Source organism: Globicephala melas, chromosome 2 (assembly GCF_963455315.2).
Source record: "Globicephala melas chromosome 2, mGloMel1.2, whole genome shotgun sequence".
NCBI lineage: Eukaryota > Metazoa > Chordata > Mammalia > Artiodactyla > Delphinidae > Globicephala > Globicephala melas.
Genome location: NC_083315.2, coordinates 10,772,987 through 10,889,869, shown reverse-complemented (window position 1 = coordinate 10,889,869; position 116,883 = coordinate 10,772,987). Strand labels below are relative to the sequence as shown.

Here is a 116,883-nt window from a genome sequence, read left to right as displayed (position 1 = left end):
TTTGTTTGAAAGAGCCCGAAGTATTACTGAGTATGTTGATTATAACTGAATCCAAATTTTTCCAGGGACACATGCCACACTTTTTCCCCCCCCTATTAATCAGCTTTGGAACACTAAATTAATAAATGCACTGGTTGTTAACCAGATGATAAGCTTTTACATTTTTGGTCTAGGTTGAATAAACTCAGTGATACTAAAAAGATTAGAGTGTTCAAGAGAAAAGGAAACACTATTCTTCCCAAGATGATATTCTTGGATATCACTGTCAAAATATGGTCTGACAGGAAAACATTTCAGGAATGATTAAACTTCTTGTGTGTTTAATGAATTTTTCTTTTTCAGCATTAACTCTCACAAATCCTTCTCAAAATCTTGTGAAGTAGATCAATTTCCTTTCTAATTTGAATAAACCTACAGTCCTCAAAAATGATACTGATGTTTACTAAGATTCAACATTTAAAAGAAAATCTTTCAATAATACATACTTTATGGCTAATTTTATATTTAAAATCAAATGTCCTTGGATTTTTCTAGGTCCTCTGATATAAATGTGGCATAGTGGAAAATTATACTTAGAAGATTACTTTTGATAGTTCAAGAAACTGGCCAGTTAGACCAAATTATCAACCTATAACTTGGATACAGATTTGTCTGTGGAACAAAGCCAGAAGGAATTCCCTTTGCTGGTTTGCCCCTTGGGATAGCTGGGTGTGGTTTATTTTCTTCTCTGACTGGAACAAAGATATGCAGGAAAATCTTCTTTTACAACTAAAATTCCTTGTTTTTACAAACAAGCTTAAGGAGAAAAAAAAAAAAAAAAAAGCAGCAGATCAAGCCTGGCTTAATTGTTTGCTTATACTGGTGCATATACTGGATTTTTTGCAGATTAACAAAACTAAAGCCACAGGGAAGATGTATGCAGTCGTATATTTAAGCTACTGGCTCACACACAGTATAATGGCTGAAAGTATATAAAAAATATGAAGGCGGAAGAAAAACAGTAAGCAGTTATGAGACATAACAAGTTTTCTTATTCTTTATTAGTTTAAAGGAAGCTGGAACCTGATAACAATACACCACATACGGTTCAGAACCAAACAAAGGCTGCTTAGTTATTTATATTGCATTTGCTCCTTTTAGGAAGTGAGAAAAAACAGCTCTATTGGCACTCAAGTTTATTTTCTATTAAAATCCCCATAAATTAGAAAACCTCTCATAAAACAGTGGAAATGGAAAAAAAATATTTTTCAGAAAAAACTTGAAGTATCCTAGTTTTCTATAGCGCGCTGGGTCACGTGATCAGTCTCATAAGGCCACTTAAAACATAATTCAACCTCTGTATTCTTCTTTAGGATAATACATAATAGTGTCTTGCCCTCTGATGGAAATACATGAAAAATTTATACTTGCTCAGTTTTGAGCACTGAAAACACTTCTCCCTCCACCCCCGATTTGCTGTTTCTCATGTCCTGCATGAATAAAAGGATGCCGCTTAGAAACGAGGGCCTTGCTGCCATTGTATTTTTTCTAATTAAAATTCAGAGTATTAAACACAGTTGAGTACATCCAAGCATACATGACATACCGTTATCACATACCGGAAGCTCCAATCAAGAGCCCTGGGCGAAGCCCATTTCATAACATCATTAAGATTCATTGTACGCTGCTGTTCAGAAAGACTTTGTCAAAGCAGATAATAATGGCCTGTCAGAAGTGCGCAAACAGAAATTTATATTAAATTGTCCTTTCCCTCCTTTATTAGGATGGGAATCTACTTGCAGTTCCAGTACATGGGCTCAGAGGCTCAATAAAAAGGCTTCCAGGTTTTAAGATTGCAAAATATTACCAAAGTAAAGTATTAAAAAAAAAAAAAAAGTTAAGTGAAAAATATTTGAGTAACTAGGTGGCGGTATAGTAATCAAGCATAACGACTTTATCAGAACAAAAGAAGGTGTATCTCAGGGGTGTGAAGGCAGTTTGAGTCGCAAGGCAGAGTGTTTAATTTGGAACAAGTCGAATAAAAGAATTGCTTTCTTTTCCTTGAGAACCTTTGGGACTCTTCATGTTATGTTATAATCTCAGAAAAGAAAGCTCGCTCATTGAAATTTTTTTTTTCCTTTTAAATCCTGCTGAGTGAACATGCCTGGGAGACAAACTTTACATGCTGGCTTCCTGAGTGTAGTCGTCAGTAGGATGTTATCTGTAGATTCGATGGTGAAAATTACTTCTTTAGACTCGATACTTTTCTTTGCCGTGTTCATTGATCACACATATGTGCTGAAACAATAAAGGATTTAAATGCATCAGCCTCTTAACAAAATATTATAAGTCCCCTACATATGAACGAGTTCCATTCCGAGTGCGTTCGTAAGTCCAATTTGTCCATAAGTCCAACAAAGTTAGCCTAGGTACCCAACTAACACAATCGGCTATATAGTACTGTACTGTGATAGGTTTATAATATGTTTGCATCTTGACTATCCTTTGACCCTTTTTGGGTAGCAAGAAATGTGTCAGAAATATTTTGATGGCAAGCAACAGAAATGGTGTTGGGTGAACGTAAGCAAAAGGAGGGGTGTTATCAGTAGGGTACTGGGATAGCTCGCAAAGGTAGAGGAAGAGCAGAGCAATGAAGCAACTGGAAGGCAGGAACTGGGGTAGCTCCAGACCTCAGCCCATGGCTTAAGTCCAAAATCCCTTGGTCTCTGTGGCGTTTGGTTTAGGTTTCTAAATCCTAGGAGAGAGACACAGACTGGTCCATTTTGGGTAAGATGTTTACCTCCAGATCATTCAGCAACGATAGGGTCATACCCTTGGGGGTCCATGTCTACAAGTTAAAATGATTTCTCCCAAAGGGGGAATAGTTATGAGCTACATGCTGCTGTAATTGGAAACTTCTAGATTTCAAGCACTGACACTAAACAGTTTATTGAATACTGCCTGTTAGTATGGTTGAGAGGAGACACAGTCGATGACGATGGAGAAAAATCAGTAACAAGCTATCTTTCTGCTTTTAACTTCCTTCTTTCCTTCATACAAAATAGAGACAATCATAATTGCTTCCAACAACCTAATACCTACCTTGCTGGGCAGTGGTGGAAATTCACTGGGATTACGAATGCCAAGTGCCCAGAATATTCCTGACACAGAAGACACTCATTAAATGGCAGCCATCATTACGGCTATCTCAAAAATTTGTTAAATTGATGTCATTGTTAAGTTCTTGTGAGAAGGGGGCTAGGGATTTGCATGCAAGACTTACGTTCAGATCTCTGAAGTATTCATTGTAATCTAAGGCATAACCCACCACAAATAAGTCTGGGATCTCAAATCCAGCATCTGAGCAGAGAGAGGGAGGAAAAAATAAAAGGAACACAATTTAAATAACATAAGTATAAAGCCACCATATGCTACTGTTGGCACTTAACCTATGACGACCTTCCATTAGGCAGAAGTGAGAAAAGTGACAGACAATGCATAGGATGAGCCCAGTAGGACCTGGACCAGAGTGACTCTACTCAGGGAGACAGGACGACCAGCAAACAGACAGTGAAAAATGACTGCACTTCCGGTAGACAGAGCTGAGCAAGGGCTCAGGCAGCCCCGTGGATATCAAGAAGTGTGCCTGCGTCAGGCATGCAGCCCTGCTGTTCCAAAGCAAGCAGCATCCAATGATATCATGTCAAAGCATGAAGTGCAGTTCAAAGGTATTGGAAGGTATTCCAATGCTGTAATACATGAATAGGGGCACAGGCTGTTGCAATAGGAAGCCATCCTCCCACGGCACTCAGTGGCCTCGGCTGGATAAAGGGCTGGAAAGCAAAATCCGGGAGACAAGATGAGAGGAAAAGGGACTGTTCAGCCTGAGGAAGACAATGCTAAGGGTTACTCTAATGCTAGTCTTTGAGTCCATAATGCACATGATAGTAATTAGCTTTCTGTCTCCACTGAGGGCAGGATGGGAGTAAATGGATTTAAATGCAGTAGGAGATACTTAGGTTAAACAAAGGATGAATATATTGAAAGAAAGATGATTTTTATTGAAAAGAATTCTTAAGGAACATACAGTAGCTCTTCTTCTTTAGGTCTTGAAACTATAGCCCAATGATTTTTCAAATTCTTTCCAGTATTGGGGAATCTTATGTTTATTACGGTATTGCAAACGAGAGATGTACTTGCTTACTTCTATGAAACAGTACTTTGGCATAGCCAGTGGACTTACAGCCCAGAGAAATGTATCTCCATCATTGACCATTCACCATCATTCTGGTCCTTCTGACCAAGGATGCTTCCACATGGAGAAACCAACTGGTTCTTGCTCACAGAAAGTGCTAGAGGTGAGGGACTTATTTTTCTAAGGATTCCATTATGTGTCACTGTTAGGAAGCCTATCTGATCCCTCCAAACTGTAGGTTTCTTGAGAAAAAATAATCAAAGAGAAGAAGCAGAGCAGAAGAAAAGATGTCAGAGGATATAAAAGGTGCCATTGAGCATAAAGGAAAAAGTCAATTACGAGAAAGGACCAAAAAGTACAAAGCCTCAGAAATCTGGGAAGAAAGAGAGCACAGAGATTCTGAGCTAGCTAAAAGCATATTAGCAAATCCCAGGAACCCCTGGTTGTAAGGATGATGATGACTTTACAGCGTGCAATGCAATCCTTAAAACAGGCGTGGCAACTCAGACTGGGAAAAGTCAATTCAGAAGGCCAAATCTTCTGAGTAAAAGAACGTTGCGGCTTCCCTGGTGGCTCAGTGGTTAAGAATCCGCCTGCCAATGCAGGGGACATGGGTTCAAGCCCTGGTCCAGGAAGATCCCACGCGCCGCGGAGCAACTAAGCCCATGTGCCACAACTACTGAGCCTGCGCTCTAGAGCCCACGAGCCACAACTACCGAGCCCACATGCTGCAACTACTGAAGCCCGCGTGCCTAGAGCCTGTGCTCCACAACAAGAGAAGCCACCGTGATGAGAAGCCTGCACACAGCAATGAAGAGTAGACCCCGCTCACCGCAACTAGAGAAAGCCGGCACAGCAATGAAGACCCAACGCAGCCATAAAGAAAAAAAAAGAACTTTGGATCAGGGACTTCCCTGGTGGCGCAGTCGTTAAGAATCTGCCTGCCAATGCAGGGGACACGGGTTCGAGCCCTGGTCCGGGAAGATCCCACATGCCACAGAGCAACTAAGCCCATGCACCACAACTACTGAGCCTGTGCTCTAGAGCCCACAAGCCACAACTACTGAAGCCCGTGCCCCTAGAGCCCATGCTCCACAACAAGAGAAGCCACCACAGTGAGAAGCCCGCACACTGCAATGAAGACTAGCCCCCGCTCACTGCAACTAGAGAAACCCCATGTGCAGCAACGAAGACCCAACGCAGCCAAAAATAAATAAATAAAAATTAATTAAAAAAAAAAAAGAAAAGAAGAACACTGGATCAGTAGGACAGGAGAACAGCCAGGAATCAGAGTGACCTACCTCTAGCTGGTAAATGGCTGCAGTTCCTACCCTTATATTTGCAGGGCAAGAGTAAAAGCCATGATTGCAACCAGACTGCCTGGGTTCAATACTGACTCTACACTTACAGCTTTGTGACCTTGGCAAACTCTTTAACCTGGTTGTGTTCAATTTCCTCATCTGTAAAATGGGCACAGCAATAGCACTTACTTTAGAGGAATGTTGCAAGGATTAAATGTGTTAATCTCTGTGTAGCCTTTAGAACAGAGTCAGACACATCATAATCTCTTACTATGTCTGTGAGAATCTTTCTGTTTTGTAAATAAATTCATTTGCATCTTTTTTTTTTTTAGATTCCACATATAAGCGATGTCATATGATATTTGTCTTTGTCTGGCTTACTTCACTCAGTATGATGATCTCTAGGTCCATCATGTTGCTGCAAATGGCATGGTTTCATTCTTTTTTATGGCTGAGTAATATTCCATTGTATGTATGTACCACATCTTCTTTATCCATTCATCTGTCGATGGACATTTAGGTTGCTTCCATGTCTTGGCTATTGTAAATAGTGCTGCATGTACATTTTCAAATTATTGGAATATTTCAAATATTTTGAAATTATTTCAAAATATTTTCAAATTATAGTTTTCTCTGGATGTATGCCCGAGAGCGGGATTGCAGGATCATATGGTAACTCAAACTCACAGACATAGAAAACAAACTTATGGTTACCAAAAGGGAAAGGGGAGGGGAGAGATGAATTAGGAGGTTGGGATTAACAGATACACACTACTATATATAAAAGAGAGACCCAACAAGGACCTACTGTATAGCACAGGGAACTATACTCAATACTTCATAATAACCCGTATAAGGAAAAAGAATCAAAAAAAGAATATATATATATATACACACACACACACATATATATGTATAACTGAATCACTGTGCTGTACACCTGAAACTAAGACATTGTAAATCAACTATACTTCAATTTTTTAAAAATTTTAAAAATTAAAAAAATAAATCTCTTACTACTGTTAGCTGCTGTTATTTTATTAGTGCTGTTGCTGTGACTGACACAAGACATTTGTAACTAGTTGGATATGTCCGAAGTGCACGTCTTTCAACTTCAGTTGAAATCTTCTCTATACAGTATCTTACGTTATTTCCTTAGAAGATTTCTGTTTATTAACCTTGTTGGACCTTAACTATATCCAGATTACATTCCTCAAGCCAGTGTCTGGACAGGGACATGCTATTGGGTCTATCTGGCCAGAACTGACATTGTCTAGATTTAATACACCCCGCCTAGGAATGAAACTTGTTTTTAGAATAAAGAATCGCTGGTTCAGTGTCACTGGCACATCACCCATCCATAGTGTGCTTCTCGTGCTTATGTTTGTTCAGCTTGCTGATGAGAACTGCAGCCAAATTATCCCAGAGGCTTGAGTGCAAATGTAAGTCATAAAACTCAAGCTGAAGTCTGCCTATGCAAGTGAAAAAAATATCTCCTCTAGTGTTAGAATAATAAATAATCAAGCAGCTTGTTTATCCTCTCTGGCATCAGAACTATTCGTATCCTGGGGAGGAGGGAGGAAAGTGCCTTAGATGAGCAAAGTCCTTCAGAACATGTGTCTGAACTCAAGTGTGAAGATGGTATCTAGAGATATTTGCTCTGTTAAGTCTCTGTGTTATTATACTTGTGTTTGCAGGTGGTGGAGCGGTGTCTCCTATTTCCCCTTCTGCGCTAAAATTCAGGCTTGCTGAAGGTCAGCGCTGTGCGTTGTCCGCTCACAGCTCCTGGAGACAGTAGAACACCTCTCAACCTTCCCAGTGCCTCTCTGTGTCCAACTGGTGGGGACAGAGGCCAAGGCAGGAATCCTGTGCATCCAAGTCAGCCCAGGAGGGGGTCATGCCTCCCTCTACCCCCTGAAACCAATTTAGCTGAGTTCTTAGGAGTGAAGGTACTATGGAAAACCTAAAAATAAAAACTGTGTACACAACACAGTTCCTGCGTAAGATGCAAATTAGAAAATGAAAACCTCCGGTTGTAGAGGGTTCTATTGCTGGGGAGACCACAGACCATTTATGGGACCATCAAATCTTTATAGCTTCCGTTTCACAAGAATGCCAACGAGGAAACCAAAGATTCTGAAATACAAAACACCACCACCAGCCAACAAAAACCCAAAAAACACTTACAGTCAGGTCTAAAGCCATCACTTCTAGGTGTTCTCTTCACCAACAAACTACCATTAAAAGAAAAAAAAAAAAAAAGCTTTAGTGATCCAGATGAAATGTTTGTGAATTGCAAATAGAATTGAACATCATTAAAATATATATTTGAAACGTGCACTTTTTTCCCTCGGGCACATGGGGCATTAGCACAGCCCTCAAATTCCCTCCTGCGGCACCTCATCAGTGAGATTCTGGATAAAAGGAAGGGAGAGGGGCGCAGGCACTGGGGCTCTGCCAGCTGCTCCTGGAAACAACTAACAGAGGCATCGGAAAGAGGGGCTCAGACACACAGCAAAGCATGTCCTCTTCCCTTTCCTCTCTCTCAGGCTAGCGGTCAAATGGGCTGTTTGTTCAGTATGGTCAAACCACAACACTCCAGGGCAAAGGGTCAGTGGTTTGGAATTGACTGCACTCATTGGAAACAGCTTCCTGTGTTAGCATCCCTCTCGTGCTGGCCTGGAAAGACAGAAACAGCGATGATGTGAACGTGGCACTCACCTGGCTACCTTAATCCTGTTGGGCTTGTATTTCTCTATGCTACCGAGCAATGCCTTCATGGTCCTCCCGGTTCCGACAACATCCTTTGCAAAGAGGACAGACAAATTCAACCAAATGCCTTTGGGCTGCATTAAAAGGCATTTCATCCAGACAGATGATTCTAGTCCTTATTAATAATGCATCATAATTAGGACTGCCATCAAATTAGAGTAAAAGTAGGAGGCAGAGCCGGTTATATTTTTTAGACAGGTGCTTCTTTCTGGAAGCTGGGTTTGGGGGGGATATATTGGTGACTATTTCCTCCTAGAATCCTTGAGCTGTGTTGAAAGGCTAAGTTCAGCCTCTGGAAAGCACGTGGGGCTCTTTATTGAGTGCATTTGGATTCGTGCGCGCGCATTCAAGGACTAAATTTGGCCCTGAGGTTATGTAACACAACACAGGATGCATGAATTTTCATGGACTTGGGATGTACATCTGAATACGCCGAATGGATAAATGCCTCCCCCCTTGCTCTCCTCACTTAATAGGAGATTCTATGGCTGGGAAGTGAGATGTGTCTGGACAGCAGCTGGTGACAGCCTGTGAGTTCTGAGGGTGCGAGGCTGCCGTGAGCTGAGGCTCATCCCCGCTGATGAGCTGCTGCATAATTAGAGTAGAATGGGCAGCCGAAATGGATTGTCCGTGGGACAGAAATCAGCTGTCAGGAGCTGATTATCAAAACAACGGGTCTGAATTTAGCCAGGGTTGGGCAATGCATTTGGCTAGAGGGTCTCCTTCATGGGTTATGTCTGAGGCAGAACTGCAGATACATGTGGCACACTCAGGCAATTGTAACCAAAGCTTGAAAACAGCTTCCCTGAATTTTTGCCAGCTGATAAGACAGGCCTGCTGGGCTCCAGGACCCGTTCTTTCTTTCTTCTTTTTATTTTTTAAACAGAAAAACAAATTAAATTAAATTATAGAGTTCCCCTGGATAGCAAATTTTTAGATTAATTCTATTTATGATTTGGATGCCAAAGGGAGAATTATTCCAAGTCATTAGAGGACATTAGCAAGAACACTGAATTAAGGGTGAAGAGAATTCTAACCTTGGTTTTACTATTAAAAATTTTTGGTTCTGTGGGCTAGCTTTCTCTTCTGTGAAAATATCTGATTCACAAATAGGTATAAGAACCAATTTAGACATGGGTAGCATTAGATATAAAACTGGATAAAGTACCATGCAACTATTATTGCAAAGCTTCCATTCTCAGTTATTTCAAGCCAGTGATTCCAGTTGACTCCTATTCTGTAAATTTGAAGAGCCCTAAACAGTGGGAATTCAATAAATCCTTGGCCAGTTTGATAACAGGTTCTATATTTCGAAACTCACCATTGGATTCTTTCAGCTTCCAAGTATGGATAAAGAAAAGTCAGCTTACCTCGACAATGAGGACATTCTGAAATAAAAAACAAGGCAAAACAAAAAACACAACTATTTAGAATATGAGGCAAATCTGGCTCATAAGATAAACACACAGTTTGCTGAGAGTTAGAATTTCACAATCAGCTTAGCTGGTCCTCCGCCGTCCATCTAACCCAAATGTTTGGAGGTAATCTAGGCTTCCAGATTCATTTTAACAGTCTTTCTGGAATTACTGAGTGCTGCAATATTGGTGTCTGTACAGGTACAGTCTTTTTATTCATTAAATCCATTAAAGAATCTTAATTTTATCATTAAAATATAAGATTATTTTGTCGTTTCTAAAATAGGTCATGCCCACGGTATCCCCCGTAGAGCACACTGACAGAGAAGTCCCCTTGGTATCCTGAACACATTTGCTGTATTCTTAACCATCAACCCATCACAACTAGTTAGGGTGTGCATTTTTAGTTTGATTGAGGCTTACCAACCATGCCTATTAACCAACCAGAATACTGGGAGAATACTTGGTTAATTTAATGTCCTAGTTCACAATCTCTTTTTGTTTCAATCTTATAATGAAAACGCTGTTTAAACTGTTAGTCTGCATTCTTGCCTAATTAAATAAAGTGCACTGCACGTAATTAAATCTGTTTTTTTGAAAGCTCAGAGCCTTGCAAAACAAGAGTCATCCTTGAAGTGATTAGTTTCAACTACAAGATATAGTGGTGGCTAGGAAGTGGGATGTGTATAGGCACAAATCCAGAGATATAGTGTCAAAATTAATTAAATACAATTAAAAAATCAAGGTAATGCATACACATGATGAAAATCAAATAGAAAAGTCTGAAGATTTTCTAGATGTTGATGCGTTTCTAACTGTTAACAGTATTTAAAAATGCTTATGTATTTTATATTAAAGTTATCATGACATTGCACATTTCGCATAGCCTAAGTATTAGCACCTCTAACAAAAATGGCAGTAATTTATTTCTTTTTTCATTTTTTCCATTTGATCGAGATATAATTGACATACTCCACTATGTTAGTTTAAGGTGTACAGCACGGTGGTTTGACTTAGATATACTGTGAAATGATTACTGCAATAAATTTAGTCAGCAGCCGTCCTCTCACGTAGATACGATACAAACAAAAAGCAAAAGAAGCAAAACCATCTTTTCTTTGTGATGAGGAGTCTTAGGGTTTACTCTTTTAATAACTTTTACATATATCGCTCAGTAGTGTTAACTAGAGCTACCATGCTGTATGCTACATATCTAGACTTATCTGACTTACAGCTGGAAGTTCGTGCTTTTTGACCGGCTTCCCCGGGCCCACACCCTGCCTCTGGTAACCACAGATCTGACCTTTCTTCCTGTGAGTTTGGCTTTTGTTTTGTTTTATTTTGTTTTAGATTCCACATATAGGTAAGATGACACAGTATTTGTTTTTCTCTGTCCAACCTATTTCACTTAGCGTAACGTCTTCAAGGTTCATCCACGTTGTTGAAAATGGCAGGATTTCCTTCGTTTTTTTTTTTAATGGCTTAGTAACATTCCACTGTATATGTATACCACACTTCTTTATTCGACAATAATTTCTTTTTTAAAAATCAATTATTTATTATTATTATTTCAAAATTATTTATTTTTGGCTGCATTGGGTCTTCGTTGCTGCGCGCGGGCTTTCTCTAGTTGCGGCGAGCAGGGGCTACTCTTCATTGCCGTGCGCGGGCCTCTCATTGCGGTGGCTTCTCTTGTTGCGGAGCACGTGCTCTAGGCGCACGGGCTTCAGTAGTTGTGGCACGTGGACTCAGTAGTTGTGGCTCGTGGGCTCTAGAGCGCATGCTCAGTAGTTGTGGCGAATGGGCTTAGTTGCTCCGCGGCATGTGGGATCTTCCCGGACTAGGGCTCGAACCCGTGTCCCCTGCACTGGCAGGCGGATTCTTAACCACTGCACCACCAGGGAAGCCCCTCAACAATAATTTCTTAATATCATATAAACCTAGTACATATTTAAATTTTCCCAGTTGTCCTTCAGATGGCTTTTGTTGTAGTCGGTTTGTCTAATCTAAGACCGTGCACTGGATCTTTAATCTCTTTTAATTTAGAATAGTCTGTAACAATACAAAGGACTTTCTGAGTTCTGCAGAGTACTAAAAAAGTAAAATTATTTAGCAGGCTCCTAAATGATGGGCATGGGAATACGAGTATAGAAAAACCACCTGCTCTTGAAAGGGAACTATGCAGAAAACTGGAGTTCTTTAGTGAGTTCTACAGAGCAGTCATTGCATATATATTTATTTTCCTTTAGAGAACATCAACAGTGTTTTCAAACTCTTTCATTAGTGGTATATGGATTGACTCCTGGATTTTTAGTGGCCTGCCTGTTGTGTGAAAAGCTCACCTCCAAATACAGCAATGCTTTTAGTACCTTTGGAAGATTGGCTCTGCCTTGCAAAACCCTCCTTGAGTAGAGAGAAAGTGACTACCCCAACTTTGGAAGCATTTTCAGTATTGTCCAAGAGAACTAATCTCTTTATACTTTAATGGACCAAGATTAGCTCCACAAGCTAAGAGACAACGACTAACTCATCTTTATATGATCAGCATATAACATGGAGACTGGTGTGTAGTCGGGGCTCAGAAAACTGCCCGTGGAACAAATCAACAATTCCGACTTTCTTTCTTCCTCTAGTTCATTATACTTTTGACACATCCCCTCCATTTTTCTCCTTAAAGATGTATAATCCCTCCTTAACTGAGCTATTATTAATGTCTATTGCTTTTAATTTTCCTTTAAGAAATCTTCTAAAATCCCTATTTTCTTGACTGGGCAACCTTGGGAATTTTCCAGAACATACTGTGCCTCCCTTAAACACTTCCAATCTGCTAACTCCAATCACTGAATCTGAGATGTTCACCAGCCCCCATCTTAGTCATCTCATCACACCGAGCTCACTTCCTCCCAGAAAGCCAGTAAAATCTGTAGCTTGGGAACCGCAGGCAAAAATCCTATGGGGACTCTCCAGAGTGTGTCCTTTCTTTGCTATCGCATGATCCTGATCGAAGCTAACCCGTCGGGTTTCCTAAAGAAAAAGAAAGGAAGGAAGAAAGAGAAGAAGAAAAGAAAGAAGGAAAGAGTTATGCAAATCTAAATGGTTTTCTTAAATAGGTTATTCCTCTCAGTCTTTCAAAATGCAAAATGATCAGCACCCCACGGTCTAATCCGCAGCAATGTATTTTTGCGGCTGTGGTCACACCCAGCAGAGGGATGATGGCAGGAATGATGGTGAGCTGAGCGCGGATGCTGAGTGTGCGCAGGAGTGTGAATATAAACCCCATGGAGAAAGGCACGCAGTCCAGCGTTTCACTTTATGTGATAATTCACAGAATTGCCAGAATCATCAGTTGGTGGGCATTTCCGTTATTGTTCTCAGCCTAGTCAGAGGCAATTTAAAAGGAATGATTTAAACAGTTAAGGCAGCCAAGGAGGAAACGCTGGCAGGTTCCGATGCTTCACTCTGGCATTTGGTTAGAAACTTATTCGGGGTGGGGTGGCGCGTCTCCTGAAATCTTGCACTTAACCTACACATCTGTGTTTTTCCATTGCTGGATTTGCGCCTGTTTCCATGCGTTTGGTTTTATTCCACCCTTTCAGAGATTTCTCTTGAACATGAATAAAATCGTCTTGCTTTGATGGATACACACATTTTATGAAGTGCCAGGATTAAATCAACTTTGAAAAAAATCAGCCAGAGAGCGCATTGTGCAGACAGCTTAAACACACCAAGTGAAATGCTTTTAATGCTGTGAGCTGAAGGGGCCGCTGAACTGAATCATTGAGGGCTCCCTGTATTCAACTGCCGTGACCTACTTAGAACCATGACGCAGCCAGCCTTTCTTGGGAGTTTTCTTCCTTTTGCTTTAAAAAAAAGAAAGGAGGAAGGGAGGGAGGGAGGGAGGGAGGGAGAAAGGAAGGAAGGGAGGGAGGGAGGGAGGAGGGAAGGAGGGAGGGAGGGAGGAAGGGAGGGAGGGAAGGAGGGAGGGAGGAAAGAAGGAAGGAAGGAAGGAAGGAAGGAGAGAGAAAGGGAGGGAGGGAGGAAGGAAGGGACGGAGGGAGGAAGGAAGGGAGGGAGGGAGGGAGGAAGGAAGGAAGAAGAGGTAATAAAAGAAGTCAAGAAACAGAAAGGAGCACAGGGGCTGTCTAGAATCTCCCTTTCCTAAACTTTTTTTTTTTTTTGCGGTACGCGGGCCTCTCACTGTTGTGGCCTCTCCCATTGCGGAGCACAGGCTCCGGACGCGCAGGCTCAGCAGCCATGGCTCGCGGGCCCAGCTGCTCCGCGGCATGTGGGATCTTCCCGGACCGGGGCACGAACCTGTGTCCCCTGCATCGGCAGGCGGACTCTCAACCACTGAGCCACCAGGGAAGCCCTCCCTTTCCTAAACATTTTAACTTGCACATCTATAGAGGACTTAAGAAGTTACATAGTACAGTTACGGGGTTTACAATGCATGGAAAATTATACAGGTGATTTTTCCATGTTTTTAAAAGTCCTTCTATAAACAAATTTGATTTTAAAAAATCCTTTCTAACCCTCCCTCTTTCAGGAATCACTGAGCTCCTTCCTGCGCCTTTGGAGAGGGCTGTTCCCTCTGTTTCACCCCCTACTTCGTTCCTGTAGTTCAAGTGCTCCAATCAGTCAATCAATCAAGTGAACAATCAAGTGGTTTCCTAACTGGTTTCTCTACCCGGAGCCTCTCCCTTCTTTCAGTTAAGTCCACCCTCCCGTCAGGTGCATTTTCCCCAAAACACAGCTTCATGATGTCACCACGGCTCAGCAATTTTTGCGGCTCTTTGCTTTTCCGAGCAAGTTACACTAGTTATTCAACATATTCTATAAACCAAATTCAGTCGACATTTTCAGTTTTTCAAATTATCGTTTTCCTATTTTTGACTAATTTCCTTCAGTCACACTGGGCCACTCCTGTCCTCTGGCTCCGCTATTCCCTCCCCTTCCTCCCCCTTTCCACATGCTAATCTCTCTCCCTCTTCGGTGCTATTCCCAGACGTTCTGGTCCCAAGTAAAACCTCACCCTCTTCTCTCTAAGATGATCACAGTCCTAAGGAATCATTCCTTCTTTGGATTTCTTTAAGCTCAAGGAAACAGTCTTGTGTGGAAAGAACCCCTAAAGTTCTTCTCTTTAATGCTCGGGTACTGAGCATTTAAAAAAAGAAGGCCTGAATAAGTTCATGGCAGAGTAATAATATAATGATAAGTATAACTTTGTTATACTTATGATACAAATGATAAGTAAATTTGTTGATTGAGAAATTGTGATTACTCTACGAGAAGGGATAAGTTAGCTGATGGCTTGTAACAACACTTGCAACGCAGATATTCACCCAAAGCATCTTCCATCCCAGACAGATACTTATTGCAGTTTCAGACTTTCTTCTACCACCATTAATAAAAGGACCCACTCACTGTTGGGTGCCTTTTCCTTTTAAGTTTTTTTCCCAGCTGGTGTACATTCTGCATGATGGAAACACTCTGAAGGGCCTCTGAATTTTTTTTTTCTTTTTTTCTTTTTTCAGCCACTCTGCCCGGCCTGCGGGATCTTAGTTCCCCGACCAGGGATCCAACCCGCACCCCCTGCATGGGAAGCACGGAGTCTTAACCATTGGACCACCAGGGAAATCCCTGAAATTTATTTTTAAAGTTCTCTCAAACTCTTAATGGATAGCCTTTTCTGAAAGGCTGAAGAAAGGATGAGCAGAGCAGGCCATATGAATGCCTTTATCCTTTTAAGGAAAAGGAAATTCCAAAGGTTAAGTGAAATTCTTTTCATCCTCCACTCTCAGGTGTAGCGCTCACCAACTCCGTCTAGCCTGGACTCCCGTGGAACACTGAAGCCCTTCTGCTTCTACAGAGAGAATGTCCCCTCACTCGACATCACTCATCCAGTTCCCAACCAAACCAGCTGGTTCATCGTCCTTCCGTGTGACCAGGTGGGCTTCTATTTACCCTTTCCTTCTGCCATGTCCGCCCGTTCCCAAACTTAACTGAAGACGTCTTTCTGATTTCTATCTAAGAGAAAGAGGAGCCTGCACTCACTCGATCACCAAATACTTATTCCGACCTGTTGCAGACTAGGTACCATGCACAATGCTGGGATAGAATGGTCCCTGCCGCCATCACACTGACATCCTGGTGGGGGAAATAGGCAAGTAAAATAAATAAGCCCCAAATAAACACCGGAAATTATGGAAAAGGCTTCAGTGGAAACAGGGTGGGTATAGAGACTTAATGGAGAATGTGGGGCGGGGGGACGGCTAGAGGGGAAGAGCTTGTGCTCATTTCAGACCGAGAGTCGGGGAAGGCCTCCCTTACACGGGAGCCTTTAGGCTGAAATCTGACGGATAGGAGGAATGTGGATTCCAGGTGGAGGCCACGGCTTGTCCGAGGGCTTGGCAGGAAGGAGCTTAGCCAGCGTGCTTACTGCACTGCGAGGTGGAGGTGAACGCTGTACCGTGATGCTGGGAGGGAGACAGGGCCAGATCACGCGGGTCTTTGAGGCTGTGATAAGGAGGTCGGACTGTAATCTCAGAGCACTGGGTTGCCAGGTAAAATACAGAACATCCAGATACATCTGAATTTCAGATAAAGAACAACTTTTTAGTTTACGTGTGTTCCAAATATTGCATGGGACATACTTATGCTGAAAATTTATTCATTGCTTATTTGAAATTCAAATTTAACTTGGCATCCTGTTTTTTGCTTTGTTTTTTGTTTTTTTTTGTTTTTTTTACTAAGTCTGACAACCCTAATTGACAGGCTGCTGAAAGGTTTTCAGTAGGCAAGTGATGTGATCCAATTTGTATTTTAAGAAGATCCCTTTGACTGCTTCTTGGAGAATGGTTTGCAGGGTGGCATAGTTAAGTGAAGGTAAGTTCAGGGAGACTGGTTAGGTTTTCACAGCAGCTCAAAAGAGGGACAGAGCTCGTCTCGCCCTAGAGACTAGTCTTCTCAAACTTTAATGTGGATAGGAATCATGTCCGGGATCTTGTTAAAATGAAGATTTAATTCAGTAGATCTGGGGTGGGATCTGAGAGACTACATTTCTAATAAGCCTCCAGGTGGCGCTGACCTTGCTGGTTTCTAGACCAAGGGTCAGCAAACTATGACCCATTGGCCAAATCTGGCCTGCCGCCTGTTTTTGTAAATAAAGTTTTATTGAAACACAGCCATGTCCATTGGTTTCCACTTCATCTATGGCAGCTTTCTGCTTTCATGCTATGATGGCAGAGTGAAGTCGATGAACAGAATACTATATGGGCCACAAAACCGAAAAATATTTACTATTTGGCCCTTACCTGGAAAGTTTATCTGATGCCTGCCCTAGACCACACTTTGAGTAGCAAGGTCTACATTTGGATGGTTACCATGGAGATGGAGAGACATAGGCAGATTCAAGATATATTTGAAAGCACAGAGTGTGGTCTACGTTGGTTCATTAAACATTCCCTTCTGACATGAGCCTAGGGACCCTGAGCTGCATGTCGAGACAGCTGAGAACCTGGTTATCAATGGTGATTCATCTTGAAAACATTTACCCAAGAAGCCCAAGGTGTTCTACTCGGCACACCTCTGAATGTATATAGAAATGCGTCTGTGCACACACGGAGAGTGGAAAGACACCACATAACAGCACGTGGTAACCTGGACGAATCAATTGTCATGCTAGCAAAAAACTGAAGCCCACTCCTGTTCGGACTTACTGCTGGCTGGTTTCCATTTTTCCTACCTCAACTTCCATGATCTCTACTTTCTCATGATGAGGGTGGTCTTTGCAGTAACTGTAGGTGAGGAAACTGAGGCACAGCCTTGTTACCTCCTCTGCTCACTCCACCCCCAGTAAGAAACGACCCTTTCCTCAATCTCCTCTCTCTCTCTTTTAAAAAAATGATAACCTTTATCCTATGTCTTAAAGGAAGGGAATATCCAGTGCTCACTTAAGAGGGAAAATCACTTCAAAACAAAATAGAAGATGATTTTAGAAGGCAGGAGAGAAAGACTACACTTTTTCTGTGCATAGTTTTTCTTGGCATTCCTGTGGGATTCTTAGAGTTGCCACATTGACATCTTCCATGGTAAACGCACAAGGTACGATAATTCTCTTGTGTAATAAACTTACAAGGCAGTGTCATACAACAAAGTACTAAAATGACTTATCATTTAAAGACCACTCCAGGGTTGTTAGAAGTTATGAATTTCTGGAAATTGCTTTGAGTATTTTATCTTTCTAGGATAAAATACTCAAATATCAAATAATATTTTATGCACTGATGTAGTAACATTAAATGGTGGCCATGTGACACATACATTAACACCAACAAGTTAATTCCAATTTCTGCGGGGCACGATTTCCTACTAGATAGCAGTTTAACACTCAGATGCTATGCTATCTTCCGAGGAGAGGGAAGTAAGCGGTTCTGTAGTTTGTCCTTGTGGCTCTGCAGTGTTCCTAGTGTCTTTATACCTTTCTTTAAAATTCAATGTGGCTGCTCTTTCTTTCCCCATGTGGGCATTGCAAAACAATAACAACCGCAAATATGAGAGATTAAGCTTGTATAATAGACTGATCCGTTTTACTTAGAAAGTGAAGTTGCTCAGGGATAATGAATACAAGATACGTCAGCAGAAGTGAACAAAACCAAATTCTGTGTCGCTTTCGTTCACGACAAAACTTGCATTTCAGATCACATTTGCACAAAGACCATCTGCTTGATGAAACAACTCTTCCTTCCCAAATGCGTGGATTTATGTCAGAATCCAAACAGTTTTTCACTTTATCATTAAGCACTGGCAGGTTTGGAACTCCAAATTAACATCGGAGGTGTCTGCCTCATAATCTCCTGGGCTACGTTCTTTTTAATGGGGGGAAGAAAGGCAAAGTGCTGAAAAATGAAAAAAATATCCAGATATCCTTTTTTTATTCCCTGCCTAAATTTTAAACATTTCCACAAACCTGTTTTAATGTCTTACTGAAGTGCTTAGGTGCTGAGGCACAGATGAGAGGAGAAAAGCGGGCAAATAAAGGAAAAGTCTTCCCTTTCAGAAGGTACCTGAAAGGGTGAGTAGGAAAAGAAAGGGAAAGAGAAGAAGGAATGCTAAGGGGTTTTGTAATGTGAGGTTGTCTGAAACAAAATGCAAGGAAGCTTGGAGACGAAAGATTCGGTTCGCATCAGGTCTTGGAAGCATGATAGAAGGAGTGTTTTATAAAAGAAGAAATCATTAAAAGGATTCACACATCCATTTGCATGAATTAGCAAACCTGGGAGAGTGCCTAAAATGGACTACAGTGCTGACCTGAAATGAAGGTCACTGATTTCCCCGCAACCTCAATGACTCGGTGTACACAGAGCATAGTTACATGAACGAACCTTTCCAGCCAGTGTTGAGAGATCATCACCTCCGATTATCTGCATCTCGCCCATGGACTGGTCATTCTAAAAGAAAAAGGGGAGACAACATTTTACTGTACGAGAAAACCTTTAAAGCACGTTTCCCTGCCTACCCGGCCAGCGGCGAGACTGCGCCTCACAAATATAGCACAAATAGCTGGTACAGATTCATGGTTGCCTATGGTTACCAAGAGCCACTCTCCTGCCGCTGTGCTTGAGACAAAGCACTCTAATGGCTGGCGGGCGAGGCTGTGCGGAGAGGGCGTGGAAGGAGTAGAGAGAGGACAAGCAAACCTAATTTTGGGACAGAAAAACCATGGAAGGTGCCTGAAGCTATTCTGAGACAGATGGAACTGGAGGAGACGGTCATGCTCCTGGACTTCCCTGGGGTGAGGGGGTGGCTACGGGAGCCCCAGGAGGGGCCTAGCATTTGTCAGCTGTGCCAACGGGCCTCAGTTACAGCCCTGCAGTGGGGAACAATTAGACTGGCTCCCAGAGAGGTTAGAGACCCCCTCTACTCCCTACCAGCGCTGGTCTAATCCCTCATCGGGTGTTGAGGGCAGTTCTAACAGGCCAAGGCTCAAGAACTATTACAGTCAGACCTTCAGACGTGGATGATGAAGCCTTAGGAACTTACTGCAGTTCCAGGAATATAAGACCCAGAACCCCATTCAGAAGACGTTATCACAGTACCTTGTAATAACATATAATGGAAAAGAATCTGAAAAAGAATATATATATCTGAATCACTGCTGTACACCAGAAACTAACACAACATTGTAAATCAACTATACTACAATTAAAAAAAAAAGACTTTTCACTCAAATCCTATTAGGGGTTATGAGCATTCCTTTTCACAATATTTATATACAGGACATTATCCTGTCCCAATTAAACCTCACACACACACACTCACACACACACACACAATGAACAAAATATGGATCGTTCCTTAGTATAAATATCACAACAGAATAACATGGGGGCAGAATGGGAAACAGAGAGCAGGCAGCTTGTTTTCTGGCCTCCTTGCAAAGAGGCAGTAAAGGAACCGAAGCAGATACCCTACAGCCAACTGGTTTCATGACCAAGCAAGACTGCTGCGATGTTGCAGTCCCTTCATCCAAACAATAACCTAAGTGAGAAGACACCAATAGAGGGACCAGACGTACACTGTGCTGAACCAGGAAACATCTCCGGTTACTGCTGCGGACAGCTGTTGCTTTGGCTAGTTCACTGCTTTTCTCCCTTATTCTGGCAAGAAGGTCCTGCTTCTTTCCCGGGAGAGTTCATTCCATTTGGATCAGGTGGAGCCAGGCCTTACCTGTATAAATCAGCTATGCCCGAAGCTATAACCAACCTTGAACTTTCCAGCTACTTAAGCCAATTCATTCCCTTAAAGAAATTTTCCCTTGGGTTGTTTTGAATTGGATTCTGTCACTTGCAACTGAGAGTCTAGACCTAGAGTTACTTTGTCATAGCACTGGTCATCCGGAAAGGGAAACAAAAAAAAGCCAACCAACCAATATAACAGTTTTACCAATGAAGCAGCCTTTTATTTTTTTACCTTACTGCTCAAGAGAAAAAAAAAAAAAAGACCTTAAAACGTTCTTACTTCCACTTTGAAAGCATTCATTCCTTACTGCAAAGGAGTGGAGACAATGGTTGAAGTGGCCCATAAGTTAGATAAAACCAATAATTTTCTTCTTATGGGAACTGATCTTAAAAGGAGAAAATCAAAGGCTAACCAGAATTCGCTGATCTTTCCTGTTTTTGTACAGGCGTATGTAATCATATATTCACACGCAGTCATGTCAGCAGGTTGAGAACTTGTCAAAAATGTCAAAGGAGAAAATTTTCTTGTCACTTCTAGAGGTGCTGAGATAAGAGGAGTTAATATAGGGAGAATTTCTGTGTATTACACTCACACATGGTAATAGCAGCAAGAAAAGTAAAATTTCAGTGTCTCCAGAGGACTGAGGTATGCAGAATTGGATGGAACAGCTAAACCACAAAGTTTGATGTAAAAAAATGAGACTTATACTCTGCTAGATCTGAGTAAATTTCACAATAATTCTACTATTAGCATCTCTATTCAGAAACAAAAACACATCAGAAAGCTGAATACAACGCTCTAAGTCACACATTTAGTGTGTTTTCAAGCAAGTCTTATTTCAGAAGGCCTCACTTAGTCCAAGCTTATAACATATTTTTAATATTAGATTTGCCCTTCATTCATCTGGAATTTATATCTTCCAAGTGTGTATATGGTCAATTGTCCTAATACCATTTATTGAATTGTTTATTTTTTTCCCTACTGGTTTGAAATGTCATTTTTATCATATCCTTCATTCTAATATGCAAGGATCAATTTCTATATACTTCTGTTTCATTAACCAAAAATGTCTATTTCAGCATCAAAACCATACTGTTAAATTATTATAGCTTTTTAGTATGTTTTAGTGTCTGGTAGAGCAAGTCCCAATTTTTTGTTCTTCTAAAAAGTTGTCTTGGCTACTTTTGCACATTTATTCTCCTATCTGGTGGGCTGTTAAGAAGCTCAAATGAATTAATACACACAGAACATTTAGAACAGAGCATGGCATATGGTAAGCACTCAGTAGATGATAGCTGTGACTGATTTCTTCCCTTTCCTCCCTCCCGCCCTCCCTTTCTTTCTTCCTTCCCTCCCTCCCTGGAAACAATCACCCCTCAATCCTCCCTAGTACACTGGAGTCTGGAGCTCCCTGGTTTAATGACTCTGGAAAATATGTCTGGGATGGAGAAGGGCAATTAGAGGTCCAACTTCTCCATTCATATGCTTCCCATTGCCTTGCTGCATCCAGACCATTCCTCACTCTACCTTCTAAGAACCTGGTGACAAACTAGTAAGCCTTTCAGGAATCCTGTGGCCTGATGACTCCTCTCTACTCTTTGAAATCAGCCTCCATAGACATTTAGATTTTCAGTTTCTCTATTTTGCTGAGTCAATGCCCTTCCTTAATCAGTTTTATCACCTAAAAAACAACACTGACATCTCTTGCCCACTGAGGTCTTCTCCCTTTCCTCTCGTCCTTGTGGGCATATGTATATCTTGTTTATTTCTTTACTGTCGTTTCGCTGGGGTTTCAGGAAAAAAAGGAGTTAACTGAATGCATTCAATTCACTGTGTTTAACCATAACATTTTTCTAGTGGTTCAAAAACATCCTTATATTCCTAGGATTGATTTTTTTTTTTTTTTTACACCACTGGTTTTGATTTGAAACTATTTTCTTTGGGATTGTTCATCTGATCTTCGTAAGTAAGAATGACCTACAATTTTCCTTTCTTTTGCTACCTTTGTGGATTTTTAAACCCAGTTATACAAGCCTCATATGAGTTGGGTGATTCTTTGTCTTTTTTTCTATATGCTAGAAAGGTCTGTATATGGGTGAATGTATCTATTTTGCTAAGGTTCAGTAGAGCTCAGAATAGGTATTATTTAATCCCCAATTTACAAACAAGGAACTGGACGCAGCAAGAGTCTGAGTAACTTGCCCAAAGAGGTACTACTAGTAAGTGAAGGAATCCAGTTCAATTCTAGAATTGCCTGAATTGACATTATTCTTGTGTTAATCACCCCCCGTCCTCCACAATATTCCTAGAAGGTAGAAGTAACAGTACATCTCTGAGAGTAACATGGAGAAGAAATTGGGTCCTGCTTATACTAATGTAGTAAAATATATAAGCTGAAATGGCTAGGAGAAATCTACATCTTGAAAGAAATATTGGTAGCTGTTGTGTGGATTTATTTAAACAGCAAAGGAAGTCTCTGACGTATAGTTCAGGCATCCTCAGAAAGAAATATATTGGAAATTTCTAGTTTAGGTGACCTGATCTCCAGGTGCAAAAAAAAGCTCAGCAGGTATGGTGACTACTCAAACAAGAGAATGTGGACTGTTTAGATAATGTTTAGGAAAAAACATAACCGAGGAAGAATAAATATCCTGAATTCCTTTTGAGGAACCGGAAGGGGAAAAGTAAAGAAAGCAAATAAACAAAAGAACCACTCTCTCAGCCATTCATTTCCAAAGTCAGAGCAACATGCTTCATTCAGAATCTATACACGCAAAGGCTTTCTCAACATGCTCCGCCCCCACAGATGCCTTAACTTCGCTTTTTCCCTCTTCTTTTCAGCCTCATCCTCCCTCTCAGCTCTTCTCCTGTGCTTAGTAAGGTCGTCAGTACTATATCAAATGGGTAGAGAGGCAAACCCCAAACCAAAACAGTTCATTATAAGAAGCTTTAATGATGAAACCGGAGAGCTTCTAATGAAAATGTTGCAAACTGTTGAAAAATTTTTCAAAAACTCTAACATTGATACCAAGTCAGATAACAAGGACAGGTGAATCAGTTCCAGTGTTTTCTTTTTAACCAGCTGTTGAGGTAGGGTGTGGGTCCCCGAGTCCTTTAAGCAGCCTGGGGTCAAAGTAGAGGTCACAGGGCAGTCAGAGCTGGTGGCTTGTGTGCCCGTCCCTTGCTTCACCCAGAGCAGCTCCTCTTATCTCTGTTATATTAACTGGGTTCAAGGTAAGATGATGGCGGCCAAAAAGTTTGAAAACCCTCACGTCAATATTTTCTTCCTTTGAAATGGACTTGCCTTCTTTTCAGTTCTTGTTCATTTAAATATCCATTTGTTTCTGGGATCATTTTTGTTTAGAAACTCATTCTTACAACCTATGTGGGTGAATTGTGAGAAAGGAACATGGTGACTGGTGAACAGGCAGCCAGTGTCCCCAGGTCCCCTGGGGACCAGACTTCCTGGGTTCCAGTCCCAGCCCCACCTTCTCTTAGTTGTATGACCTTGAGGAAGCTACTTAACCTCTCAGTGCTCCACTGTCCCTGTCTATAAAAAGAGTATGTCAATAGTTCCCACCTCCTAGGATTACTGGGAGGAGTAAATGAATTAATACAAATTCAGCACTTAGAAAAGTGCCTGGCGTGTAATAAGCAGTTCCTAAAGTAAGCCTTGTCTTCTCATCATCTACTTTTAGTCTAAGAAACTTGCACATCTACCTGAGTTTCCTAACATTGACTTTGTGACGATTCTTCGTTCAGTTCACTGAGCACACGACTGCTATGTGAATGCCTCGTGCTCTGAGGTTATGGTTTCTGAGGCTGACAGCCACCCATGAGGCATGTGGTTAAGAAGGACTCATGGCCTTCTGTTGCCACTTTGCATCATGGCTACAGTCTTGATTAAAAACAAGCTCAGTTGTATGGTCCTTTGGGGTTTCTCAGTGACCTCTCCCCAGTTCCCAAGCTGTGATGTCTGAATCTTTAAAGTAGACCATTTCATGGGTATAATAAGCATCATTCCACTCTGCTGTTTTCATCTTTCTCCTCAACAGACAGAAGCCACCTGGAGATGATGCTCAGATCCACTTTTGTCCTTATCAGCTCTTGTCTGTACTCTGTTGGAGCCGTTTATAGTCAGTAAAGAGTTAACCTTGAAATTGCTTTACAAGATGGCAGCAGAAGATCTGTAGTAGAACATGAGGATGGGGCTTCCCTGGTGGCACAGATGTTGAGAGTCCGCCTGCCGATGCAGGGGACGCGGGTTCGTGCCCCGGTCCGGGAAGATCCCACATGCCGCGGAGTGGCTGGGCCCGTGAGCCATGGCCGCTGAGCCTGCGTGTCCGGAGCCTGTGCTCCGCAACGGTAGAGGCCACAACAGTGAGAGGCCCACGTACCACAAAAAAAAAAAAAAAAGAGAGAGAATGGATGGCTGGTTTCCTGAAAATTTTCCCGGGCCTGGCTCCATTTTTGCCTTGGGGATCATGAGATACCCCAATTCTTTCCTTTAATCCACCACCTCAGCTTAAGGTAATTTAAAATAGATTTACACTACTTGTCAATAACAGAACCTTGACTAAGGTTTCACACCAACTTACAGGAGAAGTCAATATTTGCAAATTATGATAAATATTATTAGGGACAACTTAGTGGTGACACATCATCACTCATCACTGAGGGACACGCATCACTGTGCTGCATGAGACCCTAGACTTCCCGGCACACAACGTACTGCTTCCTCCTCCATGTCTTAGCTCGTGGTTGCTCCCATCACACCTTCCCATCTTTCTTCACAGGACTAATTCCTACTCTTCCTTCAAGACTCAGTTCAGGCGTCATCTCTTCTAGGAAGCTTTCCAGGAGTCCCCTGGACGTGATGTGTCCCTATAACGCTCTATGCATGTCTGCATGTCAATAGACCACGTCCAACGGGAATTTTCTGTGAATGCAGCAATTGCCAATGGCATGAGGACTTCAGCACAAACAGCTTTATTTGCATCCTAACTGCACCCCCAGTGGCTGGCACATTGTGGCATCCAGTGTTTGCTGAGCTACACTGAAGCATCTGTGTACCTGTGTTTGCTATAGTTTTAATACTTCTTCCTCTACCCATGGGAGACACTAAGTGTTCTCAGGCAGCACTTGGTTTCTCTTGCTTTAAGTTCTTTCTGCAGCTGTCCAGGAGACGGAAGGAGCTTACTGCCCAATAGAGACAGAGAAAAAATAAAAACTATAAACAAACACATGAGAAAATATCTGTAAAGCTCAATTGAAAGGGGCACAAATGAAACTGACTTGAGTAACTTGCAAGATGGGAAGACTGAAAGAATACAGAACCTCCTCTGTGATGTCTGAATGATTCCCACCCAAACTATGTTTCTTTCTTCTTATTACTAGTGTTTTATTATCTCAGTTATCAAAGAGCCTTCTCGGTACTTTGAAAAATCTAAATGTGAAAATCCATGTGAATTCTGAACATGAAAATTATGAAAATATGAATTAGTAAGTTATGTTAATATCAGTCTTTCATTTCATGATTAGTAAATGATACATTTTAAAGCCAAACTAGCATTGTAACCCAGAAAAAAATATGTATATGTTAGCATGTACAATTTAGGTCATTTGAAAGAACACATACATTTTGTATTTCCCGAATTTGGTGTGTAACTTTGCAAGCAGGATGAGACTTTATTCAAGGACAAAATGGCCTTCTGTGTAATGACAATGATTTATTGCTCTATTGTGATTGGTATTCCACACCACCCAGTCTCTAAGAGGAGTACTGGTTAGCTCAGAGTAATCCCCACCCAACAGAGAAAAGCTCTTTTCTTTATGAGAAATAAAGCAATCTTGGGTCAGAAGAAGCGACCACAATGATGAGAAGCTATAGGCTGGTAGGAATAATAAAGGGTCACCAAGAAAAAGGAAAAAGGGAGTAGAAGGAAGAAAATGGACCTTTACTTCCATTTATTTATAAAAGACCCCAGGAAAGAGGAAACTCAGTTTAAAAACAGATTCGGTGACTTTGCTTTACATGGACTCTGAAACCTTGAAGCAGGATATCCTTCTGTTTTAAACCTCGGTATGGATTTGTTGTTTTGGTTTAAATTATGTTTTTAAATTATGAGTCAGAAAGAAAAACAAGTTGAACCCTTGACACAACTCAATGACCCCAAAGGACTTCAGTAAAATCTACGTTTTCAAATGTGGATGACCATATCCCAGTGGTGACTATTTCTTTTTTTTTTTTTTTTCGGTACGCGGGCCTCTCACTGTTGTGCCCTCTCCCGTTGCGGAGCACAGGCTCCGGATGCGCAGGCTCAGCGGCCATGGCTCACAGACCCAGCCGCTCCGCGGCATGTGGAATCTTCCCGGACCGGGGCACGAACCCGCGTGCCCTGCATCGGCAGGCGGATTCCCAACCACTGCGCCACCAGGGAAGCCCGGTGACTATTTCTTGAAAGGTCATTTTCTCCACACAATTTTTTTTTCCCTAGATAACCCAGGGGAGATTCATAATTATAACTTTTTAAAAAAGAACCAAATGGAAATTATTTTTCAACAGTAAAGAAATCTTAAGCCAGCTCTCACAGACCTGTTTTAAGATTGCCAGGGGATGGGACGGTGGACAGGAAGGGCCAAGGGAGAGGACTGGTGGCACATCCTGCGCCAGGGAGACCTCCAAAACACACATTGCTTTCTGGCATTAGACTGGATCTGCTTTGCTCCCACCCAATTGTACTCTGGGTCCAAAGGGTTCTGCTTCCTCGTGTGACTTCTCAGCTCAAAATATTTCTGCAGTTGCCCATGCCTGCAGAATGAAGTCTCATTTTGTCATCGCAATGGGCCAGGCCAGCCTTAGAGCCAGGCAACAGAGGTCTTGCACATCACAAATACCAAAACACAAAGACATTTGCTTTTTTCTTTTTGGTCTTAAAAGGAAGCTTTGGGGGAGAATTCTGGAATAGTTTGAGCTAATGAGAATTATGCAATAGGGACATGTGTGCTGAACTGGGCTTTTCCTCCCACCCCTGACCCTCACAGGGCCAAATCTGTGGTGGGGCAGGTGGTGGTGGCCTCCCTTGGGAAGCCAGACAAAGAGGCACTGGTCTATTTTCCAGGTGGCCCTAAATCACCCAAAGCAGGTGCCTCAGAGGCTGGGCTCCCCAGATAACTGTTCCCTCCCGCCTCTCTGCTCAGGAAGTAGGGTCTCCGAGGCATCTGAGTTGGAAAAGAGAGGCATGAAGAATCTCGCTTCCCCAACTCCCTGGAAAGCTTAACCCGGCCAGTCCCATGAGGGGTTCAGGCAGACTCGGTCACCATCCAGGAGCTGGTTCTGGGCCCAACTGGTGCCCCACCCTGCCTAGCAGGTACACGGCTCTGCTCGGGCTTGTAGGCTGCAGGGGTGAGCGCCGCTCCTGCAGCCTCCAGCTCAGGTGATCTGGCTAGAAACGTGAGCCTGGCCACGTACAAGGCTGTAAAGTTTCAGAACCTTACCTATTTAGGTATATGCTATGGGAATCTCCATTTGTTCGCTTGCCCTGGGCCTCATACACAGTAGGGGCAAGACGAACTCTGAGAAGCATTCACTGAGTGCCAGGCGCTACGCTAGGGCCATTGCTTACACGAATCCTAACGACGTCCTATGAGGTGTGATCCAGCCATTGCGCTACTTGGTACTTACCTGCGGAATCGAACACTTCGGGGCATGCAAAAACCTGCACGCTGGTCACTGTGGAAAACAGTATGGAGGTTCCTCAGAAAACTAAAAACAGAATCACCATATGATCCAGCAATCCCACTCCTGGGCATATATCCAGAGGAAACTATAATTCAAAAAGATACATGCACCCCTATGTTCATAGCAGCACTATTCACAGTAGCCAAGACATAGAAACAACCTAAATGTCCATTGACAGAGGAATGGATAAAGAAGATCTACAAACACACACATACACACACACACACACACACACACTGGAATACTACTCAGCCACAAAAAAGAGTGAAATAATGCCATTTGCAGCAACATGGATGCAACTAGAGATTATGATATTAAGTGAAGTAAGTTAGAGAAAGACAAATATTATATGATATCACTTACATGCAGAATCTAAAATACAACACAAATGAACCTATCTATGAAACAGAAACAGAATCACGGACAGAGAATAGACTGGTGGTTGCCAAGGGGTTGGGGGAGGGATGGAGTGGGAGAATGGGGTTCGCAGATGTAAGCCTTTATATATGGAATGGATAAACAACAAGGACCTACTGTACAGCACAGAGAACTACAGTCAGTATCCTATGATAAACCATAATGGAAGAGAATATTTTTCAAAAGAATGTATATATATATATGTATAACTGAATCACTTTGCTGTACAGCAGAACTTAATGTGACATGGTAAATCAACTATACTTCAATAAAAAATATTAAAACTGAAAAAAGAAGAATTAAGGAAAAACTTGCACCTGGATGTTTAGAGCAGTTTTATTCACAACTGCCAAACATGGAAGCAACCGAGATATCCTTCAGTGGGTGAAGAGACAAACAGACTGTGATACATCCAGACAATGGAATATTATTCAGCACTAAAAAGAAATGAGCTGTCAAGCCATGAAAAGAAGCTTAAATGCATATTACTAAGTGAAAGAAGCCAATCTGACAAGGGTATATATTGTTTGATTCCAACTAAACGACTTTCTGAAAAAGGTGAAACTACGGAGACAGTAAAAAGATTGGTAGCTGCCAGGGATTCAGGGGGAGGAAGAGATGAAAAGGCAGAGCACATTTTTTAGGTGATTTTTAGGGTCATGAAAATACTCTATGATACCATAGTGATGGATACATACTATTACACATTTATCTAAACCCATTAGAATGTACAACACCAAGAGTGAACCCAGTGAGAGCTGCCATTTCTTCTCCTCCGGGTCCATTTTTGAGTGACATCCTTTCACAAGTGTGGTCCTTGTCATCAAGGTGGTAAAGACCAGTGCCCATCACTGATCCGGTAGTAGTTTCAACAGGTGAAGAAATCAGCCTGGCTGATGTCATACGCGGTCTTCACCATGGTCTTCACCACGTGCCAAGCTTGCGGAATCTTGGTTCCCAGGCTGGAGGTTGGGCCCGAGCTCCTGTGGTGGAAGCTCCGAGTCCAAACTGCTGGACTAACAGAGAACATCAGACCCCAGGGAATATCAATCGGAGTGAGGCCTCCTGGAGGTCCGCATGTCAGCACCAGGACCCAGCTCTATTCAACTGCCTGCAAACTCCAGTGCTGCACGTCTCAGGCCAAACAACCAGTAAGACAGGACTACAGCACCACCCATTAAAAAAAAAAAAAGAAACGACAATAAAATATGTTACAGATGAAGGAGCAAGGTAAAAACCTACAAGACCAAATAAATGAAGACAAAATAGGCAACCTACCTGAAAAAGAATTCAGAATAATGATAGTAAAGATGATATAAAATCTCAGAAACAGAATGAAGAAAATACAAGAAACATTTAACAAGGATCTAGAAGAACTAAAGAGCAAACAAACAGTGATGATCAACACAATTAGTGAAATTAAAACTACTCTAGAAGGAATCAATAACAGAATAACTGAGGCAGAAGAATGCGTAAGTGAGCTGGAAGATAAAATGATGGAAATAACTACCACGGAGCAGAATAAAGAAAAAAGAATGAAAAGAATTGAGGACAGTCTCAGAGACCTCTGGGGCAACATTAAATGCACCAACACTGGAATTATAGGGGTCCCAGAAGAAGAGAAAAAGAAAGGGTCTCAGAAAATATTTGAAGAGATTATAGTCAAAAACTTCCCTCATACGGGAAAGGAAATAGTCAAACAAGTCTAGGAATCACAGAGAGTACCATACAGGATAAACCCAAAGAGAAACATGCTGAGACACGTATTAATCAAACTATCAAAAATTAAATACAAAGAAAAAATATTAAAAGCAGAAAGGGAAAAGCAACAAATAACATACAAGGGAATCCCCACAAGGTTAACAGCTGATTTTTCAGCAGAAACTCTGCAAGCCAGAAGGGAGTTATTTAAAATGATGAAAGGGAAAAACCTACAACCAAGATTACTCTACCCAGCAAGGATCTCATTCAGACTCGATGGAGAAATTAAAACCTTTACAGATAAGCAAAAGTTAAGAGAATTCGGCACCACCAAGCCAGCTCTACAACAAATGCTAAAGGAACTTCTCTAGGCAGGATACACAAGAGAGGGAAAAGACCTACAAAAACAAACCCAAAACAATTAAGAAAATGGTAATAGGAACATACATAGCGATAATTACCTTAAATGTAAATGGACTAAATGCTCTAACCAAGAGACATAGACTGGCTGAATGGATACAAAAACAAGACCCATACATATGCTGCTTACAAGAGACCCACTTCAGACCTAGGGACACATACAGACTGAAAGTGAGGGGATGGAAAAAGATATTCAATGCAAATGGAAATCAGAAAAAAGCTGGAGTAGCAATTCTCGTATCAGACAAAATAGACTTTAAAATAAAGACTATTACAAGAGACAAAGAAGGACACTACATAATGATCAACGGGATCAATCCAAGAAGACATAACAATTGTAAATATTTATGCACCCAACATAGGAGCACCTCAATACATAAGGCAAATGCTAACAGCCATAAAAGGGGAAATCGACAGTAACACAGTCATCGTAGGGGACCCCACTTTCACCAATGGACTGATCATCCACAATGAAAATAAATAAGGAAAAACAAGCTTTAAATGACACATTAAGCAAGATGAACTTAATTGATATTTATAGGACATTCCATCCTAAAACAACAGAATACACTTTCTTCTCAAGTGCTCATGGAACATTCTCCAGGACAGACCATGTCTTAGGTCACAGATAAAGCCTTGGTAAATTTAAGAAAATTGAAATTGTATCAAGAATCTTTTCTGACCACAACCTTATGAGACTAGATATTAATTACAGGAAAAAAAACTGTAAAAAATACAAACACGTGGAGGCTAAACAATATGCAACTAAATAACCAAGAGATCACTGAATAAGTCAAAGAGGAAATGAAAGAATACCTAGAAACAAATGACAATGAAAACACGATGACCCAAAACCTATGGGATGCAGCAAAAGCAGTTCTATGAGGGAAGTTTATAGCAATACAATCCTACCTCAAAAAACAAGAAACATCACAAATAAACAACGTAACCTTACACCTAAAGCAATTAGAGAAAGAAGAACAAAAAAACCCCAAAGTTAGCAGAAGGAAAGAAATCATAAAGATCAGATCAGAAATAAATGAAAAAGAAATGAAGGAAATGATAGCAAAGATCAATAAAATTAAAAGCTGGTTCTTTGAGAAGATAAACAAAATTGAAACACCATTAGCCAGACTCATGAAGAAAATAACGGAGAAGACTCAAATCAACAGAATTAGAAATGGAAAAGGAGAAGTAACAACTGACACTGCAGAAATACAAAGGATCATGAGAGATTACTACAAGCAACTATACGCCAATAAAATGGACAACCTGGAAAAAATGGAAAAATTCTTAGAAAAGCACAACCTTCCGAGACTGAACCAGGAAGAAATAGAAAATATAAACAGGCCAATCACAAGCACTGAAATTGATACTGTGATTAAAAATCTTCCAACAACAAAAGCCCAGGACCAGATGGTTTCACAGGCAAATTCTTTAAAACATTTAGAGAAGAGCTAACACCTATCCTTCTCAAACTCTTTCAAAATATAGCAGAGGGAGGAACACTCCCAAACTCATTCTACGAGGCCACTATCACCCTGACACCAAAACCAAAGATGTCACAAAGAAAGAAAACTACAGGCCAATATCTCTGATGAACATAGATGCAAAAATCCTCAACAAAATACTAGCAAACAAAATCCAACAGCACATTAAGAGGATCATACACCATGATCAAGTGGGGTTTATTCCAGGAATGCAAGGATTCTTCAATATATGCAAATCAATCAATGTGATACACCATATTAACAAACTGAAGGATAAAAAGCATGTGATAATCTCAATAGATATAGAAAAAAGCTTTCAACAAAACTCAACACCCATTTATGATAAAAACTCTCCAGAAAGTGGACATAGAGGGAACCTACCTCAACACAATAAAGGCCATATATGACAAACCCACAGCCAACATCATTCTCAATGGTGAAAAACTGAAACCATTTCCTCTAAGATCAGGAACAAGACAAGGTTGCCCACTCTTGCCACTAATTGCTCAGCATAGTTTCAGAAGTTTTAGCCACAGCAATCAGAGAAGAAAAGGAAATAAAAGGAATCCAAATCAGAAAAGAAGTAAAACTGTCACTGTTTGCAGATGACATGATACTATACATAGAGAATCCTAAAAATGCTACCAGAAAACTGCTAGAGCTAATCAATGAATTTGGTAGAGTAGCAGGATACAAAATTAATGCACAGAAATCCCTTGAATTCCTATACACTAACGATAAAAAATCTGAAAGAGAAATTAAGGAAACACTCCCATATATCATTGCAACAAAAAGAATAAAATACCTAGGAATAAATCTACCTAAGGAGACAAATGACCTGTATGCAGAAAACTATAAGACACTGATGAAAGAAATTAAAGATGATACAAACAGATGGAGAGATAAACTATGTTCTTGGATTGGAAGAATCAACATTGTGAAAATGATTGTACTACCCAGAGCAATGTACAGATTCAGTGCAATCCCTATCGAACTACTAATGGCATTTTTCACAGAACTAGAACAAAAAATTTCACAATTTTTATGGAAATACAAAAGACCCTGAATAGCCAAAGCAATCTTGAGAAAGAAAAACGGAGCTGGAAGTATCAGGCTCCCTGACTTCAGACTATACTACAAAGCTACAGTAATCAACACAGCATGGTACTGGCACAAAGACAGAAATATAGATCAATGGAACAGGATAGAAAGCCCAGAGATAAACCCATGCACATATGGTCACCTTATCTTTGATAAAGGAGGCAAGAATATACAATGGAGAAAAGACAGCCTCTTCAATAAGTGGTGCTGGGAAAATTGGACAGCTACATGTAAAAGAATGAAATTAGAACACTCCCTAACACCATACACAAAAATAAACTCAAAATGGATAAAAGACCTAGATGTAAGGCCAGACACTATAAAACTCTAAGAGGAAAATATAGGCAGAACACACTATGACATGAATCACAATAAGATACTTTTTGACACACCTCCTAGAGAAATGGAAATAAAAACAAAAATAAACAAATGGGACCTAATGAAACTTAAAAACTTTTGCACAGCAAAGGAAACCGTAAACAAGATGAAAAGACAACCCTCAGAATGGGAGAAAATATTTGCAAATAAAGCAACTGACAAAGGATTAATCTCCAAAATTTACAAGTAGCTCATGCAGCTCAGTATCAAAAAAACAAACAACCCAATCCAAAAATGGGCAGAAGACCTAAATAGACATTTCTCCAAAGAAGGTATACAGATTCCTAACAAACACATGAAAGGATGCTCAACATCACTAATCATTAGAGAAATGCAAATCAAAACTACAATGAGCTATCACCTCATACCAGTCAGAATGGCCATCATCAAAAAAATCTACAAACAATAAATGCTGGAGAAGTGTGGAGAAAAGGGAACCTTCTTGCACTGTTGGTGGGAATGTAAACTGATACAACCACTATACAGAACAGTATTGAGTTTCCTCAAAAACTAAAAATATAACTAGCATACGACACAGCAATCCCACTACTGGACATATACCCTGAGAAAACCATAATTCAAAAAGAGTCATGTACCAAAATGTTCATTGCAGCTCTATTTACAATAGCCAGGACATGGAAGCAACCTAAGTGTCCATCGTCAGATGAATAGATAAAGAAGATGTGGCACATATATACAATGGAATATTACTCAACCATAAAAAGAAAGGAAATTGAGTTATTTGTAGTGAGGTGGATGGACCTCGAGTCTGTCATACAGAGTGAAGTTAAGTCAGAAAGAGAAAAACAAATACTGTATGCTAACACATATATATAGAGAGAGAATGTAAAAAAAAAAAAAAATGGTTCTCATGAACCTAGGGGCAGGACAAGAATAAAGACACAGACTTAGAGAATGGCCTGGAGGACATGGGGAGGGGGAAGGGTAAGCTGGGACGAAGTGAGAGAGTGGCATGGACATATATACACTACCAAATGTAAAACAGATAGCTAGTGGGAAGCAGCTGCACGACATAGGGAGATCAGTTCGGTGCTTTTTGACCACCTAGAGGGGTGGGATAAGGAGGGTTGGAGGGAGATGCAAGAGGGAGGGGATATGGGGATATACGTATGCATATGGCTGATTTACTTTGTTATATAGCAGAAACTAACACAACACTGTAAAGCAATTATACTCCAATAAAGATGTTTAAAAAAAAATTGAAAGCCAAATCATTATGATACAGAGTGAAGGAAGCACTTCTTAAATAAAACACCATAAAGAAAAAGAAAAAAAAGAGTGAACCCTACTGTGAACTATGGACTTTGGGTGATGATGATGAATCAATGTAGGTTCATCAGCTGTAACCCAGGTGCCACTCTGGTCAGGGATGTTGAAAACGGGAGAGGTAAGTGTGTGTGGAGGTTGTGGGTATACAGGAACTCTCTGTCCTTTCCCCCGGATTTTGCTGTGAACCTGAAACTGCTCTAAAATATAAAAAAATCTTAAAAATCTTATGAGGCAACAGGTAACTTAAATAAAGTGTAAGTAATTTTGCCAAAGGTCCCACAGCTGGAAAGTGATGGAGCTGAAGACAGAGCAGAGATTGACCCTCTGTCTTGCTCCAAGGCCTCCATCTATCCAATACGTCCTACAGAAGCGACCTTTCTGTGTGACTTGCCCCTTTACTCCTTCTGCACATGAATCACCTGGGCAGGTTGTGATCCCGTCTGGGGTGGGGCCTGACAGCCTGCATTTCTAACGAGCTCCCTGGCAACAGGGATGGGGCAGGTCCAGAGGGGACACTCTGAGTTGCCAGGGTCTGTGTTCCACCCACACCAACCTGCTGCCTGAGTCCAGTGCACACCCTGCGTTTTATCATCACCGGTGTCTTACTGATGCTCCCTCCACCAAGAGTGTCTTTCTGCCACACCTCTGCTTGTCAAAGATCATAATCTCCCTTAGATATACAAATTAAATCTACTCTCATGATCAATCATCACCTGACCCTCGCCCACCCCCGCCAACAGCCAGAGTCACTTTCTCCCTCTGATGTGCTTCCCTCATCTTCAGCGCCATTTCACGCAGCGCTTGCCTCTTCCTTGTTAACTGGCGTCTCCCTGCTCGTTGGCTGTGCATCTGTTCACTTCTGCTGTTTTGAAAGCATCTTGAGGAGAGGGACTCTCTTTCATCTTTATAGGTTCCTTAACACTGAGCAGGGCTTTGTATGCAGAAGGGAACATGACCCTCCCTTGCCCCCTTCCTTAGCTTCCTGATATCGGCCCTCTCTTCTATCAAATAGGACAATAACACCCACACATTTGGATTGCTGTGAGGTTTAAATTCGATGTGATTCGTAAAATGCCTCACCCACAGTAAGCTCCTGATAAGTATTTATTGAACTGGATTTTCCTCTTTTATTATCTGAATAAGGAAAGGACGTGGGCGTGGAGGGGAGTTAATGACAGAGCCAGGCCTGGTACCAGGTATCTTAACCTTTATTCTAGTCTAGTCATTTTTCCACTGTATCAAGCTCTATTTTGGTTATGTGAGTAACTCCCAGTCATTCGTGTGACTAAAATTTATCGCTATTTACAGAAGAAACCTAGAATATTGTTTCCTGGTTCACATTTTCTGTACGATTTCACTGGCTGAAGTTCAGGAAGAGCTTACAAATAAAAGACACTGATGTATCCTCACATCTTGGTAAACGATAAAGTAACGTAATATATTTAATATCCATCTATAATGGAATGGTATGTCCATGTAACTCAAAACAACCAAATTTAAAAATAGGAAATGGCTGCAGATTAAACATGATCATACAGGAGAAAATGAATGACTATGATCAACGAGAGTGATTACCTTCACCAATTACTCACTGGGACACCTTGGCAAACTCACCTGATTTCTCATTTACTTCATCTGGAAAACGCACACACTACCAACCGCCTTACTTGCTTCTCAGCGTTCATGTGATGAGCAAAAAATTGCCAATTTATGCAAATGCTATGAAAAATATAGCAAACTTTCTACGTGCAAAAAATCATTCACAGTATCTTCGGAAATAATCCTGAGCTGAGGGGAAAGGCAACATATAGAAAGTGGAAGACTTGGGGAGGACCAATTATTAAGTATTTCGTCTACTATTAGTACTTTTTAGATTGATGGTCTTTGCTCCACGTATCTAAATGAGACAGACGTGAGTCATACGTGAGGAGGCTGGAGAGCAGAATGCTTCTAGGGCCACCTTCCCTTTTTCAGAATAAGAAAAGATGGTTTATTTGATGTAGGCATGTTGATTGGCAGTGCAGGCTTGCAAATTCCTTCGGTATTGAGTCATGTCTTCAAAACTGGGTGGGGCGCTGAGTTATGAAGTTTTTTTCTTTTCCTCTGGAAGCCAGGGCTTGGAAGTAGCTGAAGAGGTCATGTGAACTAAGTTGGGTGGTCTCGGGAAAATTCCGTATAAACAGCATTGCTCACCTAAAAGTAGCCCAAAACGCTGCACATCTGTCTGTCCATATAAAACAAACAGAATCTGGACTCCATTAATGTGCCTGAGGAATAAATTATTCTCTAATAAATGTTCTTATAATCACAGTGGAGAGGAAGGTCGAGGACAGCAAAGGAAATGAGACTCCGCTGCACCGATCTGTTGGGGAAGCCTGGAGGAGGAGTGAGAGGAGGAAGAAGTCCACAGCTGTGTCTGATGCAAGCGAGGCCGTGCCTTCTCTAAAGATGGGGCGTGTAGAGGCTCCGGGAGGGTACCTTATTCTAGACTGCCAAGGAGAATGCCAAATCACCCTGGGAGGGGGCTTTTGCTCTTAGCTTTTGCCGGATGATCCAAGGACAACTCAATGAGACATTCAATTGAGCTCTAGACCCAATGACCTCTGTGCCCTGAAGGTCACAATGTCCCCATGACCTGGGCTACTGAGCTCCAGCAACTATGGAACAGGGCACTTGGGCTGTCGGGTTTTTGCATCCAGATATTGCAAATGCACGAAATACCTACTTTTCTCTACCTTTGTGCTGTCGAATATTTGCTGTCATTGGCTGATGAGCACAAGGGCCCTTGTTTTTTTTTTTTTTTTTTGCGGTACGAGGGCCTCTCACTGTCGTGGCCTCTTCCGTTGCGGAGCACAGGCTCCGGATGCGCAGGCTCAGCGGCCATGGCTCACGGGCCCAGCCGCTCCGCGGCATGTGGGATCCTCCCAGACCGGGGCACGAACCCGTGTCCCCTGCATCGGCAGGCGGACTCTCAGCCACTGCGCCACCAGGGAAGCCCAGGGCCCTTGTTTTGTAAGGGGAGAAAGAGAAGTCTGATTGACTCAGAGGTGGTGGGGAAGAAAGAAGAGGAGGCTGGAGGGTGATGTGGCCTCTGTTCCCTATCTGGCTCCCTGGACTGCATTTGAGCCCTGCTGCTGAAGGACTGAACTGCTTTCATTATAGACTGTAAGATTCTTGCGGGGGTGAGAGGTCTGAGGCACGGTAGGCTCAGAATTGTCTGGGGCGCCCTGCCTCTGTGAGAAACTTGGCCCGGCCCTGGGACCCAGAGGGTTGGCACTCTCACAATAGGGCCCATTAGCGAAGGCTTCACTAACGATGCTAGAAGAGGCTTCTCGGGCACAAACTGAGTAGGGGCTGACCGAGGAGGCGGCAGATGCGTTGTGGTAAGTGCAGCTGACAGACTGATTTGTGTACCCATGTGAGGACCCATTTGGGGACCCTCAGAAATCACTGAAGATTACATTCTTCATTGGGCAGATGGGAAACGTTCAACCCCAATTCAATGAACTTTCGGCGTACTCATATGTGGATCCAATTTTGTATTTACCGACTGGTAATGCCAAAGGTCAAAGCGACATAGAAAATGACATTTGGGTTTTGGAAATTTCAGGTACTTATTTGGCATTTATATCATCTTCCTCTGGCTATGCCACATTCATTTGCTGTAAAAGTCACAATGCCTTTAACACAATGGAGTTCGTGAAGCTATTTCCTAATACACCTTGCTTTCCTAATTTTAAAAAATGTTAAGGCAATGATTTTTATTACTGTTGTAGCTTCAAAATTTCATTATACTTTGGATAAGGCTCTGCGACTTCTATTTCTTGTCAAGACAGAATAAAAAAGACAAGATTTACTCTCTTGCAAGTCACACAAAGTTTTTGGTTTCCGAGTGCATATACAAACTATGTTTACACTATATTGTACTCTATTAAGTGTGCAATAGCATTATGTCTAAAAAAATTATAAAATACTTTATTAAATACTTTATTAAAAGTATTACTTTATTTATAAAAGTAATACTTCATTAAAATTTAAAAATACCTTAATTTAAAAATACTTTGTTCCTAAAAAATGTTAACCTTCAGTGAGCTGTAATATTTTTGCTGGTGGAGGGTCTTATTTCAACATTAATGGCGGCTGACCTATCAGGGTGACGGTGGCTGAAGGCTGGAGAGGCTGTGGCAACTTCTTAAAATGAGACCACAGTGACATCTGCCGCATCGATTGACTCTTCCTTTCAAGCACAATTTCTCTGGAGCGCGCAATGCTGATTGATAGCATCTTACCCACAGTAGAACTTCTTTCTAAACTGGTGACAATCCTCTCAAACCTTGCTGCTGCTTTATCAACTAACTTTATGTAATATTCTAAATCCTGCGCTATCATTTCAACAATTAAGTTTGCCATCTTATAGGGGTGCGGTTCACGGTGCTTCAAAATAATTCAATAGTAACATCAAAGATCACTGATCACAGATCACCATAACAAGTATAATGATATGAAAAAGTTTGAAGAATTATGAGACTTAGCAAAATGTGACACAGAGACACAAAGGGAGCAAATGCTGTTGGAAAAATGGTGCCAACAGGCTTACTTGACACAGGGTTGCCACAAACTTCAATTTGTAAAAAGTGTACTATCTGCAAAACTAAATAAAGTGAAACAATAAAACGAGCTTATGCCTGTATGTTGTTTTAAGCTGTTAAATCTGTAGTAATTTGTCATGCAGCAATAGAGAAGCCATACAACTGAATAGGATTAATGGCAGTTGGGACACTGCAGAAGAAATGGTTAGTGAACTTGATGACAACAACAGAGTATCCAAAATGGAACAGAGAAAAAAGAATTAAAAAAAAAAACAAAAGGATCATCAAAGAGATGTGGAACAATTTTAGGATATGGCTTAATAGACATGTAATTAGAGTCCCTGAAAACGAGGAGTGGGGAAAAAACAATTAGAAGAAATAATGGCTGAATAACTTCCATGTTTGATGAAAAGTATAAGTCCACAGATCTAAGAAGCTCAATGAAATCCAAGTACAAGCAACATGAAGAAAACTACACCAAAGCATAAAAATAATAATGACAATAATTTTCTGATTAGAAACAAATCAAGTGAGGAAATAATGGAAAAACACATTTAAAGTACTGAAAAAGGACTCTCAACCTAGAACTCTATACCCCCCAAAATTATCATTCAAAAACTGAGGGTGGAATAAAGATGGTTTCAGACAAACAAAAGCTGAAATAATTCATCACCAGCAGAGCTGTACTACGAAAACTGTTAAAGGAAGAACTTCGGACAGGAGGAAAATGATTATGAGAAGGGAATGTGGATCTGCACAAAGAAATGAAAAGCACTGGAAATGGTAACTACATGAGTAAATATAAAAGATTTTTTTCTCTTAGTATTTAAGTCTTTTTAAAAACAAAAACTTTTAATTTTGGAATAACTTCAGACTTACAGAAAAGTTGCAAAGTTAGTAGAAGATATTTGGATATATGCTGCCTTCAGAACCAACTTCACATATTAAGAAACAAAGTGGTTAAAAGCAAAAGGAAAGAGAAACATATAACATCAGTATTCATTAAAGAAATACAAACTAAAATACAATGAGATACCTTTATTCCTTTGAATGGCTAAAATGAAAACCCATACCAAATGTTGGTGAGAATGTAGAGCAACTGGAACTCTCACACACTGCTGAAGGGGCATAAAACGGTGCAGCCGCTTTGAAAACCAGTTGAGCAGTTTTTAAGAAAGTTAAATATGTGTCTGCTGTAAAGTCCAGGCATTCACCACTAGGTATTTACCCAGGAGAAAAGAAAGCTCGTGTCCACACAAGGGCTGTTACGGACGTTCATAGCAGCTGTATCTGTAACAGCCCCACCAAAGTGAAAACTGCCGCCATGTCCACCAACAGGTGCCAAGGAGGCGGGCTCACAGGGGGTGCTGTGCACTAGGAAACGGAAATGCCTCACACTGTCAAGTGGATGTGCAAACAGTATCCTGTGCTAAGTGTGCTGTGCCCATGTGTGCCTGTAACACTGCTTGCTGACTGGCCATTTTCAAAGAGGACTTCACATCTGGTTGAAGTATTAGAAAATGTAAAAAAAACAAAAACAAAACAAAAAACCAAAATGAAAAACTCAGTTTAAAAAAATCAATCAGGGACTTCCCTGGTGGCGCAGTGGTTAAGCATCCGCCTGCCAATGCAGGGGACACGGGTTCGAGCCCTGGGGCGGGAAGATCCCACGTGCCGCGGAGCAACTAAGCCCGTGTGCCACAACTACTGAGCCTGTGCTCTAGAGCCCGCAAGCCACAGCTACTGAGCCTACATGCTACAACTGCTGAAGCCCGTGCACCTAAAGCCTGTGCTCCACAACAAGAGAAGCCACTGCAATGAGAAGCCCGTGCACCGCAACAAAGAGTAGCCCCCGCTCGCCACAACTAGAGAAAGCCTGCACACAGCAATGAAGACCCAACACAGCCAAAAATAAATAAATTTTAAAAAAAATTAAAAATCAATCAACAGTTTTGATTAATGTTACATAATTTACACCTACTGTGGCCAAAAGTTCTAGGAAGCTGCTCCAAGTGCTCTAACTCCGCTTCCACCATACAGACCAACAAGGCCAACTTCTTTCAGATGTGCTTTTAAATCCCATTCAAGTCGCCAGGGTTCTGATTAAGTCACACGTTTTATGTAAAACTTCTGGCCTCCTTCTCCTTACTCACCACCATCTGTTTCTTCTGCATGTTCACCCCTGATTCTCATCTGCTCAGATTGGCTGTGCACTATGGTTTTTACCCCTACAGTCAAAATAAATTCTCTTCTCCTCCCATTTATCTAATGATTAATGCCGCCGGGGCCAATTAGGTAGTGTAGCTGTGGTTCTGTGCTCACAGGCCCTTCCAGCACACCTAACTCAACAGCTGAAATTTAATAACAAATTGTGGGTGTTATAAATACACTGGTCCACAGTGGAAAGGGACTGAGGTATTTCAGGAGGCAAGAGGCAATGAAAGCAATATTCTTCTTCACTAGAAAACTAACATTTCAGATTCTATTAAAGCACTTGTTATTTCTGAAGCATTAAAGACCTAAAAGCAGATTTTGCTACCACTGGCAGACATGGCTAGATATTAAGGATGCATTAATGATTCCCAAACCTGCCACATAGGCTGTTCAATTTTTATAACTCTGGTTTTTATTTGGCTAAGAAGAACGGGAGGAAGGAGTTTCCAAAGCCTCTTAAAACCCTGGGATTTAGCTTATCAATAGATAATAAGATCCACCCAAACTCTGATCATATAACATCCCTCTTCATAATGGCACTGCTGACTGCAGTGCCACAAAATGGAAGTAGCACATCCTATATTACATAATGAGAGAAAACTCACTTAACATTCAAATGTAACTTTCAAATATACAATACTATTACTAGTATTATTATTAACTAGAGTCAACAGGCTGTACGTTATATCATGCTAAGAGAGTACATCTTAGAAGTTCTCATAAGAAGAAAAAAAATTTGTAACTGTGTGGCAATGGATATTAACTGGACTTACTGTGGAGATCATTAAAAAAAAATGCAAATGCAATTCAGAAGGAAAGTATCCAAACTAAAAAAAAGAAAAAAAAGTTTTCATGGGTCCATCTCTTAATTAAATAACCATATATATTAATAGAGTTTTTGGATTCTTCTTATTTTCTTATAACTAGAAACATGTTTTGTTAACTTATAATATTATTAATAGCTACCCTTTATTGTGATAGATGCTGTGCTGTGTTTTACTTGCTTTATGTCGTTTTCTAGATGAGAAAATGGCATCTTAGTTAAATAGCTGGTCCAAGCTCACTTACTTATTGGCAGGGCCAGAATGGGAACCCAGGCCTGCCCATGGCAGAGTTCTCACACTTGACCATTATGGTGAACTTCATGAAAATGATACAAATTTGGGAATTCCCTGGTGGTCCAGTGATTAGGGCTCAGCACTTCCACTCCGGGGCCCAGGTTTGATCCCTGGTTGGGGAACTAAGATCCTGCAAGACATGCAGCGTGGCCAAAAGTAAAAATTAAAAAAAGATACAAATTAACACTAATGAAGTTGGCAATGCTAGTGGCAGCAGTGCTCCAAAATGAAGGCCTGAGGGCTCCTTCCTTATCATGTCCACTGGAAATGTGAGCGGGTCAAGGCAGAGGAAGCGCAGACGCTGCTTGTCTCCTGATAACATTTCTGCGGCCCTCAAAGGAAGCATCAAAATACGGCAGCTCTGATGGCCCTTTGGCTGTTGGCACTGCTGCTTAAGCTGTGAGTCATGCTCTTGGGCCTCTGCCTCTGTGGACCCCGACTGCTTGTTCTTCACCCAGAGTCTCTGGGGAGGAGGGAAGGTGAGTTTTGCTCCATCACGGTCGCGTGTAGTCACGGGAATACAGTGGTTTCTTTTCCCACCTCCTGCAGCTCAGGGCTCTGTGAAAGCACCGTGGTGCCAACCTAGGCTTGGAGATGAGGCAAAGCTGCTGAAACGTGGGTTCCCACTTACCCAGAGCAGCTTCACTGTTGAGGTTTTAGGGAAGATATCACTTAAAAAGTTTCAGTGCTGAAAAACAAGTTTGAGAACCACCAGGCTGCTGGGAGACGGCACAGTTCAGTGGTTGAGATCACGGCTTTGTAGCTTGATAACATGGGTTCAAGTCCAGGTTCAACCACTCCTGGTCCACGTGCCCCACGGAGCAAGTTAATCCACTCTCTGAACCTCAAACCTGTTCTGGCTCCAGAATAGGAATCAGTGGTTGTTATTAACACTACCGTCTGGCCCTATTAGTAGGTGAAGAACTAGAGGGAACTGGGTTAAAATTCAGGAGAAGGGGAAATAGTTTCTGGTTTGTGAAAGATGTGGGGCCTGGCTCCCCAGACAGGTCTGAAGTTAAAAGTCTACCTGTGTTATGTCTTCTAATGATAAAACTCTCCTGTTATAATTATAAAATCTGAGGTCTAGAGAAGTGGTGACTTATACCAAGATTAAATTAGAAACGTATATTCTATAAACTATTCTGTTTCTGTGTCCATGTACGTTTTTCCTTTCTTCTGGAAATCTCTAAACTTTCTTATTCAAATAGATAAAGTAGTTTTCTACATATGAGGGCCTGATGTAAGCTTAGGGGAAAGCTGTACTTCTGGAACAAGTGAAAGGAGGCCTGAAGGTCTACGAGGGATAGAGTGGAAGCTGCCCAATATATATGCACACATATATTTAAACACAGAAATACGTATTTAATACTTACTATATAGATACATATTACTTATAATAGACTGGTTAAAAATGAAAATCAACATGGCTTAATGCAATCTTTTTAACCCATTACATTAATAATAATGATATAATAGTACAGACTTTATCAAAAAAAATTTTCATACAGTAATTCTCAGACCAATGGAAGCTAGGACAACACACACTTAATCCAAAAATAAAATGAAAATAGTGCCTCCCCCTTCTCTCTTATTCTGTGCTGTCATGGTGAAAAATCTCAAGCATCAGCTCTCTTTGGCCGCATCACACTCACACTGCAATATGCAGAGAAGGGGCTGGACAAAAAGGCACAGAAGCCAATGGCACGTGCCCTGAAGGATGCTTCCTGAAGCCTTTAATTGTGAGACCTGGCCTTTCTTCACTCGAGCCCCTTCACGAGAATCCCAGAGTTCACTAAGTTCAACTTCTGACAATGTAATGCTAGATTTAGTCTGTTCCTAATGGAAGGGAGGGAAAAACGTAAGAGCAAACGCACCCTATTTGGAACCGCGACAGAGGAAGGACAGAACGTGAGTCATTCCACCTGCAAGGAGGGGCACTGTGCCTCTGTGAAATCCAAGGTCATTCCAACTCCATACCAGGAGAAACTACTGTGAACGCGCTAAAAAATCAAGAGCAGTCTGGGTCTAAAGAAAGTCTCCTTAGGGTCGGTTTCCCTGCCAGAGAAAGGGCTTTCCCATCTGCCCTTCAGTCACCACGTCTAAACTTAACAAATCTGGACAAATGAACGCAGAAATGCTCCTGCTACCTTCTATGTTTGCTTGATGCTTTTTCTCTTCTCCTCCTCTCAGAACGAAGAGGGTTGCTGGCATTTTGGATCAAAATTAGGCAAGTGATGTTCTGTCAGAACCCTCTGACAGCAGGAAACTCTGTTAGCATTTTGATAGCGTGAGTCAGTCAGCCACGGAGGCCCAGTGGAGTGATAACAGTGCCACCAGCATGAGGCTCTACAACGTGAGGGAAATTCAGGACTTCTTTGTAAGAATGACCTGTTTTTCCCAAGAAGTACAAACTGAAAAAACAATGAGTTGGCACTTTTTGCCTATGAAATTGAGAAACATATTAAATAGAATGACAATATTCCAAGGTGGTGACACTGTGAAAACAACAGACACTTTCATGAACCGCCGCTGGGAATACACATTAAATGCAACTGTTTGACAGGGAAATCGGGCGGGCGATAAGGTATCAAAAGCTTTCAAAGGGCACACGGTTTCAGTAGCTAGCCGACTGAAAGGATCAGAGATGCGCACAACGTTTTGTGAATAAGGATGTGTATCACAGCCTTAGTTACCATGCAGGAGCACTTTAAGCCAGGGGTCCCCAACCCCCGGGCCGCGGACCAGTACCGGGCTGCACAGCACGGGGCGCGCAGCGGGCAGGTGAGCGAAGGTGCCGCTCCGCATTGCTCACGTCACCGCCTGAACCATCCTCCGCCCGCACCACCCTCCGTGGAAACACTGTCTTCCCCAGAACCGGTCCCCGCTGCCAGAAATGTTGGGGACCGCTGCTTTAAGGGATCTAAATGTCTAATAATAGTGGGCTACCTGAAAAATCTGTAAATATACACATGTGATGGGATGCTTACCAGCCACTGAAAGTGGTATCATAAATTACTCTTCTAAAAAAATATTTTATTATTTTTATTTTTTCTTCCCTTCTCATTGAGATGTAATTGACATACAGCACTGGCGCACCGCATACCAGGCGCACGCGTAATGGTTTGACTCCCACATAACATCATGAACGGATGATCACAGTAAGTTTAATGAACATCCAGCATCTCATAGAGACACAACATTAAAGAAATAGGAAAAACATATTTTTCTTGTGACGAGAACTCTTAGGATTTCCTCTCTTAACAGCTTTCCCATATAACAGAAAGCAGCGTCAATTATATTCATCATGTGGTTCATTACTAGTACTTCTTCTTATCTTGTAACTGGAAGTTTGTACCTTTTCACCACCTTCATCCAGTTCCCCCTCCTCCTCCCCCACCTCCCAATCCCTGCCTCTGGAAACCACAAATCTGACCTCTTTTTCTGAGAGTTTGAAATTATTCTTTTCTTTAAATTATTTATTTATTTATTTATTTTTGGCTGTGTTGGGTCTTCGTTGCTGTGCGTGGTCTTTCTCTAGTTGCAGTGAGCGGGGGCTACTCTTCCTTGCGGTGCACGGGCTTCTCATCGCGGTGGCTTCTCTTGTTGCGGAGCACGGACCCTAGGCACGTGGGCCTCAGTAGTTGTGGCACACGGGCTCAGTAGTTGTGGCTCGCAGGCTCTACAGCGCAGGCTCAGTAGTTGTGGCACACGGGCTTAGTTGTTCCGCGGCATGTGGGATCTTCCCAGACCAGGGCTCGAACCCATATCCCCTGCATTGGCAGGCGGCTTCTTAACCAGTGCGCCACCAGGGAAGTCCGAAATGTTTCTTTTTGATACATGTGCAACTCAGGCTTTTCTCAAGTGCAGGTGATAGGAACCTCATTTGAATTAATTTAAACAGAAAGGCAATTGATTAAAGGAAGAGTTGAATGACTAAGCTTATAGGAAGGCAGGACGGATACAGGGCATCTTGAACCAGGGATTCAGATAGGCTCAGGACCTCTCTTTCTCATGTGTCTGCTTCCACTCCATCTCTGGGCTCAATCTAACAACCTCATCACCCAAGAGAAAACAATGTCCCCCTGTAATAAATTCCAAGGAAGACCTGATTGGTTTGGATGGATCACATGTTTATTCCAATCATTGTATACGTGACCTGGAAGGATGAGCCTGCCTTTTCTCAGATAACCGCTCTGAAATCGACCACTGTGATTGAGGGGGCGATTTGGAGCCCCCGGGAGAGGCGTGGAGAGGATGGGACAGCGCAGTCAGGGCCACCTGGCCAGCTGCTAGGACCTGGGGAGCCACTCCCATGTGTGTCTCCCACGAGTTCAGTTGGTGATATTATTTGTCAGTGCTTCCTCTCCACGACAGCTGGGCCTAGGCTTTTTACGAGGTTAGAGAGGAACTTTGTCTTCCTTTATTTCATGTAAAGGGATTCCTCTGGTGGTTGGGAAGTGCTCTGGGATAAAGGGCACTAGATAGGGGTCACCCTGTGCATGACTCCCCCGGCCACATTGCTTGAATGGGACTAGACAGATGAACTAATGAAAGGCTTCATATCTTCCACAAAACACAGTGGGTAAGAGCTGGTTATGGGAAACGGAAACTTATCTACTACATTGAAATCTAGCATTTCTAAAACATACTGATTTCTAACTAACCAGCAAGTGGACTCTATCATGCTATCATTAGAGATGCCGTGTTTGAACCACATACTTTAGAGAGAAAAGGAGAGAGAAATCCGACATGAGTCTTTAAAAAAACCAAGATTTCAAGACAGTAGAGACAAATCACGTGACAAATGATGGTCATTTAAACATGTTACCACAACAGTGAAATGCTCTAATTCCATTAGAGAACAGCCAACGATGTTGCAGGAAGTATTCCAAATTAAATAATATTGCTGCTTTTACAGATTTTCTTTATTGTTCAGACGTGGATATCTGTGGACTCCTACCTACTAAAATTGGGGGATTTAGGAAGTAGGTTGAAGATGAATTGGAAATGAATGCACAGATTTTATTTATGAAGAGAACGGATCTGTAGAGATTGCTAGCTGGTGAAGGTTTGAAAATCAGTTAAAAAAAAAAACAACTTAATCATTGCTTACTGCCCATCAGTAGGCAGAATTCCACAGCTCACCTAATTACCTGATGCAACCTAATTCTCTCTTTTGAAAAACACGCCATTTCTTTCTTATGTTGCTAAGTTGAGAGAACTTAAATATTTGCCTCTTCAGAGTTTCTTTCCAAATACAAATTCTTGGGAAAACCTAAACCAATATCAAGGGGACATGAGAAAAAGACCATGGCAGTAGTGTTGGTCCAAATGGAAACCAAAAATATCAGAAACTCCGAAATTGCTTCTCTGCAGCTGACTTTTTATATAACCTGAGGTAACAGTATTTTTGCATCTGAATTTTTCCCATTAACTTCTGCAGCTCCTGAGAAGTTACCCTCTTACTCTGGCTAATTAACAGACAGGCAATACCTCAGACCCTTCTAGAATCTTGAGTGGATGTAAAGAAAGAATGTGCTAATCTGGTGACCAAAAAAATGGTCTTTGGGATACGTAGCTCTTTATTTTAAATTGTCTCCTCAAATTCATTCATTGAATTTTTTTTAAAAAATCAGTCATTTCTCCTACAAACCAAATCAACAGATCTATATAACATTGCTTGCAAGCCCAGTGAGTCTGGATTTTAGTTGCTAAATTTTGTACATGCTTATTTTCAGAATTATAAAAAACCAAAATAACTGGGCTGAGTGCTATTTACAAAGACTTGGGATGCACATTTTATACAAATAAAATCTATGCATAAAGGCTGCATTTAAAAAGGAAGAACCTTGCTTCCTGTACATGTCCTTAAGAAAGGAAATTACCTCATGGCCACCTGTCATGAATTGGTGCTTGAAATGAGAATCTGAAATTTCTAGTCTGAAAGTTGAACCTCAAACTATCATAGTACAAAGTAATTAAAACCTGGAAATCATAATTTATCATCAGAAATGTGTCTAGTCTTCTAAAATTCTTCAGAATCATATGCCTCAAACATCATCACACAAGTTAATAGGAAATTGTATCTTGGTTCCTTTACGTATGTATAGTGGATTGCAAGCCACAGTTAAAATCTCTCAATTGTCAGGCTCCTGTTTCTTGAATGGCCGAGCAGGGTAACATCAAGTCACTATGAAAAAAGGAACCTGCAACTGTGTGAGAAAGAAACCATCTTTTCTGGCAGAATGTCAGCAATTAGAAGAGGAAGGAAACTGGCAAGGGCGAGAGCGTGTGCATGCTGTCACAGTAAGACAAAAACAGAAGTTACCGATGGAAGAGAGATGACTACCACCACCTAACCTCACTAATACACACTAAAGTGTGTTTGAAAAAAGGCTGAAACAGAACATTTCTTATCTTCCCCATGTTGTGGTGTCATGGTTCTAGTCACACCCAGAACGTCTTACTGTATTAGATCACTGCACTTGCAGTGAATTTCTCTTCCTGAGCATCTATGAATATCCAATTCCCCCAAATGAGATGGTCTAAGGCATGACAACTTGTCACAGGAGGTATCCATCCACAAGGTCCAAAGCCCCAGAGTCCCCACTACGGACATCACTGCATTTCCTGCACCATTAGTCTGAGGGGAGCCTACACAGTCGGAGTTGCTTTTGGCAGTGAAAATTCGGCACCAGCAAAACCGGATGGAAGAAGAAGGCTGATGGCTTGGAGCAATCGATGGATTACTCATCAAAGCTGCCCATTTAGCTGGATGGTAGAGGGATGTGATTGCCCAGGATTTTTTTTCCCCCTTAATCTTCAAATTGCTCTTTTGCAAAGCGACAACTCACATTCTAGTCAGGCATGAATGTCTGCCTGGTTAGTAGAACTGGACAACTCACAGAGCCGTGGACCCATGCCAACGGTTTTCTACAGTGGGGCCCAGGTCATTTTTATCTGCTCTATGGCCACAGGCTGCACCCTGAGCTACAGCCAGTCATTGCGAAAGAGGGGGTGTTGGAATCTTAGAGCAGAAGTAATTTCTAGCAATTGTCTACTTCTGTCCTTTCACAGATGAGAGACCCAGTCAACTTCTGTCCGAGACCTTGTGATTCACAAGGTCACATCAGAACCAGGGCTAGAATCTAGTCCTCGTAAATCCAATCCAGTGCAAACAGCCTCTCTGGCTCTTTCTAGAAGCCCTAGAAGAAGTTGCCTTTCACATTTTTCTTCATACTTGGAACCAAAGAGAGTGACAATAAAGCTTAGAGAGCTTTCTCCTCTCACCACCCAGTGATATGGTCTTAGGAATAGGAGCTAGGAGAGAAAGTAAGCAAATGTCGTCTAACAAGATTATAGTTAGATTGTTTCCTCCCTCATTTTCTTGGTGCTCCACCATAATTGCTGGCTTGGGTAGTCATTCATTTAGTCTTTCAACAAATATCTACTGATTCCCCTAAGACCATAAAAGACTGAGTAGATTATTTGGCATGGGTTTCCCACTATGAATGGAATAACACGGTATAGAGACTTCTGTGAGAAATGACTGGGTCATCTTCACAGACTAGGTAAATTGTTATTTATTGAGCATCTCTTGAAAGTTGAAAACCAAAACAACAAGGACCTACTGTATAGCACAGGGAACTATATTCAATATCTTGTAATAATCTGTAATGGAAAAGAATCTGAAAAAGAATATCTAGCTGTATCTATCTACCTAGAAATCAACTATACTCTAATAAAAAAGTTGAAAACTAATAAAGAAGCCATTGGTAATGTTCTGTTTGTAGGTAACTGGTAATGATTACACAAGTGTATTTATATTCATTTGGTGAAAAATTCAGTGAGCTGTACACTCACAATTTGAGCACTTTTCTCAATGTAATTACACTTTGATAAAAGATTTTAATTAAATTCAAAATTTTTTTAAGTTTTTTAAGTTGTGGTATAGTTGATTTATAATATTATATAAATTTCAGATGTACAACATAGTGATGCGAAATTTTTAAAGGTTATCCTCCATTTATAGTTATTACAAAATCTTGGCTATATTCCTTGTGTTGTACACTACACCCTTGTAGCTTATGTATTTTATACATAGTAGTCTATATAGTTTGTACCTCTTAATCCCCTACCCTTATCTTGCCCTCTCCCCTCCTTCTTCCCACTGGTAACCACTAGTTTGTTCTCTGTATCTATGAGTTTGTTTCTTTTTGTTATATTCACTAGCTTTTGTTTTTTAGACTCCACATATAAGTGATATCACACAGTATTTGTCTTTCTCTGCCCAACTTAGTTCACTACACATAACACTCATCCTCTAGGCCCAGAGCATCAGGGCTGACTCCTCAGAGGCTGACCAGGCCCATCTTTGCAGGCCTGTTTCCTATCATGCCCCATGTGCCCGGTCCTCCATCCATCCCAGATCAGGCTTCCTCCTGTCCCTGTGCAGTGGTAGATGCTGCTTTCTCAGCCTAACTGCTGTCTCCTCTTGTCTGCAAAGAGAACCCTACTCTGCCTTCATAACTCAGCTGAGGAAGCCTCCCCAACCTTCTCTCTGCTCCCCATGCTTTGTGTATATGCCTGATGACAGCGTGGCTGCCAGGTCCTCTCCGAAGTCAAGGGAGGCCTGGGTCACCCATCACATGAGGATCCTCATATGTTGGATATGAAGAAATACTAAGAATTACAAAAACGTGGTACAATTTGGATGCCAACAGAACACTAGCATGCGTGCGTGCGCGTGTGTGCGCGCGCACACGCACACACACACTAGCAAACTCCTAGACGCAGATGGGCCTCGCTGATACCTGGAACTGATGACTCGGATGAGTGAATGAATGAGTTTGTCTTACCATGTGAAACAAACAGAATAATATCTCCCTTGGTAAATGGCCAGAATATAGACAACACAGAAGGAACACAAAAGGCTCTCTTTAATTCTTTGATATCCTTGGCATTTCTGCTAAGAGGCCAGTGAACTGGAACATTTTTATTTATCAAGGAAATAAAAGTGAGATTGCTACAAGACCTCATTTCATGGGAGCCACACATATAAGAGCTTTGCCTCAGCTGCTCCTCAGAGCTGTCCTGAGGGCCCCTGGCTGCATGCTCCCATTTAAGCATCACAGGCCCTGGTTCTGAAAGGCATGGGGTCAGAGGAATAGAGAAATGGACAAGATGCCAGGCGATCTTGGCACTTTTCCTGGTTTTGCTGCTAGCTTATCTTTCCTTAAATGGATTTCTTTGGAATATGGGCATATAGTTATGTCATAGTTATATCCACTCAGCATATAAAGCAGCTTATGTCTTACTTTCTTGAATATAAAAGTCACATGAACACATTACGGAAAAATGGGATAGGGTAGATAAGTATAAAAATGGAAAATGACCCAAGAAATGGAGACGGAGAGATAGTGAGTTTATGAGTTAGAATTCCCACAGGATAAAAGTATCTGACTTGAATCACTTCAAGGCAAATTCTTCAGGGAAAAAAAAACATTTCTATGAAAATAGCAACATAATCATTTTTAGAGCTATTACACTTTCACTTGAGCTCTGAAAATCCATAAAACCACTGAAGAAGTTATAGTCTTTCAAATGTAATGTCTAACAATAAAAAAAAAATATTTGGAATGATTGTTTTCTTTCTTTCTCTTTCTGTCCTTTTTCGTTTTAAAACTGCATCCAAACACATTTCAAAGTGAAGTATTCTAACCCAGTATCAGTAGAGAACACAGAATAAAAGACTATTTCATTCTGCAGCCAGGCAACAAAATGTCATGACCTTTGCCCTCAGAGTTTGATTTTCAGTAAAATTTCTTTACAGAGTTTTCTAGCAACCAAGTGTTTTGAGCATTAAATGTGGGAAAATTTTACTTGAGGGTAACACTGCTTTCTAGGATATGGTCCAAGACATTTAACATGAATGTTGAATAGGGCCTTTTAGAATAAAGTTTCACTGACTGTGGCTCCCTCTGTAACAAAGTCCCCCAAGGCCCAAGGCTACGTCACATGCTTGTATGCCCACCCCCGTGGTACAGAAGACCCTCAGTACACTTTTGATGAACTGCATTTAATTGAACATGCCTTCTATCCTTTATCGAATAAAGGACTGGAAGACTCCATGCTGTATTTCAAGGCAATATTTTTAATGCCTAAACAGTGTTTCTTTACATATTTTGATATTTTTCACAGTCTCAGGCAGGAAGAAATATACCAAGTGACAAAGTGTCCAGTTTTTCCCCTAAGAAATGACAGCACAGCCAGGGCTGGAAGGGGCTGGGAAGGGCTGAGTGCTAGAACTTTCCACGTGCAACCGTGCCCTTCACGGATCTGAGACCTATTTCCACTCGGGAGGCAACAGATGAACGTCAGGAGTTACCCACTTTCCAAACAGCCCTTCAAATCCAGCTACACCGGAGGAAAACAGACTTCTGGCTGGAGTGAGGATGCAGGAGAGAGGGCATCCGTTTGAAACACCAGCTCCCACCCTGGGGCGATCAACCTTAAACAGGGTGTCTAACCTTCCTGAGCCTCGGTCACCTCGTAAGTTAAGTAGCGATAAGAACATCTACCTCAAAGATTAGAGAGATTGCAGGACTTTTAATAAGTAGCTGGGAATCATATATCCATTACCTGTGATCTCACTGTTCAGCATTCATCGTTGGCACTGTCTCCCTTACTAGGCTGTGGGTCCCTTTAAGGACAGGGATTGTGTAGGGCTTGTGTTTTCGCAGGATCTAGCAGAATCACTGATGCACAGACTTTCAGCAAATGTCAGTCAAATGGATGAATTTTTAAATATTGTGTATATTTCTTCTTAATTTTTACAGCTTTGTGAAGGGGCGGGGGGGCGGTACGTCCCTTTCTTCCAATAGTGAAAGTCTAGTGTGCTCTTCCTGGCACTAAATTTAGGTTTCAAAGGTTCTTATTCCACATTTACCCCCTATATTGAAAAATGACACTTTGTTTCATCTTGCCTCCTACTGAAAGTCCAGGAAACACACTTCAATGAAATTAGGCAGGGGGCTAATTTAGCTGTGCAAGGACCTTTCTCAATGCTATGGCCAGATTCTATCAACATTGCTGGGTTCCCACGCAGATTCAGTCCAACAAAATGAAAAAAAAAATCTGTCTAATGAGCTGAACCATGGCAGAAGATGGGGTCTCAGCAAATTAAGAACCATTATTAGAGTGACAACTTACATATATTTTAAGGACTAGGGGAAGAATACACCTTTGGTTGAGGAAAGGGCATAAAGCCTAAAAAACTAAGAGTTAATTCTGGTTTTACCAATCACAAGCTGGGTGACCACGAGCAAGTCATCTAACAACTCATATATTTTTATCTCGTTATGTATATGATGGGGACGATGATAGCCATCTCAAAGGCTGTGGAAGATTAAGATAATGTATGTGAAAATGCAGTGTATGATCACAGTCAATCTTGTAATCTATGTTAGCTCTGTGAGAGTCAACTAAAAACCTAGAATTTCCGGTTGTTTGTATGACAGCAAAAGACTTTTTCTCCCCTCAGGAATATCTGATTATAGATCTATTCAGCCTCAATAAAATAGAGTATTCAAAAATGCAAGTCTACAAAATAATTCAAGCCCACTTACTTCACTGCAAAAGGATAACAACCCTATGAATCACTACTGGATTCCATTAAATAAAAACTGAACTCGAGACAATTAAAATTCAAAACCATTTACAAAAATAGTTATTATACACGACTTTCCAGATTAAAAAAACCCCACTAAATCAGGAACAATGGTCTTCATTTTACAGGTAAGGAGACAGATGGCCAGAGAGTTTAGTAGCTTTTTTTTTTTTTTTTTTTTTTTTGTGGTACGCGGACCTCTCACTGTTGTGGCCTCTCCCGTTGCGGAGCACAGGCTCCGGACGCGCAGGCTCAGCGGCCATGGCTCACGGGCCCAGCTGCTCCGCGGCATGTGGGATCTTCCCGGACCGGGACATGAACCCGTGTCCCCTGCATCGGCAGGCGGACTCTCAACCACTGCGCCACCAGGGAAGCCCTTTAGTAGCTTTTTTCAAGATTGCTTATGCACTATACACCTGTGCATTTATTTATTGAATCTCAAACAACTAAAATACACTAACCTCAAAAATAAAGACAGTGATATTTAAAGCTACTTTTTAAAAAATTTGCTCTTTTAAGGTTTCAGTTACATATACCAATTTTGAGCATATAATTCAATGAGTTTTGACAAATGTATGCAGCTATGTCTCCATCATGACAATCATGATATAGGATACTTCTATCACCCTGAAAGCTCCCTGTGCCCCCTTTTTTCCCCTCCCCTCTACCTGCAGCCTTTGGCAAACCTTGTTCTGCTTGCTGTTATGATAGTTTGGGGTATTTGTAGAATTTCACTGAAATGGAATCATGCAGTATGTAACTTTTCTAGTCTGGCTCTTTTACTTAGCATAATGCATTTGAGATTCATCCATGTTGCTGTGTGTATTATTCTTTGCACGTAGTTCATTCTTTCTAATTGCTGAGTAGTATTCTATTCATGGAAGTACCACAGTTTATCCCTTCTCTGGTTCATCGACACTTGGATTATTTCTAATTTTAGCTATTATAAATAGAGTTGCTATGACTATTTGTATACAAGTCTCTGTGTAAAACATGTTTTTATTTCACTTGGATAAGTGCTTAGGAGCAGAACTGTTGTGTCATATGGCAAGTGTACATAAGAAACTACCAGAGTTTTTAAAAGTGGTTATACCATTTCACATTCCTACCAGCAGTGTATGAGGGTTCCAATTTCTCGACATCATCTTCTGACTCTTTGATTATAGGTATCCTAGTGGGTGTGAAGTGGTATCTCGTGGTTTTGATGTGCATTTCTCTGACGGCTAATGATGCTGGGAATCTTCCTGGGTTCTCATTTGCCACTCGTTTATCTTTTTTGGTGGACGGCCTATTCAATCCTTTTGCTTATTTTTTAAAATTGGGTTATGTGTCCTCTTATTAATGAGTTATAAGAATTCTTCATATGTTTGCATACGAGACCTTTATCAGATATGCTTTGCAAATATTTTCCTCCAACAGGTGCCTAAGTCCCAAACCTTAGAGTCAGCCTTGACACCTGTCATCCTCTTTCCTTTCACAATGCAATCCTCCTGGCTCTATCTTAAAATGTATCTAGGATCTGACACTGCTCACCACCTCCACTGCTCCCGCTCTGCTCCACCATCTCTCACTGGGATTACTGCAGTAACCTCTTAAGTGGTCTCCCTTGCCCCTTCATTCTATTCTAAGCACAGCATCCTGAGTGATCCTTTTTTTTTAAATTTTATTAATTTTATTTTTGGCTGCGTTGGGTCTTCATTGCTGCACGTGGGTTTTTCTCTAGTTGTGGCGAGCGGGGCTACTCTTCGTTGCGGTGTGCGGGCTTCTCATTGCGGTGGCTTTTCTTGTTGCGGAGCACGGGCTCTAGGCGTGTGGGCTTCAGTAGTTGTGGCACACAAACTCAGTAGTTGTGGCTCGCAGGCTCTAGAGCGCAGGCTCAGTAGTTGTGGTGCATGGGCTTAGTTACTCCGCGGCACGTGGGATCTTCCCGGACCAGGGCTCGAACCCGTGTCCGCTGCATTGGCAGGCGGATTCTTAAGCACTGCGCCACCAGGGAAGCCCCTGAGTGACCCTTTTAAACCAAAAGTCAGATCCTGTCACTTTCCACTCAAAACCCTCCAAAGTCTTCCCTTTACTAAGTCAAAAACTACAGTTGTAAAAACAGAGAAAATGTTTACATTTTCATTTCAGAAAATATTACCCATTTACTTTTTTAAAAATTAGGCTTGACAATACAGTATAATAAAATCTTTTCACTAAATCAAATAGGGGGCTTCCCTGGTGGCGCAGTGGTTGAGAGTCCGCCTGCCGATGCAGGGGACACGGGTTCGTGCCCCCGTCCGGGAAGATCACACGTGCTGCCAAGCGGCTGGGCCCGTGAGCCATGGCCGCTGGGCCTGCGCGTCCGGAGCCTGTGCTCCGCAACGGGAGAGGCCACAACAGTGAGAGGCCCGTGTACCGCAAAAAAAAAAAAGGAAGGATTTCAAGTATGGCCTCTTGAATGGTTCTAATACGATTTGCCATTGAAATTTCAGCTACTTTATGGAGAAAACACTATCTTTTCTAGGGCTGCCCAGTTTCCAAGGCAGAGTCACCCAGTAGAGGAACGCTATGCTGAAAAAGAGATAACCTTGTAATTGTCTTCCTCTCGTTAGTTCACAGTTAGGTTAGCAAAGAGAGGGGAGTGTAAAGCTGTCAGGCAATAACATCAAGCAATCTTAAAGTTCCTTTAAGCCTGACCCATTAAATAACTTCATGTGTATGTTAGGTTTGTGAGATGCTTAATGCAATTTTTAATTATAATAAACTTGTGTCATTTCAGCCAGAAATGACCCTTTTGAGTTAACTTAAATGATTTCCAATGCCCCTTTTAGAATGTATTTTCATTCAGATTATAGTCAGATGCTACTAAGGGTAAAGGTCACTCGGGCAGTGATTTTAAAGAGATTTTTAGAATCTATTTGCCTCTCATATAGGGACTAGAATGCATGTAAGTGAAGGTCAGGAAACATACAAAGCAGCTGTGCATTCAAGATGCACAAACAAATCTCTCTTTGGGTCACATGTGAAGAAGTAGGATTTCCATGGTTATTACTGAAGAGAGTTAGAAGATTTCAAACTTTAGGAATTAATGGCACTTTATTTTCCCTCTGGGGAAATTACTTGACTTCTGGGAATATCCGTTTGTTTGCATTTTTTTATGTTGATAAATTAAATGACCATGAGCTGTAATACAAAAACAAAATCCAAGACTAACACAGCCCTACGAACCTCTTGGCTCAAGTGTTTCAATGCCATAAAGTTTCAGAGTCAAGTCAGTTAGAAAAAACAAATCGTAGAGCCAGGACTCAAAATTACATATTTAAATAAGAAAATGAAGTCAATAATAGCTACAAGTAAACATTGTTTTAGGACATAGAACCCATCTGCTAAATTTCTAAATATTTTACTCAAGTGTGAGGAATGTGACACTTTCTACTATAAAGATTCCAGTTTGGTCTGAGTTACTGTGAAAATAGAAAGCAAGTCATAATGTACTTCCACAGAATTATTTCTTAGGCATTTGCTATCTGCTTTCTATTTTGTGAACCAGTGAGAACAGAACCAACACCCATGTGTACACAGTGCTCCAAAGTAAAAATGCATAAGGGTGAGAGGAAAACATAGAAGGAAGGTTTACAGCCATCGAGTGCTTCATGAAGATGTACTTCTTGGCCTGGCAACATCCTTAGGCAGCAAGGTGTTCTCTCCTGCTCAGTTTCTGCCCTCAGCATCCCAGGGGTGTGGTATTATCTTAACCTCAACACATGCTATGATCTGGTTTAAAGAGGAGAGTTTAAGAGAAGTCAGTGAAATTTGTTTTGGAATGTATCGAGAAAATATGGCCTTCAGCCCTGCTCTGCTTCTTACAAGGTCTGGGCCATAAGAAATGCCTTTCAAAGAATTTTATTGAAACTGCAGGCACAGCCAACTCCTTCTCCAACTAGGTTCACGTCAACAAATGCTTCATCTTCTCCACATCAAAGCAAGTGGCCTCTACCTCAGACCCTAACTAGGATATAATAATAATAATAATGATAATAATAATAAATCATAGTTGTTATTTATTGATCATCAATTTGCATGAATCTGTACTAGGGGTCTTCTACAGGCTATCTAATTTATTGCTCATAAAGTCCTCTCATGAGATAGGCATGAACAGCCTGAGATGAGAATACTCAGATTCAGAAAGGTTTAGTAACTTTCATACTGGAATTTGCATCAGATGCATCTTTATTCTAAAGTTTATGCTTATGGTTTCCACATTCTTCTTTATTACGCTTGCCTTTTTCAAAGACCTCTGACATCTGGACAGGGAAATGGGTCTTCTAGCTTCCTAAGCCATGCTTCCAAATAAATAAGAGCTTCGGAGAGAATTACTACTCAACTCAAAGGTAAAACCATTACTATTTACCATTATTTTCCTTTTAATGACCCTGTCCAACATTTGGCTTCTATTTCCCCGAAGGCAATGTTAGAATTGCACACACCTCCTAGGCAAGGAGTCATTTCCAATGTTGTACCCCACTTCTGATGACTGGTTGTCTAGGTTAGCTGCTATTGCTGACAGCATCATTTGCTGAACCTGTCCTTCTCTCTTTGTTCCTTAAGACACTTGGGCTCTTGTCAAGGCCAATAACAAGTTCCATCTTGCTAAATCTGGAGGTGAATTTTCAATCTTTTTACTCATCGATCAGCTGCATTGTTGATCAGCCCCACCTCCACTCGGCTTCCAGGACATGACTCCCTGGCTGCTTCTCCTCCAAATCCTGTGCTAGTTTCTTCTTGCCCTCCTAGTTTCTAAATATTAGGATGTCCCGGGGCTCAGTCCTTGGATCTCTTCTCCACCTACTCCCTGGGTGACCTCATCCTTTATCATGGCTTTAAATTCCTCCTATACATTGACCTCTTCATCCTCAACCTTTTCTCTGAACTCCAGACTGGCATATCCAGCTGCTGTTCGTCTCAAATGAGCAAGAAGAAAAATAGCTTGAAACCAAACTCCTGGTTTCCTTTGCAAACCTCCTCTTTTCATACTCTTCCTCATTTTAGGCAAATGGCAGCTCAGTCCTTACTGTTGCTCAGGCCCAAAACCTGAGAGTCGCTCTTGAAACGCAACATCAAATCCATCACAGCAGCAAATTTGGCCGATGGTTTTGGCTTTACTCTAAGACGTATACAGAATCCAAACACTTCTCCCCACGTTTTCTGAAACCAGCCTGATTCAAGCTATTATTATCTTTCAAATTACTGTAATGGCCTTCCAAATGTCTCCCTGCTTCTTTCTATTCTCAACAAAACAGACAGACTTAACTTTTAAAATATAAGTCAGATCGTGTGATTCTAGTTCTGTTACTTCTTTGACTTCATGTCCTGTCAATCTCCCCTCACTTACACTTCTCTGGCCCCCTTTGCTTTTCTCCAAAGGTGCCAAGCACATTCTCACCTAAGAGTTATTACACTTGCTGTTCCGTTGCTGGGGGCTTACCTCCCTTATCCATATGGTTTGTTCTCTGTTTTTTTCCAGTCTCTGCTTCAAATGACCCTCAATTAAAGTCCACCTTCCCTGACTACTCCTCCCATGACCCTCTTTAGCTCACCCTATCTCTCTGATTCAGCTTTATTTTCCCCTATTTTTCACTACTTGACACATTTCATATTTTCTTGTTTTTGTCTTATTTTAAATTTCCTGTCTGTTTTACCTAGAATGTTAGCTGCAGAATGGCAAGAAATTTGTTTTGTTCACACCTGTCTCCCTAGTACCTAGAACAGGGCTTGACCCATAGTATAATTATTTGTTGAATGACTAGCCTATGGCAATCCTGTGCTCAAAGAACCCCCAAAAGCATCATCTCCCACTTCCTGACAAGGCTGTCTCCTCCACCTAAACTTTAGACCTTCCCTCTTATGGCCCAATTGCCGTATCGTCCTGTCTTTCCATTGCCCTAGAGATCAGAGTTAGCTCCTTGGCTCAGTGGCGCCATTGAGGACGCAGGCCCTCTCCCTCTTTCCTTCCCGCCATCCTCAGTAATTAGATGAGTCCTTACACTTCTTCTTGTGGTCCCGAGAAGACCGCTACAGTTCCACGAGTCACGCAGTGACAAAATCCCACCTTGCTAAAGAGAGAGAGTTTCCTCCCACGGTTTGCCTTTCATTAGGGAAACAAACTATTCCCTCTGAGAAGACTCACAGTGGGCTTCCTTTTACTGTGTCAAATGCCCACTTCTTAAGTGCAAGGGAGGCTAGGAAAGAGAGATGCCGGCATCAGCAGCCTCTGCAGTGGGAGGTGGAGAAGTCATGGTCGGGGTAGGAATGGTTTCTCGACAGGCAAACAAGAGTATCTGCTACCGTGCAAATAGTTTTGACTTCCAAGAATTTTTCTTCCCCTTTTATTTGTCTTCTCTTTTTCTGTTCCAGAGTCTTGTTCTTGCTTTGGAGATACAATATCTCATTTTTGACCTATGTTCAATATTATTAAACATAATATTTTGAAATTTTCTTCTATTCCCTGTTTTACTTCTATTTTCTTGGAGTTCCCTTTATATATTTTTTGCTTTTATTTTGTTTCGTGTTGTGTAGTCTTTCTCTTTCATGTTAGAGACCGTTTCGCTTGTTTGTTTTTAAAAGTGTATTTAAAAGTGAGACACACGAAAAGTCCTTTGTAAGGAGTTATGCGTCCATTGGGGGCAGAGAGGGACGACAGATGGATTTACTAGATGGGGGTGGGAGTAGTAATACGCCTGACTGCCAAGGAAGGGAGTGATGGTCCCAAAATCTCATATAGAAATTTTAGCTGAATTCCCCCAGGCCTCTGCTTTACTTGATGTCCACACTTTTGACACCTTTTGGTTCATTTTTTCTGAAAATTTAATCCCCAATTTTCTGCAACAGTGGAAGAGACAGATGAGGGTGGGTTGGAAGGGGAAGAGAGCAGTCACATGACTTCAAACTATGGAGTTGGGGTAGTGCAACCAGGAAGTCCAAATGGTCTGTTCAGATATGAGCCCACTGTCTGCTGCACTGACCCCTTTGGAGCCCTAAGTCTCTCTAGGCTCTCCGTGTCATTCCTGCAGGCATTTGGGGCCTGTTCACCCCGTGCCATTAGGTCCATTATCCCTGGCACTATTATCTTGTCTCCTGTTCAGTGTGCCACGTGAGGTTTTATATATAGTGTATATAAAATATATTACTGTCATTTCAGGGGAGAATGTAAATCGAATACGTGTGGTCAATCTGTCATTTTAATGCAGACATCCCAGGATTTTAAAGATTCTATAAATTCAAATCTGTCAGGAACCCTACCGATCTCGAAAGCTGCCCTTGTCATTTTACAAAAGAAGACAGGAAAGCTCAGAGAAATGAGGTCCTTGCCACAGTGATCTGTAGTGACGGGGTCCTTCTGGGAGCAGCAAGAGACATGGTCCAGCCTCCATGCTGTTGAGCAGGCTGCCTAGTTTTGCATCTCAGCCCCGTTCTCTACCAGCTCCGTGATCTTGGGACAGTTTCTCAAACTCTCTGTGGCACGTGTTCTTCAACTGTAAAATGGGGATAATTATACCTAACTCAGCAGGCGGTGGTTGGCATTAATATTTGTAAAGCACTTAAAATAGTACTTTTACACTGCAGTCAATTATTCAATATTATTATTATTAGTTTGGATAAATCTAACTCAACTTTCGAAAAAACCCAGGCATAGTGCTATTACAGTACTATTATAGTAGAAAGAGATCTTAATTTAAGAATTTGTACAACTAATATTAGGGATAATTTATTCTAGTATACGTGTTCTGTATGGAGAGATGAGCTTAACAATACTGCTGACAGAAAAACCATTATCCCCGAAAAAGTCTGCATTAACCCATCCTTTTGAAATATGTTTAAATTTATCCAATAAAAGAAACAAACTGAATTACATATTGGTTTTCAAATTAAAACATACTCATTAATCATCTAAAATGACTAACAATTCTAATTCTTACAAGAACACTACCTTTAAAACATCAGAAAAAATTATCCTTTTTTGCTGGTCCAAACTGATCTGCATTAAAAGTGAGTGGATTTTGCTTCAAATAAAGAAATAAAGCCAGGCTATGTTTCTTCCGTAGTTAATTATTTCCCTGCCTACAATTCAACAACAGTTAGAAGTGATTTAAAGAAATGAACAATAGAGGCATAATTAATATCTTCCTGAGTGACTTGGGCTCAGAAAGCAGTGGAATAAGGGGAAAATTCTATTTTCATCTTTAAGAAATTATCTTCAGGAGGAGGGGCAATACAGGGGTAGGAGATGTACAGGTACAAACTACAAGGTATAAAATAAGCTACAAGGATAGGACTTCCCTCGTGGCGCAGTGGGTAAGAATCTGCCTGCCAATGCAGGGGACACGGGTTCGAGCTCTGGTCCGGGAAGATCCCACACGCCGCGGAGCAACTAAGCCCGTGCACCACAACTACTGAGCCTGCGCTCTAAAGCCGGAGAGCCACAACTACTGAGCCCGTGTAACACAACTACTGAAGCCCACGCGCCTAGAGCCCGTTCTCTGCAACAAGAGAAGCCACCGCGATGAGAAGCCCGCGCACCACAACAAAAAGTAGCCCCCAATCGCCGCAACTAGAGAAAAGCCCGTGCACAGCAAGGAAGACCCAATGCAGCCAAAAACAAATAAATTTTTTTAAAAAGCTACAAGGATATATTGTACGATACAGAAAATACAGCTAATATTTTACAGTAACTATAAATGGAGTATAACCTTTAAAAATTGTGAATCACTATATTGTACACCTGTAACGTATAATATTGCACAGCAACTATACTTCAATTAAGATAATTTTTTAAAATAAATTATCTTCATAGGAAGAGGGCTACCACTTTACATTTTCACTTCTCAGATTTCTTAAACACAGGCCAAGATGAACTTCAGACGTGCACCCTTACCAGAATTCTAATTGGGGCAGCTTCTGGAAGCCATCTCTTCCAGCTGCCTTTCCTAATTAGAAGAGGCTCTACAACCAAAACAACCCCCAGAGGTTAGTAGGGCACTAAGCCCACGCCGGCACTTCTGCAGGGGCTCATGAGAAAGGAAGGAGTAATTCCTGGCTTCCAAGTGTCACATGCCTACCCATACTTCCCACTACTGTATTAGATTAGCATTTGTAGCAAAAGCATTGCTGATTCATCACGACTACTGCTCTAGAGTGACTGCTGAGTCTCTTCCGGAGGCGTTTCAGACCAGTCATTTCTGTCTCTGGCGTGAGTTTCAGGGCCCCTTGACGTACTGCTGTGCCCTTTCCCTCCCTGAGAGTCATCCTGTTTTCGTGGAAGACTCTCATTTGTCACTGTCTGTTTGAATTCCATTTCTATTCTCCAGGAGAAAATAATGCTAGGCAAACAAAAAAAGAAGTATTTTCAAAACTATCCTCTAAATGAATGCCAAATTAACAAAAAGAAAGTGAAATCATTCTTGTCCTTGAAAGCTATGAATCTCAAGAATTTTAATATGTGTTGAAACTACCTAAGTCATTAATCATCTTGTGTTTAATAATGGCAAACTCATTCCATAAAGTAACCCATATTATAACCTAAAATGGAATCAAAACATTAAATTCAATCTATGTTATAGCACAATGACCATCATAAAGAATTTTTTTAAAAATAAATTTATTTATTTTACTTATTTTATTTTTGGCTGCGTTGGGTCTTCGTTGCTGCGCGAGGTCTTTCTCTAGTTGCGGCGAGTGGGGGCTACTCTTCGTTGTGGTGCGCGGGCCTCTCATTGCGGTGGCTTCTCTTGTTGCGGAGCACGGGCTCTAGGCATGCGGGCTTCAGCAGTTGTGGCACATGGGCTCAGCAGTTGTGGCACATGGGCTCAGTAGTTGTGGCGCACAGGCTTAGTTGCTCTGCGGCATGCAGGATCTTCCCGGACCAGGGCTCGAACCCATGTCCCCTGCATTGGCAGGTGGATTCTTAACCACTGTGCCACCAGGGAAGCCCCAAAGCTTTATGGTCTTGATGCTAGGTTTCATATTCTATATCAGTAACAAAATGTTGATTAACATAACGTAACTTAAAAATAAGGGCAAGGATTTTTGCTGCCAGCAATTATTTTTGTGCCAAAAATTAGACACTGTCTGGACATAATTAATAAAACACCACGTTGTATCTTTTTGGGAAAAGGTCAGGTACAAAAGGATTTAAATGATTTTTAGCATTCTTACTGTATACAGGCAGGACACCCGAGTTTCATGGATCCAGCATGCCTGTGACTGATATATGGGGCAAGGCAGGGACATGAAATATAACTGGAACCCTGGGGCATGTGATGCCATCAATACTCCTAGTACATACACCTTCTGGTGGGCCAGGCCCTGCCCCGTTGGCAGGTGCTGCAGCCTTCTCTTCTAATAGCTAAGTCACTTGACTCCCGCCCACACCTCACCTACTGGCTCAACCTCATCAAATCTCTAGGAACAAACCCAACCTCAGACAGGGACTGAAACTCTTTGGAACTGCTGAGCAGGCGTCTGGGACCTCATGCCCCATGACTCAGTAGTACGTTTCTCCTGTTGGCTCTGGCATTCTGCCTTGTTCTCAAGATTCAACACCCACTGTACTCTGGATCTGTGGCTTGTCCTGTTTGAGACTTGCCCAGCACTCTTAAGGAATTGGGGGTGCTCCCTTCTCCTACCTGTCTACCTCCTAGGCCCTGGGGTCCTTTGCCTCCTCCACAGCCCCAAAGGCAGCCGTGGTACCCTAGTTCAGGAGTCTGACAGACCTCCACTTCCTGGCCATGTGTCCTTGGGGTTCCAACTAACCTCTCTGGCCTCAGTGTCCTTTCTTGTGAAAAAGGGGTATTAGGAGCACCCACTTCATAGGGGTCTTGTGAGGGTTTAAAGAGTTCATACATATAAATCACTTAGAACAATAGTTTGCCATAATATATAAGTACTCAGCGAATACCCAGCTTTATTAATAGTAGAACCAATAGTAGGACATGAGCTGGCGGATACTACCAGCCTCGTGCTTGGAGCTCTAAAGGCTGTGGTCCTTCAGTCCATCCTTCTACTACCTGTTACACCTGCGGCACTGGACTTCACCTTGCACTGGCAGCAAAGTCCGCTCCCCAGCACGCCCCCCTCCAGGCTGGGTCTGATTTCTTGTCCCGGACCCAACCCCAGCCTGAGGCAGATACAGAGTTAAGCCCAGCTCTGTCCCCAGTGTTCTCTGAAAGCTCGGTTGCCTCTACAATTTAATCATTGCTTCTGCATTACTCTCTTATTTGCCCTCTCAGTTTTCACTCTTCCTAAGGAAAGACAAATCCTAATAAGCATCTCTATAGAAAATTAAATTTGAATACAAAGAATGTACACTAAGAAAATGCATAGATATGTACAAAATAAAGACTAGGAATTATAACTAAAAATGTTGCTATAATTCCTACCATTTTATTACAGTTTGGTTTCACTTATATATATATATTTTTTTTTTTTTTTTTTTTTTTTTTGCGGTACGCGGGCCTCTCACTGCCGTGGCCTCTCCCGTTGCGGAGCACAGGCTCCGGACGCACAGGCTCAGCAGCCACGGCTCACGGGCCCAGCCGCTCCGCGGCATGTGGGATCTTCCCGGACGGGGGCATGAACCCGTGTCCCCGGCATCGGCAGGCGGACTCTCAACCACTGCGCCACCAGGGAAGCCCTTTTTTAATATATTTTACTTGATAGAATTAGAAATCTCAAAGTAAACTTCCCTAGAGCAACAGTAGATGATCTCTTTTAAGATCAAACTAGATATTTGCTTCATGCCAAGTTCCTTCATCCATGCATCCTGAAAGCCAGCAGTAAATATATCTTAAGAACCAAAGGTCAAAGACAAAACAAGTAATGTCAACGCTCTTTGTTTCAGTAAACATATAAACATGACAGATGTTTCAGCATCTCTATCCCGAGGTCACAGAGAAATTATGTTCTGGTTTTCATACGTGATTTTGATGACGCGTAAGGATTTATGTGGATTGAATCAAACCACCCAGGCCTTCCCCGGTTTATTCTTTACTAAATAACTCTCCCTTTGAAGTCTGCATAAATGTTTTGAGTATATTAAAAATATTCTAGATACTAAGGTAGAAAAGATCTGTAGTCTCAAAGAAATATCCTACCATTTGCAAAAGAATATTGGAATAATATTACGGGACCTGAGATTTAAGAATAACTAAAGGGTAAGGACAATGTTTTCTGCCACATGTCAGTGATTGAAACACTTGGTACTGCCCAAAAGGGTGGAACTACCAATTCATCAATTCCAAGTTGTACATTTTCCTTAAATTTTAATATACCCAAAATCAAGATGCATCTTACAATCATGTCACGTCATGGCTTAATTTATAGCATTCTTTTTCTTTCTTAGTAGTACATAAAGTAACGGTGTTCTTTACCATCAATGATGTCTCAGATTTAACAAAATGTAACTTTTGGAGTTTCTTTTCTCTTACCTTCCCTCTTTCATTCCTTTATTTTCTTCTGCTTTTCTATTCCTTTAGTCTTCCTCCCTTTCTAGCTTAAAAAGGCACGTGTACATATATGTACATAAGATATACACATATATATGTAAAATGTATATACATATATACAAATTACATATACAAACATACTATAGATACACACACACATACACACACATATAATCCTCTCTGTCTTAGACCCATCCAGCACCCCCAAGAACTGAGGACCTCTTTTCTCCACATGTCCCTCTCTACAGAATCGAACTGGGGTCCTTTTCTTCACCCCAAGCCTGATATGGGACTCTGCTAAAGATGGACTGCCTGTCTCCAAAAGAAAAGGGGAATTCACCAGTGAAGCTGTCTAATCTTGGACTTTTGTTTTTTGGGAGGATTTTGATTACTGATTCAATCTTCTTAATAGTAACTGGTCTGTTCATATTTTCTATTTCAAATAACAAGTGTTGGTGAGGGTGTGGAGAAGAGGTAACCCTTGTGCACTGTTGGTGGGAATGTAAATTGATGAAGCCACTACGGAAAACAGTATGGAGGTTCCCCAACAAATTAAAAATAGAACTACCCTATGATTCAGCAATTCTACTTCTGGGCATTTATCTGAAGAAAATGAAAACACCAATTTGAAAAGATTTCTGCACCCCCATGTTTACTGCAGCATTATTCACAATAGTCAATATGGAAACAACCTAAGTGTGCATTTATAAATAAATGGATAAAGAAGATATAGTATACACACACACACAGTGGAATATTATTCAGCCATAAAAAAGAATGAAATCTTGCCATTTGCGACAACGTGGATGGACCTTGAGGGCATTATGCTAAGTGAAATAAGTCAGACAGAGAAAGACAAATACTATATGATCACTTACGTGTGGAATCTAAAAAAAAAACCTCATTGATACAAAGAACAGACAGGTGGTTATTAGAGGCAGCGGGGCTAGGGTGGTGAGAGGTAGAAGAAATGGGTGAACAGTTCTTGTTTTTGTTTTTGTTTAAATAAACTGAAAAAAAAAACAAAAGAAAGGGGCATTCAACACGAGGCCCCCTTACTATGTGGAAAACTTTCAGTGAAAGGCTGTTGCAGGGTGAAGTGAAAAGTACTCACTAACACTCAGGATGCTGGATCTGGTTTATCTAACGGGTCCCCATTCCTCACTAGCATGGATGATAAAGGACTGACTTAAAGCCTTTGTTCTGAACTCTGGGAATGAGAGAGAAGAAATGTAGTTTAGCTTTCCCCTTCCTTCATGGGAATAGGTCTGTGGCCAACTCTTTGCTCTAATGAGCCTCTTTAATAAAGGTTCCAGCTTCCCCAGGGGCCCACATGCCCTGCATGGCAAATGTTTCAGTCCCACTGCAGCCACACTCTGGATTCCATTTTATCTCCAGAAAGCTTTCCCTTGGCGCTGCCAACACACAGGAATTATTAATGAATACAAGCAGGGCATGTGCAAGCAGCATGGGGGAGGGATCCAGGACAACAACAACTTGCCTAAAGTCTCAGTTTGTAAAGACTTGAAGTTTGATGAAGACTTTACTTTGCTCGCAGGTTAGTTGACCAAATTGGTGGAAAACAAAGAAATCAGAGTATAGCTCCCTGAAATACACTTTATCCTCATGTGGGCTTGTACATAAATTAACGAAGCTTTAAATCAAGGCAACGTTTTCAGAGGGAATAAAGGAAAAACACTTGGCAAACAATACATCCATGTACAAAAAAGCTGGCTGAGAAGTAACTTGCTGACACCTACTAATACTCCATCCCACTTCTCTCAAACCCTCTCGTTTCTCTATTCCCAAGCCCCTTAGAACAGATATTCCAAAAGTCTTCCCACCCCTACCCTTACAGAGCTTTCTCAGGACACACTAAACTGGGGAGCTCAACTGGTAGCTGAATGATGCCTGTTTCTTTTTGCTTCAAGTCTCTATACCCTCCAGAGTTGGTAGGGAGCTTGGTGCTCAAGATTCCTTTGAAATTCTGCTGGATCTGGCTTCCCAAGAGCAACAGCTCTAAGTGAATCCAGAGAGAAAGCAGGTGTAGGGAATGTTCTTATCTTTTGGAAAATCTCCATAGTGTAGGGGGCAAAGAGGAAAAGAAAATCATAGCTTCCCATCATTCACAAGAAAACCAGCTGTGAATACTTATTATTCACTTTTTTGGAGGGTATGTCTTCATAGTTTATTAATATCAAATATAAGACATTTCAGAAAAATAAGCAGTTAATTGTCTGTTTATGGATGCTGTCATTCTTCTAGCAATTACAGGAGCTGGCTTAACCTAGTAAGGTAAATATTAAAATAAACCTCGGGAAAAAATTATGCTGATATGTTTGGTGAAATTTCCCTCCTTTTAACCTAATACATCTCAACCCATCAACACATCTCTAGATTGAGGGTATGTTTTAGTGGTCACAATCTTGGGCTCTGGAGTTGAACTTGGGTTTGAATATTAGTCCTCCACTTACAAGCTGTTTGACCTTGGACATATTACTTAACAGCTCAGGTCTCAGTTTCCTCATCTGTAAAATGGGTATAACAATATTACCTAATTGTTTCTCGTTTTCTGTCTACTATTGAATCAATCAAGTTTGGAGTTTTCTTTATTCTTTCTCGTCCTTTCTATTTGCTGGAAAGTTATACATAATATACATAGTATTCTTATTCTTTCAGTGTTACACTTAAATTTTTAACAGGCATGCCTAACTGAAATTTTGTAAATCATCAACCTCTCGATGCTTCTCCTAAACCATACACAACCTTAGAATGCTATTATTCTGGTCTTTTTAAATTCCACTTTGTTTTACCACCAAAATGGGTTATAGTGTTATTGTTTCAACAATTATTTGAACCAATCAAAAGTTTGTTGATTTACCTACATGCTTGTCAATCTCTTTGCATCACCATTTATTCATTTGGGTTCAATTTCCTTTTTACTAAAATATACCCTAAATATACTAAAATAAATTAGGAGATGTTTTCAGTCAGCATCTGTTATCAGGAAACTCTTCTAGAACATGACTACTGAAGTCTTTATCTGGCACTCACGCTTGAGTTCAAGATCAGCTGGGAATGAAAATCTAAGTTAACAGTTATTTTCTCTCAAAATGATACTACTACTCCACATCTTCTGATTTCTGCTGTTGCCTTTGAGAAGTCTGTTGACAGGATAGTGGTAATTCCTTTAAAGGCAATCTTCCTTTTCTCCCCAGTTACTTTTACAATCCCTTCTTTGACTCTGGGGTTTTGCCTTTCAGTTTCACCAGGATGTGTCTACCTGTGGTGTCACTGTGCTTCCTGAATCTGAATATTCATGTCTCCTATCAGCTCTAGAATGTGATTCGCATTATCTTATCAAAAATTGCCTCTCCTCAATTCTCTCTGGTCTTTCCATATGGAGTTCCTAGGTGACACATTTTTGAGCTTCTCACTCAATTTTTCGTGTCTCCCATCCTCTCTTTCTTATATTCCATCTCTATCCATGCTACCTTCTAGATAGTTTTTCAGATCTATCTTCCAGTTCAAAATTCATACCCATAACAACATTCAATCTGTTTATCATTCAAGTTACTTTCTTATCCATTCAATTAGTACCTTTTTCCTTGCTAGACATTCTATAATTTCCCTCCCCAAAGGTCTCATTTATTTTTTCTTCTCGTGTCGTCTTATCTTTCCTTTAAATCCTTTAATTTATGTCTTTAGTCATGTTAAGCATAATTATGTTATATTCTCTTTCACATAGCTTGTTTACCTATTTTTGTTATTTACTTTGCCAGCCAATCTGGCCTATGGTAGATTGTTTCTATGCATCTGTTGTGCTTTGGGTGTGTGAGCTCAGGTTAAGGGAGGCTTATCCGTGGAATCCTGCCTAGGTTGAGATATTCCCTCCAGAGAGGTTTTCCACTTGCTTCTACCAGGGAATTTGGGAGTAGTGTGGTCTGAGACCAATTTTAATATTAAATTCTCTGGTTGGAATTTCCCAGATGATGCAGGTAAAGGAAACGAAAACCTCAAACTCACATGAGGTACAGACTCCTGTTTAGAAGTTCCCACAGGATATTTCACTTTCCCACTCCAGCCCAGGCCAAGAAGGACAAGCTAGTTTGTTAGGGTCTTCCATTACTAAAGGATGGATTTTTTTTCAGCAAGGGCATATACCTTTGAAGGCACTGGCTTTGTATGAGGGTCTCATCTAACTTCCCATTTTATATGGGTCCAAGCCTTTACCATCTGCCTCTCCATGGGGGTTAAAGTCAGATTACTGAGACAACAGCTCCCAACCCTGCCTCCTGGGAGCCCCCAGTTCACACTTATGCGCTGATTCTCAGATCTTCATTCCTGCCCCTTGGATATTCCCTACCTTCTTGTGAGCTCCAATAAGCATTTAAAAGGCTTTTTAAAAGTTATTACATTCACCTAGCATTTTTAGATGTCTGTAGCAAGAGGATTTTCAAGTTGTTTATTCCATAAAACTACCACGATCAAATTCTTTGTTTGGGTTGTTAACCTACTTGAATGTATTACTTTGAGAAAAAGAAAATATTTTTAAAATGTGTAACATAATGGTGTGACACAAATAGGTGCTCATGTAATGGAGTGTTATCTTTGGATTATTAGATCAGCTGAAAAATTAGGCCCCGTAGACAAAAACATTTTTATGAGAAATAATTGATATTTGATTCTTTGTTAAATAAAATAAACACTGAATACTTTCACTAGTTTTGTTGATCTTATAAGACAAGCTACAAAGTATAGCCATTTGTGGGCATATGGGGTTTAATACATGTAATAAGTTCTTTCTTCATGCAACTTCCAGATTTTCTCAAGTAAGGTCACCGTTTCTTAAAGGCAAATTATTGCATAATGATGATAATTGTATATATGAACTTTATATTTGTCTTACATATATTTTAGGGAAAAAACCAACTCCTTTATTAATAACTCGTGAAACAGTAAAATTTTGTGGAAAACCTTAGAAAAAACTGTGGGAAATGTGATATGTTGCAAAGGGCACAGGCTTGAGAGACAGATGGGTCTGGGCTCTGGTGCTATCTCTACTATTTATTGGCTGTGTGACCTTAGGTGAGTTAATTAACCTCTCTAAGCCTCTTTTTCTTCATCAATAAAAGAAGAGATGAGTGATACCTGGCAGAGTTACACTCAGGATTAACTGAGATAATGAATTCATCTGGCAAATGCTAAATGAACACTAGTGAAAACACAGAAAGAAGGACGGAAGGAAGAAAGAACGGAGGGAAGGAGGAAGGAAAACTTGAAATGTTCAGGAATTCAGGCAGCCAGTGCCTCTCAATTCATTTAAAGAACAGGAGTATGTGAGGCCATGCTCTCCAATGAATTAGCCTAATGCTAATTTCTAAGTAATCTTCGTCTAGATGGTTATCACTCATGCAAATTCACTTCATGTCTCACAGGAAGTTTAATACAAAACAAAGACAAGTCAAATTGCCTAGAGCCTTGAGATATCTGGACCATCCATCCCTCAGGAAGGTCCCTTGGTAAACAGTGGAGGGCTCAAACAACTGGGACCCCTCCTGGGAAAAGAGCCCCTAAAGAGAACTATGAATGCTGATGGCTGTGACCAGGAGACACACTGCCTCTCAGTAAACTGAACTTCCAACTTTTTTCCTCAAAAAAAAATAAAAAAAATAAAAAGAATCACAGAGCAGAAGGATAGGAGGGAGTAAAACTACATGATGCTTCTGACCAGCACTCACAACAGCCCAGAGTCCTGACTGCCCTCCAGAAATTTCTAAAGGAATGAAGAGAACACCTTGGTGGCCACTGTTTCTGCTAAGATGTTTTCCAGATGTCTGCTCCCGATGAGTCGGTTTGGAGGTATGGGGGAGCACCAGACACCCTCAGAGGAGAATGAGCTATAGCCCTGTTCCCCTTGTTTGGTGGTGTCTTAATAGGTCTCTGTCCTCGGGAATGTTGAAGGAGCTCAAGCGTGTAAAGGGATGGTCAGCTCAAGACTAAACTGAGGGCAATGAATTCACCTCTGGATGAGGACAGCTTACGCTCTATGAGCAGAGAGCTGGGCTGTTCACCTCATAGCCTGGTCTATGAATATGGTTTTCCACCCATTTCTGAGGAATTTAATCAGGGGAAAAGCTGGCTCTGAGTGAGCAGACAGGCTTTTACGTGAGGTCATCTCTCAGGAGATGATCTTTGTCACCTTGGTGATGGACAAGATGAAGGACATTTTGTAAGAAGGGAAGAGAAGAGACACCACAATTATCCTTGGCTCCTACAGGATTTAAGGGTGGGACAAAAACTAAAATGCGCTGTGTGTGAGAATGGACACTAGTGGTAAAGATTGAAAGTCTAGGGCTTCCCTGGTGGCGCAGTGGTTAAGAATCCGCCTGCCAATGCAGAGGACAAGGGTTCGAGCCCTGGTCCGGGAAGAGCCCACATGCCGCGGAGCAACCAAGCCCGTGCGCCACAACTACTGAGCCCATGTGCCACAACTACTGAGCCCGTGAGCCACAACTACTGACTCTGTGTGCCACAACTACTGAGCCTGTGCTCTAGAGCCCGTGCTCCACAACAAGAGAAGCCACTGCAATGAGAAGCCCGTGCACCGCAACAAAGAGTAGCTCCCGCTCGCCGCAACTAGAGAAAGACCGTGCACAGCAAGGAAGACCCAATGCGGCCAAAAATAAATAATAAATAAAGTCTACTATTGCCTTCCTCCTTCATCAGAACCCTGGGCAGGCGCCCCATAGCCCTATCCCCAGGGAAAAAAATACGGTGACTTGAAAATATCTGTCGAGATGCAGCAAAAATGATCACGATAGTCTTGGAGCTATACAAATGCAAACACTTGTTCAGAACTAGTATCACATAAACATGAGATAATAAGTGTTAGAATGTGTGCCTCTAGGTTAAAACATTGATGAAATAGAGGATGTTTAGAGAAATGGACAGTGAGAGTTAGCAACATTGTTTAACCTCACATGGATCCTAATGCTTTTAGTTTCAGCAAGATTGACAGTATTCTGGACCATAAAACAAGACTCAAAAACTTTAAAAGAATTGAAATCATACAAAGTATCCTTTCTGCAACAGAATTAAACTAGAAATCATATAGAACTATCTCTGGAAAATCCCCAAATATTTGGAAATTGAACAACAAAAAATAATCCATGAGTGAAAGAGGAAGTCACAAAGGAAATCTGAAAATAGTCTGAGTTGAATGAAAATGAAAACAATACATCAAAAATTTGAGGATGCAACAGTTAAAATCATACTGACTGAGAGCAAGGCAAGAATGCTTTCCTTCACTATTTCTATTCAGCATTGTACAGGAAGTTCAAGCCAGTGCAATAAAGCAATAAAAAGAAATACACAAATTCGAAAGAAAGAAGTAAAACCATCTCTATTCACAGAAGAAATGATTGTGTTCATAGAAAAATCCAAAAGCATCTACAAAAAAGCTATTCAAACTAATAAGAGAGTTTTGAAAAGTCATAGTATTTGATACACAAAATCAGCAGTATTTCTATATACTGGCAATAGGCAACTGGAAATTGAAATTCAAAGAAAAACTTACTGTATATAATAGTGAAACCAAGGGCAGTCATCAGTTAGATCCCTTAAACTATAACTTGCTTAATAAATAACATCCTGTAACTTGCCTTCACTGACGAAGCTTGCTTTGTTTTCAAAAACTGCATACCCTCCAAGCTTCACGTAGCTTAGACAATATATCACAAGACGCCTTTCATCACCCCCTATAGATAACACCTCTCACATATGGATTGCTATAGTACAGTTGTTTTTTCAGGAATGGAGTTAGTCTTGCCCAGGTCAAATCAGTCAAGACCCCCAACCATTAAACTGGTCCTGTGCAAATCTGATGGATGACCATTTGACATCGTAGGACCAAAAATTCCACCCTCAGATCATCCTAACGCCGTCATTTTCTGAACATGCGTCCCAGGAAGAAGCATGTAACTCAGATACACCTGTGCAGAACACAGGTTATGCTGTAGGAATCAACAACATGATTTTTAAACTTATGTGGAAAGACAAACAACTAGAATAGCTAAAACAGTTATGAAGAAGAACAAAGTTGGAGGACACATACTACCTGATTTCCAGACTTCTGTACAGATACAGTAATCAAAACAGTGTGGTATTGACCAAAGAATAAGCACGTAGATGAACAGAACTGAACAGAGTGCTCAGAAATAGACCCATGCACATACAGTCAATTGATTTCCAGTCAAAGATCAAAGGCAATTCAATGGAAAAGAACAGTCTTTTCATCAAATGATCTTGGAACAAGTGGACACTCACTTGCCAAAAAAAAAAAAAAAAAACCTTGATCTGTACCATATTAACAAGTTAACACAACATGGATCACACACCTAGATCTAAATTTAAAACTAGGAAACTTTGTGAAGAAAATAGAGGATAAAATCTTCATGACCTTGAATTAAGCAAAGATTACTCAATGAAAGGATGCTCAACATCATTATTCACCGGGGAAATCCAAATTAAAACCACAGTGAGATACTATCAGCTAGCTGAATGGGTAAAAAAACAAAGAAAATAAAGAAATCCTGACAATACCTAGTGTTGCCAAAAATGTGAAGCAACTGGAACTCTCATGCACGTTGGTGGGGAAGCAAAATTATTCAATCACTTTGGAAAACAGCTTGGCAATTTCTTAGGTCTACTCCCCGTATGACCTAGGAATCTCAAGACAAATTTACTCAAGAGGAACAAAGACATAAGTACATACAGAAACATGCACGTGAATATTAGAGCCGCCTGATTCATAATCACCCCAAAAAGGGAACAAACCAAACACCCTTCAGCTGATGAATGATTTTAAAACTGGTGCATCCAGATAATGAAATCCTACTTGACAACAAGAAATGAACCACCGGGACACACAACAATAGGGATGAATTTCAAATGAATGATGCTAAGCTTTACAGATTTACTAAGGCCACATGATATTTGATTACATTATACGACATTCTGCAAAGAGCAAAACTCCAGGGACAGAAAATAGATCAGTGGTTGCCAGAGCCTGGGGCCTGGGGAAAGGATTAACTACCAAGGGACACAAGGGCATTTTTTGTGGTAAGGGCTGTGCTATGCCTTGATTGTGGCGACTTACATGACCGTATGCATCTGTCAAAACTCATAGAACTGCAAACTAAAAGAGGGAAATTCTATTGCACGTAAATTATGCTTCAATAAACCTCACTTTAACTTTTTTAAGATTTTAAAAGATTTTTTTAAAAAGCTGTTTGCTGGGGAAAAATACAGTAAGAATCAGAGTCAAGTAAAAAAGAAAAAAAAGTCTTCTAAGAAGGAAGCACAGCTACTTAAATCAGGATGAAAGACACCTCAAGAGAGAAAAGATTTTTAAGAGAAGATGAAACCAATAAATTAGGTTTAAGATGTCTGCAAAAACAAACAAACAAACAAAAACAAAAAAACCCCAGCTTCATCCTGCCCTGAGAGGTCATCAGGAAAATAGAGTATCTTAAGAAATAAGAACTAATTTGCCAGATACTCAAGAGCTGAGGCAACTGAGTCAAAGAAAGAGAATGGTAGGCAGAATTCTAAGATGCCCTCCCATCCCTATCCCCCGTGTACACACCCTTTGTGTATAATCTCCTCCACGTACATGCGGGTGTGACTTGTAAATATAATAGGAATTCACTCCCATGATTAGGTGATTAGTCAATCGACTCTGAGTTCATCAAAAAGAGCTTATCTGGGTCCCCTGGTGGCGCAGTGGTTAAGAATCCGCCTGCCGATGCAGGGGACGCAGGTTCCAGCCCTGGTCGGGAAGATTCCACATGCCGCGGAGCAACTAAGCCCGTGCACCACAACTACTAAGATGGCGTGCCTTAGAGCCTGTGCTCTGCAACGTGAAGCCACTGCAGTGAGAAGCCCGCGCACCGCAACGAAGAGTAGCCGCCACTCGCCACAACTAGAGAAAGCCTGTGCGCAGCAACGAGGAACCAGTGCAGCCACAAATAAATAAATAAATAAATATTTTTTAAAAAAGCATCACAAAAGGCAACAGCATAGAGAAAAGAGGGGAAGGCTAAGGGCAGACGTCCTTGGAGAATAATCTCTCTCAATTCCATCCAGTGGTGGCCAAGAAAACCCAGCACAGACTGATGGAAGTTCCTCGTTGCTCTTGATAACTCACTGTCCCTACAGGTTTTACTTCTCTACCTCCACGCCCTGACCACAGTCACCCAAGTACTAACACTCCTCTCTGGGGGGGACACCCTCCCGCAGGTCTCCAGGGCCAACAGTGACATCCAGAGCAGAAACACGTCTGTATTCACTGGACTTCCTTAATACTCATTCTCAACACGGCCGTTGGTGAGACTAGGCACCAGGAAATAACCACTCAACTTTATAACCATAAAAAAAGCATGAATCATTCCTGAATCATCTTTCCCTACATGGGAAATATAATAGGAGGGTTCCCCCTGCCCAAAGAATATTATCTGAATTACAGGTTGTAGTATCTTGCAAATTAAAATAAAATACATCCTTCATCTTCATAATACTATTAGTTCTTTGATTTATAGCACTGTTCATTCTGAACATCATATAATGAAAATGGAGTAAATCATAACTTACCCTGTAACTTTTTAGTCTGATGAAATCAACCTTCATAGAGACAAATCTATCGGAATTTCGACTGATGTTCTTAAGGTGTTCTACCAGATCTGCACAGAACTTGTAGCCTCCTTTAAGTACACACAGGACCATAATGTCACAGTATCCTATGTCTTTCATAATATCCTTAGCCAGCCGTTCAATTCTGAAAGAAGGGATTAAAAGATATATTAAAGCATGACTACTTCTGAACATTTTTGTTCCTTTCCCAAAAAATGCATGATGTACTCTACATATGAGATTATGCAGGAGAATGTGGAGAACGGCTTGGGAGACAGAATGTTACAGATAAAGAAGCTCTGTTAAAGTTGGATAAAGAGAAAGTGTTCAAAACATATTTCTAATAACCACATCATCAATCATACATTTTTGCTCCTCTGCATCACAAAAAATGATTAAGGTGTAAAATATGATGTCAAAGATCACGAAGGCTATTATTTGATCACTACAGAGCCTCGCTGTTAGCTTTAACGAGGCTATGATGGTATGTGGTGATATTACGTTCCCTTTAAAGCAGAGAAGAAGGAAATGGAGGATGACTCACCCACCTGACCACGTTAGACGAGACTGGAGGAAAAGTCAAGACCACAAGAACTATCGAAAGAATAATATTTGACTTATATTTGATGAAGATAACACGTTACCTCTATGAGAGGTGCTCTGGGCAATCTCAGTGGACACCATCTCCACAGATCACAGTTTGAATGGTGTCTCCTGAAGTTCTACCATGATGCAGCCTTGGGCTGGCATCCAACACCTAATGTGGAACTGTCATTGTATTTTTTCTCATTGTTTCGTATGTATAAGTCCATTGCCCATACACCCATACAACACTAAAACCTTGAATGAAGGTAGGATCGAAGGCGCACACTTTCTAAAATATTCCTACTGGTACCTCAAACTGAATTAGATTTAAAACAGATGAAGTGAATGATGTGAAAAAATAAAATATTATATCACATATGTTTTAAATATGTAATATATACACTTTATATATTTTTATAGTTTTTTATTTGTGTGTGTATATATGCATACATATACATACAAAATGACAACCATGGGTTCATGTAATGTGTCTCAAAATATGATCAATGAAACGTACATCAGCATACCAAATATTCCTTTTTTATATATATATATATATATTTTTTTTTTTTTTTTTTTTTGCGGTACGCGGGCCTCTCACTGTTGTGGCCTCTCCCGTTGCGGAGCACAGGCTACGGACGCGCAGGCTCAGCGGCCATGGCTCACGGGCCCAGTTGCTCCGTGGCATGTGGGATCTTCCCAGACCGGGGCACGAACCCGTGTCCCCTGCATTGGCAGGCGGACTCTCAACCACTGTGCCACCAGAGAAGCCCCAAATATTCCTTTTTTAAAGAATTTTTTTGATGTGGACCATTTTTAAAGCCTTTATTGAATTTGTTACAATACTGCTTCTGTTTTATGTTTTGGTTTTTTTGGCCATGAGGCATGTGGAACCTTAGCTCCCCAACCAGGGATCGAACATGAACCCCCTGCATTGGAAGGCGAAGTCTTAACCACTGGACCGCCAGGAAAGTCCCCAGCATGCCAGATATTCTATAAAAAGGGACACTTGTTTCCAGCATGATGCAGTGGGGAGGTCAACACATCCTCTTCACAAAGAGAAAGTAGAAAGTCAGACAAAACTGTCAAAAGCAACTATTTCAGCGCTCTGGAAATCAACCAAAGGCATGCACCAAACTGAGAATCATTTATTCATGAAAACACTGAACACTGGGTAGAAACAGCACAGATCTGTGGTATTCTTGTCTGAGAATGGTCCCCTCTCCCTGGCCCCCAATCTGCTCTACTGTTCAACCGGGTAGTCAAGCAAGGTGGGGCACTGCTCACCCGATGGGGAACACCATCAGTTAACACGGCCATCTTGGTAGCATGCGAACAGGGAGGGCCAGGGGCCCCATTATCCTGAAGTTGCAGTCCTGTTTGAGCAACTACCTAGCAGACTAGTCACAGATTTAATAGAGAGTTCCAGGAGGTTACAGTCATGGGAGAGGGGCACATAATAAACTCTCCACATACCCCAAGTCAACCAGAAGCTGTGCATATGCACTGCAGAGACCAGTGTGGGCCCAGGCCACCACATATCCCTGAATGGTGGAGCCCGTAAACCCACGCGGCAGAGACACAGGAAAGCTCAGTGGAAAGTAAAAGCCAGGGAAGGCTTGAAAAAGGCTGGAAATTTGAATGTGCTTGCCAGGCTCCCACACACATTCATCAGCAAAGAGTGGAGGCCTCCCTGGCTCAAGGTGTCTGAGTACAATCTCTACCCAATCTTAGGCTGAAGATTAAACTATTCAGACACAAGCATGAACTCTGGTGAGCAAAACTTAAAAGAAAAAACAAGAAAAATAAACTGCACATCATCAGAGGCTACACATTGTGGGGGAGACAGTTTTCACAGACTGGCAGACAAAAAAAGAAACAAAGAACAAGGGCAGGGGCTTCCCTGGTGGAGCAGCGGTTAAGAATCTGCCTGCCAATGCAGGGTACACGGGTTCGAGCCCTGGTCTGGGAAGATCCCACATGCTGTGGAGCAACTAAGCCCGTGCTCCACAACTACTGAGACTGTGAGCCACAACTATTGAGCCCACGTGCCACAACTACTGAAGCCCACATGCCTAGAGCCCGTGCTCCACAACAAGAGAAGCCACCGCAATGAGAAGCCCGCGCACCGCAACAAAGAGTAGCCCCTGCTCGCCGCAAGGAGAGAAACCCCGTGCACAGCAATGAAGACCCAACGCAGCCAAAAATAAATAAATATATAAATAAATTTATTTAAAAAAAAGAAGGGCAATGAATAGGAAATAGTTACAAATATGGTAGAGATTAAACCAAGTATATCAATCATCATCACTTTAAATGTGAATTGTCAAAATACACCAATTAAAGGCAGAGACTGTCAGAGTGTATCAAAAAAACACCCTAATATATGTTGTCCACAAGAAATCCATTTTAAATATAAAGACACAGACAGATTAAAGGGGTTGAGAAAGATGTACCATGTTAACATAATCAAAAGAAAGCTGGAGTAGTTGTATCAATTACAGACAAAGCAGACCTCAGAGCAAAGAAACTGTCAGGAATAAAGACTGACATTAGTGTATTAAAAAGAGGTCAATTCTCCAGGAAGACCTAACAGTCCTTCATGCGTCTGCAGCCAACAACAGAGTACCAAAAAACTTATTGAACTATAATAAGTAGATGAATCCACTATTGCAGTTAGAGACTTCAACACCCCTCTCTCAGTACTTGACAGATCCAACAAGGCAGAAAACCAGTAAGGATACAGGTGAAAGAAACAGTACCATATACCAACTGGACCTGGCTGACATTTGTAGAATACTTCACCCAACATTCTCCTTAAAAGATATCAATAATAAAATGAAAAGACAAGCCACATAATAGTGGGAAATATTTGCAAATCATATGTCTGATAAAGGACTTGTGTCCAGAATATATAAAGAACTCTTACAACTCAATAAGAAGAGAAACAACCCAACTGCAAAATTAGCAAAAGACTTAAATAGGCATCTGTCCAAAGAAGATGTATGAATAGCTAACAAGCACACTAATCATTAGGAAAATGCAAATTTAAACCACAATGAAATACCTTTATATATCCACTAGAATGGCTATAATTAAAAGGACAAACAATACTAGATGTTGGCAAGTATGTGGAGAAACTGGAACCCTCAAACACTGCTGGTGGGAATGTAAAATGGTGCCGCCACTTTGGAAAATAATTGGCAGTTTCTTAAACTTACCATGAAACTCAGAATTCCTCTCTCAAAGAGAAATGAAAAGATATGCCTACACAAAGACTTGTACGTGAATGTTCATGGAAGCATTATTCACAATAGCCAAAAACTAGAAATCTAAACGTCCATCAACTGATGAATCAATAATCAGATATTGTATGATTTAATTTATATGAAGTGCTCAGAAAAGACAAATTTATAGAGAAAGAAATCAGATTAGTGATTGCCTGATGGTGGGGGTAGGAGCAGAGACTGACAACAAACTTTTGGTGATGAGAGAAATATTGTAAAACGATGGTGGTGATGGTTGCCTCACCATAAAAATGTACCAAAAATCATTGAGTCATTTACCTACAATGGGTGAGTTTTGTAGTATGTAAATTATATCTTAATAAATTCATTTTAAAGGTGGGAAAGGGCATTCTTGGGACGCCACTCCAGACCACTGAATCAGAATTTCTAGACAAAAAGCTTAAGATTATGCATTTTTACAAGTTCACTGGGTAAGTCTCCTGTAGAGGGAACTGGTAACCTTACCAGGATTCAATTGTGTACTAAATCAGGATGCAATTAACTTAAGTCATAAATTAATTTTCAGATGAGAAAAGCAGGAATTTGTTTAAACCAGGGGTTCCCAAACTCGTGTGAAGAGAAAACGCTTCTGAGAGTTATTAAGAAGTGAATTGAGTACAAAGACACCCACTACACAGAAAAGGTGCTTTAACTGCTAAAGTCAAGCAGATTCCTTCCCTACCCCTCCCCTTTCTTTGCAGGAATCTGTATCTTTAATATGAATTGCCAACATGGAGGTCTAGCAAGTTGGGAGATGCCAAATTTCTTACATTTATTTCATCACAGAACCTGTTTTCCCTTCAAGGATTAAAACTTGTATACCATGGAAGGCCACCTGAGGCTGTGAGAAACCACAAACTAGACCTTATTTTAATAATATACTATAGTTTGAGAGGATGCACAATGTGCAGATCTTATCCAGTGGAAACTCTTAGAATGTGAGCGAGAGAATGACATTTCCTTTTGCTTACAGACAGGCACTGACGGAAAGATAATATCCTGGGAATAGTGACCATCCAGTGCTTTTCAAACTTTCCTTTGGCTGAGGATCTATTTTACAAGTTAAATGTTAACTCAGAAGAATATAACAGCTTAAAAAAACAGAGGCAGAAATACAACGGCTTAAGGAAAAGGGTAGAGCGGGGAGCCCGAAGTTTCAGTTTCTCCTGCTCCTTAGAGCCTCTCCCGCCCCAATTTCTGAGTCTGAAATCCATGAAGCTTGCTTTTCATATAAATGTGAAGGCTTAAGTACTTGATCTTCGTACAAGAAATTAGAGGTCCATGGAAAGGCAAGAGTCGGGGCGTTAAGGAAGCCTTGTTAAAGGGATAGGACCTATCAGTCCTGAAGGCTGTGGTGGGCTGAACTGGAGGGGGCTCTCTGAAAACCAAAAAACTAGTGAGGGTGACTCAGGGGCTGAGAACAGGAGAGAAAATGTTGGCTTTCGAAAAGCCAATCGGCTAGGAAGGAGCCAGAGGATATCTATGTCGACGGGTCCAAAAGAACTAGAAACACTACTTGCGAAACAGTTCTGTGCTGCTATTTTTAAGTTGCAAATATTCCTATTTCTAAAACATCACCACTGAAAACCTAATTGTGCACAGACTGGCCAACCTGTGAGAAAAGACTTATTTGAGATAAATACAAGTCGCAGGAAAAGCCTTCAGGGGTGTGGCCTGTGAAAGCAAAGGTCACCTCTTAACCGTCCCTGGTTAAGAGTCTGTGAAAAACGTGAGACAAACGCTTTCCCAACCCTCATTTTCATCAGTTTGTACAGGACATTGTTATTTTGAGGCTGTTACTTGTGATGCAACACCTTCCGTATGTATAGCCTTCTCACCATTTCCCCTGAACAAATATCCCAGGAACTAGTTCATGTAAAGCACAGATTTATTTTATTCCAAATTCTCTGTAATATAAAAGTTCTGTGTACCGTTATATAGAAGAGACTCCGGAATAGGGTCCCCAAGTGTACCGTTTGATTCACACAGGAGAGGGCTAGACAAAACTTACACAGCAAAAAGCACTCACCTGTCCACAACGATGCCATGAGGGATGAGGACATAGTCCAAATCTCCGTAATAGTGCTGTGGGTACGTGAACAAATTCAAGTCGTAGCCTGGCCAGTCGTCCATAATCTGTAAATCAAATTATCTTGGTTACAATATTTTTCATTGGAAATTTATTTTAAGAAACATAAATAAACAAGAGCATCCTTTGAAAAAAAGAATAATATTGAAAACAGACTAGGTCTGATAATCCATATGGCATTAAATTATATTCCATAGGACTTCCCTGGTGGTCCAGCAGTTAAGACTCCGTGCTCCCAACGCAGGGGACCTGGCTTCGATCCCGGGTCAGGGAACTAGTTCCCGCAAGCTGCAACTAAGACCTGGTACAGCCAAGTAAGTTTTTTAAAAAATTATATTGCGTCAACCTATGAGAAGCCAGGTGGGACAAGGTAATTTGTTTCATGTAACCTGACGAAGGACCTACTGAAGTGAACAGGGAACTCCACTCCTGACGTTTGGCATCACAAGATAAAATACCAACTTAATGCCTTACAGCTAACCTGACAGCATTGTTTGCAAGAGTGTACATATGTAAATATACAATTTACTTATACAATTTATAAGTAAAATTATGTTTGTAATTACAGGCAAACCTTTTATTGCGCTTTTTAGATAGTATGCTTTTTACAAATTGAAGGTTTATGGCAACCTTGTGTTGTCAGATGATGCTCTCAGCATTTTTTAGGAATAAATTTTTTTTTTTTTTTTTTTTTTGCGGTACACGGGCCTCTCACTGCTGTGGCCTCTCCCGTTGCGGAGCACAGTCTCCGGACACGCAGGCTCAGCGGCCATGGCTCACGGGCCCAGCCGCTCCGCGGCATGTGGGATCTTCCTGGACCGGGGCACGAACCCGTGTCCCCTGCATCGGCAGGCGGACTCTCAACCACTGCGCCACCAGGGAAGCCCCCATCTGCGTATTTGAAGAGCATCACATCTGCTCTGCCTTGACCAGCAAATCAGCTGGTGGCAACTGTTGAATCTGCACAGAGTAACTCTGGCTTCTACCCTGAGAACTCCTGGGGTCTGCTGCCACCATCAACACCACAACGGCTGGTCAGAGCCAGAACTGCCAGCTGAACATGAGGAGATTCCAGAAGATGCACTGGCAGACCACGACAAAGACCAGACGAGAAGCCTGACCAGCGCCAGGCCCCAGGGAGATCACCCAAGGGCACAGCGCTTTCCGGCTCCCCTGCTAGACCACACACACTACCCACCCTACCTCCTGCAGCCCTCCCAGAGGGAGCGGCATGAACTAGTGGCCACTCTTCCCACCACGGAAATCCTGCAGTACCCCCTGCCTGGCTGAATCTCAGACTCTCTAGCCCATGTTCTAGGGCTCAGCTCTGACACTTAATATGATGTTAGGAAAATTACACCTGAGACTCATTTCCCCCTCCTTTAAATAAGACACAATAAAACCCACGGACAGGGTTGTTTTGAGGATAAAAAGACAGAGCAGATAACGTACTTAGAGTTCCTAGCACATCTCCAGGTATATAATAAATGCTTAATAAATGACGCCCCCAAAAAGAAAAGAATGATAAAATGACAAAACAAACCTACATATAAAAACTGTACTGGTTATCTGTAGCTCAGAGGCAGCATGGAGTAATGATTAAGAGCATGGCTTAGAAGTCTAACACACCCAGGGGTGAATTTACTAGCTGTTAGACCTTGGGCATTTTAACCTCTCTGGGCCACAGTGTTTTAATCTATAAAAGGGAGCCGATGCCTACCTCATATGGCTATTTCAAGGATTAAATAAGATAGATAATGGACATAAAACTCTTACATCAGTATCTGGTCTACAGAACGCTGCAGTAAACGTTAACCAGTTAGATGTACTGAAACATCAATAGTTTACTTACAAATTACATGTGTCCATTAATTTAAAGAAGTGCTTTACACCTACCTGCCAAAGTTTTATTACCCTAGTTAAAGCTGTAAATTTCAAAGTAGAAGCAACGTGTTTCTCTAAAACTATCCTATCAGCAAAACCAGCCTATTTCCCAATGAGTCTGAAATAGTGAGTTTTCACTGTAGAGATAAGAGACAATTAGAAATGAGGGAACCACGGGTTTATCCTTAATAGTGCATACAAACTGCATTGTAAATGTGTCCTAGACCTGAAGGAATGGAGGCTGCTAGGAACTGCAGATAATTATGTTATTCATCTGCTTTTTGAAAAATCAAAACAAGAAGTCTTTAAATAGTTTCAGTCTCACAGATAATATGCTCTAAGTTTATTCAGAACAATGCCTTCTCTGTTCAAAGACGCAAAATATGGCCAAGCTGGGGAAGTGACAAACACACTGAGCCGCTTTACACCACATCCAAACCCCGGAACTCCTTCGGACTCTCTTTTCCCCATTGGAAGATATACTGAAGACCTTCTTTCTAAGTCATCAGAAATAAATTTTTTTGCTTAGAATATGTCTTGCCTTATTTTTCAAGTTGTATCCCCTAGGGAGAAAAATAGTTTGGAAACACATACAAAAAGCTAATCTTGGGGGACTTCCCTGGTGGCGCAGCGGTTAAGAATCCGCCTGCCAAGGCAGGGAACATGGGTTCGAGCCCTGGTCCGGGGAGATCTTACGTGCCGCGGGGCAACTAACCCCGTGCGCCACAACTACTGAGCCTACACTCTAGAGCTCGCCAGCCACAACCACTGAGCCCACGCGCCACAACTACTGAAGCTTGCACGCCTAGATCCCGTGCTCCGCAACAAGGGAACCCACTGCAATGAGAAGCCCGCACACCCCAACAAAGAGTAGCCCCCGCTCGCCACAACTAGAGAAAGCCCACGTGCAGCAACGAAGACCCAAAGCAACCAAAAAAATTTTTTTAATTTTTTAAAATGTATTTGCATCAACATCTTTAAAAAAAAAAAAAAAAAGCTAACCTTGGCTCCTCTCTGCTGCTAAGCCCCAAAGCCTGGGCCCTACTCTCTCCTTCAGGCAGTGACCACGGCGGCCGCCAATTTCAGGTTCACATCCACCCGTCCACTGTTAGAGAGGAAGGGAGTCTCGTCCCACAGTTCTGCTTCTGGGAATCCCAGACAAGAACGTCAACTGGCCCAGCTGGGGTTACTGGTCCAGCCCCAGAGCCAGGGAAGGGGGTGCACTGTGAGGGATGCCTCAGAGCCACACGTTGAGAAACTGAGTCGAAGCTGTGTCCTCAAAGAAGGGTCCCAGGTTCTGCTACCAGGGGAATGAAGGGGGGCTCCACAGACCAAATAACATCCTGTATCCTGCATGCCTTCCTCTTCTGTGGGGTTTCTGTACCCGGAAGGGGAAACTCATCACATCTAGTAAAGTCGTTTCCATGGGGGGAGGGGGAGGGAGATGCCATAACAGAAGCACAATCATTTCAGATTTTCTCTTCTCCTTACTCCTACCAAACTCACATGTGTAGGGCACTAACTATGCTTCTTTGATAATGGTTCTGTAAAAGTAAACCATATCTAATAACTTGATCCCCAAAGACCAGAGAGGTAGAGAAATCTTTTCTCTCCCTGAGAAGCAACAAAGATATACCAACTGAGGTGTGTGTGTGCGGGTGGTAGGGGGGACACTGGTAGCCAGTCTATCCTGAGCAAAGTTTCCGAACTCAGGGTCTACATCTCCGATTTGGTAATTAGCACTTGCTCCCATTTACTGTTAATAATCTACTAATGTCCTACCTCCCCGAGTAAACTGAAAGCCATTTGTAGGCGAGAGCCATCTTCAGTCTCTTCATTTTCCCTTCTCTTGCACGAACTGTATTTCTCATTTTAGGCTCAAGTCATCTAGCTCTATGTCCCTTGCCATCTTTAACACCAAGTTTCTACCAACTCAGACTTGACTTCTCCACCTCATTTCTGGACACTCCAATACACACCTTGATGATCCTTCTAGCTACTCCATCTTGTAGTAACTTCACCTACCTTAGCTCAAACGACTTCGCCTCTAGTCCACCTTAGCCACATCCCGTCCGTCCCAGCAGCCTCCCCTTTGACATTCTTCTCCAGAAGCACAGCTTCCCATGTAGCACAGTGCTGGAAAGCTGGCTTCAACTTCTGCCATCTGCTAATCATGTGACCTTGGTGATTGCTTATCATTGCCTCAGTTTCCTCCTCTGTAAAATGGGGATTATAATATCCCTACCTCAAAGATTTGTGAGGATTAAATGAATCATACAGGAAAACCACATAGTAAGTGCTCAATAAATACTTGCCATTACTACCTGCCCCCTTACCCACCGGTACTAAAATTTCCCTTTGATTTTTTCCAACCCATCCTTGAGCGCTCTCTGCTTTCCCAGTATACCTACCCTCCTAAGCTTTCCTCTTCCTCTCGACCCTTCCATCAGCACCTTGAATTCATTCTGAATTTGCCTTGCCTGCCCATATCCAACTTGATATTAATGTAATTATCCCAAGTTCTACTGGAGAGAATGACATAAATGCAGGGATGATCTCCATTATACCTTGATTATTTCCAACCTTGGTGGACCCTCTCACTACCTTCCTGCATCTTTCACCAAATTACCTTGCTTTTGAGAAAGCTTCTTTTAGCAGTGATAGATCGGGCTACTTACTGTTCCATCATTTGCTTTTTAGACTTTAACAACCTACCATTCCTATTAGTCATATCGACTGACCTCATTCATTTTTAAGACTATCTATTATTAGATACTAGTACTATATTTTAACCATTCTACTGATGGAATAGTTGTTTAAAAGATTCTCACTTCTGATGGCTTCGTCTTTTCCATCTTGATGCCACTTGCTCTTCCTGAGGCATCTGTCCCTCCTGCTGACCTCTTATCCTCACCTCCACAAAACTCTGTTCCCTAGGCACCTACCACCCCGTCTGCTCTCTCCTACTTTGCTACTCCTTCTTGGTCTCCTTTTCTGGCTTCTCCCAGACACTCGGCCTGTTACATTTGGGGCTTTCTACCCTTAACAATAGTTTCACATTTCTTCTCCATGTTCACTGGGCAGCCCTATCCACTACCAAGCATCAGATATTTTTCTATTTGCTGACAATTTCCGAATCTAACCAATCACCCTCCTGAATTCCAAACGGGAGTTTCAAATTGCCTCCTGTGCATCCTGACCCATAGGCTTTACAGGCACTAGAGACTCAACTTGTCCAGAATTTTCATCCCCCTCCAACTCACCCGAAATCTAGGCCTGACCATCCTCTCCATGGCAACTGGAATGACCTTTTTTTTTTTTTTTTAAAGCATAAACTGGATGTCACGATTCCTTCTCAGAATGTAATGATTTCTTTGCCCTTGGCAGGCGCTGTCTTGAAGACCCTTCTTCAGAGTCTCCACGTGGCTACCTCCTGCTTAGCCTTCAGGTCTTGGCTCAGACGTCACGGAGGGGCTGCTCTGCCTGAGCTAAAGCAGCATCCCCAGGCCTCCGCCAACCACTCTCTGTCTCATTGCTCTTGTCTTTTCACTGCACATATCACTCTCTGAAAGTATCTTCTTCGTGTATTTGCTTTCTTACTGCTTGCCTGTGTTCCCCTCTAGAATGTAAGCTCCACCAACACAGGGCTTTTTGTTTCCCCAAAGCCTAGAACACGGTCTGGAACACAGCAGGACAGTCAACATGAGTGGAATGAATAAATAAATGAACTCCTCCTTTAAGAAGGAAAGGCCCGGCTTTGAAATTAATACTGGGCAACACGGTTCAACCTGAACAGATCGGTTAGGCTGTGAGATGTTTCCTAGCAGAACGTTACTACTCCTGTAGTCCCTTCCCGGTCACACACAGATTATCTGTGCATTACAGGCTGATCCCTGAACAAAGACTCTTAATGTAGCAAGTTAGCCCACACTGCACCCGCAGATCACTTTAAACCTGACACGTTAAAACTACCACCTTTCATAGAGACCATTCTAAACCAAGCCGAAGCCAGCGGCCATAGGCCAAGACCAGATTTGATTCCAGGACACCGAGCGATGGGTACCCACCGGGCGCTGGCTGACTTCGAGGGATCCCCAGGGATAAAGAGGCTCTGGCCTGGGACCCCATCCTCCCCTACCTTCTCATTCGGACGCACTACTAGCTACTCTGTACACACCCTCTCTAGTTGGCTCAGCGGGCCCAGCGCGCTGCTTCCCTTCTGACGAACCAGAGGCTCGCTCGACGGCGCTAGCGTGTCCTGAGCTCGCGCAGAGGCCCCACAGAAAGAGCCCTCGCCCGGGTTTCCAAGCTCAAGCTCCGTCCACTAGAGATCCTTTACTTCCTGGCTGCCCCGGAGCGCCCTCAGTACCCTTTCTGAAAACAGCACGTGAAGCCCGCGCTGAAGGAGTCAGGAGGGAGCGCGAGAGGAAGGAAGCCCACAAGAGCGGCCCGCGGGGGTCCTCGCAGGCCCGCCCGGCGCCCGGGGGTGACTCCCGGTGGCCGGCGAGAGTGGGGAGCCGGCGCCACCCGGCCTTCACGCGGGAGTAGCGGATTCCTGGCGCGGGGGGGCGGGGGGGACACTGAGGACACGGGGTGAAGGGATGTTAAGCGGGGGGGTCAGGCTGGGGGAGGGGGAGGATGGAAGCGATCCCGTCGGGAGGGAAGAACAAAGCCGTGGCCCGCTCTCTCCCGAATGCATTTCGGGCGTTTAATCTAAAAGGGGGGGTGCCAACAAGGGAGGGGCGGGGAGCGCGCGACTCGGCCCCGAAACCGGAGTTGCATTTACCACGACGCCTCGCCCGTAGTCTGGCGCCTCCTCACGGCTCCCGGCCATGTTTCTCCGGGGAAAGCGGGAAGGAAAGAAGCGCGCGGGAAGAAGCCGGGATGGTGACGGGCCGGGAAGGGGTGGGGGGAGGGGGGGAGGGCGTGGGAGGGGGCCCGCCCCGCCCCGGGCCGCCGGGCGACCAAGCCGCGGCGCGCCGACGACCCCACGCCTGGCGCGGCTCCAGCGCCTCGGCCCGCGCCCCCAACCCGGGCGGCTGCTCGGGCGCTGGGCGCTGGGCGGGGAGGCGGGGCCCGGGGCGGGGGCGCGGGGCGCAGCTGCGGAGCGGCGTCCTCTCCACCTCAGCGCCGTCCCCCGGGCGCCCGCGCGTGTTCCCCTGCGGCCACCGCCCGTCTACGAGCCCCCAGCCCGAGCCCCGCGGGGACCTGCGAGACCCAGGCTGTCCGCGGCTCGGTTTTTACAGGAACAGAAAGCGTGCCCAGGTCCCCCGCCTCCCTGGGTCTGTCGTCCCAGCTTTCGGGCTGACAAGGTCCTTGAAGCCTTCCTGCTGACTTTCAGGCGCTGTTTATCCCAAGTAAATCCGCGAAAGAGCCTGCAGTAGAGGATGTTCTCGAAGTACGGCTGTGGGCGAAGCTATGATGTGTTTTTTAAATCCTCGAACTGCCCAGCCAGGAGGAGCTTGAAAGAGCCGTGCGGTGGCTTATCCCTGAACCATGCCCGCGGTTACAGGATGTAGACTGGGAAATAGGGCCTTTCCTTTACCCCTTTCAGGGCGAAAAAAAGAGAGAAGTTTTGACACATCATCTACTTTACCACTTTTGTAAGAACGTATGGTCAGATTTTAACTGTTTCAGGTTGCAGCTTAATGCCATCGCTCTTCCCAGATTCAGAAGCCTTCTTTCATGAATCTTTTGTTAATTCAACCCCTGATCCCAGCCTTCCCCGGAATGAGGGTCCCGGTTCTTTGTCTGTTCCTCAAGGGCCCTGCCCTCCCTTCATATGCATTCATTGCCCTGGTCTTTTCCCTCCCGCCTCATCCTTTGCAGCCCCGCTCAGGTTTGAAGCCCCGAGCTGAACTCGGGCCCCTCCGAAAGACTATCTTGTTCATCTTCGGGTCCGGCACAAGGGAGGGAGAGGAATGCTGATTTTGCTTGGTTTGAGGGGAAAATAGTTATCAGTCAGTAATGTCACTGTGGGTTGGAAAAATGTTAGTCATTCCGACATGGCCGCGCTCAGCCCTGTTTGTCCTCTCCTATGTGCCAGCACGTGGAAGGAAGGCAGCCTCGTGGATTGCTGAAATTAGGTGCTGTGCTTGTGGGCTGGCTCTCATAAACTGGGTGACAGTGTTTCCTGCACAGGTAAACATTTTCTCTCGATAAGTGTCAGACGTCCGTGTTTCGGGCCATTTTTATAGTCTGACCTCTTTTCTCAAAGGTGAGGGACCATCTTCTATTTTCATTGTCAAAGACCAGGCCCAGGAAGCATCTTCGCAACCAAAGTCATTTAAACTTCCAGAAACTGAAAAGTGGTGATCCAACTTTAGAGTTCAGAAGACTCTTTTGGGGAGGCAGCCACCCGCCTACTCGGTAGGTTATGGTGGAGAAGCTCTGTGTTCAGACTCAGACATCTGCACCAAGACACTCAGGTGAATGTGATGCAATGGTTCACCAACCATGCCTTAAGGAATCCCACTGTCTTACTGCTGCAAAATCAAATTTACCCATAGGATGCTCAGTGTTGGTACATGGGCCTTAGGGACAAGAAACTTCAAAATAGGTTACAGATGTAGCTGCTCTACTGAAATCAAAAAGCTACTTCTGGGCTTCCCTGGTGTCGCAGTGGTTGAGAGTCCGCCTGCCGATGCAGGGGACACGGATTCGTGCCCCGGTCCGGAAGGATGCCACATGCCGCGGAGCGGCTGGGCCCGTGAGCCATGGCTGCTGAGCCTGCGTGTCCAGAGCCTGTGCTCCGCAACGGGAGAGGCCACAACAGTGGGAGGCCCGCGTACCACAAAAAAAAAAAAAAAAAGCTACTACTGTGTGCCCAGCCCAGGCACTGTGGAAGATGTAAAGGATATGGTAGATAAATCTTTCCTTAGAAAGGCCATTAATTAAATGTAAAATCCAATAGGTTCACAAGAAAAAAAAAAAGTCACTTACTTGAATGACAACAGGAATCTTAAGAATGCACACTCAAGAACATCCCGTAGGGACCCATAGGACATCCTATGAAGGATACAGAATGATGCACAAATCATTTTTTTAAATTCATTTTATTTATTATCTTTTTATATTTTGATAACATTTTGTGTGATCTACTTATACTTCTATACTTTGGACAGCATTAATGTAATACAATATACATTTGATATCACAAATAGCATGTGCAAGAACCGATGATACCCAAGAATAACAAATCATTTGTCCAGACTTTACTCTTAATCTTGCATATGAGGACTCAGAGGCAAAAATTCTTTTTAAATCTCAAATTTCTGTTATGTGTCTAGTGCAATGGCTTCAGACCAGGATTCTGATTTTTCTAGCAATAATCCATATGACGTGAGCCACTGAGGCTAAGCCAATTACATCCATCAATATGCCGCAATTTTCTCATCCGTGAGAGGGGCAATACATTTCTGCTCTACTGCATATGAAGATGAGATTAACATGAGCTAACATGCAAGAGAATCCTTTGAAGAGTGCTATAAAACTGTTAATTAATTAATAACTGTGTTATTAATTGGAGATGCTGTGACAATGTGTGACCAAATGTTTATAAAGTTATTTGATGGGAAAATGACAGGGTAATTGCATTTTTAAGATGGGTGTAGGGTGACCAACCACGGACAGTTATAATCTAGGGACAAGATGGGACTGGTATGATAATGGATACAGTAGAAAGAGAAAATTATTAAAATAATGGAATTTTCCATAAAAAAGGATATTTTAGCTCAGATTGTCCATTTTCTGATACTCCCTTGAAGAAGCTGTAAGGATAAAGACGTAGATCTTTACAAAGTTAATAACCAGTAAATATACTTGCATTTTTATGTCCTTCTCTTAATCCCCTTTTAGTTGGAGGTTCCTGCATTTTCAATTCTGAAACTGTCTAGTACCATTACCATGGTGTAAACACAAATATTTATGTTTACCTGAATTCTCCACCAGGCTAAAGACTTTGTCCTAAAAGTATATACTAACCTTTTGCCAGTTTGGTTAGTTCTTGACCTTTTGCCAATGTTAATCTGTTGTTGAGGGAGTGATTCAGTCTATGTGCTGAGTTGTTCAGAGCCAGTCACTCAGTGACACCAGATTCGAAATCCGGAAGGGCATTTAGTTTTTTGAGCCCTGAAACATGAAAATAAACAAAAAAATGCTCAGCCTGGGAATTGTGTTGAAATCCATAAACATGTGAAACTTAGTGACTCAGATTGTTAGTCACAGAGTAACTGATTAGAGTCTGGATGAAATCCATTGTGAACAAAGGCCAGTAATAATGATGATGATATTTTGCTTTTTCTTAGTGCAGAACAAAACCCTTTACAAATGTTACAAGTACAAAAAAAAAACAAAAAAAGTGGAAAGATACTTTCTTCCAGATATTCAGGCTAAGTAAGAATCTTGCTACCTTTCAGGTATTTTTTTTTCCCCTCAACATAAATATAGAAAAAAATATAGTTGCAAATAATTGTAACACACAACAATTTAAGCAAAAGCCTAATTAGTATTCAGTTAGCATAGCAAGCCCTCTTTCCTGGCTTCTTGTTTGAAGCAGACTGGATCCAATGCGTGGTCTTAGAGTAAAAAAAAATAATGTCCCCATAACGGTTCTTACAAAGAAACCCAGGAGCTACATTCAGAATTACGTTTTGCATTATTACACTTTCACTGGTACTTAACCTTCCACTGAAGAACGCGGAGGATAAATTTGCCTGTTCTTTTGCAGTAATATCAGGCATGAGTAGTATCATCAACAGTAAGTGCTGGGCTGCTTCAGAGATATCCTCCCACTATCTCCCCATCTGACCGGAACAGGAATTGGATAGCTTCAGAGTAGAGGAATAATGTGTCCATGTGTTCCTCCAGATCTCAGAGTCCTGGCAGGCGACCTCAACTCTCTTGGCCACCATAAAGCAGTCATTGAAAGGACACAGCTGCAGGAACTAGAGGCTAAGGACTAAATAAATCCATAGTGCTGGAGGCACAAGTCATGTACGTGACCCTAACACAATGCCTTGTGGCTACGAATGAACGGATTAGCCTCTAATGGTGCAGTGGCAACTTATGCAAAATTAATTGGTGCCTCAGCCAGTGCCAAGTTTCTAATGGAAAGATGTCCACTTCACACACACGCACACGCACACGCACACGCACATACACACACAAAACCAGGAGACCTTAGTTGATGAAAACTTTTGCTGGTGTGGGGAGACTAAGGACCAAGTGGAATATGGGAACTGAATGTTCTCTTGGCTAAACATGGATTCTCTTCAGATCAGAGTTGATATACGAAAGCCACCAGCAATATCCCAGGAACTGATCCAGTTCTTGCCAGGTTCTGGGTGGTAGTTTAGGGTCGAGGTGGGGGGGGGAGCTTGAGAAAGAGGCTGGGGAGAAGTAGTTTGAGGTCTGATGTTGTCTCACATGGGAAAAGAGACTGAGAAAGAAAAATAGATTTGGACACGGACATACCACCTAGAGAAACACTTACCAAAGTGTGTTTCGATTCATTTTTTAAAAATAAATTTATTTATTTATTTTTGGCTGGCCTTTCAGAGGTTGAGAAAGGCCTTAGCCATGTCCATTTAAGTTCTTTTTGCATTTTTTTTTTTTTTTTTTTTTGCTGTACGCGGGCCTCTCACCGTCGTGGCCTCTCCCGTCGCGGAGCACAGGCTCCAGACACGCAGGCTCAGTGGCCATGGCTCACGGGCCCAGCCGCTCCGCGGTACGTGGGATCCTCCCAGACCGGGGCACGAACCCGCGTCCCCTGCATTGGCAGGCGGACTCCCAACCACTGCACCACCAGGGAAGCCCCAAGATAGTATTATTAACTGTAGTCACTGTGCTGTATATTAGATGGCCAGAACTTATTTGTCTTATAACTGAAAGTTGGTACATTTTGATCATTTCCTAATTTCCACCTCCACACCTTCAGTCCTTAGAAACTACCACTCTATTCTCTGCTTCTCTGAGTTTACTTTTTTAGATTTTATATGTAAGTGCGAGTATACAGTATTTGTCTTGTCTGTCATTTCATTTAGCATACTGTCCTCCGGATGCATCCATGTTGTCAGAAAAAGGAGGATTTCCTTCTCTTTTATGGCTGAATAATATTCTACTATATGTATATAGTGGAATATTATACATATATATGAAATGATATAATTTATATATAAAGCAGGATATATTGTATATTATAATGGAATACATAACATAAATATAATCGATAACATATAATATTACATTATATTCCATTAGATATATGTAAAGGTATTTCACATTTTGATGAAGATTGCATTGAGTCTATAGATTGCCTTGGGTAGAATGGACATTTTAACAATATTAATTCTTCCAATCCATGAACAAGGGATATCTTTCCATTTATTTGTGTCTTCTTCAATTTCTTTCATCAATGTCTTATAGTTTTCAGTGTACATATTTCGTTCACCACTTTGGTTAAATTTATTCCTAAGTATTTTATTCTTTTTGATGTTATTGTAAATGGGATTGTTTTCTTCATTTCTTTTTCACATAGTCCATTGCTGGTGCAGAGAAACACAACCGATTTTTGTATGTTGATTTTGTATCCTGCAATTTTACTGAATCTGTTTATTAGCTCTTAACAGTTTCTTGATGGAATCTTTAGGGTTTCCTATATTTAAGATCATGTCATCTGCAAAGAGAGACAGTTTTACTTCTTTCTTTCTGAGTTAGGTGCCTGCTGTTTCTTTTTCTTGCCTACTCTGGTTAAGATGTCCAGTACTATCTTGAATAGAAGTGGTGAGAGTGGGAACGTTTTTCTTGTTCTTGATCTTGGAGGAAAAGCTTTCCGTTTTTCACCACTGAGTATGATGTTAGCTGTTGGCTTATCATATATGGTCTTTATTATGTTGAAGTACATTCGTTCTATACTTAATTTGTTGAGAGTTTTTATCAGGAAAGGATGTTGAATTTTGTCGAACGCTTTTTCTCCAACTATTGAGATGATCATATTATTTTTATCCTTTACCTTGCTAATGTGGTATATCATATTTATTGATTTGTGTATGTTGAACCATCCTTGCAACTCAGGCATAGAATTCACTTGATCATGGTGTATGATACTTTTCGTGTGCTGTTGAATTTTATTTGCTAGTATTTTGTTGAAGATTTTTGCATCTATGTTCATCAGGGATATTGGTTTGTAATTTTCTTTTCTTGTACTGTCCTTATCTAGCTTTGGTGTGAGAGTAACGCTAGTCCCATAACCAGAGTTTGGAAGTGTTTCCATCTCTTTAATTTTTTAGAAGAGTCTGAAAAGGATTAGCATTGATTCTTCAGTAAAAGTTTGGTAGAATTCACTAGTGAAACCATCTGGTCGTGGGCTTTTCTTTGTTCGGAGATTTTTGATTACTGCTTCAATCTCTTTACTCATTACTGGACTCTTCAGATTTTCTATTTCTTTATGATCCAGTCTTGAGAGGTGTATGTTTCTAGGGACTTATCCATTTCTTCTGTGTTATCTAATTTGTTGGCATATAATTATTCATAATAGTCTCCTATGATCCTTTATATTTCTGTGGTATCAGTTATGCTTCTTCTTCCATTTATAATTTTATTTATAATTTTGTTAAATTATTTTATTATAAAATTATTATTTTATTTATATTATGTATTTATTCTTTTTTTCTTGATTAGTCTCACCAAAGGTTTGCCAATTTTGTTCACCTTTTCAAAAAGCCAACTCTTAGTTTTATAGATCTGCTCTAAAGTTTTTCTAGTCTCTGTTTTATTTATTTATGCTCTTCCTTGCTATTTCCTTTCTTGTGCTAACTGACGGCTTAGTTTGTTCTTTTTCTAGCTCCTATAGGTGTAAATTTGAGATCTTTCTTTTTTCTTAATGTAGGTATTTATCACTGAAAAATTCCCTCTTAGAACTGCTTTTGCTGCATCTCATAAGCTTTGGTATGTGTTTCCATTTTCATTTCCATTTCATTTGTCTCAAGGTCTGTTTGATTTCTTCTTTGATCCATTGGTTGTTCAGGGGTGTGGGTCCGCAGTGGTGTGGGTCCGCAGTGGTGTTTCATGGTGTTGGTGGGCCTATTACCAGGGGCTCAGGTGGGCATGGATCCTATTTGGTCTCTGGGTAGATGGCTCCAGGACCTTGGTCAGTAGGGCTGGTGCTGGGACAAGTGTCCACTTCAGGGTCTGCAACTGGGTCTGCAGATATCCGGCCTGTTGTCACCAGGTTCCTGGGAGAGATCCGGCTGGGTCACTGGTCAGATCCCTGCACATGCAGGACTGCCCTAGACCATGGCTGAGAGGGACTGAGCTGAGACGAGAGGCTGCTTTATGATCCACAGCTGGAATTGAGGTCTGCAGGACTACTTCCAGGGGCATGGGGAGGCATGTCTCCTGCTGGGTTCTTGGGTGAGCTGAACTGCCTCTGGACCATGGCTAAGTAGGGCTGGAGCGAGGTCACAGGGCTGCTTCAGGATATGTAAACAAAGCAAGGTCAGCAGGCCCACCATCAGGAATGTGAAGGACCACGTCTCCCATCATGTCCCTGGGTTGTCAAGACTCCTCTCAGACCACGGTTGAGAAGGGCTAGAGCCAAGCTGTAGGGCCACTTCAGGCTCCACCATCAGACCAAGGTTGGTGGGCCTTCCTCCAGGGTCACTGACGGGCATGGGTCCCTGGGTAAGCAGGACTACTTCTGGATTGTGGCCCAGAGGGACTGGAGCTGGGTCACAGGCCACTTCAGGGTCCACAACTGGGACTGAGGTTGGCAGGCCAGTTATCCTCCTGAGTCCCTTGGGGAATGGTGCTGTTGGCAGGCCCAAGGCCAAATGGCGCTGTAGCAAGTCCACAGGGAGAACAGGCTGTTTCTGGGCCTGTCATTGGGACCGCGGTCAGTGCGCCTGCTGCCTGGGTGTGGGCGTGCCTTCTAAAAACGGCCCTCGACGATCTTGGGCTCCATCAGGCTTTCACAACCTCTTACCTGGATCCAAAGCTCCCACAAAGGCACTTTTGTCTGAGGATGACCAAAGTACTGTTGCCGTGGGGGACACAAGCAGGGGAGCTCTCATTCTGCCATCTTACTGGCCTATAACTTTTTAAAAAGAAAATTAAAATGTGTTTTTTCATTTGAAAATTAGTATGTGCAAATTGTTTTAAACTGGAAAATATAGAAAAATAAGAGTACAATATAAAGGCATTTTAAACATGTTTGGTATCTTCTAATTTTGCAATTCTGGGAAGTTTATCTTACATGGTTGTGACTAACTGCTTACTCTATAATGCCCTGCTTCTCTGCTTCACACACTAACTAAAATAAACATATAACTCAAGTGTTTTTCCATGGTATAGTAAGCTCTTTATAAATATCACTTGAAATGGCAATGCCATCATTTATTTAACCATTCCTCAATATATTTTTATTACTTCCAAATTTTGATTTTATAAAAACATATAAATAACTATGTTTGTAATAAAATATTTATATGTATTTTAACTATTTCTGGAGGATAAGTTCTCTAGAAATTGAATTCCTAAGTTATAGGATGTAAATATTTTAAGGCTCTTGATATATGGTTCTAAATTTAGCTTGCAATATTAATGTCTTTCTTCAATGGAAAATTATAGTAAATCTCATGGGATTTTTAACTGAACATGAATAAAATTTTATTGCAAAAACACTTTGAGGTTTCAGGGAAGAGTATTAGCTAACATATGTTAAAAGCTTAGTAACTGGAACTAATAAGAAAAGTCTGTTTGAATTTGTGATTAATTCTTAACTATAGACTACTATAAAAACAATGTGCTTTTATTGTTGTCGTCCATAAAGTAATACCGAGACTAATGAAAAGTTTATGGTACTCTGTTTTAGGCTTTTGGCTCCAAGTCAGGCAGACTCAGCTTTAAGATCAGACTCCACCACCTACCACCTGACCTTGGGCAAGTTTCTTAACTTCTTTGCCTTATTTTCTGCACCTGTTCAATGAAGATAATGTTAGTTCCTGCTTCTTAGGGTTATTGTGAGTCTTAAATAAAATAATGTATTCAGAGTACCAAATACTTGAGGAGTGCACAATACATTTTATCTATTATTAAAAAAGAATAATTTTAAATGGAATTCCTAGTCAGAATTTCTGCATTAATAAACAGACCAGTTGAAAAGTTTTAAATAAAAAAACCTATACTCGGGCTCCCCTGGTGGCGCAGTGGTTGAGAGTCCGCCTGCCGATGCAGGGGACACGGGTTCGTGCCCCGGTCTGGGAAGATCCCACATGCCGTAGAGCGGCTGGGCCCGTGAGCCATGGCCGCTGAGCCTGCACGTCCGGAGCCTGTGCTCTGCAACGGGAGAGGCCACAACAGGGAGAGGCCCGCATACCGCAAAAAAAAAAAAAAAAAAAAAAAAAAAAAACCTATACTCTATATCATTTACAGTTTCTTTATGTAAATGAGCTAATATTTTCCATGAAATTATAATTCTTGTGTTATCAACTTTATATATATGTAATATATATATATATGTCATCTATGTAAAACAAAAGTAAGCTACAAGAAAAGCCTCTATGATTAGCACAAATAGTAATGGAATCTGAATTAAGAGGTCTATTTTTTAATTTATTGCTTTATTATTTTTTATTTTATATTAGAAAGAAAAAAATTAGCTTGACTTAACGCTCTTCATGTTTGGAATATGAAGGACAACAATAAAAGTTAACTTCAAAATTAATGAATATACTTCAGATAAGCTTCCATCAAACATAAATACATTGATAATCTCAATATTTATAACTTACACCTAAGGAACAAATATAAATGGATCAAATTTTAAAATCACTTAACATTTTTCTAATTTTCTCTGTAAGGAGCAATTGGGGAAAGTCTTTTCGTGGAAAGTTGTCCCTCAATGCAGGACTGGGCATTGCATTAGTATTTGGGTAAAGCCATGCTCTGTTTCTACAGGCCATTTTTAGATGCTATTTGGTTGCTGTGGTCAGTGGTTTTCTTGCTTTAGCGCTCACTTTACCTCACATTCTCCACTATTTCTGAGCTCAGCAAAACTATCATGATCCTTTTGAACTCAAAGCTCAGGCCAACTTTGTCATTATCTGAGTTTGTCTCTTGGCTTGAGAAATAACTTTCAGATTCTTGTTGGTTCATACCAAACCCACACATAGCAACAACCCTAAAAGTCGCACAGGTGAGATATTTTCAACACATCTTTAAGACCATTTAAAGAAACAGGCGGCCAGGAAAATCTAGTTTGTATGATAAGGCCAAATGCGTAACCAGGAAATAATTTCTTTCTCACTTTACAACTGATGTCAATGGCTTTTTATTCTCAGATTTTCAGCATGTTCAGCACAGTCACAGAATATACACCCAGGTCACCTTTTTAACAGAGAATAAAGGAATGAGGGATGACTCAGTCTTCTCTATGAGTCTGGGGATGTTGCCAAAGCTTAAGTGATATAGACAGACTGTCTCAAAAATCATAAATGTCATACCTGGACTTTGTACTCATTACCTTTTCACCTTGATAGTCAAGTTCTATCACCTTTTGTATTACGTTTTCTTTTTTTCTTACCTGTGAACTTTCTGCCTTCTTCATCAACATTTCTTTTTTAAGTTTTAAAACTAGTTTGTGTTTCTGAGTTCTTGCTTTCAGCATACTTCTTGGATTCAGGCCAGTTGTCTAATCAGATTGAATTTTTTAAAATAGCAGACTTTTAAAAATTATAAATACTGAAAATGGTTACTGAAATTGTCATCTGCGTAGTTGTTCAGAAACCATTTTGTGTTAATTCAGAAAACTTGGAACATAAATTTCCAATGATTGTTCTTATTCTTAGATCAGACATTAAAATTTTTTTTTCCAAATCTTCTTCCACATTTTCTTCCCTTTGTAAAAATAATAAAATTAACACAAAGGAAAAATCTGGCCTAAAAATCGAACCATGAAAAACGATGTAAAATAACAGACAAGCAAAAATTCTCAAAATCCGGTTTGCCTTTGCATAATGAGAAAAAATAGAGAAAGAAGACAGTGGAAATAATTATCTAAGCCCAGTTTATGAACTTGTGAAAATTAATGGAGAATACAGGGAAAATGTTCTCTTCCCACAAAGCTCTAGGCAATTCCACTGTGCTGAGATTCCCTAGGTTTGGAGGCCTAGAAGATTTTGCCAGGGGCGTGCCCAGGTACGTAAACTCCCAAGCATTTTACCAGGTCTTAGACCAGGGTTTCTCAACCTTAGCAATACTGACATTTGGGGCCAAATAAGTCTCCGTTGGTGGGCTGTTCAGTGCATTGTAGGATGTGTAGCAGCATCCTTGGCTTTTACCTACTAGAAGCCAGTACCACTCCCAGTTGTGGTAATAAAAATATCTCTAGAAAGTGTCAAATGTCCTCCTGGAGGGGAGGAAAGGACAAAATCATTTCTAGTTAGGAATCACTGTCCTAGAGTAACAGATCTTATGCTGGTCTCAACTGTTTCTACTCTATTTTGAAGAGATAAAGGAAAAGGTTTGTCTGATAGCCAGTAGACCCATAGCTAATTAGTCTGTAGCCCTCTCTCAATGGAATAATGTGAGAAAAGTTTGTGGGAGAGTTTTCTTTCTTTCATGCCTTCTGGAGTAGAGAAACACAACCAAACACAAAGAAAACGTTGATTATGTTTCAGACATAGAGAAATATAAATCAAAGCTTGGGTCAAAAAGCAAAATCAAAACTTGGTTTCTACACTTTCTCTGTATTATGGACTCAATCATTTTCCGTTTTCTCTTAGTCCTTCAAAATGGAAATTTGAGTTTATAATATTAATAGACTTAGGGAGCTCCCTGGCAGTCCAGTGGTTAGGACTTGGCACTTTCACTGCCGTGGCCCGGGTTCAATCCCTGGTCGGGGAACTAAGATCCCACAAGGCACGTGGCATGGCAAAAAAAATTAATAGACTTATAGGGTTCATTAATATTATTTCCATCTCATATAAAGAAAGGGGAGTTTCAGGTAAGGCTGAGCAACATAAAGTCTTCCCTAAGTACTGATATTTTAAATTCATGAGGCTTGTGGCAGGATTCGGAAATAAGCTTCTCTTCTTAGACCTGTCTTTTTTTAAAAAAATATTTATTTATTTATTTATTTATTTATTTATCTGGCTGCCCTGGGTCTTAGTTGTAGCACATGCGATCTTCGTTGCCATGTAGTTGTAGCACATGGGACCTTCGTTGCCATGTGCGGGATCTTTTAGTTGTGGCATGCGGGATCTAGTTCCCTGACGAGGGATCAAACCCAGCCCCCCTGCACTGAGAGTGCAGAGTCTTAACCACTTGACCACCAGGGAAGTCCCAGGCCTGTGTTTAATACAGAGCCACCCATGCTAGGCTGAGCAAAGCTACTGCACAGGTGAGTCACAGCACTGCAGTGTGTGCCCTGCCTCTGCCACTTACCGCACGGCCTTGGGACTCACGACCTTGAGATTCGGTTCCTCCATGTGAAAAGTGAGAACAGCCATGATTCTCTGAAGTGACTGCTGTAATGATTACATTCGTATTAGGATCACTATCACTTGTATTATTCCTCTTTTCCTCCATCCCCTTCCTTCCTCTCCGCTGTATCTATTCCTTGCACTCAGGCCCTCAGGGACCACAGCCCTCACATACTTGCTCAGCCCCGATTCTGAGCCCCAGCATTGCAGAGGGCTTGCTAACTTATCCAGGGTATTTAGAAAACTAAGACTGCATGCTTCATAAAATTAACTGAGAGCTCTGTCTTTCAATTTCTTACTACTTAAAATGGTTTCATTACATTTCCAAATGTTTAGATGTCTATGAACATAAAAAATCAAGTTCTCTGTGAAAATAATCACCAAAGTCTTAGCACTGGGGCAGGAGGAATATTAGAAGTCATCTGGTCCAGCGGGGATTCCTGGCCTATGGTCAGGATGCTTTTACTGATGGCTACTCAGCCCTTTGCAGGCACCCCATCTCATTTCTGAGAAGTATTAATTACTGGAAAGTTCTGATCTTGCCTGAACCTGTCTCTTTTGGGTTTTCTTCTGGAAAAACACTGAGTGCATCTCCTTCTTTATCCACTAATGAGCTACACAGCCCTCAGCAAGTCATACGTTTGCTACATTTAAAGACTTGATATGTGAATTTATCAAATACAAAGCAATGAAACATTCTATAGGTGCACAACCACCTTTGTAATTAGAGAAGAAAAATGAAACATGCAAAATCCTTAATACTTAACTGGCTAATAAAGGAGAGACCCCATTGCGTGTGGTATATGCAACTTTCTCATTAATTTTGAAAGCAGTGCCGACTTTCTCGTAGGCAGTAATGCCCTCCAGTTTCCTTCCTTTTCTCTCCCAGTGCCTTGGGGCTTTTTCTGGACAATTTCTTCTGAGACACTTTCCAGCCTCCACTGAGCTGCCTATGCTGCCAGCCCGGTTCCTGGGTGCCGTCTCCATATGGTTCAATCTCGCTCTGTTAGAATGTGCCACTTCACTTACATAGGCATTCAAGTGGACGGACTATGGTTCAAGAAAGATGCTGGAGCTGAAGTGAAATCTTGGCGAGGTGCACGTCATGTACCCTTCAGGTGCCTGAGGGTATGCCTCTATTAATGGGCATCCACACTCTCCCCTGTCAACACTTCCACTGCCAATCAGTAATGGTGCATTCTTGGACAATTACCTAACCTCTCTGTGCCTCAGTTTTCCAATTACTAGAAGAGGAGGAAAATCATACTTAACCATAATCGTAAGGTTATTATGAGCATTAAGTGAATTTATTTAAGCACTTAAAACAATACAGACCCTAGTAACTGCTATATATGTTTGCTATCATTATTTTAGAGAAGCAATATCTGTTTCTCATTTTACTGGCTATTCGTGGCTTTGAAAAGTCATGTAATAATTTAGCTTTTTGGGGGGCTAATTTAGTAAACAAATTTACTCTTTACTGTGAGCAAGACCCGCGGCTTTGCCCACCATAACAGACCCAGAAGGTTTAAGATTCCTTGGGTACTGGGTTCAATTCCTGCCTCCACAAATTCACTCAGAGTCTTCTTTTTCTGCTCTGTGTGTGTGCGCACGTGTGCACGCTTGAAAAAGTGGCAGAAATGGGTCCAGTGTGATTTCTTTCATCATGTGCAGCTGGTACCACCTCGTCTGCCTCTGAGGTATGCCATGCCCAGAAATGATGAAAGGCTTTGGCTCTTACAAAGGAGAATAAACCCCCATATGAGCGGAATACTTATCATGGAGGTAGGGCATGAAAGATCATGAATTCTGTCTTTTCTTTCAGTTAAGCCCTAGTATTTCTCATTGCATTACTCTTTGCTTAATTCTACATTTAGATCCTTGAACAAAAATTTTACAAGAGACTTTTCAGCAGTCTATGATCCTGACCCTCCTTTATGCCCTATAGTAATGACATCTGCATACCTTTGTGTAAATATCTATATATGTATATATGTGTGTGTCATATATCTCAGCTGACCGAATAATTACGGCTTCACACACCCAAGACTGAAAGAAATCAGCTGCAGCCTAAAAACATAAGAAAATGTAGTAAAGTAATATATAGTCTTCTAAAAAAGATTTTAACCAGAGATCAGGCTTCTGGTATTTCTGGCCATCAGCTACATCATCACTGGGACACTGAAAGAGTGGAAAATATTGGTGGAAAATGTTACCTGGGAGATTTTTAAACCCATATGCTGTTAAGATCCTGGGCTCCCATTCCTTCTTCCTTCTTATCTGGATATAGGGAGCAGGGTGTTCCCAGGCCCAAGAGGAAGAAGAACTCCGTTTTCTTTCTCTCTGACAACAATCCTTTTCCGGGGCTGATGAACAAGGAAAGCAAAGCATAAGCTGAGCCGTTCTGAGGTGATCCTGCCCGTGAGGTCTGAGACCGCACAAAACTGAGGTCTTGCAGAGCCAACGCGGCAAACTTAGAAAGCAGGAAATGCCTTCTATGTCTTCCGCCAACCTCTTTACACAGATGCTGACATGCTGTCACTCATCAAGCAGCTAATATCCTTCATAATATCCTCTTCCGTTCGAGCTTCCCCTGGACCTGCCCTACGTGGTATAACTGCGCACCCGCGCTGTTTTTCAGTCCCCTATGCTGCCCTACTCTCTTACGTGCCTCTGACTCCTTCTATTGGGGCCCTTCTCCCTGTTTGGATAATCCAATTCAGAAGTACCCGATAAAACATGATGGTGGAATTTCAGACACTGTCACATGTTGATGAGAGGGCAGGATGTCTAGAAACCCATAATATCACCTAGGAATCCTGTACCTTCCGCAGGGTTGACCTGTACTCAGGGACTGCTACCTTCATCATTACTGTCTGTAAGTCATGTTTGCTGAGGATGGGGTTATGTGCTTAAGATATTATGAACATTTTTCCTAATTCCTCTTCTATCACAGAACTATAGAATCCACAGATCTCTAAGTAAGCTCTGGAGAAAAATTCACACACACAAAAAGAAAGATAAAACAAAAAGGAGACCATAATGCAAACTTTTCTAGTGAATACTAAAAATTGTAGCTCTGATGTATTTGTTTCTTTGCTTTAATAAGATTGTAGCATATAATTTTTTAAATAAACTATCTATTTTTGGCTGCGTTGGGTCTTCGTTGCCGTATGTGGGCTTTCTCTAGTTGCGGTGAGCGGGAGCTACTCCTCATTGCGGTGGCTTCTCTTGTTGTGGAGCACGGGCTCTAAGTGTGCGGGCTTCAGTAGTTGTGGAGTTGTGGCTCGTGGGCTCTAGAGCACAGCCTCAGTAGTTCTGGTGCACGGGCTTAGTTGCTCCGTGGCATGTGGGATCTTCCCAGACCAGGGCTCGAACCCACGTCCCTTGCACTGGCAGGCCGATTCCTAACCACTGCACCATCAGGGAAGTCCCTGTAGCATGTAATTTTTAAAGGGAAAAAACTCATAGAGGGTAATTAATTTGAAGAAAAAAGATGGAGAAAGTCTCGTTTGCAAAAATACAAATAAGAACTGTGGTTTAAGTGATATCAATACTTACAAAAACCCTAGAACTGATTAATTTTCTCATGTGGAATGACATTTTAGGCCATTATTGACATTTATCCTTTCTTATCATGAGCATTCTTAAATCATTCCCCAAGGAATGCTAAAATTTTTCTGAGAAACTTTTGCATCATCCTAAACTTGCATTTGCTAAGCTTGATTGCCTTAGGAAAAAACCCCACTCTTTTATATCATTTTTGCATAGCAACATCCCAAACACAGCAAACATTATGAGACATGGAAAACAGAAAGAGTCTGGGAGGAATACAACCATAGAGGGATTGGACATGTATTTCCAGAAATCACTTGAGGACTGTGTTGCTCTCCCATGACAGCTGCAGGGGTGAGACCCATCCATGGTTCTCATTTCCTAAAGCTCTTCCTTAGCAATTCTTACAAAGTTTTATTTTATTCTGAAATCAGGTGAAAATGGGGGAAAATATCAATCTTTATTGAAGGGAGAAAATTCTTTCAAGATGATGTGTATTCCCACAAGGTTGGGCTGCATATTTTAGAAGTATAGTAAGTATGCACTGTTCTACAACAGTTACCATAGGAACAAAACTTTTCCCCCCATTAGATGGTAGAGTAATCATGGTAGTAAATTTTCACAGAAATATCTAAGCTACACAAATTAAGCATCGGTTAGGAGTCAAATCCAACAGATTATGGATTTAATAGGCAGGTGTTACAGAGGGAGGATAAGAGCTCTAAATATAAGGGGAAATGTTTGCACATCGAATGATCAAACTATAAGTTTGCTAAACTAACCATCAAAGTGGGCATTTTGATGCCCACTGCTTTTTATTCTGCTCTAATTTCCCAGGAGGGCATCACCCCAGCTGTCAGCTGAAAGCCATGCTAAGCAATATCAAAGAGGATTCTTACAGCCTGTTCCTAAGAATTATTCTGAAAAAGAGAGCAAATGTGACATACCACTGCGTAAGTGGATACTCGGGGTTCTGTGAGCAATGTGATGTGTTGAGTGGTGTAATAATCGTGGACGCTTCCACAAACAGCTGGATTTGAGCTGGGTTTTAAAAGAAAGGTAACATCTAGGAGGTGGTGTGATGTTTTAGTAGAAGGGCTACTACTATATTACATCTACTTTAAGATGCATATTTTTCACATCAGAACATCTCTGAAATGAGGCTGCCTTAGAATTCATGGTATCTCATAGTCACTATCGACTAGGTGCAGTTGTGATGTTTCATTATACACACATGAGCAAACTGAGTCATTGTCACTTCAGCTGAGTTTTGTCCATTGTTGGCTCTCTATATATGTTGAGTTTAACTGACATTTATAAATGATTATACTACTATTTGTCCTGGAAATGAAAAGTTTTTGTGTCTACAGAAAAGCATGGAAACAAAGCAGAGATATGGGCATGAGAAGGATGAATAAGCAAGATATGATCTTAATTATGCAATAGAAAAGTTCAATGTGTAAGGTGGAAGAGGGGGTAAAAAAACTCACACTATGTAAGACCCGCAGAAGAATACTGGATAGCAAGTCTAATAATTTTAGAATTAGTTTTCTCTTAAACATTTGAATAAAATATCTTGAACACATGAATTCTGATGTGACTTTTAAAAGAATCCAACCATTTAAAATAGTTTTTTTAAAAATCTAATTATTTTAAGATAATTAGCCTCAATGTGTGTATTAGAGGGATTGTAATAATAAAATATCAATGTGAACACTCACTATAATTAAGTTCCATTTACATGAAAAATACCTGAGTCCTAAAACAATACCCAAAGGGCCACACGATGAATCAACGTCAGGTAACTGCTTAAAATATACTTAAACTTATGAGATATTACTGGAAACACAAGACTAAATGATGCTAGAATAATGCGTTTTTTACGAAGGGGATTATTCTCTTTAAGGCCTATGGCTTACATTTTTACTTTATGAAAAGTTTCCATTTTATTTAATTTTCAAAAAGTGTATGGGTCAATTGTCATTAACTTGTTTGGCTAATTCTGAAATAACTAGAAATTTTGAAAACTTGGAACCTGGCACATTATTTTTTACGTTATAAAATACACTTAGAAGAAATAGAGTCTTTTAAGCTTTACTACTGTATTTTAAATCCCCAAAGGGTGTGTCACAGTGATTTTTGGAAAAGCTACGGGTGCACTGAAAAAGAATTACAGCAGTTTAATGATATAGCAAGATGGTGTTCCAAATTCTAAGATAATTTTATAATTTGAAGCCTAACTCACCAGTCTCACTGTCTACCACCCCCACCCACATACCATAAGGCCTTCGTGTTAGTGCTGGACACCATCTTACCACGTGGGTGGCAGCTGCCTGTCATCTCAATAATTCTGAAGAAAAGCCAGGGAATTTGTTTTAAAGTGTTTGTCCAGATGGAACCACATGTGACCTCCAGGGTGCTGGGCCTGAATCCTAGCCTGCTGGCTGTGTACAGCCATAGAGCTTACCCAGGAGAAAACTTCACTGTCTCCTCAAAGCCAATGAAGATAAAAGAAACCTGTATTAGTCCAAAAAGCGCAGCTCATACATGTGGGAATTGCACAAGATTAAGGTTTGTCCTTTGTGTTGTGCTCAAAAAGGCCAGGAGATAGAAAGGAAAGCAGACAGCTGCTGGGTCCCTCTGTTTTGTTGCTTTCCTTGCTTAAAAGAAACTTTGAATCCTATTGGTGAACGGGGGGCCTTGAGCGTGTAATAGCAAACTCTGGTTATTATGTCCACTTAGGTGATACAAGAACCACATCATTGGAACAGGATCCTATGAAAGGTAAGACTTGACAGACTTCTGAGCCATGAAGGGTCCAATTCCTTTTAATAGTCATGAACAGGGTGGCATAGGCATGATAGGAAAGATTCTTGGGCAGGCTGGGAAGCTGTTGACCCTTGTTATTCCACAGCAAAATATTTGGTAATATTGTCTCTTGTACTGTCGGAAGAGAAACCACATGACTTAGCTACACTCTCAAGGGGGACTGTTTGTAAAAACTTAGGATATTGTGGTGGGTCGACTGCTCCTTGTTTTTAACAAGATACTAAGGAAGAGAAGAACTCAGGCCAGTTTGCACAGAAAGATGGGAGTGAATAGAGTTAAGGGAGGTTCTCTGAATGCGGCCTGCAATCTAAAGTTAATAAATGTATAGGCTTCCAGTGTTTCTAAGAAAGAGAAGAACACCAGACACAGGAATCAGTAGACTCAATGCACACCCCACCACTAGGAAGATGAAAGCAGATCTCAGATGGTTGCAATGAACCCAGATTGGAAATTCAACATGGTGTGGCCAAGGACAGGGCAAGGTCCCATATCCATGGCCTCTCTTCCATCCAGAATGAACACACAGGCATAGTGAAAGTCAATAAAACCTCTGCTTTCTTGATGGAATCTACAGATAATGGCTGATAATGAATGGTGGGACGATCAAAAAGCTATTCCTTGCCTGAGTGCTTACACTGACTATATGATAACCTCTCTTGGCAAGAGTCTTCTGATCTCCTCCGACACAACAGAAGAAAACCACGTATCTGTTGAATTGGAGTAATTCTCCTATAGACACATATATCATTACTTTTATCTTACACACATATGCCTAGAGTATTATTTGGAAAGTACACAGAGGCTGGTCACAGTGGCTGCTTCTGGGCAGGGGGATTCAGTGGCTACAGGAAAGCAGCATGAGGGAGACTTACTTCTCCTTACTCACCTTTGGGTAGTTATGAATTTTGAATTTTTGACCAAGTATATACATCACCTATTCACTCTCTCTCTCTCTCTCTCTCTCTCTCTCACACACACACACACACACACACACTCACAGCAAAATTTATAAGAGTTTCTAATAAAATTACAAATGTACATACCTTTTGACCTAGTTATTTTACTCCTGGGAATGATTTTCTACAAATATAGCCAAATGTGTCAAATGAGGTAGGTTCAAGGTCAGTTACTTCAGCATTGCTTTTAATAGGAAATACTCAAAAAACTTAAATGAAATAACTTAAATGTCCATCAATAGGGTGCTGGTAAAATATATTATATACACCCACACAACTTAACACCATACACCTACAAAAAGGAATGAAGAACATTATGTATTGATAAAAAACGAGCTTACCAACTGAAAAGGCAAGTGTTATTGTGTGCTCTTAGTTGAGTTTTTAAAAAGTGAGAGATGTATGTATATATAATATAATTAGGTGTATTTCATGATATATATGTATATATCCATCCATGTATATATGTACATATATCATATATATACACACACATATAGGTATATATACATTTATATATCCATATATAAATATACGTACATATATTCATTTGCTTTTATTTTTTAATTTGATTTTCTTTTTGACAACGCTGCGAGGCTTGCAGGATCTATATCTATATCTATATAATATAAATTTATTTACTTATTTTTGACTGTGTTGGGTCTTGTTGCTGCGTGCAGGCTTTCTCTAGTTGCGGTGAGCGGGGGCTACTCTTCGTTGTGGTGCGCGGGCTTCTCACTGCGGTGGGTTCTCTTGTTGTGGAGCATGGGCTCTAGGCTCGTGGGCTTCGGTAGTTGCAGCACGTGGGCTCAGTAGTTGTGGCTCGCGGGCTCTAAAGCGCAGGCTCAGTAGTCGTGGTGCACAGGCTTAGTTGCTCTGTGGCATGTGGTATCTTCCCGGACCAGGACTCGAACCCATGTCCCCTGCATTGGCAGGCAGATTCTTAACCACTGTGCCACCAGGGAAGTCCATTCATTTGCTTTTATATTTCTGATAAGGTACATAAAAAACTGAAGCATTCCTGTCACAGGAAAGGAGAACTTGGTGGTAGAGGTTCAGGTGTGGGAGGAATGCTTTTTATTCCAAAAGAATTTCACAGATTTTTTCCACATCAGCAGTATCATTTAGGTAAGTGTATACCGTAACTTCACAGACAACACTCATCTGAGTGCCTAAGTGAAGGCAGGTAAACAAGCACCCATCCAGTCTCATTTCCTGTAGAGGCAGCATCTTTTAGAATAAAAAGTCTGTATCTAAAGGCCATATCTGCATGTGCAGTTTAAACAAATTATTATGTGCATGGTGTTTTTATACCAATCCTGTGAAACATTAGTTTTCAGGGATAATTAGCATTAACTTAGTCTGTCGCTAATTTCAGTTCTTTCTCATCAAGCACATTATGTGTGAAGAAAAAAATGACCTCATTCAGTATTTTTTTATTATGAAGACAAGTTTTTTGGTTTTTGTTTTGTTTTGTCACAGATACCGTCTAAAAGCATAGAGGCTCTGGCACGGTCAGAGAGAATGTTCTTCTGTAACTGGAACCACTCTTTCTAGCTAAAGGGATATTATCTCATTTCTTTTTAAACTCTTCTCCTCCCCTCCCTCTCCCTGTCCCTTTCCCTCTCTCCTGTTCTCCCTTCCTTCCTTTTTCCTTTCAGCATTAGTTTTCTAGAGAGACCATCTACTTAAAATCCTTAGAGTGAAGGACACCCTGTGACTGAAAACCTCAAATGACTATTATTAAGAAAATTTTCATCTAAAAAGATCGGAAAACAAGTGATGGTTTTCACTTTACTTAACATTTTTTCCAGTTTGTCAGATGGTGGGTTGAGCTGATGAGGGCTGGTGAAAATCATTGGCTCTGGATCCTCTAACGATTTTCTGCATTCTTATCAGTCTAAAGACCAAACTTCTGCTTAAGCGAGGTTGAAAATAGTCATATAGTTTTATCGTGATAGACCATTAGAACTAGAAGGAGGGTGAGACAGAATCTAGTTCAGTCTGCTTTATAGATGGAACTAAGGTTGAGGAACACTAAGTGATTGCCCAAAAGGTCACATAACTTACTGTCAGAGTCAGACCTGCTGATTTTTTTCACCATAGCACATCAGAGCAGGAAGAAAGAAATGCTCCAAAAAACTACCTTGCTCTTTCTGTCCCTTATAAATGTTTGTCTCCAACTTGGAGTAATCAGTATTTATGAATAGACCACCTTCTATGAAATTAGATTGTCCTCTTAAGAGTTAATTATGATATTAAGCAGCATTGGCTTCCTTAACTGCTGAAAAATGTCCCTTGAGCTGCTGAAAAGTTTCCTTCACTTTGGTAGTCGAATTGTGTTCACGTGGGATGTATTAATGGGCACCTTAAGTCACATGCTAATCTGGACACATCGATCAATGAGATTAACATACCTAGAGAGATAAAAGGATTTCAACATAAGAGTTTGGATTGCAAATATAAAACAGGAGCAGAGGACCCCCTATAGAAGGTGACCTGTATCCTGCTCAGAGCAGGGAAGAGGAAGGCGTGGCCAGGTGTTGAGAATTTCATTCCCATTGTCGAAGTTCTACCTTAGGAAAAGAGTACTGCTTTCTTGAATTTTCTTGGCTTCCTGGTTTTCTTCTGACCTCTTGGGTCACTCAATCTTTCATTTCCTTGCTCCCTCCTGCTCTCCCATATGACTTCTAAACACAAGAGTTGATGGGAACTCATTCACTGTCTCCTCACTCAATTCTTTGTCCCAAGGTGATCTCATTCACGCTGCTGAATTTCAAAATGTATCATTCTACCCCAGATCTCTTTTCTGACTCAAATATCTACCTACCTATCTAAATTTCCAACTAGATGTCACAAGATTATCATAAATACAACATGTCAAAAATCGTATTCTTGGGACTTCCCTGGCCCAGTGGCTAAGACTCCATGCTCCCAATACAGGGGACATGAGTTCGATCCCTGGTTGGGGAACTAAGATCCTGCATGCCGCATGATGTGGCCAAAAAATAAAGAAAGAAAGAAAGAACACTAGCTTAAAAAAAATTGTATTTTTCATTCTTCACCATAACCTCCTCCAATCCGCTCCTCCTTTAGATTGTTCCACCTCAGAAAATGGCGTCCTCACTGCCCAGTTGCTCAAATCAGAAATGTAGCTGTCATCCTGGAAACCACTCTCTTCTTCTCCTTTCAATCCATCACCAAGTTACATTTTTATTTCTTAAATATTTCTGGAAGCCAACAGCTACTCTTTGCCTTCACTACCACAGCCTTGGTCTATGCCACTATCTTCTTTACCTGGAGGTCTATGATGGTCTCCTAATTAGTCTCCCCATATTCATTCATTCTTCCATTTTAATCCATATAGCAAGTGATCATTTAAAAATACTCTTCGGGACTTCCCTGGTGGTCCAGCAGTTAAGACTCCGCGGTCCCAACGCAGGGGGCCCGGGTTCGATCCCTGGTCAGGGACTTAGATCCTGCATGCTGCAACTAAAGATCCCCCATGTGGCAACGAAGATCCCGCGTGCTGCAACTAAGACCTGGTGCAGCCAAATCAATATTTAAAAAATTAAAAAATAAAAATATTTTTCGCATCGTGCCACCCCGCTGCTTAAAACACACCAGTGGCCCCTGCTTCCCTCTTCATCTTCACCTTGCACCTTTCTCCCTTTCTAAGGACCATCCAGCCCTAAAGGCTGCCTTCCTCCTATGGGTTCAGGGTTTCCTACCCCAGATCCTTTACACATTTTATTCTCTCTGCTTGGATTCTTTCTCCCTCCACAATATTTCTCTTCTCCATCTCTCCTAACTTTTACTAATTCTTTAGTTTATTTTTAAATGTCAGATCCTCAGAAATACATCCCCTTAACTATAAAATCTGATTTAGGACTCACTTTATATTCCCTTGCAAAACAGCCTCCTATTTTTTTTCCCTTACCAATCACTACTTTCAATTTCTAATTATAGATGCATTTGTCTGATTACTTCTGTCTTCCAACACAGTTATTTTGTTCACTTTTCTACCCAGCAATCAGAACAGTTCCTGGCGCATTACAGACGGTTAGTATTTGTTGAATGACAATGAATGAGCTTTGTTAGCTGAAGAGATTTTTATAATCTAAACTACTTTTTTTTACTCTGTTCTAGGCAAGATACCCTTTTGATTATGATTTTTCTTCCCATATAGCTTGATAACTATAGGAGAAAACACACTGATCATTTAAGAGATAGCTCTTAGTTTAAAAAGTGACGTTCGCAACACCCTTTCATGATAAAAACACGAAAAAACAACAACAACTAGGAATAAAAGGAACTTATCTCAACATAATAAAAGCTATATACTAAAAACCTACAGTGAACATCATGGTGAAAGACTGAAAGCTTTTCCTTTAAGATCAGCAACAAGGCAGGGATGCTTGCTTTCACCACTTCTATTCAACGTAGTACTGGAAGTTCTAGTCAGAGCAACTGGCAAGAGAAAGACATAAAGGCATCCAAGTTGGAAAGGAAAAGGTAAAATTATCTGTAGATTATTTGATATTCCATGTAGAAATCTCTAAAGATTTCATACACCAAAAAAACCTGTTAGAATTAATGACTGAGCTCAGCAAAGTAGCAAGATATAAGGTCAACACATAAAAGTCAGTTGTATTTCTATAAACAATGAATGCTCTAAAAAGGAAATTACAAAAACAATTCCATTCACAATAGCATCAAATATACTTAAGAATGAACTTAACCAAGGAGGTGAAAGACTTGTATAATGAAAATTGTAATACGTTGCTGAAAGAAATTAAAGAAGACAAAAATAGATGGAAACACATCCCATGTTCATGGATTGGAAGACTTAATATAGTTAAAATGTCAGTACTACTCAAACCAATCTACAGATTCAATGCAATCACTAGCAAAATCCCAATGATCTTTTTTTGCAGAAATAGAAGAACCTATCCTAAATTCATGTGGAATCTCAAGGGACTCCGAATAGCCAAAACGATCTTGAAAAAGAAGAACGAGACTGGTGGATTCAACACTTTCTGATTTTAAAACTTCCTAAGATCATGTATAAACATTAGCTCAAAATGGATCAAAGACCTAAATTTAAGGCCTAAAACAATAGAACTCTTGCAAGAAAAAACAGGATAAAACCTTTAGAACATTGGATTTGGCAGTGATTTCTTGGATATGACACCAAAGGCACAGGTAACAAAAGAAAAAATAGACACACTGGACACTTCATGAAAATTGAAAAATTTTGTATATCAAAAGGCACTATCGGGCTTCCCTGGTGGTGCAGTGGTTGAGAGTCCGCCTGCCGATGCAGGGGACACGGGTTCGTGGCCTGGTCCGGGAAGATCCCACATGCCGCGGAGCGGCTGGGCCCGTGAGCCATGGCTGCTGAGCCTGCGCGTCCTTGCCTGTGCTCCGCAACGGGAGAGGCCACAACAGTGAGAGGCCCGCGTACCGCAAAAACAAAAACAAAAACAAAAGGCACTATCAATAAAGTAAAAAGGCAACCCATAGAAGAAAATATTTGTGAATCCTATATCTGATATGGGATTAATATCCAGAATATATAGGAAATTCCTAAAACTCAACAACAAAATCAAACAATCCAATTTAAAAAATGGGCAAAGGGCATTTCTCCACAGAAGATATACAAATGGCTAATAAGCACAAGAAAAGATACTTAACATCACTAATCAGTAGGGAAATGCAAACCAAACTAAAATGAGGTGCCACTTCACACCTATTGGTATGACTACTACCAAAAAACAGAAAACAACAAGTGTTGGCAAGGATGCAGAGAAATTGGGACACTTGTACAGCATTGGTGGAATGTAAAATAGTATAGCTGCTGTGGAAAAGAGTATGACATTTCCTCAAAAACTTAAAAACAGAATTACCATATGATTCAGCAAATCTCTTTTGGATATATACCCAAAAGAATTGAAAGCAGGGTCTCGAAGAGATATTTGTATACCTATGTTCACAGCAGCCTTATTCACGACAGCTAGAATGCGGAAGCAACCCAAGCGTCCCATCAACAGAAGAAAGGATAAGCAAAATGTGGTATATACAGACAGTGGAGTATTATTCAGCCTTAAAAAGGAAGGAAATTCTGCATAAATGAGAATTTATCATAATACAGTTGACCCTTGAACAACATGGGTTTGAACTGTGTGGGTGTACTTACACGTGGATTCTTTTCAATAATAAACACTGTGGTACTACACGATCTGTGCTTGGTTGACTCTGAGGATATGGAACCATGGATATGGAGGAACCAAACAGACAGAGGACTAACGATAAGGTATATGCAGATTTTCAACTGTGTGGAGGATCAGCGCCCCTAGCCCCTTCATGGTTCAAGGGTCAACTGTACTATTCTTTATTTTATATCTGTCCTAAGGTAATAAGGAAAAAAGAAATGACGCCTATACAGATATGTGAAAAAAAGTTTAAAGTGAGTTTTCAAAAATATCTGTATATAAAATTCAAAAATTTTTCTT

General features: G+C 41.4%; 1 protein-coding gene across 11 annotated transcripts; it reads right to left on the bottom strand.

Moving 5' to 3' along the window:
* Positions 1 to 1,008: 1,008 nt before the first annotated feature.
* Positions 1,009 to 105,374, bottom strand: PRTFDC1 (phosphoribosyl transferase domain containing 1). Of its 11 annotated transcripts, XM_060292762.2 has the most exons (13): positions 105,245 to 105,374; positions 102,991 to 103,073; positions 93,532 to 93,678; positions 92,491 to 92,556; positions 83,605 to 83,711; positions 77,665 to 77,848; positions 19,046 to 19,111; positions 9,618 to 9,635; positions 8,197 to 8,279; positions 7,663 to 7,709; positions 3,263 to 3,339; positions 3,082 to 3,140; positions 1,009 to 2,277 (listed from the first exon to the last, which is right to left on the bottom strand). In XM_060292762.2, exons 5-13 carry the CDS (start codon positions 83,706 to 83,708, stop codon positions 2,265 to 2,267), a joined length of 651 nt encoding a protein of 216 aa, XP_060148745.1. In that variant the 5' UTR covers positions 83,709 to 83,711; positions 92,491 to 92,556; positions 93,532 to 93,678; positions 102,991 to 103,073; positions 105,245 to 105,374; the 3' UTR covers positions 1,009 to 2,264. The 11 variants fall into 11 exon arrangements, with proteins under 11 accessions (XP_060148745.1, XP_030693061.1, XP_069900861.1 ...); XM_030837201.3 differs by lacking the exons at positions 102,991 to 103,073; positions 105,245 to 105,374 and adding an exon at positions 94,231 to 94,694; XM_070044760.1 differs by lacking the exons at positions 92,491 to 92,556; positions 93,532 to 93,678; positions 102,991 to 103,073; positions 105,245 to 105,374 and adding exons at positions 86,551 to 86,653; positions 90,757 to 90,771.
* Positions 105,375 to 116,883: the final 11,509 nt, after the last annotated feature.

What these genes read in the sequence shown, in the direction of transcription:
- PRTFDC1 (XM_030837203.3), bottom strand. Translation starts at nt 90,382, where the DNA reads ATGGCCGGGAGCCGTGAGGAGGCGCCAGACTACGGGCGAGGCGTCGTG. An exon ending in ACTACGGGCGAGGCGTCGTG is followed by an intron (nt 83,712 to 90,334) that starts GTAAATGCAACT and finishes TTTGATTTACAG; the next exon opens with ATTATGGACGACTGGCCAGG. An exon ending in AATACTTCAGAGATCTGAAC is followed by an intron (nt 3,141 to 3,262) that starts GTAAGTCTTGCA and finishes CTTCTGTGTCAG; the next exon opens with GAATATTCTGGGCACTTGGC.